The sequence below is a fragment of the Mesoplodon densirostris genome, chromosome 14 (genome assembly GCF_025265405.1).
Source record: "Mesoplodon densirostris isolate mMesDen1 chromosome 14, mMesDen1 primary haplotype, whole genome shotgun sequence".
Taxonomy (NCBI): Eukaryota; Metazoa; Chordata; class Mammalia; order Artiodactyla; family Ziphiidae; genus Mesoplodon; species Mesoplodon densirostris.
The window spans coordinates 7,939,668-8,073,317 of NC_082674.1; the positions used below are offsets into that span (position 1 = coordinate 7,939,668).

The following is a 133,650-nucleotide window of genomic DNA, read 5'->3' on the forward strand; positions in this document are numbered from 1 at the left end:
ATTTCCTTCCAAGGCAGTTCTCATTTCTTGGACTTAGACGGTCCCTCTGTAGCTTGATCTTAAACCAGCTCACGATTTCTACCCAGGAGTAATTAGATTAAATTAAAACGCGAATGAGGTGTGGGTTCCTTGCCAGGCCAGGAGACGCGAAAGCCACTGAGAGGGGAACCCCCGATGTGCACACAGACCTCAGGGCACTCAGGGCACGAGTGTGTGCCCTGTGGGTGGGCAGGAAGGGACCTCCTACCCAGAAGTGAGAGCAGGCAAGGAGCGGGCTGCCCCAGATGAGGGGCCAGACACAGGCTCAGGGCTGGGCTTGAACCCGGGGCCGCTGGTCTGCGAGCACCTTTAGCAATAGCATCCTTTCCCCAGCCCCTGCGTAAACCTGTGTGCAAACCCCAAGGGCAGCTCCACTGAGGGAGGCTAGACGGGCAGGGCACCCCCTGCTGGGCTTCCCAGGCCCCCATATTGCTGCAGGCAGTGGGGAGCCCCCAAGCACCCCTGAAATGAGGCTGCCCTTGTCCTGTCAGGCCCAACAGCCCTACAGGTCATCCTGACAAAAAGGCCCGGAGGCGTGAGACACCCCCAATATCATGGCCACGTTCCCAGGGGCCGGCCACACCTCAAGGGTCAGGCGGGTGGCCTGCCCAGGCTGCTGGCTTTTTCCATATTTACCCCTGAGAATTCCTCCAAACAATCGAGAGGAAATACTGTCAACCCCAGCTGTCCAGGATACACGTGTCTGCAGCCTTTTTCCAGGGAGGGAGCTGCTGCTCACAGGAAGGAAGCCCAGCCCGCAGGAAGCAATACTGTGGCATCGCTGATTTCTCGGCCACTGCCTTCTCCAGGCCGTGAAAGAGGCATTGCACGCATCCCTCCCCAAATGTCGGGTTTGCAGTGGTCCCTGGGGCTGCCACCGTGCTCCACCAGAAAACAAGATGCCACGGAGGTCTGCACGCCGGGCCACGCAAGACTCCCCTCCTACACACACGCAGCCTGGCTTGAGCCCCACTTTGAGAGGTTTGGGGTCCCTCTAGCCCGGGGACCCTACCTTCTGGCATGAAATACAAGGCAAGCCTCTATCAGCCACTCATGATCTTTCTGTCCGCTATCCCTGAGGACCACGGGAAAGATCGAAAATACAACCTGAACATGCAGTCCATCCCTGTCGAGGACCCGGGCCCAGGTGGGAGAGGGAGATGGGTTCAGCACCCCCCTCTCGGCCCCCAAGCCCTACTTTTTCAAACCCAGTGACTCTGTGTCAGCTGTTTGGTTCACTAGGGCTGCCATAACAAAGCACCACAAACTGAACGCCTTCAACAACAGAAATTCATCAGCTCATGGTTCTAGGGCTGGGAGTCCAAGATCAAAGTGTTAGCAGGGTTGGTTCCTTCTGAGGCCGTGAGGGAGAATCTGTGCCAGGCCTTTCCCCCAGCTGCTGGTGGTTTGCTGGCAATTTCTGGCATTCCTTGGCTGGTAGAAGCATCACGGGGATTCTGCCTTCATCTTCACATGGCCTTCTCCTTGTTTGCGTATGGGTCCAAATTTCCCTCTTTATAAGAACACAGTCACTTTGGATGAGGGCCCCCCCTAATGAGCTCATTTTAACTTGATCATCTGAACGACCCTATCTCCAAATAAGGCCACACTCATGGGTACTGGAGTTTAGGACTCCCAACATGTAGATTTGCGGGGGACACAATTCAATCCACAGTAGCAGATAAACTACAGGACCCCTGGTCATATGTGAATATCAGTGTGTCCAATGCAGGAGATGGGATGTACTTATACTAAAAAATTATTGGTTGTTTATCTGAAATTCAGATTTAACTAGGCATCCTGGACTTTTTCTTTTTCCTTTCCACTGACAACGTTACTATGAGTAAACCCCACCTATGAAAACTGAGATATTCTCAACAGAAAAATGGGATGATTCATCGTTTTATGAAAAGATTAATCATAGGATGCCTTTAAACAGCAAATTCCTCTGGAGGCGTTAAGGCCATCGGAGTAAAGACCGACATCTGCGCAGGCTAAGGCAGAGCCCCCCTGTCTGTCCTGCCTCTAGGGCTGGGGTAGGGAGGGTCAGCTTGGGGAGATGGAGCCCTTCTGGATTTGGGCTCCCAGATGCGTGAGGGTGTCAGGGGTGAGCCAGGTGGGTGACCCTCCCCTGGGCCTGGGGCCCAGGACCATCTTGGCGCGGTCGTCCACCAGACTCTGAGCCTTGGTCTCCTCTCCCGCACACCGGTCTCTTCCTCCCCGTCTTCACAGCCCCTGTGGCAGCTCCCCGCACAGGGCCCCCAGGGCACAGGGCCGTGCCTTCAGTCCTGGGCTTTGGACAGTTCTCCAGGTAGAGCACGAGGGGGAACAAACATGCCAAACTCCAAGGCCAGGTGACAACGAGGACACCAAGGGACATGAGAGGCGGGTAAGTGAGGTAAGGGATGCTCAGGGCAGGTGCTGAAGCCCCCACGTCCAGGGGTCTGGGTCCCCTCGGGGACGTGAACTCCTCTGTCCTGAAGGCGAGCGGCTGAGAGCCTGAGCCCACCCATGCGAGGCTGGCAGGCTGGAGGCTCGCTTCAAGGGAAGTGCCCTTGGCCTGCACCCCCCGGGCCGCCAGGCCCTCCCCACACAGTCAGCTGCTCAGTCGAGAAGATGTGGCCGGTCTGGCCGTGGGCTGCTGGTGTTGGGAGCTTTTTCCACCAAGAGAAGGTCTGAGGGGAGCCGAAGCCCATCACTCTCTCCAGGGTTCCAGAAATCCAGATTTTCCACTGTGGTGAGCAGCTCCCCAGAGGTAATGGCAGGAAAATCACTCAGACAGATGGGATCAGATGTGGTTAGAATTCACCTGGAGCGCTCGTGTGCCGAGGAGCTGAGCTCCACCGTAGCTGAAGTGACAGTAAATCACAGGGTCCATCTACGGGGCGTTGGGCGCACGAGTCACCAGCAACTAGACAAGGGGCAATTAGCTGTGCCAGGCAGAACCTTCAGGAGAACAGGGTCCCGGAACCTCTGCCTAGTGGCTCAGGGATGCCTCAGCCCCATCTGGCTGGCACAGCAGAGCTGAGCCGAGGGACAGAGCTGGCGTTCGCTCCCGGCAGCCACGGAGGCCCCATCATCCCCTCGAGCCGCCCTGAGCGTGCCCCATTCCAGTCTAGGACCCGGATCCGTCACATTTGGCTTGCATCTTCCCTCAGACGGGCCGCTCACTACCTCTTCCCAGGTCCTATGGAGTCTCAGGTGTTCACTCCCGGAAAAGCTCAAATCCAAGTGGTGACAAGGAGGGCCTAAGCCTTGGAGCCTGACTGTGGGTGGCAAACACCCATGAGAGGAGGAATTGGTCTGTTTGCACAATTTGAGGAATCAGACAAATAGATGGGGTATGACTCAGATGGGTAAGTCTACCACCTCCTCCGAATGCATCATACCTTGTGTAATAATACTGGCATGGGTTTTGTTCTCTTTTTCCATAACTATTATTTAATATCCACACTCATCGTTTCCCTGAATGATGAAACTGCATCCACAGAGAGCCGTCAAACATTGCAGACACAATTCCTCCCCCAGAGTGGATGGGTGCTGATGGGCGCAGGGAGACGCACGAGGTACAGGAGGGGAGGCAGGCGCCGTGCATCTGCAGGTGGCGGCTGGGGGTCACGAGGGGCGACCCTGACTCGCCCAGTGGGCAGCGGGAGGTAAGGACAGACCGTCCTGGGCGGGAGGGGCCGTGGCTGTCCGCTCTCACGTCACCTTGGCAAGCACGTGACAGCTCCACGTTATCAGGGTTCAGGCACTTCAGTCAAGCCGCAGAGAAAAGACGGAGAGTCCCAGCCCCCAAATGGGATACCAAGAAGTGGGGTGTTGGGCTTCCCTGGTGGCGCAGTGGTTGAGAGTTCGCCTGCCAATGCAGGGGACACGGGTTCGTGTCCCGGTCCGGGAAGATCCCACATGCCGCGGTGCGGCTGGGCCCGTGAGCCATGGCTGCTGAGCCTGCGCGTCCGGAGCCTGTGCTCTGCAACGGGAGAGGCCACAACAGTGAGAGGCCCACGTACCGCAAAAAAAAAAAAAAAAAAAAAAAGAAGTGGGGTGTTGCTGTAACAAATGCCTAAAAAATGTGGAAGTGGCCTTGGAACTGGGTGATGGGTAGAGGCTTCAGGTGTTGTGAGGGGCGGGCTGGGAGTACGGAAGCGAAGGATGATTCCGGTGAGGACGCAGAAGGGACGAGAGCTGGGAGGAAGGCCCAGTCTTCTTGGGGAACATCCAAGCGGCCACGAACAGAACGTGAGCAGAAATGTGGACGGTGTCAGAAGGACCCACTGTGTGGCATAGGGAACTCTACTCAACACTCCGTAAGGACGTATACGGGAAAAGAATCTAAAAAAGAGCGGCTATATGTACAAGTACAACCGATACACTTTGCTGTGCACCTGAAACTAACACAACATCATAAATCAACTACACTCCAATAAAAATAAACAACAAACAAAACACACACACACAAAACAAGAAATGTGGATGGTAAAGGCCATTCTGATGAGGCCGCAGATGGAAGCAAGGAGCATGTTATCCGAACCTAGAGAAAAGGTGATCCTTGCTATGAAGTGGCAAAGAACTTGATGGAACTGTGTTCATGTTCTAGTGTTTTGTAGAGGGCAGAACTTGCGAGTGAGGGGATTGGACATTTAGGAGATCTCTAGGCAAAGTGTTGAAGGAGCTGCCTGGGTCCTCCCGACGGCTTCTGCTAAAATGCAAGAAGAGAGGAATGATTTGAACGCAGAACTGTTAAGCAAAAAGGAACCAGAACTTAAAGATTTGGAAAATTCTCAGCCTACCCATATTGTGAAAAATAAAACGGTGTGTTTGGAAGAGAACACTAAGGGTGTGGCCAGCGACCATTTGATAAGGAGTGAACTAAGACAGAAATGGAGACAGATGGGAGTCTTCTGGAATGTTCCTCGGGAATGGAAGGGACTCTTCAGAGTCTGGTTTTGTTATGTTTTGTTTTCAAGCTATTTATGTAGTGCTGCAAAGAAAGGCTCGTGTTATTCCAACAAAGTAAGGTCAACTTGTCAACTTCAAGTCAACTTTAGGACTGAAGACATTGGCCCCAAGTACTCAGAACTTCCAGATAATAGGAATTTGGCTTCTGCACTCAGGTCTTAGTAGAAAATGGCCCAAGACAACTAGGAGAGCTTGTGTTCAAAGGGCGACCTGCTGCAGTCAAAGCCGCATCTTTGCAAGAGGTGCCCTAGCCCCTAATTCTTCCTACCTGCCCTCAAGTCAGTGCCTCTTACTGCCAGGCCCTGGGCCTGGGGACCCACCAGGGCTTTACGGCTGAGTAAGATCCAGTCCTGGCCTTGAGGACTCAGTTCGCTCCTGTGGGGAAATATAACCCCCCAGGGCAGCCCTTAGTGAACACGGGAGGGCGGTTCTGGGCACTGAGGGGGCCGCTGTCCTCAGTATCCCCTTGGAGTCCTGTCCAGTGGTACCTGAGTTTCAGAACGAGAGACCAGCCACATCCAGTCCATTTCTATTCTAAGACAGGACTTACCACGGCAGCAAAGGAAATCACCACTTCTTAGAAGGTTTTGCTAGAATGGGTAACTTTCCCCTTAGCTGGCTAGAGAATGGACTTAACTGCCCAGCCATGAGACTCTGCTGCCCCAGACACTTGCTCTCACATCTCGAGATGGAGCCTGGAGCTGGCGTGACGTGGGCCTGGCTGGTCCTTACTGGCAATGCTGCAAGAATGTCACCTTAGCATTTACACCCATTAGTGAGGCTTTGGGCAAAACCACAATGGCCAGAAGACTGGAGATGACAGAGGCCTTAGGAAACAGCCTTGTATTTCTCTCATGTCATGGTCGGTAAGGAAGTCGTCTGAGCCGATGGGGCAGCCCAGCTGCAAGAAGTCACTGAGGGGCCCAGGTTCCCTCCCTCCTGTGGCTCTGCCATCTCCCCATGTACATGGTCAGAGCTGGCCAGCAGCTTATCTGACACATCCCCACCTCTCAGGAAGACAAAGAGGAGGTGCAGGAGAAGACATTTCCCTTCTATCTGGTGACGTGGAAGTAACACGTGTGACTTCTGCTCACATCCAATCCCGGGGGCTTGAGGATGCAGCCTTGGGCTAGACTGTGCGCCCAACTAAATCTGGGAGTGTCCCGTGACTAAAGGAGTGAGGGGGAGAGTTAGCAGTCACCTGCACAGCCGGCAGTGATGCGTGGGGCTGGACAGGGGTGGAACCCACCACAGCCTGGGTCACTGGCCCAGCTCTGGTCCTAACTGACACCCGGACAAGCAGCCTCTGGGCTTCCACTTCTGCAAAACGGGGTGGAATCTGCCCCTGGGGTTTCCACAAGTGGAAAAGCACTGGCACAGTGTCTGGAATATTCTAGGTGCCCCGCCAGTGGCAGGCCTTGTCATCAAGCCTGTTATTTATGCTCACAACCTCCCAACTGGTCTGGGCGGTTACACTGAATTAAGATTTATTATGTGCAGGGACTTCCCTGGTGGTCCAGTGGCTAAGGCTCCGTGCTCCCAATGCTGGGGTCCCGGATTCTATCCCTGGTCAGGGAACTAGATCCTGCATGCCGCAACTAAGAGTCCACATGCCACAAATAAAGATCCCGTGTGCCGCAACTAAGACCCGATGCAGCCAAATAAATAATAAGTAAATAAATATTTTTTAAAAGATTTATTACATGCATATTAATGCATGAAAACCTAGGTGCTCGAAATCTGAGGATCATCTGCAAGCCTGAACCAGAGCTAGAAAGACAACCCCGTGGCAGCAGTCAGATAGATCTGTGCTCACGTGGTTACAGTTCCTTTATACACATTACCATTCACCCCGCGTTATCCTCTTTTGGGAGGGAGGAAACAGGCTCCGAGCTTGTGTGACCTGCCCCGGGTCACAGAGCTGACCCTTGATTCCAAGTCCAGGGCTCTTTCTCCACCACGGCCGCCTCCTCCTTCCAAACCAGATCCAGACAACGCTTCCCACCCGAGGGGACCCTCTCCACCCTGAGAATTTTGGATCCTCTAGACCAGGGGTCCCTGTTGGGAATCTGGCTGCACAGCAGGTGGTGAGCGGCGGGCAAGCGAGCAAAGCTTCATCTGCTGCTCCCCACGGCTCCCCACAGCTCCCCAACGCTCCCCACGGCTCCCCACAGCTCCCCATCGCTCCCCACGGCTCCCCATCGCTCCCCACGGCTCCCCATCGCTCCCCATCGCTCCTCATCCTTCCCCATCGCTCCCCATCTCTCCCCATGGCTCCCCATCCTTCCCCATCTCTCCCCATCTCTCCCCATCTCTCCCCATCTCTCCCCATCGCTCCCCATCCCTCCCCATCGCTCCCCATCCTTCCCCATCGCTCCCCATCCTTCCCCATCGCTCCCCATCTCTCCCCATCGCTCCCCATCTCTCCCCATCACCCCCCATGGCTCCCCATGGCTCCCCATCGCTCCCCACTTCTCCCCATCCCTCCCCATGGCTCCCCATGGCTCCCCATTGCTCGCATTACTGCCTGAACCATCCCCCCCACCCCCTGGTCTGTGGAAAGATTGTCTTCCACGAAACCAGTCCCTGGTGTCACAAAGACTGGGGACCACTGCCCGACTTAGTAGCCTTGGTCCTGCGGTATGAAAAGCTGCCGTAGCCTCGGCCAATGCATGTGGCTGTGGAATAGAGGGCAGGTGATCTTCCTGGAACCAGCCAGAGGCCACAGTGGGAGAGGCGGGCTTCGTATTTACTGGGGGTGCCTCTCTTTTTTACCATCAATTCTTCTGAAATAACTGGGGTAACAAGAAAAGCCCTGTGAGCAGAGCTCCCTTGGCTGGAGTGAAGGAGGTGTAGACCAGACAGCCCAAGGGTGTACTGGTTTTACTGGACATGCAGTTACCTTAAGCAGGACTGGGGGGCTGGTTACTGTGCTGACTGGGGTCCGCTCCAGGTGAGGCCCTGTAGACTCATCTGTGTCTGAAGAGTCCTCCAGATACTGCTTTGCAGACATCAGCAGTTGGAGGCCAGAGCTGTAAGCCAGCCTGGATGGAGACCTCCCCACCTCTCGTCTCTGATTTTCTCTCCTTTCCGTCCATTCCCCGTCTGGCACCTTGAGACACCTGGTTAACCCAGACATGCTTTCCTGGAGCATGAAATGCCTAAGAATAGCCCTTCCTAGACCACCCAGGTGTGTGCGCACCTTGAATTTCTGCTCCCAGGTATGTGTGCACAGACAGATACAAATCAAATAGAATAAGGGGTGGATATCCAGTATATATAAAGAACTCCTACAACTTAACGACAGCAAAAAAACCCCAAACAACCCAATTTAAAAAGTGGGCAAAGGACTTAAATAGATATTTCTCCAAAGAAGATCTACAAATGGCCAACAGGCACACGAAGAGATAGATGGTCAACGTTAGCAGTCAGCTGGGAAATGCAAATCAAAGCCACAGTGAGACACCAGTTCCCATCCACTAGGATGGCTCTTGTAACCAATAAATACATTTTTAAAGCAAGGAACAAAAACAGAAAATAACAAATATTGGCAAGGATACGGAGAAACTGGAACCCTGGTGCATTGCTGGTAAGAATGTAAAATGGCACAGCCACTGTGGAAAATAGTTTGGCAGTTCCTCAAAAAGTTAAACATAGACTTACCATATGACTCAGTAATTACACTCCAAGGCCAATACCCAAAAGAACTGAAAGCAGGGACTCAAAATAGATACTTGGGCACCAAGGTTCACAGCAGCATAATTCACAGCAGCCAAAAGGTGGAAGCAACCCAGTGTCCATCCACAGATAAATGGATAAGCCAAACGTGGTATATACATATAACGGAATATTATGCAGCCACAGAAAAGAATAAAATTTGGATACATGTTACTGCCACAAAGACGAATCTTGAAAACACATGGTTAGTGAAATAAGCCAGATGCGAAAGGACAGGTATTGTATGATTTCAGTTATATGAGGTACCTAGAATTGTAAATTCATAGAGATGGAAGGTCGAGTAGAGGTTACCAGGTCAGTGGGTATAGCGTTTCTCTTTGGGATGATGAAAAACTCTGGAGATGGATGGTGGTGATGGTTACACAACAGTGTGGATGTGCCTAATGCCGCTGAAGTGTTCTCTTACAAAGGGTTAAAATAGCAGAACGATTCTCCCCCATGAATGGCACAGGCCACTGTTACTTGTATGAAGAATGGCATTTTCAGTGAGCAGATGCCCCAGTTCGCCGAGTGAGGCTCGCTGGGCACTGGGGCCTGAGCCTGGCCCGGGGCTCCCGCTGTGCCGCTTGCTCCACGGTGCAGGCCCAGCAAGCATGGGGGACGGAGGGGGCAAGTCGAGTTGAGCCACCTGCAGGATGTGTAGACCCGGGGAGGGTCTCCAAACTTGGCGGCCGTGGAGGAAATGATTTTCATTTTCTCTGGACTCTCATATAACCTAGACATTCAGCTGGGACTCTGTTTCCTATTTCAAGACTTTTCCATACAGTTGTGTTTGCAGAGACCTTCATAAACAGACATCCAGGGGAAAGAACCAGAAGGAACCGGGCTCCTCTGGGGCTGCTGGTCAATCCCTCGGCCCCAGCGTGCCTTGAGGGTTTGAACAGGAACACGGTGGTGGAGCCAACCGAGGGGCAGGAAGACTCAGAGAAGCTTTCTGGATTTGACCTCCAGCCATGAAACAACTGTAAACAGGAACGGGAGTCAGAAGACTTACTGAGCATCTATTTACTGGCTCCAACAGAGCCCTCCGCCTGGCTGGCAGAGGAGGCCTGAGCTGGTGCAGTAACGCCGGCCTCTGCCCTCCCGATATGGGTTAATAGTCCCCTTTCTCTTGTGGCTTTTCCAGGGCTCTCAGAGGGAGCTTGAGGACCGGTTTCCGGATGGGGCCTCGGATTGCTCTCCCCTGGAACATCCGTCTTGCTTCCTTCGCCCCCCATGTGGCTGGGAGGTGGTCCCCAGGTGAGAGCCCCTCGCGCTTCCACCCCCGGAGCCGAAAGCCTTGAGCTTCTTCTACCTCCACACACTGCTTACCATTTTGCCTGATCTATGTTTCGGGTTTGTCTTTTATTATTTTTTTTAAATACACTTAATGTTTTTGAACAGCTTTAGGTTTACAGAAAAATTGAGAATATGGTACAGGGTGTTCCCAGGTACCCACACCAGTTTCCACTCTTGTGAGCATCTCAGATTCGTGTGGCACATTTGTTACAGCTCATGAATCAATGCGGATACGTTATCATTAACCTAAGTCCAGAGTTTACTCACATTTCCTTGGTTTTAACCTAACGTCCTTTCTCTGTCTCAGGACCCCAGCCAGGACACCATGTTACATTTAGTATTATGTCTCTTTAGGTTCCTCTTGGCCTATGTTTCTCATGGATTTTTGTCTCCCTCCTTAGACTGGAAGCTCCTTAAGGACAGAAAGCACTCCCAGCCCCTCACTGTGCCCTGAACGTGCTTTGCCCATCGAGTGCCCCATAAATGAGGAAGCATCGGCTGGTAGCTGTTTTCTCCCAGCAAATATCCAAACACCAGTAAGATCAAGCAAGAAAAACTAGTGGTTGTCCCTGTAGAGACGGGGTTCTGGGGGAAATTCGCTTTCCTTGTTACATTTCTATAATGTTTAAATCATTTTAAATAATCAGCATGTATTTCTCTTCAATTAGAAAGAATAAGGGAAAATCGAGTTGCGAGTTGGGGCCTGACAGTTTAAGAACACAGCCTGGGTGGGTTCGCGCAGCACTGGAGGTGTCCGGACATCACCCCCTCAACACACGAAGAGGCTGGTGCCCTGAGATACGGGGTGGCCGCCTGGGGTGGCCATCGGGTACAAGATGTGCCCAGAGCACGGTGTAATGGCTCCTTCCAGCCCTCACCCACCCACCCAGGGTGCCAGAAAAGACAAGGGCTTCAAAGCCACTTGGTATAAATGACATCCGACACATGCCCATGACCCCCAGTCTCCTCCTAAGGCATTTTGGACACCCAGGTCCCACTTCTGAAAAGAACCATTGTTGGAATGAGCAAGGCGATGTGGGGATGGAGGAAACAGGGGCTCAAGGTGGCCAAGTCACCTTTGGGCGCAAGAAGCTGCCGGGGTACCCTTGCTCCGGAATCGAGGCCCCGCCCCTCTGGCTCCCGCGCCCCGCCCCCCCGAGCCCTTTCACCTCCTGGCACATCTGCGGATTGTCACTCATTCCCTGGCTCAGCCCTGTGCCTGGAGGTTCAGACTCCACTCCCCCAGCTCCCACGTTCCCCCTGCACTCCCCATCCACTACTCCCACCCTGCATTGCCTTGCCCTGTCACGCTTTTCTTGGCTGAATTGTGTCCCCATGCAAGGAGGGACCCGGTCTCATCTGTCTCTTATATGTCCCCACCTACCATCCACACTGTCTGGGACAATGCCAGGCACACACTGGGGGCTCAGAACACATCTTGCTAAAGGGTTTGAAGAGCAAACTGATCGACCAAGTATTTTCAAGTATAATTGACATAAACCCTGAAGCCTCAAGCCCTGTTTTGAGACCATATCCTAATAAGGGAAGCTGGGAATTCAGGCAGACGAGCCAAGTCAGGTCTCCAGGGCCTGACTGCCCCCAGCTCTGGGGCCTCCACCCCGTCACAGCCATGCCCGCTTGGCTGCCTTCCCGCATTTGCCCTGACCTGGTGACCATCTGCCCAGCAAGGGCCCTGGGGGAGAAATGGGCAAACAATGAGGTTTTTCCACCAGACATTCTGCAGCCTAGAAATGATGGAAATATTTTCTAAAACTGCTGAGCTATAAGTCAGATTTATATGTTGTGTGTTGTTACTTAAACTGCAGATTTGCTTTGGGAAGAAGTCAAATATTTGGTACCCAAGAAATTAGGATTCTGAAATCAAAGGCAGAAAGGACAGGGGTGAATGGGTGCAGGGAATGTTCAAAGTTCACCCAAAGCTCAGGGCTTGTTCTCATCCAGAAGACTGCAGGGTAAGGAGCAGCAGGGATGTTTCCATTAGGGGTCTTGGCAACGTCCCAGGCAAGGGAGGAGAGGCCATGGCGACCACCAGGCAGCGGGACAAAGGAGCGGGGAGAAGCAGGAGGTGAGTCCTCTGGTCTTTGTCCCCAGCATCCTCTGAGATGGCCCTTCAAAGACAGAAGCTGTCTGGCAGGTTGTATCGGGAAGGGGGAGTGACCATCTGGTGGAGATTTGGCTTCTATTGATGAAACTTGTGGCGCAAATGGGGTCAGGCAGTGGGGAGCGGAGAGTAGGACTGCATCAACTGTTTCCATGGTAACGGAGCCTGTGACCCAAGTGTGGAGCCCACTTCGCTGATGGGGGCTGGGACCTCATTTGGGGCTGAGTCTCCACCGTGGTGCCACCTTGTCACACAGTCAGATGACTGTCCTGTGGGCAGAACCCACCGGAAGGGTGTTCCTGCAGCACCACACCTATGTGCCAAGCTGGGTCCACACTGGACCAAACGTGCTGACAAGACTGGGCAGGGAAGGGGGGTCAGATGTTGAACAAGGAACAAGGAACCTACCATTTTCTAAATTTTCTAAGCACTGTCTGGTTCTTTACACACTTTATCTCATTAAGTGGCCCTGCAGCCTTGTGAGGTAGAAGGAATTATGCCCACTTGACAGAGAAAGAAATCCAGGGGCTTTTTTTTTTTTTTTTTTTTTTGCGGTACGCAGGCCTCTCACTGATGTGGCCTCTCCCATTGCGGAGCACAGGCTCCGGACACGCAGGCTCAGCGGCCATGGCTCACGGGCCCAGCTGCTCCGCAGCATGTGGGATCTTCCCGGACCGGGGCACGAACCCGTGTCCCCTGCATCGGCAGGTGGACTCTCAACCACTGCGCCACCAGGGAAGCCCACAGCCACGCCTTTTTTATGTGTGTTTTTCAAACAAATCTGTTGTCATGGTAACCCTCTTTAAACAAGATGTGACCTGGTTTAAAGAACCAGAGATAATTACAACGTACAATATTTAGTTACACCTTTCTTCTGAGAAGTTTAATGGACCTCATTCATTAAGCTCCATCCTCTGAAGTCTTTAGGGGACAGACACTATTAAACCCATTTTATAGACGCAGACACCAAGGCACGGACGGGTTAAGTGACTTGGCCGCTGACTGGCAGCTTAACCACGAGCCAGTCTGGGCCAGACCCAGGTCTTCTCTTGTTTCTGTCTGTCTTCTCTACTCATCAGGCTCCATTCTGGGTTTTGAAGCCCTTCATCATGAAAGGCTCAGAGTTTCCCACAGTGTGGCTGGGGGACCCCAGATTCTGCTGCCATCCTTGTGCAGAAAAGGCTGCCCAGCCAGGGGACTTAGGGGCACGGGGAGGGAAGAGAGGAGGCCGGCACTTCAGGGGTCTGGAGGCCAGAGGTGCTGTTCCTCCAGCATCGCACTGCGTGGGCTCACAGCCTGCAGAGCCCGCATCATCCCGCACACTTGGCCAGATGTTCCCAGGGCTGGTGGGGTGGCAGGGGCACACAGCTGACACCAGGCTGCTCCTGCCTCCATGCCAAGTGTCTGACACCACACTGGCCAACAGGCCAGCCACACTGGCCAACAGGCTCTTCCTTCAACCTCCAGGCAAAAGCCTGCCCTGGGGCCTCTGCTCGGTGGCTCTCAAAGGGAACCCTGCTATGTTAGAAACCCGAAGTTTCTGGCCCCATCTCAGACCCGCTGAATCAGAAACTCTGTTTCTCAAGATTTCTGGGGACTTTTCAGTATCTCTGCCTAAAATGTTCCTCCCCCAGCATCCTGGCCACCCTTCCTCCTCTCCTTCAAGCCTTTTCTCACATCTCACCTTCTCAGCAAGGCCTATCCTGACCCAGCCTAGTTGGCTCAGAGATGGGCTTTGTCCCCTGTCCCACCTCCCGCTGACCCAGCCCCCATGGCCCTCTTCAGCCTCATGACGTTTGTGAGATAGTGTCCTTCCCCACCGTGAAAATGGAAGCCCCATGAGAACACGGCCCTTTGCTTGGTCACTTGCACAGTGTAATCCATTGATACTGATACGAACCATGATTTTTGACTGAGGGGACTGGATGAGCAACGAGGAAGAGGAACAAGTACTTAGGCTGAGGGTTGGTGGGGGCAAGGGGTCGATGCAGTGTGTTTTGGGCGAGGTGACCAGAGGCACCAGAGAGCACACAGATGAAAGGTGCAAGAGGCGGTCTTGTGAGAGGAGGAGGAAATCCCGGGGCACGTCCGCACCTGTGCAGGTACACGAGGATCAGCCAAGGACCAGACAGCGCCCCAAGCGCAAAGGAGCCAAGCAGGGCGGGAGAAGCGGGTCTCAGATCCGGCAGACTCAGGAGGTGAGCCTCCCCATCTACAGGCCTTCAGTACAGGAATGGGGGGAGGGCAGGAGGGCGGGGCGGGGCCACCCGGAGACATTCAACTTGCCCTGCAGAGACCCAGGAGGCAGACCCAGCAGGGATGGGAGGAAGGGTGGGGGGAGGGAGGTTTCAACTCCCCCAGTTTTCACTCACAATTGGAGCATCTGAACCAGGAGGAAGGCCATTTGTCAGCTGGGTATGTCAGCAGAAACTGGATGGTGAGTTCAAAGGGACAGGACACGGGAAATCCAATCAGGCAGGTGTGTGGCCAGCTGAACTGGAAGGTCGTCCCGTCAAATCCCGAGAGTCTAGGATTCATGATGCTGTCCTGAGTCTGAAAGAACCCAAGGCTACTAGAAAAATACACTTGGCCTCCCTCCCACCCAACAGGAAAGCTTGTGGCCCTATAACTTTGAAGTTCCATCTGGGTTTACAAAATAGTCTCAGAGTCTGGAACCCAGCACCACCGTCAGAGAATAACAACTTCCTTCTCAATTAAGATGTGTGTGTGTGTGTGTGTGTGTGTGTGTGTGTGTATGTGTGCACGTGCGTAGACAGGAAGACTGGAAGTGTATGGGTGATTTCCAGCCCCTGCAGGGCAGCTGGGCAGCAGGACACCCCACAAACACCCTGAGCTGTGTCCTTCCTGAAACCTGGCTCCAGGCCCATCATATCTTTACGGGCAAGAACAGAACATCTTCTAATACATTTCCATTCCCCCAGGATGTGCTCATGATAAAGGTTACATGTCCTGAGTAGGAGGCGGCACCCTAATTCCCAGGAGAATTCATTCAAATGTCACAGACTTTTTATTGCATAATTTTGGAAAATTTACATGCGGATAAAACATGAATTTCAGGAATAAAAATCATTAGGACTGGAATTTCCCCTACGTGTTCAAAAAGGTGTGCGGTATCCTAAATCAAGCCACTTAGATAGGCCTAACTATAAGGACACTCCAAATATAAGGCAACTCCCTATTTTCCCAAAAAGAAGAAAAAAATTTATGCCAACTTGGACAGGGATGTCGAGGAAATAATCAAGTATCTACTTATAGTATTTATTTATACATATACTTTTTCTAATATTTTGCTGTCCTCTTTCACAGTTTTGAGTAGAATTCAGTCACGTCAAGACCCAACAGGTTAATTTACTTTGGACTTTCCTTGGATTAAAATACATTACTTTTAGTATTCTCAGTGCAAGTGAGAGATGAGTTTTCTATCAGATAAGAAATATGGAGGCAGGTCTTTTACAAAGAGTAGAGTGGTTGTGTAACTACCATCATCTACATTTGCTTAAAAACAATGACAGCATAAACTCCAGGATTTTGTTTCAACTTCATGGCTATATAGGTAATGTGAGGTTTAAAAATCATTCCAAAACCCCAATCAATCAAAAAACAATCAGATTTTTAATGCACCGAAAGTTTACCTAAGAACCATAATATCTTTTAAATTTTCTTATAAAACCACCCAAACTGTTCTTCTATAAAATCTATTTTGCATTTAATTTATGCTGAAGATAGAGCTTTGAAAAAAAGAAAAGTCACTGGGGCTTCCCTGGTGGCGCAGTGGTTGAGAGTCTGCCTGCCAATGCAGGGGACACGGGTTCGTGCCCCGGTCCGGGAGGATCCCACATGCCGCGGAGCGGCTGGGCCCGTGAGTCATGGCTGCTGGGCCTGCACGTCCGGAGCCTGTGCTCCGCAACGGGAGAGGCCACAACAGTGAGAGGCCCACGTACTGCAAAAAAAAAAAAAAAAAAAAAAGTCACTGAAATACTCATCTTGTGCATTCTGTCAAAAAAAGATTCTCATGGAAGCTCCAGCAAAATGTCTCACTACACAATTTATCACTATTAGAAGTTATAGCAACAATTACAGGTTTGGGGGACAAATTTTAGGGGGTTTTGCCAACATGCTCCTGGAGCAAGAAAACAATCCCACCTGTTAGGGGAGGTGGCAATTTCCAACTCAGCGCTGGAGCCATCATTACTGGGTCATGTAATCAATTTAATAGGTGTGAGCTTATTTGGGGGAGGGTGGTGGGGTAAAGGAAACGTAATAGGACAGAACAGAAAAATGCCAGCCTGCTTTATATACTGGGAGGTACAGTTTGTAACACTTTTGATACACATGTTCTGGGTCAAATGTATTTCTTACTGTGGGACACGGTAAAAAAAAAACATTTGAAAAACACTGAGGTAGGATTCTGGAAACTGAGAGAGGCAATAAAATCCGAGGAAAAGCAAAAGCAGAATCCAGACTTCTCAAGTCTTATGTCCTGTGTTTTATTACTCTGAGGAAGCAATTGGTGTTCTACAAAGATGCTCACGGTGGGTGGAGGGGCAGGAAGGAGAGAAAGGAACGGGATGGACAGTCCCTGGGGATTAAGAGATTCAGCCAGAACAAAGGGTTCTGAATCAAGGGTGAGCTTGGTGTGTAAGCACAGACGTTCAAGACACGGTGAGCAGGGGAAGAAGCTCACCTTGGCCCAGCGAGAAAACAGAAGCTATTAGAAGAGAACATCCACCTGCCTCCCTGTCGCCTGTCTGAACCCCAGTGGCCTCTGCCTGTGTGTCTGTGTGAGGTCGGTGTCTCTGTGCACTCTATCCCATTCCCTCTCAGGCTAGTGTGTGGGTGCTAAAATTTGTCTACAGATTCTTTCTAGGGTTGCCAAATCTAGCAAAAAAAATATATATATATAGATAGATCATCCATCACATTTGATTTTCAGATGAATGATTTTTTTTAATGTAAGTATGCCCCATGTAATATCTGGGACATATCTATATGTTTATCTGAAATTGGGTGCCCTGTATTTTATCTGGCAACCCTACAGGATACTCCCTCCACTCAAAAGATGGTACCCAATTCCTCTCCCACTGTGAGTGGGCTGTACTTAGTGACTCACTTGTAACAAATCAAAGGAAGGGTAAGTGATGACGTACCACCCCTGACACCAGGTCATAAAAAGCACAGTGGCTTCTCTTGGTCTCTCTTGCTGTCTGGGATCCCTTGCTCTGGGGGAGGGAGGACACTCGAGCAGCCCTATGGAGAGGCCCATGGGGCACGGAACTGAGGCCTCCTGCCCACAGCCATGCGTGTGAGCTTGGAAGAGGGATCCTCTGGGCCCAGTCAAGACTTTAGATGACTGTGGCCTTGGCGGACATCTTGATTGTATCTTCACGAGAGACCAGGAGTCAGAACCACCCAGCAAAGCTGCTCCTGAATTCCTGATCCCCTGAGGCTGCTGGATAACTGTTATTTTAAGCCACTATGTTTTGGGGCAATTACACGGCAATAGCACCTGTTACACCTACTAATGGATATCACTCCAATAACTGTCCCGTCTCTCTGACATCACTGTTTCCTTTTCCTGGCTCATTCCCAGTGGTGTGCAGTCATGCTGGATTTCTCCCACTTTAAAGAAACCTCTCTCTTGATCTCACATTTTCTGTTCTCCTGTATTCCCAAACGCCTGCCAACTGCTGTCTACAGTCACTTCTTCTGACTCCTTTTTTCCTCTTCTTTCCTGAACTATTCAATTGGGCCTTTCAGCTCTGTAAAAGCTCTTGTCAAGTGAGAATCACCCCTCTGCTATTCAGCCCAAATCTGATGGTCTTCCTTCCACATCTAACTTGACTCAACTATTCATTTGATAAATACTTATTAAGTAGCTACTATGTAACCAGGCATTGTACTAGGTGTTGGACATACAGCAGTAAACAAAACAGACCAGAAAAGAAAAGAAAAAACAATCTCCCTATCCTTATGGAAGTCACATTCTGGTGTGGGGTGGAGGATGGCATAAACAATAAACAAGTAAAGCGCTATGAATATTTCTTATAAAATGATACGATGTCTGGGATCAAAACACTTCAAAACAAAGGGCCAATGGACAGGAGTAAAGAGGAAACAGGATGAGCTTCTGTGGTTAATTACTGAAGCGGGATGATGACTGCGAACAGGGAAGCTCATTAAACTGTTCTCCACTTTGTGTTTGAAATTTTCCATAGTAATACATTTGTTTGTTTTTCTTCTCTTAAAGCACATTGTGGTGGGTATCGGTGCTGGGAGCAGGGGTGGGACAATTCTACACAGGGTGGTCGTGACCTGAAAGGTGAGACAGACATGTCGTGGGCCGAGGAGGGAGCGCTCCAGGCAGAGGAAAGGGCAGCTGCGGGGGCCCTGGCTTAAGAGAACGCTCTGCGTGTTCCAGAAACAGCATCCCATGGTGATGGGGAGTAACTGAAGGGTGCACAGGAGGGCCTGACCACGTCACGCCGTGGAGGCTCTGAGGATCTGGGTGTTTGCTCTGAGCATAGCCCTGCAGGGTTCTGAGAGGAGAAGGGACCTGACCGGGTCTGGTCCGAGTGGAACCCATCCTCACCCACTCAGTCCCACACTGGCTCCGTCCTCTGGGTGAGTCAGCGACAGCTCCATCCCCGCCGGGGCTGGGGCCGCAGCCTCCTCTCCCCCTCATGCCCCGCCGCCGCCAGCCCAGCCCACATCCTGCCGACGCACCTTCAAAACAAACCAGGTCCCCCCACCGCCTCCGCCCGTCCAGGCCCGCCCGACTCACCCGAGGGCCTCGGCGCTTCTCCCCATTCTTCTCACGGCAGCTGGAGGATAAGTGAGGCAAGTCTTCCATGAGGTGGAAACCCGTACAACTGTCTTAGGAACTTCAATCATTTCAGTTGCAGGCATAATAAGACGTCCATGAATGGCGCTTGAACAGCACGTTATAGTATGAGGACATCGCAAATAGCACGATTCGTTGGTATCATGGTAGGTATGGTGAGAGTATACAGTTGTTCACAGAACAGAAAAATATTTGAAAAGATACACCTTCTACTGTTAGTAGTTACGGATTAGTTGGGAATTTGTTATCATGGGTACATGTGACTTTGATGAAATAATTCTGTTTCTTATGACTTTAAGTGAAGTATAACATGACACAGAAAAGTGTGCAAGTCATGAGAGCAGCTCAGCACCCAGGTGAAGGACTGGAATCAACCAGGTGCTATAGACGCCCCATCATGTCCCTCTTCGACCACTTTCCCCTCTCTCCAAAAGGAACCACTGCCCCAGCTGCTGGAAGCAACTTTCTTTTAATAGTTGGACCAAAAAAATATATATATTAGGTATCAGATCGAGGGTGTCAGAGAACAAAGGGGATCTGGTACAGGCAGGCTTAGAGAAGTCGTGACTCAGTAACCGCAGGGTGGTCCGGAGGTAAAACCCACGCCCCCAGCTTTAGGCTGGGCCTCTCCTACTGGCTCAGGAACCCCCTGCCCTGGAGAAGCACGGCCACATCATCGGGCTGCTGAGGAAGCTATCAGAAACACAGGGAAATTATGGAGCACGAAACCCGTGTTTAACATTTTTAAAACAGAAGACTTCAAAGAAATGGGGGGATTGTAGCAGGTGCTTCAGGAATCGCCACTCTGAAGAGGTGGGGCTGTTTAAGGGGTCGCTAGGGGAACAGCGGGGCCTGGAGGATGCGCTCTGCAGCTTTCTATCTATCCAGCAAGTTTTACTCAAATGTCCCTCACAGATTCAGCTCAGGCCCTCCATCTGCCCTTTCAGGAATCCCCCAGAACAAAAGCTGAGGGGCACCTCGCTCTAGGAACATCTTGATATTAAAGAATATATTGAGGGACTTCCCTGGCGGTCCAGTGGTTAAGAATCCACCTTCCAATGCAGGGGACGCGGGTTCAATCCCTGGCCAGGGAACTAAGATCCCACGTGCTGCGGAGCAACTAAGCCCGCGAGCCACAACTACGGAGACCACGCGCTCTGGAGCCCGCACGCCACAACTAGAGAGAAGCCCACATGCCACAACTAAGACCCGACGCAGCCATACATACATACATACATAAAATAGTAAAAAAAAAAAAAAAAAAAGAATATGTTGCATTCAGAGGGGCGCGTGTGCAGAGGGGAGGGGGCGTGGCTGCTGGGCGAGCCCTTCCTGAACCCGTGCGAGGCGCTCGTGCACGTACGGGCCGCGTTCACTCCTCACCGAGATACAGCATCAGGCCCACTTACAGGAGCAAACGAGACTCAGAGACGTTACGGTCAGTGGGTACGGAACTGGTAGCAACAGGCCTGGGACTCCACCCTGGGTCAGGCCGGCCCCGCTGCCAGCATCCCAAGCGTCCAGAATGGGTCCACACCATCCTCCTGGCCCTGGCGATGCTCCGGACTCAGACGAGCCCTAGCTTCACAGGGCGAACGAGGCCCCTCTGCCAGCTGCAGCCCTGCTTCTGGAGTCTGGCGCGTGGTGTACTGGCTCCACGGCACACGGAGGACCCGAAGGAAGAAGGGGAAGGGGGCCCGGGAAGGCCAGGTGTATGTACGGAAGAGCCTGACCCCAGGAAACAGGTCTGGAGCACAACCCTCAACCCCTGGGGAAAAACTCCAGCTGGCAGTGTCCTTCTTTAAGTTCTTCTCAAACTCCCAGCTCCTGAAGACAGCAGCGTGGGAGACAGAAACGCGAGCCACAGAAAGCTGAAGCCCTGTGAAGAGCTCAGGGGACGAGGTGAGAAAGGAACGTACCGAACAGGTGGGGGACCCTCTGGTATCACAACACAAGTTGGGTTGGCTGCCCATGTACCCAGAGTCTCTTTCTGGTGACCGTGTCTGTGTACACACACACACACACACACGCACACACACACACATACGCCTTTTTTCTGGAAATGTACTCTCTCAGACCACAGAGGTAACAGTGGGAGCCACGCCGTTCCCTGCCTGGGGGAGCAGGCCAGTCTGCACAGAAGCGGAGATACAATGGGGAGGGGGTGTAGAAGAGAAGAGGGGAGACCTGAGGAAACAGGAGTAATGTTGAAACAGGAGGGAGAAAAGGAGGGAGGGCAGACCGGCCTGGGTTTGGAAGGCCTGGAGCCAGGTGTCCCGAGGCAGTTAAGGCTGGACAGCCTGGCTGTGTTAACTGACGCCTTTGCCTTTTTGCTCACAGCACTTCAAGTTCGATTCTCGCATTTACAATCCAAAGAGTCACTATCCCAGCTGTACATAAAGAAACGCATCTCCAAAATCACATTCATACACAAAAAACTGAGGAAACCAAAGTTATTTCTCAACTTAACTCAAGGAATGGGTCTCTCTCCAAGAAGCTGTTAAATGAAAGCATTTATTTTTATAAACATTTTCTCCAGCCAGTATGTCTCTAATTACACTTAAGAAACAGAATAATAAAAAAAAAAAATCTGTATTTCATCTTGTGCCAAGTTAAAAGAATATCCAGTAGCTTCCACTTCTTGTTTTAGGCTGTTATTACCATTACTTTATATTCTCTTAGTATAAAAATATGTTTTAAAAAATCCCAAACTAACACATAAACAAGCAACACAGCTACCAGCATATCCTTATAAACATAAACACAACCAACGCTCACAAGTCAGGCAAGACAGGAATGGCACCTCGGGGTGGTAGATTCATGGAGGGCGGCAGGCAGTGCCAGGAAGTTTCTGGAAGACCGTCAGTCCTGGTTTTCAGCACAAGAGAACCTCTCGTGTCACGGTGCACGTTTCACAATATTCAAAGACAACCACCTCGTTTACGTGATTAAAACCGGGTAAAGGGACAATGTTCTTGGGGAGCCACAAGGCACAGAAGTGCCCTGGGGGCACCACACAGCCAGTGGGCGCAGCCCCGCAGTCTGACCAGAGGCCTGGGACCGGCTGCCAGATGTCACCCCCTGCAGACGCAGCGAGGGTTTCCGCGGGGCTCCGGGAGCGCGCGTCCCCGGCGCAGACAACACCCTCTCACGATGGTCAAGTAGGGGAGACGAGCTCCTCCGAACCACACGTGGGATCGGTTCCAGACTCAGTGGAACGGCCGTCCTCTCCTGGGCCTGGACTTCAGGTGACCGGCTGAACGGCGGAGGGTCTTCCTCTCTTGTCGGTGCAGTTTCGCAGCCTCCTGCTGCTTCTTCTGCTGTTCCGACTAAAAGAGGAAATTAAGTGAGGAGAGGGAAAGAGAAAGGAGAGGCCAACACCCCTTTTTTGTGACCATCAGAACGCCAACAGCACAACCACCAATTACTGCCCTGCTCCGGCAGGAACAGCAGGACGAGAGCCAACCTTTACGGTCACTGTGAAACCTGAAGTCCTAAACCCCTGGGGAAGAGAACGGCCTTGACACACGGGTCTAAACCACACGGTCTGAGGCTGGCTTTCCAACTCCCCACACAACACGGCCCCTCCCAGGAGAGCCAATTTTAAGAGGACGCTATTGCTTTCAAGATGTCCACGACTTCTCGTGTAGAACTGTCTTTCGTTTACAAGCCAGAGCCATTCGTTAGTTTACTCACACTGTCTTAAAGACAGAAAAATACTTCTGTGCCCTGAAAGCGTATAATAACCCACCCATGATTAAGCGTTCAGTCTCCAGAGTTGGTTCCAAAGAGTTTTTGGCTATTTCCAAAAAGTCAGACTCCCCTTGAAAGGCAGAGATCTACCATTAAATGCTGATAAAGGCTCGGCAGACACATCAGTCACAAGTTCATGGCTGGAATGGGTGCATGGGCTCCAGGCGGGCTGCTTGAAAGGCACCGTTCTCAACACTCGGGTGAGAGCCAGACCTTCTCCAAACAGTTTCACTATGTTTAGCAGAAATTCTTAAAAGAGAGGAGTTTCAACGCAGAATCCGCGATGAAGGTACAAGTGATATAGTTTTAAAAACACTTTTGGTGGTTTGGATAATACAAACTCCTAACCATGAAGCTCAAAAAAATATTCTTAGCCGGTGGAACTGACAGGAGGTAACTGTGAAAGCAGTGGCAGGGACAAATTTTTAAAGGTTGAAAAACACTGCCTTATAGACACTTACGTACGCAGCCTGCCTGCCGGTGACCTGTATTTTCCATGCACCTGAAAATACTCCTTTGTATTTTAGTCTTGAAGAGAAAGTCCCTGTGTCCACTTCCAGCTGGTATGATTCAATATTTTCAAGAGTTGGAAGGTGAGGGAATCGTGAGAAAGGAAAGCAATTTATAAGACCAAAAAGAGATGAATCGCCCCTATTCTAGGAGACTCTTACAGATTCCGAATAATCATTTAAGTTCTTTTTCTGATTATTACCATTTTTGCAAAGAATAAAGCCTGCCCTGTGTACTCCTCCCCTTGCCTCTGCCTCAGCCCCGTCCCAGCCCGGGGTGCTATCCGCACCCCATGGGCCCCTCACTGCAGGGGAGGAGCCTCCAGCCACAGGACTTTTAAAAAATAACAACAGTATGTAGTCTTCTGCTAACTAGAACATTTCAATCACTTTCCACGGCTCTTAGGACTGAGGTTAAAATTGAACACGACCTACTCACCAGGCCCCACAGGACAGCTCTACACGTCTTTCTAGTTACACCCGAAGCCACAGCTCCCCTCCCCAAGATGGCTGTTCCACATGCACAGGCGCCTTCAGATCCCCGAGCGCGCCTGGAACCCCGCCTGCCCCACCCAGGCTCTGACTTGACTCTAAGATCCAGCCTGTCCCTCACTCAACTGCCCCGCACTCCAAGGTCCAGGCCAGGCCCCTGACACTCACAGCCCCGGGCCTCCCTGGGGGCACGTCCCACATTACAGTGATGTGACTGTAGGTGTATCCCCCTCTATAGCCTGAGGACTGCGGTGGCAAAGACCAAGTCTGTCTTGTTCTGTGTATCCCCAGCATGTGGCACAGAGCAGGTATTTGATACATATTTATTAACGGAAAAGTCAGAAACCCCGAGGGAAACTGCATACTCCCTAGCAGACCAAATAACGGTGTCACCAAGACCCCTGTAAAGTTAGTGAATTTGTTTTTTCATGTTAAAAAGTATCCCTAGGGCTTCCCTGATGGCGCAGTGGCTAAGAATCCACCTGACAGTGCAGGGGACACAGGTGCGAGCCCTGGTCCAGGAAGATCCCACATGCCGTGGAGCAACTAAGCCTGTGCGCCACGACTACTGAGCCTGAGCTCTAGAGCCCGCGAGTCACAAATAGTGAGCCTGCGTGCCGCAACTACTGAAGCCCGTGCACCTAGAGCCCGGCTCCGCACAACAAGAGAAGCCACCGCGACGAGAAGCCCGCGCACAGCAACAAAGAGTAGCCCCCGCTCGCTGCAACTAGAGAAAGCCCGCGCGCAGCAACAAAGACCCAACGCAGCCAAAAATAAATAAATAAATTTATTAATTTTTTAAAAAAAAGTATCCCTAAAAAAAGTGCTTCTTGTCCAAATAACTTTGGGAAAATAAAATAAAGATGAACAGGGTGTTCTGGCTGGGGCTTTTAAGTCAGGTGCTGTTATGCGTCTCTAATACAGACATCAGTAGTAGATTTCCCTTATGTGTCCGGTGGCAAAGCCCCTTTCCACGAGGCCCTGCCCACTGGTCCCCACAAGGCAGGAGCCTACGCAGGAGCTCGTATGCAAGGGCGATCGTCCTGCAGACAAACTCCTGTCCAGAAAAACCTCTCATCAGCCCCCTTCTGAAAAGAGGCTGTATTTGGAAGACGTCGCCATCATGTGACCCATTTGCTGTAACTGAAGAGCCGCGAGCTCACTCCCCTCCCTGTTCCCGTCCCGACTCCTTCCCCTACAGCCACAGCAGCCCTGTCACAGAGACAGGGGACGATGAACACAAAGCCACACCCTCGCACTAGCAGCGACCCAGGGCCCCTGAGGGACTGAACTACAGGACATTTGAAACAGGATTTGGGACCTAATCCCAGTTTTGCCACCTCACAATTTTAAATAATATTAAAGCGTAAGTTTTCCCCCTCAATTTGATTCACATATGAAAATACTGGGAAAACTCGAGATCTTACCTGGCTATATCGTACCCCTAGTATAAAAAGATCTGTATAAACAAATACACAAACAATTCCCTAAATACTCTTAAGTAAAACTAAGACTTAATAGTTAAAATTTTGTTAGTCAAATGATAAAACAGGCATAAGCCAAACACCAACTGATGCATTCCCCAAAATAGTTTCCAAGCCTCTGCTAGACTCAACCACGAGGCTGTTTTAAGTATTTTTTACTGAGTGCTTCTTTTGTTTTCAGGGGGAAAAAACCCCAAGAAAATCAGAACCATCTTATTTTCACTTTACCACGAATACAAACTGATATTCAACTCAGTACCTTCCAATTAAGGGGAAAAAGTGGGAAAGGAGTGTGCATGCATCCTCCTTAAGCTCACTCCGTGCCACAGAGGGAGCACAGGGCCAGGGCAGCCGCGGGCCTGAGGTCCTCCCACAGCTGCCGCGCGCCTGACGCCCCCTCGGCCTCTTGGACTTCAGAGGGAATCGGGAAACGTTTGACGGTACACAGAGAATTTCTAAGAAACTAGGTACAGGCACAATTAGTTCATCTGAACACACAGCCAGCTTTGGCTTATTTAAATGAGAAGTGTAAGAGTGCAAATTTGTTCTAAATGGAGGCAGATTTAACTGAAAAGCTTCTTACACTTAGAATAAAGACGTTCTGGGGGGGTGGGTGGGAGGAGGGGGGACTTGGAGAAAGGTGGTCAAAAGATATAAACTTCCAGTTACAAGATAACTAAGTCCTAGGGATGTAACGTACAGCGTGATGACTACCGCTAACACTGCTGTATTATATTATACACATGAAAGCTGTTAAGACAGTAAATCCTAAGAGTTCTCATCACAAGGAAAAAACAATTTTTCTTCTTTTTTTTTTTTGCTTTTTCTTTTTATTGTATCTATATGAGATAATGGATGGTAACTAAGAAAAAAAATGTCCTTATCATTTGCCAAGGCTCCTGATGACACCAAGAGAACTGTCAAAGAATCAGAGATGAATGGGAGAGGATGTGAACAGACATTTCTCCAAAGAAAATATACAAATGGCCAATAAGCACATGAAAAGATGCTCTACCCTCATTAGTCACCAGGAAAATGTAAGTCAAAACCACAATGAGATACCACTTCACAACCACTAGGATGACAACAATAAAAAAGAGAATAATAAGTGCTGGCGAGGATGGGGATAAAATGGAACCCTCATACACCACTGGTGGGAATGTAGAATGGTGCCATCGCTTTGGAAAACAGTCTAGCCGTTCCTCAAAAAGTTAAACACTTATCATATGGCTCAGCAACTCCATTCCTAGGTATATACCCAGGAGCAACAAAAACATGAGTCCGTGCAAAAACATATGCCTGAATTTTCACAACAGCATTATTCATAATAACAACAACAAAAAACCCACCCCAAATGTCCATCAACAGATTAAAGGATAAGCAAAATGTGGTATATCCACACAATGAAATATCAGTCATAAAAAGGAATAAAGTTCTTACACATGCTACAACATGGATTAATCTTTAAAACATGCTAAGGTGAAAGAAGCTGGTCGCAAAAGAAAACATGTTGAATGATTCTATTTATATACAGTGTTTTAGAACAGGCAAATCCATAGGCAGGGGAGATGTGAGTAGGGGGTGACTGCACAAGGGGTCTCCTTTTGGGGCGATGAGTATGTTCCAGATTTAGACAGTGGTAATGAACACCCAACTTGGTGAATATACTAAAAGCTCTGAACTGTACACTTTAAAAGGATGAGTTTTATGATACGTGAGTTAGAACTCAATCTTAAAGAAGAACCAGAGGCGGAGTCTTTGTCACTCTTTCCCTCTTGGAGACAATGTATATTAAGGAAGATTGACTAAATGAGAAAAAAAATCTGAAAAATAAAACCATGTAGCAAAAACAGAAGTGAAGTTTTCCCTCTCCTAAGAACAAAGAAAAATAAAGGGAACAGTGAACAGGCTAGAGAAGAAACATAACCTGGCCTGAAAGAGTTCATCAATCCTAGTTTTATTTTAACTGTTACTAATCTGTAGTGTCTGTAGTTAGATCTGTCCTTCACAAAGCTAACCTGTCACCCCTAATCCTGTGTAATTTACATTCTGCACCTGGTATTTGCTCCCCCTGTAACCTCTTGTAGCAAATCACCCCTTGTAGCCGTTTGCACTTCAGAAAGGAGGTCACAGACTGATAACCCAGAGACTAAGGGACCCAATTAATTACCTGGTTGCCTGACTCCAGTGGGGACTGTTTTGAAATAATGCAAGAAGAAGAAGAATGTGAGACCTTCACCATTTTGATCCTTATCACTCCCTTCGGACTGCGAACTCCCCTATAAGAATCCCTGTTAACTCCCCAGGAAGGGGGGGCACGGTTCTTGAGGCGCTAGCCTATTGTGTCTTCCCTTTGCCTGGCAAAGAAAATAAAAAGCCTCTCTACTTCTTATCTTCCAAATCTGTCTCTGTATTTGTATTCGGCACCGGTGCACAGGGAACCAAGATTTGGCAAGAGCTTCACCCGTGAGTTACTGGCAAATATTTACAGCAGTTTATTCATCCTTCAATGGGTGCCAGGCATCATCAAAGCCGGCTAAAGAAATGACTGTTATAAGTCAGTTTAGAATAACCTACTACCGGCAGAAACTATGTACCCTGGACAAGCTGATCTTACTGCCATGAACATATCAGAACTCACCAGTTCTTGATCTCCTTTAAGTCCACGTGAGCCTGAACTATTCCATTACACCGCAGGCGGTCACGACTTGTGTTTCTATTAGAAGGGCCCATTCAGGTGGTCCAGCCACCCAGAAACCACATGGCAGCTCCTACCAACAGTACCAAGCCTGGGGTCCCTGAGGCCCTGTCTTCCTCAGGACACCAGAAACACGCGAGCTCTGCCGAGGCCAAGCAGTGTGCTTGCGGCCCAGGACGCGTCCTGGCTGCGGGAAAAATGCCTGAAGAGAACACAGCTCCTCAACAAGGGAAAAGCCTGGGAAGGCAGCTCTGAGGTCACACACACACAACACTACTGGAGGCCTATTTTTCTTCTGTAAATTAAAAAAGAACATTAAAAAGCAACTTACCTTCTTTAATGTAAATGTCAATTGTTTGCTGCCAACCGTGGTGTCCGATACACTCAGTGTCCCATTTTTCGCTTCGAGTTTCAACCGGTCTTCAAGGGTTTTACTGCAGGAAATTTAAGAGAATGACATATTAATTAGCATTTCGTTTTGATTTACCATTTGAAACAAGTTTTAATTAGAATTGATCACATGAGGAATGATCTTTCACAAATTTGGTAAAGACAGAAAATGGCACTCGTTTAATACAATCCATGGAGAGAATTGCGGGCACTCAAACCGTCATTATTCAGACTCAGCAGATCCCTAGCAGAAACAATGGCTGCCCCAAACACCCGCTAATTTAATATTTTAAGTGGTGGTTCCACATACTTCAATGGTTGCTACTTATCTTACTAAATCACATTTCTGAAGCCAAAATGCAAAGGAGCAATATTTCTGAAGCCTGTAATTTACTGTAATGGTCAGTGGCACTTACGCTGCTAAAGCATTTTATATGTGATCCAGGCATGAGTTAGGTATGTGAGCATCTCAGCAACCCATTCACCTTCTACAAAGGACTGAACACAAAGGAAGCTCTCCAGGTCAAGCCACAGAGAAGTGCTGTGAGAATTCTGATTTGTCCTTCACTTGGTCTTAGCTCATGGACCACACTCATCAACCACAGTATGACCAACTTGAAACATGAATACTCGGCTGATTACACAGAGAAAACGAAAGCAGTTACACTGAGGGTAAATTCTATCTGATCCAGCCCTATTCACTGCTACTTCTCCAAGTGTTTTCCTTTCAATTTCTTACCTGAATTACCCTTTCTGACACAATTTGCCCAAATTTCAATTTCATTTCATTTCTTGATCATGTTTCTAAGGTCTCTTTTTATAATCTTTGTCCCTGTTATGGTTTGCTGTGCCCGGCAACTGACTGCCATCTACAACAATCAAGACGTTAAATTTGAATTTTGTACCAGTTATATAACACTTCACTGAATGTTCTTATAATAATGTATTATTATAAAATCAGATAATTGTTAAGCTGGTTTAGAGGGAAAAAAAACAGAATTAAGCCTAAAGACAGACATTTTGAGTAAGTTTTAAAGTTAGCTCTAGCCCTCCTAGAAAAGGCTAAAAGCAACACCCTCATATCCCTGGGATGAAACTAGGAGGGGAAAAGAGAGGGAACAAAAAACAAGAATATGGTTTTCTCTTCTATTTGGTTCCTTCCTCAAAAAAAAGTAAATATAGGCTTTCCTGGTGGCGCATTGGTTGAGAGTCCGCCTGCTGATGCAGGGGACACGGGTTCGTGCCCTGGTCCGGGAAGATCCCACATGCTGCGGAGCGACTGGGCCCGTGAGCCATGGCCGCTGAGCCTGCGCGTCCGGAGCCTGTGCTCCACAACGGGAGAGGCCACAGCAGTGAGAGGCCCGCGTAACGCAAAAAAAAAAAAAGTAAATATACTTCCCTTTCCAATCCTCCTTGCACCAACTTAAAACTGCACCCTTTTTAAAAGTTAATATGAAAAAACGTGGTTGAATTTAAAAGGGTGTGTGCGCACTGTGTGAAAGGGTCTTCTTTTTCCTGAAATATGATCTTTGTAACTAATTACTGAGTAGAACACAGCTCCTAAATGATCCATTAGACAAAGTGATGCTCCTTTGAAATTCTGAAGCCAATGTTTGATGTTTACACCTTTGAAAGCCCTACCTCTAGTTTATGACTACTAGTTAGTACTAAACATACATGATTTGAGACATAAACGTGGTTAGCATAAAAGTGGCACTGTTTTCTAAGCAATAATGTTATTAAGAAGCACTTTTAAAGTACTTTTCATCTTCAAAGTTCTTAACAGACTAACTAATTAATCCTTTCAACATCCCTGAGACAGAAGCGTTTATCCTCTTATAGATGGCACAAAGGGAGGCAAGATGTTCTAGGACTTGCCCCAGGCCACAGAAGGATTCAAGCCTAAAACCAGGATACCACCTGAAGAATTTCTGGTTTCCAGGCGTGTGTCAGACCATGCCTGATTTATAAAGGTTTGTTCAGGAAATGTGTCCACTAAGTATTCTAAATGACAAGCTTCCACATGACAAACTGAAAGAGAAATTAAGGTTTGGTTTCGCCTTTTTTTCACTTGAGCAGAACTCAAAGGTGACGTGTAAACTGACTCCAGCGCGCCTGTGACTCATGTCAGCTCTGCAAATTCCTCCAACCCTTCACTGCACTTTTGTTCTTTCCTTTCAGAGCTGTAAATGCTGAGATTTTAAAGGTAACAAGAACTCTGAGTAAGTATGGGGCCACTGAGACAAGGTGGTACACAGAGAACACTAATTTGGGAAGAAAAAGACTTTTCAAGTAAATTGTGGGAAATGACTACTCTTTTCAGGGTGACCTATTTCCTGCAGATAGGGCAGAGAAGCTCCGGTCTCCTCTCCGTGTACCTGGCTGGGCACCTGCTGAAACTTGTTCTGCCTCGGCTGCTTGGAGAGACTTGGAGAGCCCTGAGCTTTAGGAGGAGCCCTGGCAGAGGATCAGACGCAGGGGCCAAGGGCAGAGGCTCCTGCAGTAAAGCAGGTCCCACTTCCCTCCCTTTAAGTCGGCTCGCGGAAAGCGGCTGTGAATCACCAGTCCCGAAGCCTGAATTCCTGAAGTGTGAATTCGCTCAGAGGTGTTTGAAGATGCAGTCAGGCCCCTGAAAACTGTCTCCTGTAACCGAAGAAGAAAACGCAGAACCCCCCTTGCCCGTCCTCCTCACGTTCGCCCAGCACTGGCCGGCCCTCCCTGTCCTGCTCCTCTTCCTGTCTAGGCTTCAGGTCGCGGGCCTCTGGCTGCTTTGTAACTGACGGTAAAGTTAAGAGGTTTAGGGAGAAAGTACCCCCCTGCCAGTCACAAGACGATCAAAACTCCCCCACATCTGCGGGGACTGCTAAGAAGACAGACATGGGCTGCAGAAGGTGGAAAGTGACAGGAATGGCTCAGTATGGGATGGAGAGGGTATGGGGGGAAGAACCTAAACTATCAGTACGGCTGCATTAAAAGAATGAAGAAAAACAGGCATAAACTACGAGGGGAAAAAAATCAAATTAGATATTTATTAGATGCCCCAGGACAGCCGAATGATTTACTTCTCTGAGGCTTTAAAACACACACACACTGGGCTTCCCTGGTGGCGCAGTGGTTGAGAGTCCGCTTGCCGATGCAGGGGACACGGGTTCGTGCCCCGGTCCGGGAAGATCCCACATGCCGCGGAGCGGCTGGGCCCGTGAGCCATGGCCACTGAGCCTGCGCGTCTGGAGCCTGTGCTCCGCGACGGGAGAGGCCACAACAGTGAGAGGCCTGCGTACCGCAAAAAAAAAAAAAAAAAAAAAAAAAAAAAAAAAAAAAAAAAAAAAAAAAAAAAAGAAAAAACAAAACAAAACACACACACACTAGTATCTATTTCCTTAATTAAAACTAATTAAAAATAATGCTCCTTCACAGAGTTTTTAAATCACTCTGTGAGGAAAGGGAGGTAGGGGAGTGGAAGACATACCTAAAGGCGCCTGCTTTAGTACAGCATTGAGAAGAGCGAAATGAGCTTAACAGAAAGGAATCACCCCACACAGTCTACATCAAAGGGAGTAAGAAGAGAATGGAGAAACAGAAGTATTTAAAATTTAAGTACTTCGTTTTAAATACATAACTTTGACAAATATTTACATACACTGTCAAGGTTATTGGAAACTATTTCAGTGCCTTCAGTTTGCATTCGTGGCTTCAAAGCCTCTATCTCAGCAGATATAAGTTCAAGCAACCATGGAATCGGTGATCTCCACTTGCAGCTCAGTTAAAATTTTAGAAGATCCCTAACATCCACTGTTGTTGCAAGTGTGGGGAAACAGGCACCCTGGCAAGAGGGCAAAGGGCCCAAAGCCCTTCTGGAGGCCGATCTGGCCAAATTGATCGCACACCTCTTTTGGTCCAGCAAATTCCATCACTAGGTAAGACAGTCTAAAGAAATTCTTGCACATGTGTATATATTTATAACTGTGAAAAAGGAAGAGAAAAACAAGAAACAACCTAAACATCCAAAATTAGATAGCATGGCCCATCCATCTTATGAAATATATATATATATATATATATATATATATATATATATATATAATTTTTTTTTCCTTTTTTTGTGGTACACAGGCCTCTACTGTTGCGGCCTCTCCCGCTGCGGAGCACAGGCTCCGGACACGCAGGCTCAGCGGCCATGGCTCACGGGCCCAGCCACTCAGCGGCATGTGGGATCTTCCCGGACCGGGGCACGAACCCGCGTCCCCTGCATCGGCAGGCAGACTCTCAACCACTGCGCCACCAGGGAAGCCTTTTATGAAATATTTATGCAGCCATAAGGCAGACCTCCATGTATTTACCATGAAAAAATTTCGAAACCTATTGTTCAGTGAAAAGAGCACGTGAAACAGTAACAAGGTTAGTGTGATCCTTTCATGTCAAAGGCAGAAAAGCTACAACTGTACACGTGAGTGTGTGCGTATATGGGAGTGACTGAAATCTAAGAAGGTGCCCAGAGCAGGACCTCAGGAAGGGAGTGTGGGTAGGAAGAGACTTTAACCTTTCATCCTATGTTCCTAAGTACTACAATGATAATATGCTCGTGTATTACTGGAGCACATATTACTGGAGTAATAAAAAGATTCTCTTTTTTTTAAAGTGAAAGTTTGGAATTAAACGGCTTTCAAAATTAGATTTTAAAAATGTTTATATTAAAAACGAGACTGCATTCTTTTAGTTCTTATCCACAATCAGTGAAGAAAATTAGCTGAAGAGTAAAAACTGGCCATAGTTATTTAATTTAAAGTGGATACGGTTGCAGACATGATAAGCAGCTCACCAAGAGCTACTAAAGTAGCTGGTGAAGATGAGGTCATCAAAGGTAAAAAATGTCTTAAAAATCTTTGAATTTCCAGGACCTACCAAAGGGTAGGTGCTTCAAAGAATGCTTTCATGAATTGGGCTGAAAGGGCCACCTAGCATGTAGTATTTATTACCCAAGAAGAGGAGCTATCCTCAACTACTGAAATTTAGCAAGTTATCCCAAGGACTCTTTCTCTGGGGTTTACCAACAGACACCTCCAATATTTACATCATGCGCCGTAGACCAAGGCTGCCCCAGGTAACTGAAGAGGCTGATGTGCCCAGATTCCTGACGGAGGCCAGCCGGCGTGAACTCCGTCTTTCTACCTAGAAACACAATCATCTCCACCCACCCTGACTTCTCTCCCTTGTCTCTGAAGATATACCGGTGCTCCTGGCCCCATTCACTCCTGACTGCTCACCTATTTCAGCTCTGCCAATTCAGTCCAGTCTCTCATTTCTTCACTCTCCCCTTCCTCTCTGCGTACTGATAAGTCACATCTCTCAAGCCTAAAAACCTTTTCCTATCAAGTTACTGGCTCTGAATTCCTTCCTTTCACTGCGAATGTCTTGAGAGAACCATCTATGCTAATTGTTCACAATATTCTTTTATCTCCCATTCATTCATCAATCCTGAGGAATTCATCACAATAAGACACTCTTCCTGCGGCCTTTTCCCAACCTCCATCCCGGGGACTCCCGTGCTCTGCCCGACATTTGTGCCGGCCCCTCTCGGTGAAATTCTCTCCATGCTTGGCTCCTTCGTTTTCCTCCCGCCTCCTGAGCAGCTCCTTAGAGTAATGTTTACTGCCCGTATTCTCCTTTACCAGCCCTCTAAATCAGAATTCTCAGCCCCAGCCTAGCGATATATTCCCGACACCTCTAAAATCATATGTGTTACTTTGCGTGCACTTGTATGTCGTCAGAGAGGTGTACGGTTTTCATCATAGACGCAAGAAAAATACTTGTTGTTTCCAAGGGCTCCACTCTTAGGCCTCATCTTGCTCTACATAATTGTGGGAAGTTTTTTTTATACCACAGTTTCGGTCCCACAATGAAGCTGGGATCTCTTACAGCAATGTCTCTAGCCCCCCTCCTACATTTCCATCTGTCAGCTGGACGTTACCAAGAAGACATCTGGGTCTTGCAGACTTGATGTGCTGAACACCCAGCTCAATACTTCAGCCTTAACTTTGTTTTTCATTCTGTAGCCCTTATCTCGGTGGCAACACTGCTAGACATTTCAGCACCACCCCTGACTCCTCTGACATTCAATTAGTAACCAAACAACGCTGCAGTGTGTGTCTTATTCTTAGACATGCTTATGAATACTCAGGCTCCTCTCTACCCCATACTGCAGGCTTTGGTCACTTCCCGCTGGGACTGCTGTGCAGTGTGTGAGCTCACCTCACAGGCCCAGTTTCTCCCTGCATTTTCTCTCTTAAACTGTGGTATTTCATAACAGTTTCTGGGAAATAGAGACTTTTCCGCTTATGTTTTTATTTTTATTTTCTACAACAAACATGCTGCTTTTACTGTGTAAGTATTTCCATCGTTGGGAGGAGGGGCGGAGCAGATCTGATCACGTCCACCTCGGCCCAAACCCTTCCCTGGCCCGCCAGGCCCTGGGTCGGGCCTAACAGCCTCTCCGGCTCACCAGCTGCGCCCCTGCCACTCACTCTGCGCCCTTGCTGCACTTGCACACAGCAGTCCTCTCTCCACACCGCTCCCTCCCCTCGGCCTAGAACGCCAGCTTTCCCACCCTGCTTTCTGTGCTCATCTTTTTCTTTCAAGAGACCAGTTTTAATATGACCTCTAATAAAGATGGCCTCAAATCTCTAAAAACTGACCCTCTTTCTTCCTTGTACACGCTCCCCAGGCCTCTGAACAGCTCACAGTGTCAGCGAGAATGGGAACGCTACGGGTATGTGAGCTGTGCTTTTCCTTTCCATCCCCCGGGCCTAAAACAGCACTTTGCTCATATGAGGCACCTGATGAATGTCTGACTGATGAATGGGTGGGTGGAGAGGCTGACAGGTGGATGAACAGACACACAAACAAAGCGCAGCAGACTGGAAGGCATATGAAAAGGTGCTGACAGACATATGCATTTATCTAAAGCCTTGTTACTACGTCAAGCAAAGGACTCACTCAAGCACCCAGTCAGGATTCACTCTTCACTTTTCCCTTTATAGAAATGGTTTTAAGGTTGGGCAAGTCCAAGTGAACTTTTAAACATAATACATTCGCTTCTGATGTTGTGTTTTGTTGACTGCCTTGTGGTAAGTCACAGAATAAACATAAGGAATCACTACAGCTGTCTGAAGGATAAATGGTTCAATGCTTCATTAAGTAACATTAAAATATGACAAGTTCAGGATTTGCCAGAATAATCCAGTCAAGACCAGAGTTCAATAAGCAGTATGTGCCAAAATGCCAGCAAACTGCAGGCTATTCATACCAAAGGGTTATTACTTTAAGCAACTGGATTTGGCTTTTAAGCTTGTGTTAAGTATTATCACTCACATAGCTCCTCTTCTCAAAACAATTGTTTAACTTATTGATGTTTAACTTAGTAAGAACGTTTAACTGCAGTGCATTAACTTAGCTATTATTTATCATTAAATACTAAATTTTCATCCCTTTTGTTTTCTACATTAATATCCTACTACAACCCACAGGCAAAACAAGAATGTCAGTGAGTTTAGTCATGTCTCCCACCCCCAAATTGTGGCTTCCTGTTACCATGGTTACCCTGAAAACAACTGCTCCCAGATTTTCCTGGGTTTCAGGTAAATGAGTTCTTTTTCAGCAGATCTTGAAAGGGTAACTTCCAGAGTTGCCTGACATGTAGGCAAGGCATAGAAGATTCACACTCTCACAAGGATTTATCAAGTGCCTACTCGGGTCTAGGTACTGATCCAGGAGCTAGGGGTAAATAATGCAAGACAAAAACAGCAGTTAATCTAAAAAGAAATTCACTCCACGGAATCAGAATACTGAAAACAAGCAGTCTTCCCTCTGCTTCTGAGTAGGACTCCAAATAAAAATCTAAGAATGACAGCTACATAAAAAGCGAGGTTGCACATAGTGCTGATGGAACGTAAAATGAAGAAGCCTCCTTGGCGGTTTCTCAGAAGGTTAGACATGACGTTACCATGGGACCAACGATCCCACTCCTAGGTATGCAGCCAGGAGAAATGAAAACATATGTCCATGCAAACACATACACAAATGTTCATAGTACCATTATTTGTGACAGGCAAAAACTGGAAACAACACAAATATCCTTCAACTGATAAATGGATAAATAAAATGTGGTATATCCATACCCTGGAATATTAGTCGGCAATAAAAACTAATGAAGTACTGACACATACTACAACACGGATGAACATGTAAAACATTATGCCAAGTAAAAGTAGCTGGACAAAACGCCATGTACTATATGATTCCATTTGTATGAAATGTCAGGGACTTCCCTGGCGGTCCAGTGGTTAAGAATCTGCCTTCCGGGCCTCCCTGGTGGCGCAAGTGGTTGAGAGTCCGCCTGCCGATGCAGGGGATACGGGTTCGTGCCCCGGTCTGGGAGGATCCCATATGCCGCGGAGCGGCTGGGCCCGTGAGCCATGGCCGCGGAGCCTGCGCGTCCGGAGCCTGTGCTCCGCGACGGGGGAGGCCACAGCAGTGAGAGGCCCGCATACCGCAAAAAAAAAAAAAAAAAAAAAAAAAAAAAAAAAAAAAAAAAAAAAAAAAAAAAAGAATCTGCCTTCCAATGCAGGGGACGTGGGTTCAATCCCTGGTCGGGGAACTAAGATCCCACATGCCGCAGGGCAACTAAGCCTGTGCGCCGCAACTACTGAGCCCCCGTGCTCTGGAGCCCGTGCACCTTGACTGGAGAGAAGCCCGCGTGCCCCAACTAAGACCAGACGCAGCCAAATAATAAATAAATAAACATTAAGGAAAAAAAGAAATGTCAGAATAGGCAAATCTATAGAGGTAGAGAATAGATTAGTGGATGCCCGGGGATGGGGTGGGGTAAATGGGGGTGAATACCAACGGGGTAAGGAATTTTGTTTGGGGGCGATGAAAATGTTTTAAAACTGACTGCGGTGGTGGTCGCAGAACCCTGTGGATAGGCTAAAAACCAACGACTTTCACACTTTAAGTACGTGACCTGTATGTTATACAAACTATATTTCAAGAAAGTTGTTATGAAAAAAAAAAGTGAGGTTGGTAGGTAAAGAAATTTCTTCAAAAGATATTAAGCCTATTACTAGATTCTGTCTACCAACATCTCTTTTGTCAGAACCAGAATTTCTAGGTGCTCCTGGATCTAAGTTGAAGGGTTTGCTCAACATTTGGTTTCCCAGATATTTGCCAGAAACTGCTGAAATAAAGATGAATAGGCATATCTCCATTCCAGAAACAAGTCAGCCTGTCTCTCAATATCCTCCCCACCTTTTCCCCCTTCTTCCATCTGAAAAACCACCTTTTTCAAAACAGGAAGGTGGGGGCTAGAGAAGTACAGGGTACAGAGCTGGTATAGCCCCTGACCTAATGCCTCACCTGTCTGGCTTGGGTTGCTACCTCTTAATTACCACCATAATTTAAGAGTGTGGCTTCTGCAGTATAAAAGTGCTCCAACGTATATATTTACCAATACTCATGGGGCCACACCTTGCACCTTATTGTATGTAAACTATACCTCAAAAAATTGTTAAAAATAATCACAGTAAAGACCAGTGTATTTCCCCTCAGGCCTTGTGGTGCTTCCCTCACATTAACTCCAAAGATCCAAATGCCACCTTTAGGGCAAGGAGAAAAGCAAGGCTGGGACAACTCGATGAACCATCACTGAAGGCTGTGCTACTCACTTCATCAGCTTCTGCTTTGTGGCAGAATCTCTGAAGCTTCTGAATTCTTCGCCTGCTTTGATCTCATAAAACTGGGGCTTGAGGACCGTCTGCCGGTCCTCCCTGAGCCGTTCCTGCCGCTTCACTTTTTCCTCCTGCTGGAGAAGTCGGCGCTGTTTCCTGACCTCTGCAACCCAGTCTTTTTCATCATCCGAGCTCTCGGAACTTTCTGCATCACTTGGTTTTCCTTCCGGTTCTTCCTCCTCTTCCTGAAAATAAAAATAGTAAGAAGCAGCTCCTCTCCCCCAACCAAAAACACAGACCCACTATTTTCTTTTAAATAGCATTAGCCCATCGGAGTACGTGCCATTGCATGCATCAGAAAAAACATCTTTAATTAAGTAAGATATATTCCTAAGCTGAAGGTCAAACAAATTACAGCTCAAGTTTGTTCAAAGACTCTTTCAACTTACACAGAAAACTTTATTTTAAACAAACAGGAGCAAATTCTAAATGATAAAGAGTACATTACTTTTTCATGAAGTTCCTGTTGCTCTAGGAGTCTTAGTTTCTTCTTCCTTTTTTCACTAATTTTGGAAACAAGTGGATTCAAAAGCCTAAATTCTTCACTCTCTTCGTCTACTTGGAAGTCAGGGTTCTCAAACATAACTTTAAATCGATCATCGGTGAGAATATTAGGAAGGCTCTATAAGAAAGAGAACGTCAAAATTTACAGTTAATATTGGAATAAAATCTGACCAGAAAGGTGGCTTAAAAACATTTTACTCAATAATAAATTAATAAGCTACATAAAGCACAACTTATTAAATTATTATGAAATTGTTAAAAGAATCAGTTTCCAGAACTTTCTAATTGCTTATCTCTTACCCACAATCAAATTCTATTCACCTATTTCACAGAAAATATGTATTAGTTGGCCGTTGCACACAATGAGCTAAGACTGAGTCTTTTGGCCTAACTTTATGCTTAATACATTAGAAAGAATTTTCTTCAATTAACATTTTTTGATACAAAAACATTTTTCAAGAAAATACATGTTTTTGAAACATGGCTTTTTAAGCATAGCTACTATACTGAATGAAAATTAGTGAGACTTTCAACTTCATATTCTAAAACTGGGAGAGGAAGTTGCATCAATCGTAAGTCAAGAATTAACAAGATGGGGAGCTGGTGGTGTAAGTTTACTGACTCTGAGTTATTCGGAAACCTGAGGGATATTTCCATCCCTCACAGGACAGCCTCATCGATCCTAGGCCATTTAATTGTTCTCAAAGGATATAATGTGAGACTCTACGATTTTGACATAATAAAACTTTACTATTGAGACCCATTTTGGATAGCTCAGGACTGACGCTGCATTCCCTTTTATTTATACCACTCTGAACAGAAACATTTTCTAGACTGTACTGTAAACTTATCTGTTCACTTAAACAGATGATAATCTTATACACCCAGGGCTCTCCTATTGTTCCTTATCTGCAATAGGCTTGGAAACCAGATAAATTAACCTACTTAACATGGTCTGTAAAGTAAACAGCCTAAGCACAGGCTGGAAAAAAATGAACCTGTTTGTGGTAAACTATGGCTCTACTTAACAGACTTTGTTTTACTGGCTGCTTCTCCACTATGGGGAGTAAATAAGGTAGTAAGTAGCTGAGCTCAGAATGTTGTATAACCGAGCTACACAAAAAATTGGTAAACCATGAGGCATTAAGGAACTTGGGCTGTTTATTACCTGTATGTACCTAAAATCTGACAAACCCTTACTAAAATTCTATGATATACTGAATATATATTTGAGATATATCGAAGTCTTCCCTAAGTATCATTTCCAAGACAGATTTAGGTTCAAGGAAGAAACAAAGATAGGTAAGTTCTAGTTCCTGATCCCAAGGCATTCACAACCTAATGAGCAACAAACAAACAAACCTCTATGCTACAAGGCACCTTAAAAAGGATGCTAAACAGAGTTGAAAGTGCTCTAGGAGCAGAGAGGTAAAAAGTAATTCCAACAAGGTACACCTCAGAAGGGTTCACAGGGGATTTGCATCGGGGAGGAAGCTTAAAAGATGGGTAGTTTTCAACAGATAGAAATTTGGGAAGAACACTTCCAGAACACTGAGGAGTGGTGAACAGTCTGATAATGCAAGGATAATGGCAAAATTTGAAAAAGCAATTCTTGATCAGGCCAGACCGTAAAGGATTTTAAATACCGTGACATTATTCTGCAGGTAAGGGGAAACTACTAGGGAAGAAGAGGGTAAGGAGGCAAAAGATACAGACAGAAGAGTGCGTCAAGAATCTCAGATGACAGGGCTTCCCTGGTGGCACAGTGGTTAAGAATCCGCCTGCCAATGCAGGGGACAGGGGTTGGAGCCCTGATCTGGGAAGGTCCCAAATGCCGCAGAGCAACTAAGCCCATGCGCCACACCTACTGAGCCTGTGCTCTAGAGCCCACGAGCCACAACTACTGAGCCCGCGTGCCACAACTACTGAAGCCCATGCGCCTAGAGCCCGTGCTCCACAAGAGAAGCCACCGCAATGAGAAGCCCACGCACCGCAACAAAGAGTAGCCCCCACTCGCCACAATTAGAGAAAGCCCACACGCAGCAACGAAGACCAAACGCAGCCAAAAATAATAAATTAATAAAATAAATAAATTTAAAAAAAAGACAGAAAGAAACCTGCTTTGCGATTCCACAGCGGCGTGCTACATGATGGGCTGTTGAGGGAGAAACCAGAGTCATGAGGAAGATGAAGAGGCCTCTTGAGGAAACTGGGAAAAGAGACAGGGCCTGAATTAGGGCAACTGGAATCTAAGGGTGTTTTAGGAAAGGATGATAGTGAGATACACATCTAAGTTCAAACTGATAGATACAGCTACAGATGACATGGGAGGAGGAAGACTGAAAAAGAGGGTTAAAAATTTTTCTCAAGTGTCTAGCTTAAGTGACTAGAAAGCTGGTGATACAGTAAGTCAGGATCCATCACTGGAGATGATCAGAAAAAGAGGCATAGGATGGAATAAAGGACAAGAAATTATGTACCAAGAAACCAAGACATCCCCCAGTAGCTAAATAGTAAGTACACTGTGGTACATTCAGACAACTGAGTATTATTTAGTGCTAAAAAGAAATACAGTTTTCAGCTACAAAAAGACATGGAGGGACCCTAAATGCATATTACTAAGCAGAAAGAAGCCAATATGAAAAGGCTACGATCCCAACTATATGACACTGTAGAAAAGGTAAAACAATGGAGACAGTATAAAGATCAGTGGTTGCCAGGGCTCAGTAGGAAGGGATGAATAGGTGGAGCACAGAAGATGTGAGGGGACGTGAAAATATTCTGATGTTCTAATAGTGGATACGTGTCATTATACATTTGTCCAAAACCGTGGAATGAACAACACCAAGAGTAAAGCCTAATGTAAACTGTGGGCTTCAGGTGATCATGATGTATCAGTGTAGGTCCATCGATTGTAACAAACGTTCCCTCTGGTGGGAGATATTAATGGTGGGAGGGGGGATTATGCATGTGTCGGGGCAGGGCTATATGGGAAATCTCTGTACCCTCCTCCTGGTTTTGCTGTGAACGTAAAACTGTTCTAAAGTAAAAATTGTCTTAAAAAAACATCCAGTGCATGAGAAAAGTTAAACAGAGAAATTACGTTCCATATGTATATGTATAACTGATTCACTTTGTTATAAAGCAGAAACTAACACACCATTGTAAAGCAATTATACTCCAATAAAGATGTTAAAAAATAAATAAATAAAAAATAAAGTCCAATTGTTTAAAGATCAAAAAAAAAAAAAAAGAAATTATGTTCCATTTAAGACTGGTTAACTCAGTCTATGGCTCAAGGAGAACAACATCTGGATTCTGATGGACACCATTAGGTGCCTGAAGTCAAGGCACCAGGACTCAGGAGAGAAGAGGGGGATAAACTGGATAAATTTTGGAGTTACCTGTAAACACAGGATATGTAATACTGCCAAAGACCACATGAATAGCTACTGGCCTGTTATACATTTTCAGGTTTCATGTATGTATATATAAATCCCAAGGGAAATCTTTTCTTTTTCATCTTACTGTATTATTAAATAATCACATTTAACAAATAACTGAGAAACGTGTTAAAAAAGGATACGTTGGCTAGTATTCTTTTTTTCCCTTAATTTAAAACAAATAAGTTGCATTGCCTAAAGACAAGTATGCCTCAGAAGAATATAAAATAAAAACTCTTCTAACCCAGCTGTAAAAATATTTCCATCAGAGAGTTTCCTAGTCTAATTGTTTGTTTTCACAGCTGTCTTACAAGAAAAAAAAAAGTAGGATGAGATGTAGTAGTGATGTTCTATAGTAGTTCACGAGCGTCTGGCTAGCGATCTGCCCTATAAATACACACGTACACATGCCAAACACTTGCCACTGGAATTTAGGAAACATCTTAACGTACTGTTCATACCACAGCCCTGTCTCAAAGAAGTATATTATGTGTAGATCTGAGTAGGACGCTTATTATCAATATTTTGTCCCAACACAGTGACATATATGAGAAATACTTAACATTTAAAACAGATTAATTCTTTCAATGCTATGATATCTATGAAATTAAGGTGATGCACACTTCTGAGTAAAGATGGTGGTTTGAACATGAGCATCTTCTAATCTCTGCTAAAACCCCACTAACACAATAGAAAAGGGGCTTTAAAAAGACACAAATCCTTAAGGATGAGAAGGATAGGAAAGGAAACAGGAGCGATGAGGTTGCAGAAGCAAGAAAGGAAGGAGTAGCACCTGCGGTCTCCAACTGGAGGGAGGCTTCGCTGGAGGGGAGGACGTGGCCAGCTGGGGCCACAGCACGGGGAGGCAAGGGGAGCACCTGGCACCAAGGGGGTGCAGGTGAGGGGCCGAGGTGCCACCCACCCCGACACCCCAAGCCCTCCTGATGGTAGTTCTCAGTCCTCAGAACGTTGGTAGCCAGGCCACCACCCTCCAATCAGGAGACTCGGAGCGGTGGAGAGAAAGGCTGAAAGGTCCTGACATTTGGCGCTTCCCCAAATAAACCGTTTGGCCAGGTCAGCACACAGGACTGATGAGCCCTGTCTCCACCTCAGAGCCTCCCGTCAGCTTTTCAAATCTTCCACTCTTAAATTTGAACAAATGACCATGAATCACAGCAGGGAAAGACTAATTAAAAAATTTTTTTAAGAAAAATTTCCCAGTACTGTAGAACCTAAGTTCCTGGATTGAAAGAATAAAGCTGAAAGAATAAATGAATTAATTCTTAATTAGAATTAATACCACCAAATTAATTAATACCAAATTTCTAATACCAAATACCACCAATTAATACTACCAAATTTCTAAGTTTGGATAAGGTCCAGATAATGTTTCTCAACATTATGCGGTGGGTCACTCGCCATTGCAGATCCAACATCAACTGAAAGGTAAACATCTTATTAGACTTTAATTACGTTCTCAGTGGGAGCGGTATCTGGGAACATATTTCACCGTTGGCCTCCATGAAATTTCAGCTGGAGCCAAAGCAGAACATAACTGCACGATACTGACTTTCAAACCAGAAGTTATCAGAGCTGTTAAAGTTCCTGAGGGTTTAAAGAGCTGAATTCAAAGACAAGACTAATGAACTGCTGATGGATTCAACAATTCTTTCAAGTATTCTTTACAATTACAATGAAGAAGTCTTTCCTTAATTCAGGAATGGTTTTTAAGGTCTTTTTTTTGCGGGGGGGGGCAGGGGTACCACACCACGCAACCTGTGGGATCTTAGTTCCCCGACCAGGGGTCGAACCCAGGCCCTGGCAGTGAAAGCGCGAAATCCTAACCACTGGACCGCCAGGGAATTCCCCAGGTCATTTTAATTAGATAAAACTGTTAAACAAATCATACAAACTGTCTAATAACAGTCTAAGATTTTTAGATGACTATATTTAAGTATTTCTGGAAAGAAACTGAGCTCTGGTAATGGAGCCTGACTTGGGTCAACAAGCCACTAAGAGCAGATGAGGAGCACACTGTACAAATGCTGCTCTCTGGCAGGGTTCTATAGTTCACACAGCTACAAACACCGTGCTTCCAGCTTCCAACAGCTGAAGGGAAACTGCTTGGTGGAAGAAGATAAGAACTTCCAAGGTTCTTCCTCTTTGCACTTGCAGTAGAAATAGCACATAGTCTGATGATTCTTTATAAGATAACCCTATAAATGTTTTGACTAAAACTGTTTTAAAGGCACAGACAACCATGATGTTCCCATTGACTCTACAGATCACTTTGCATGTTTTCAGCTCCCAGGGTCGTTGTTACCATCCTGCACTAACGTGCACAGCAAGGGCCACCTGTGTTCTCCATCTCTTCCAGCCGTCCCTAACCTCAGTGAAAGTCTGTGAGGCAGAGGGGGGATGGTGAGAAAAGGGCACTTCCCCCACATCTCCACAATCATAAGGCCTTTAAAAAGGATCCTGAACTGTGTATACCGTGCTGCACAAAGTATCAAAATTAAATTTTAAATGTCCTACTCTCTATAACATTAAATGTAATAAAGACTCATAAGCATAAAACATAGAAAAGAATATATCTGCAGCCTAAATTAGCTTCACTCCCTCCCTACTGAAACTTTAGGGCATGTAAATCCAAAGATCACTTCCATTAAGCTTGCAGAAGGACATATAAAGCTGAAAGGTTACCTCCCTAACCATCCTCAGGCTGGGCTAACAAGACAATCAATGTGGGGACTTCCCTGGTGGCGCAGTGGTTAAGAATCCACCTGCCAATACAGGGGACACGGGGTTGGATCCCTGGTCCGGGAAGATCCCACATGCCGCAGGGCAACTAAGCCCATGCGCCACAACTACTAAGCCTGTGCTCTAGAGCCCGTGAGCCACAACTACTGAGCTTGTGTGCCACAACTACTGAAGCCCGCATGCCTAGAGCCCATGCTCCATAACAAGAGAAGCCACTGCAATGAGAAGCCTACACACTGCAATGAAGAGTAGCCCCTGCTTGCTACAACTAGGAAAAGCCCGTGTGCAGCAACGAAGATCCAACACATATATAAATAAAAATAAATAAATTTATTAAAGAAAGAAAAAGAGAGAAAGAAAGGAAGGAAAGAAGAAAGAAAATAAATGTGAATACTCTAAGGAGAAAGTCAAGGTAGCAGGAAGCACTTACATTTTGAACATTTTAAGATATACATACATGCTTAATACATTGATGTAAATTAGGAAGGTGCACAGCCATAGCATATAGATGTATAAATTCATATAATAACAAGTTTAAGTCATTGTTTCAACATTGGTATACTATTCATGTAATGAAAATAGAAACGTAAAAGCCATCTATGTACTTACTTGTGTGTGGGGGGGTGGGATGAACTGGGAGATTGGGATTGATTCATAGACACTAATATGTATAAAATAGATAACTAATGAGAACCTGCTGTATAGCACAGGGAACTCCACTTCGATGTACAGTAGAAACTAACACAGCGCTGTAAAACAACTATACCCCAATAAAAAATAAATTAAAAAGAATTGGAAAAAGAAGGGAAAAAACCAGCATATTAAAAGAAGCTAACAGGGCCTCCCTGGTGGCGCAAGTGGTTGAGAGTCTGCCTGCCGATGCAGGGGATACGGGTTCGTGCCCCGGTCTGGGAGGATCCCATATGCCGCGGAGCGGCTGGGCCCGTGAGCCATGGCCGCTGAGCCTGCGCGTCCGGAGCCTGCGCGTCCGGAGCCTGTGCTCCGCAACGGGGGAGGCCACAACAGTGAGAGGCCCGCATACCGCAAAAAAAAAAAAAAAAAAAAGAAGCTAACAGACCAGGATAAGAGGATGCAGAAAGGATGAGGAGGCCAAGGATGACAGAGGGAACAGTGAGAGTGAACCCATTCACAGCACCAAGAACGCCCCTCGCTGGTCCTATTCTTGCATCTTATAGAAGAACAAGCTATGACCCAGTGAAGCTGAGGGTCACCCATGATGACACAACTAGTTAGCAAGGGGGCCACACACAAGACCCTTTAGTTGCAGTCCCTTGACGTCACTGAAGAGAGTGGTACAAAAATAAACACATGAAGAGCTCACTTATCTCCCGTTCACTTAACCTGGCTCAAAACTAGAGAGAGAACCGAGAAAGAATAAACAAGCAAACAATCCCCTCCCGAGAGCTCAACACAGCTGGCCCAGATACGAGGTTCGGCCACCTATCTACTCAGGCAGGTCCTGCAGGCTTGCAGCAGAGATCGGATCTTTACACCTCATTCCAGAGAACAGCCCAGCTTGGCCATCTGCCTGCCTGCCTGATCTAAGCAGGTGAGAAAACAGCACGGAGGAGGAACGAGGAAGCCTTCGCATATCCGGGAAAATTAGAGAAACCTCCTCCTGTCTTGACAACATCAGCTAAATGAAGCACTGACCCTTATTTAGTTTACAACCGATCTTTCTCTATTTTACATTAGGAATGAAATGTAGAGAGCAGTATTCATAGGAGTGCACAGTCCCAGTGATGCCAAGTCTACATGAAAACTGGTTACTTGTGAAGTTAGAAACAAACCTAGTTAGTACAGAGAAAAACAATAAACAAACTCAATATTTAACAATAAAAGGATTATAAAATACATGCACAAGATAAAATATGCAGCTCTCAAAAATATTTACGAAAGAATTTTTAATTAAAATGGGAAGCTATGTGTGTTATTTTATAGAACCAGGATAAATATTTTATATATACAATAGTATCCTGCTATTATAGCTTATAATTTTAAGAGAAATAAGACAGGAAGGAAATTCACTAAAATATTAATGATGCCTTTGGATAGAATTATATGGGTGACTTTCTTCTTTATATTCTTTTCTATTTTACAAACTTCCCATATTGAGCACATACTATCTTAAAAGCAGGGAAAATAGAAAACTAAATGCATTTTTAAGGTAAAAAGAAAAAAGATACAAGTTACTGTCAAGAAAATGGAGAAACAACTTATCAGTATTTTCTCTGCCTTATAAAATCTTACCTTAACCTTCTTTTTCCATGTAGAATTTTGCTTTTCCTCCTCTTCCTCAATTAATTTAAGTGCCAGCTCTTTGTTAACTTTTGGCAATTTCTAGTAGAGGTGGAAAAAAAAAAACTGTAGTGAAATACCTACAATTTAGCTTTAAAGGTTAAAGCGAAGAGCAGGGACAGGACTCCGTGTCCGAGTCCGACCCGGCCAACATACACACACACGCACTGCTTTTCAAAACTTCACAAAGAACCTGGAAAAAGGAAAAACCTGTCACTAGTCTTTTGCACTGAAAGTGTGTGCATGTGTTTTAAACAATGTCCAGTTAGAAACCATTGTATCACTTGGTGGCTGATCTCAGTCGGGAAGGCAGAAGGAGATGGGGTTTGCGCTTCCCCTCTGCTTGCCGTTGGCGTGATGTCACCCATCAACGCCTCTTTGTCCTGGCAGCGACAGGGGGCTCCAGCAGAGCAGGGAGTCCACTTTGTGGCTCTCCCACGCTCCCGGGAACAGCCTCATCCCGCCTAGAGAACCCCACCGCCAGCTGTCAGCCCTCCACGGAGGTCTGAGTCCCGGCTCTCAGGCCTGCCTCTCTCCTGCCGCCCAGCCCTGGAGCGTCAGCTGCTCCCTGAAGCCACGGCCTCTCTTATCAGTACCTCAGTATTTTTGCCTTTTCAGTTCTCTAATACCTGGGTAACAATTCTTTACATTAGATTCCCTCTGTGAATAGAACTAGTGTGGCCTGATTCCTGTCTGGGCCCTGGCACAGTCTAATGACCATTTCCCATGATCCAAGCAGCTGGCCTAAGACACTCCCAAATGTCAAGAAGAAATGGGGATGAGCAAAGCGCCAACACTCCAAAATCTAAATCCCTATTTGAAAACAGCATCATGTTTTCCTGGTAGGACTGACACTCTCAGCTCACCTGGCATTACTTTCCACAATACCATTACCATAGTCTATAATGATAAAACTGTAAAGAGTATCCACCCTCACAACAAATAAAATATACCAAAAATATTAGTAAAAGATGTAAACTAAGGATGGAAAAACTAAGAAATGGATGGCAGGTTTCTCTGAATAATAAATAAAATAAAAATGAAAAAATAAAAAATGAAGTAACTTTCTCTAGTAGATTCAATGATGACTACAATACTTACCTTTAATTGGACTCTCTGTGCTCGTGTTTCTTCTATCTTCTGTCGGATCTTATCTTTCCTATATTCTTCAAAAGCAAATGGATTTACCATCAATTTCACCTTTTCAAAGTGGAAAAAATTAAAAATAAGAGAATTGTATTTAGCAGCATGTCTCATATACAGCATGACTATCATGCCAAAGAACAGACAGATCGCTTACAAATCTTAAGTATGTTTTATAAAAATGAAAGTAAGTAGAGAAGAAATGGCTACAGAGTGCTTTTATTTATCACCTAAAATAACTGTAGTTTTGTACTTACCTTGTGGTAGAGTCTTATATCCATGAAAAATCCATGCATATATGCCCGGAGAAAAGGTGACCCAATGAGATGGGTGAGCCCTGGGGAAAGTTAATCAGAAGAGGGCAGATCTTTATGAAATCTTGATTAAAATTCAATGATCTTTCATGACAACAATTTGATTATAAGTTCACTTCTGAGTGAAAATTTAAGGATCAGGATTACTGATCTTCTTCAATAATTGCAAAGAAAATTTTACTCTGCTTCAGCAATATCATCCTTACTTATTTTTAATGCAATACTAAGCATAAAAATGATGGCAAGGTCTTTATGAACTATGACAGATAAGTAAAGAAGGGTTCCCTATACAAGTGGTTCTCAGAATTTTGGATTTCATGAGCTAGTTTAACTTTAAAAATAATACTGCGGGCACTTCCCTGGCAGTCCACTGGTTAAGACTCCACGCTTCCACTGAAGGGGCACAGGTTCGATCCCTGATCGGGGAACTAAGATCCTGCATGCCGTGCAGCGTGACCCCCCCCAAAAAAGCCCAAACAAACAGAAAATGCTGAGATCAACACTAGGTTGATCAACTAGGTTGTCAACTTTCCAACTGCCAAGTAGGAACAGTGCTGGGGCTGGGGGGAGACCATTGTTATGGCACATAATTTCCAAAAACAAAGGACATTGTCACAACAATAATGTAGAAAGGGCATGTTTTTCCCCAAAAAGAACAGCTTTTGGCAAATTTGTACCAACATATATATTATATACAGACATACTTCATCATGGATGAATTAAAAGTTCAATGCCAATCAGTGTTTGGAAGCTTTAAACAGTATCTTTCACAGGGTTTCCTAGATTTAGATTTCATTTACAATTAGTGGTGCTGGTGGTCACATAAGGATGCTCTGCCTATGTCACAGAAATTATTTATTAATTGCAAATATTTACACAGAGAAAGGTTATGAGAATATTTATCTTCAGAATAAGACCAGCTATGATATACTCACATAAACGGCAGCTTTAGTTGGTATAATACTAAGTGACTATGTTTCCAAGGAGAACATTACCCTGATTTCCAAATTTTAGAAATAAACATCCCTCCAGACCTAAAAATCACTTACTAGGAAAATCACATAGATGTACAAAACAGTACACATTACAGAACAACATCAAAAGACAAAATTAAATTTAGGATAATCTCATAAAGTAATAAGACTTGGTCAGAAAAATACTTTCCTAGAATTCATTAGGTTAATAAAACCACAGGGTTTGGATTTGCACAGGAGAAACTCAAAAGGTGGTAGGGGAGTGGGGGGGAGGGAGGGCTGAACCTTAATGAAATGTCCAATGCATAACAATCTGCATTTAGGTAACTGCACATGTGTGTTCCTAATTTTTTGTTTCCTCTATTAGGTATACAAATTTTATATTTATGGCCCAGCATTACTCCCATTCCAGGAGAAAGCTTTTCATATTAAAACAATTCTACAGAGAATCTGGCAGGAGCAGCAGCTTTTCTCATCATTAGCTCCACAGAGCACTAGTCCCAAGAGATCTTTGAGGAAGAAGAGGTTCTATGATCAAGTTAAGTTTGGGAACTGTTTCATATTTTCCTCCCACTCCTGGATATTTATAGTGTATGATGGCATTAAAGGCTCAAAGAAGTCCATAAGTAGAGGAACTGATTTATCTTGGCTTAACCTAACATTTCTCAAACTTATTTGCCACAAATCTCTTAAAATGATAGGTAACATTTATGTATTATGTTTCAAAACTGTGCTGAGTACTTTTCAAGCATAATCCGATTCATTCTCCAAGCAACCCTATGGGTAGGTAGCATTACTATTGCCATTTTATAGATGAGGAAACCAAGGCACAATGAGGTTACATAAATTAGCCAAGTCATAGAGCTATAACGTGGTAGAGGTGGGATGTGAGCCCATGTCAGCCCATCTCTAATGCCCATGATATCAGCCACAATGCTACCCATCCAGCACTGCATACACAGTGGCCCATGATACACGTTTTGGGAAACACTATGGTATAGGACCTCCTAACGGCCATAATTGGGAAATGTCAGAACTTGCAAGTATTCAATGCTATAATCTTAAGAAGTTAGGGAAATTAGTTACATGGCCTTACTTTTACTTTAACATAAATTATTTTAAAAGGTTTTATATATGATCGTTAAATCTGTTGAAAAATTATAACCAGTGGCTCATTTAATATTAAAAGATATTACTAATTTACGTGAAGATGATTTCTAGTATAACTTATTTTGTTGAATATTATATCTATTTCCATAGTTTTAAAAATAGGCAGTATGAATGCATTTTAACAAAACGTATCTAAACCTTTATCACTGCCTTCCTCACCCAAAATAAACACAGTGAAGAGACTGAAAAAACACCCAAAATATACTAAACACAGTAGTTTTTAAAAATCCACAAAATAGCAATGACTTTTTAGTCTCCAATTTAAGAAGGTAGGTGGGTATGACACAAGCATACTGTAAAAATTACGCTGGAGATATTTAAGGAGGCACTTCAGTAGGAAGACTTAGTTCACCCTATTTCATCCATAAGTCATATTTTTAAAAGGCTAAATACAACTCTTTTCTTTTTAAAACATTAAAATTTAAAGAATTATTTTGGTGGTAGCTGGCAGAAAATAATTCTGCCTGGATTAACTGTGCTAAAAGATATAGTTTAAAAATAGAGTTTAAGAATCTCTCTTCTAATCTATTTGTTGTATGATTGTATTTTCTTTTAGCATTTAACTGCTATAGTACCTCTATTTGTTTTAAAGACAACTAAGCTGCCTAGGCTTGTGGAGAATGGATCTTCTAAGTTTTCCCATTCTCAGTAATTTGCTATGTAGCCTTTTCCCAACAATAGAACAAGATTAGCAAAACCTACTCTTGTTATCCTACAAACCAGTACTAGTCAACTAAGATAAATATGTTCTTCAGAGGGGTCAGTATGGCTGAGGTTAAGAGCACGGACTCTAAGTTTAAACTCTAACCCTCACATTTAGCAAGCACTGAAGCCTTTGGGAAGTTGCTTTAATCTTTCTGGGGAAAAAAAAAATCTTTCTATGCCTCAGTTTCTTTACCTATAAAATGAAATCATAATAGTATCCACTCCATAGCTGTGAGGATTAAATGAGTTGTATATAAAACATTCAGGGGCTTCCCTGGTGGTGCAGTGGTTGAGAATCCGCCTGCCGATGCAGGGGACACGGGTTCGTGCCGCGGTCCGGGACGATCCCACGTGCCGCGAAGCGGCTGGGCCCGTGAGCCATGGCCGCTGAGCCTGTGCGTCCGGAGCCTGTGCTCCGCAACGGGAGAGGCCGCAACAGTGAGATGCCCACGTACCACACACACAAAAAACATTCAGAATACCACCTGGCACATGTAAGCCCTATTTTAAATGTTGGCCATTATTAAGAAGCATTTCTTGGTTTGTATTCTTTAAACCTAAGTAACTGTTAAGGTTCTACATATTTGAGGATTCAATCTATGGGTTCTCAGTTTTGGATTAGGTCTTTTAATAAGCAAACCTACAGGGGGACAAAAATCCTTTCCGTGCAGTCTCTGAGATTTCTCAAAATTTTATTATATTCAAATACTACTTGAAAGTCACTGCTCCCTTGACTGATATTTTTCCTATACATAGGTGGTAGGTTAAAAATATTATTCCTCATTTAAGATACAAAAAAGTCTCAGTAGGTTGAGTTTATCTGAATCTTTTTCTAAGCAGAGATTATATATACTAAGTTTAATGTCTGATTTGTCAGAAAGAGATTTGGAAAATCAGATAAATGTGACTCCATCACTTCTAATGTTCAAAACTCAAAACAAAGACAAGTAGAAATAATCTTATAAACATTTCATCATAATTTTTTTTACCTAAATTTTCAAGGTCTTTCTTGGTGACAAATTTGTAATCATCATAAACTGTGCTTTCTGGATTCTCTTCCAATTCTTCTGTCAAGTTGTCTAAGAAGGAGCACCACCTGGGAGCAGGACCCAAAACCTGCCGGCATTGATTAGAAGGTTAGCAAATGTACATTCTAATCATGTCAACTAAGAGTTATTTTACAACCAGATTTCATATTATATTTATATAATTTAAAAATCCTTGATTCTATCAGAAGTACTGAGAAACAACTGCAATCTGCATGATCAAGTCTATAATGGAAGAGAAAAAAACAGAGTAGGGAGAACTTAGGCCTATAAGGGAAAAATCTCAGTCTGGGACACAACATATTAATGAATATTCTTACATGAGAACTATGAAAATATAAATAATAATTCAGGTAGTAATAGTAACATCCATCTATAATTCTATTATCTCTTTCATTCAAAACAGTACTAGAATCTACAAAAGCATCCTTGGCATACCAGACTTTTTGTTTGCCACTCATGACAGAAGTCCAAAATGAGAATTACCCTTTTTAAGGGTTTTCAACTAATTACTTGATAATTACATTCTATCTTGTATGGTCCACTTCATTTAATTGATTAAAAATTAAAATTCTGTATACAGAATTCTTTAGATTTAACCTAAAATGGGCTGCCAGGATCCACAATCAGTCCCAATAAAAGGCTGAGGAACAAAGGATTGAACAGAATTTATAACCAAGTAATAAAATAGGAATATTTCAATTTGTAACCCAATCACTTCCATAAAACACCGTGATTGCTTCTTACTCTTTTGCCCTTGGTACAAATCTTTCCCAGCAGACGCCTCACGCATTGAGGTCAACGCTTATCCCAAAGGAAATAACACTCAGCGGGAGAGCCAAGCTACTGAAACCCTCTCTCGTGGTGGAGGCTTTCAGAAGAGAGAACTCTGGGCTCTTACAAAATGGAACTTCCAATGACTCCTTGCCTGTGTATTTTGACAGTAATCAATCATACAGAGGAAAAAAAAACAAAACTCATAATGGAAATTATTAAATCTAGCTTAAACTTTTTGGAGAAGGGAAGGTAGGAGGAAGAGAGTTATAACAAAGGAAGACAGCCCCCAATACCCTCTTCAACCATTAAAAAAAAAAAGTTAATGTAAGATACAGCCATACTAATTAATTCTATTATTTTGGCTGATTAGAGAGGGTGATCCCACTACTCCTGCCAAAGGCTATGGGGCTCATGAACATGAAAAACAACTCTTAATGAGCATTAAAAAGTCCCATGGAAGGCTTCCCTGGTGGCACAGTGGTTGAGAGTCCACCTGCCAATGCAGGGGACATGGGTTCGTGCCCCGGTCCGGGAAGATCCCACATGCCGTGGAGCGGCTGGGCCCGTGAGCTATGGCCGCTGAGCCTGCGTATCCGGAGCCTGTGCTCCGCAATGCGAGAAGCCACAACGGTGAGAGGCCCGCATACGGCGAAAAAAAAAAAAGTCCCATGGAGAATTTTCTTACTTGCATAATCTGTACAATTTTAAAAACAGAGGTAAACGTCTTGATACGCTAAGTGGTTTGACTAACCATAAAAGACAAACCTTCAAGAAATGAAAGGTATTTTTAAAAAAATTCAATGTAGACTACTTTAAAGAAACTGCTGTGATTTTAAGCAATTTTAGGACAGTAGCTTGAAGTCGACAAATATTGATAGTAATTGCTACTATATATAAAGCACTGTGCTAAACCGAAGTCCCCGACTATGCTTATTACCCAAGGAGTTAGAAACCTAACTGCAGCAGATGGTTTGTGCATGCACACACACGTGCACATGAGCACACACTCAGCCGTTTAAAGCAATGAACTGAGATTGTGCTGAATCCACATGGAAGACGGGTGAGGGCTAGATGAAACAGGCCGGGTTGGGATACTCAGTAAGTATATTTGAAAGGACTTCCGGTTAGAATGAACACGTGAGCAAGCTAGGAAAACCCCGGGGGGCACCTTCTGAGAGTGAGAGTTCAGGCACCTGCAACTACAGGGTATCTGCTTCCCATCAGTCACAAATATGCAAAAGCAAAGCTCGACCACGTACTGGTGTACGACCCAGGACAGCAATCGTCTGCTCTTTTAGAGAGGAAGAAAGTACACTAACTCTTAGCACTTTTCTAGAATATAAGATCCTCAAGAAATTGTTCTCATGGGAGGGTTTAAACTTCATCTGTTTTAAGTGCTTAATTTCCAGTACCTAGAACATTGCCTGCCAAGTAGTAGGTGTTCAATAAGTGTTTCATAAATAAATCTAGTCACACATAAAATATGTATGAAGGCATTCATGAATCCCACTGCACAAGGCATGAAGACTTAAAGGGTCTAGTTTGGCAAAACTACTTTTTAAATCGTCTAGTTGTCCTTACTCAGATAAAAACATTCAAATACCTCACCATAAAATTACTGGATATAAGAACACTTTTTAGTGAAAGTCAGATTTATTTTGCCTCCTATGCAAGGGGGCACTGGTACCAAAGGACTTCATAATAAAGTAGTTTCACCGTTAAACCTTAAATCAGTCATAAACATGGGCTTCAAAGACAATGAAAAGATTACACTGTGTTTACTGACTTTTCTTGGGGGATGAGGGGTAGGGATATTAAAATATCAGACCAGATCTGAACTTACTTTCACATGGTCCTTTCTTATAACGTTCCACAACACTCTTTTTGATAGTTATCTGGATTCTAATGAAACTGTTTCAAATTGCCTCTCCAGGGACAGCTCTGGTTATGAAAAATAATCTCTGCAATCAAATTCATGGCCATTGAATTTTACAGGAGGAAATAGTTCCATCAAAAACAAAACTAAGTCTAATGGGCTGATTATTAATCACGTTTCCCTACTTCCTACTCAGAGGAAAAAAATATCAGAATAACCATAACAAAGTTCAAATTACTGATTTAACTGGTATTCACTGAAGGTTTTATCCACATTAGAGCTTTCCTCAAAGGTCTACCACTAATTTGCAAAAACAGTGGTTGGCTTAACTAATAAGGGTTTAACCACGTGCACAGCTCTGATGTACCTAAAATGACCATGATATTAATTCATGTGTAAAAATTCCTCACTGTCTTTATTCATAAAATATGTTAATCCTTCAACTAATATGTAAAAATATATTAATTTATTCTTAAATTTCAGGCTTTACAACTTGAAGAAAACATCTTTTTTAACAATTGGTGTACTATTACTACTACGCCAAAAGTTTCTAGGTTTTCCATAGTGTCATCATATTGCTATATTCTATACTGCAGTCAAAACTGATTATTGCTTGATTATCTACATTTTTATGCACCAGAAGAGTTTTGTTTCAGAAACTTGGTGAAGACTGTTCTATTTTAAACTTCAGTTATCTGTTAATGACTTTCCACTTTTTATTTATAAGAATTTCCTAAAGTCACAGGTCAGTAAAAGTAGAGAATTGGAAACGGACTCATCAAACTGCTATAAAGGGATACCGTGGGTCCCTGAGCAACTTTAATGACAATCGTATCAATCAATTTAAACAGAAATACTTGGTCCTCCAAAATAGGAAAGAATCTTTATCAGTGTGCTTTGGGAAGGCCTTGACTGAAATGCAGCCGAGTATCTACTTGCTCTAAACCGTTTGGGCAAAAGAACCAATCTTAAGATACATGAAAATACATGCCACGTGCCCAGACTCATCTGCCTGTACGATTACAGTCTACCTTTAAGATATTAATTACATATGTTTAATTTAAAACCTCAAAATTCTCATATATTCTGGTAATGGACAACAATGACTAAGAGTGGGGAGGGCAGACAATGAATATTAAGATCCTTACGGAGTTGAAGAAGAGGGTATCCCCTCCCCCATTCTTTGGAAAAACCACTGTGCCACATCCTAAAGCTGGGTTAAGGCAGAAATAAGGATTGAGGATTACTGGATGGATGGTTTTAACAGATCAAGGGTGACTAAAATAACAACAAAGCATTATTAATATCATTAGACACAAAGAACCAAACTGCACTAATTCAATACAGATGCCATAATTTTTCCCATTTACTTATAATGCTACTTAGTATTTCCTATTTATATGAAAATCACTGATAATATCGCACAGCAATTAAATATGAAATTGTTACCCTGACTTTTAAAAATAAATTTATTTATTTTTTGCCTGCGTTGGGTCTTCGTTGCTGCTCACAGGCTTTCTCTATTTGTGATGAGCGGGGGCTGCTCTTTGTTGCGGTGTGCGGGCTTCTCCTTGTGGTGGCTTCTCTTGTTGCGGAGCACGGGCTCTAGGTGCACAGGCTTCAGCAGTTGTGGCATATGGGCTCAGCAGTTGTGGCTCGTGGGCACTACAGTGCAGGCTCAGTAGTTGCGGCACACGGGCTTAGTTGCCCCGCGGCACATGGGATCTTCCCGGACCAGGGATTGAACCCATGTCCCCTGAACTGGCAGGCGGATTCTCAACCACCGCGCCACCAGGGAAGTCCCTTCACTTTTAAACTAATGATTTAAAAACAATTTTAAAAACCTTAGTAACTAAGAAAATTCTTAATTACTCCATTTGGTAGTACTGTATCAACACACAATAAATAACTTCTTTTTTCACAGTAACTTTGAGCAAAAATGGGAAACTTTAACTGTATGTAATATATCCAAGTGTTCTAACATGTATCAGTTAAAGTTTCCCCATTAGAATTTTAACCCACATCTAATCTGAAATATGTTACTCTCACTATAAGGCCATAACCCTTTATCAGAAATTACCGGGGCCAGGGACTTCCCTGGTTGTCCAGTGGTTAAGAATCCACCTTCCAGTGCAGGGGACGCAGGTTTGGTCCCTGATCGGGGAACTAAGATCCCGCATGCCATGGGGCAACTAAGCCTAAGCACTGCAACTACTGAGCCCACACGCGCTGGAACCCGGCACTCCACAACTAGAGAGAAGCCCGTGTGCTGCAACGAAAGATCCCGCATGCCGCAATGAAGATCCCGCGGTGCCGCAACTAAGACCCAACGCAGCCAAATAAATAAATAAATAAATAAATAAATAAATAAATAAATAAATATTTTTTAAAGAAGAAGAAGAAGAAACTACTGGGGCCAAAAAGCATTTGAAACCTTAGAATCTTCTGCATTTTCAAAAGGTAACACAGTATGTATACTGCTTTTATGTAAAATCTTCAGTGAGGTCTGGGTCAGTGATCCATAATCAAACACATTAATAGTTCTCTGCGGCAAAATCTACACATCTTCATACCGGTGATCCGGATAAATAGACTAGAAAGAGCCTCACCAGTACATGTCAGATTTGAGTCCTAATGAAGCAATTCAGGTTTTGCCACTGATCAGTTATAAAAAAAAAATTCAGGGCTTTTTGGATTTCAGAATTGCACATCAGAGATGATGGGACTATACTATAATGTAACTATTGTTAACCACTATTACAATTAATCATAATTTTTCTAAATGTATAGCCTGTATCTCCAGAAGGAGAACAGGATTTTGCCAACTAAGATGACCAACTCTGCAATACATAAACTCAAAGGCAATCCTTGTCAAACTTTCCCTCTATTATTGGTTGAACAGCACCACTAGTACCAGCATGTATTTTCAAATTCTGACAGCTGGGGCTGATTAGTAACCGCTCATAAAGAAGCCTAAGAGAGGAGAGACAGCTGGGTGAGTCAAGGGAGTGGCCACGAATTTAAGCATGTAACTGCATTTGCAACATAATGAGCTGCCTAATTGTGTATCCAAGTTTACATGTATTTGCGTGAGTAATTATGAGTCATTTAAAGGTATTCTACTTGTAGTGCTTTGTTCTCTCATTCCTAAAAATCAGATCAGCAAACGAGCCATTTAATTTCAACATTTTAAAAAATAAATTTTTTTAATTTATTTATCTATCTATCTATCTATCTATCTATCTATCTATCTATCTATCTATCCATCCATCCATCCATCTATCTATCTAGCTAGCTAGCTAGCTAGCTAGCTAGCTAGCAGTATGCGGGCCTCTCACTGTTGTGGCCTCCCCCGTTGCGGAGCACAGGCTCCGGACGCGCAGGCTCCGGACGCGCAGGCTCAGCGGCCATGGCTCACGGGCCCAGCCGCTCCGCGGCATATGGGATCCTCCCAGACCGGGGCACGAACCCGTATCCCCTGCATCGGCAGGCGGACTCTCAACCACTTGCGCCACCAGGGAGGCCCTAAAATATTTATTTTAAAAAGGAGAAAAATTATTATCTGCTATGATTTCAATTTTTTTCAATTCACTTTTTGAAAAGCAGTTTAGGCACTGAAATAAAATGATAACAAAATAAGGCCAGGTGATAAAGAAAAAGATCACCTATGCCATTCTATCCGTATCAGCTGACAAACCAATAGTTAATCTGTGCAATGCCCTGTGAGTACAAATAAGCATGAGATGGAGCACCTATACTCAAGGGTTAGGGGAGATAGGACACCCCAAGCAAACAATTAAATGGCGCACTAACTATATATTTTTATCTCCTTTCCCTCCCAAGCCTACTTAAAATGATAGTAAACTAGTATAAAAGGTATTACCTTCAAGGACAAAAAGAACAAAAGAAGAAAATATAGTGGTTAAAGGATTTAACACAGTATAAATGTTGGGTACGGGCTTCCGTGCTGGTGCAGTGGTTAAGAATCCGCCTGCTAATGCAGGGGACATGGGTTCGAGCCCTGGTCCGGGAAGATCCCACATGCTGCAGAGCGACTAAGCCCGTGCGCCACAACTACTGAGCCTGCACGCTAGAGCCTGCGAGCCACAGCTACTGAGCCCATGTGCCACAACTACTGAAGCCCGTGCTCCACAACAAGAGAAGCCACCGCAATGAGAAGCCCGCGCACCACAATGAAGAGTAGCCCCTGTCGCCGCAACTAGAGAAACCCCGGGCACAGCAATGAAGACCCAACGCAGCCAAAAAAAAAAAAAAAAAAAAAAAATGTTGGGTGCTTACAGAGGTAAGTATCAAAGACGAGACTAGATTCTTTCCTTAGAGTCCTTGAGACCCAGCACTTCCAGGCTCCATGTATATGGGAAGATGGGCCCAAACAGAGGGGAGATGATGGAGCTGATGAATATCTAAAGTCCCACCACCCCTTAGGAAACCAGAGGATGATTTTTTGGAGAAAGTGAAGGAAAGCTGCTCCACGTGAGTGGATACCTGGCAGAGGTGACTTGAGCTGCGGGGGCTGAAATTAGCAAACTAACTGGCACCCTCATATCAGTGTGTGGCCCTCAGCTCCTTTCGCAGCTCCCAGAATGCCAGAAGCCAAACACATGTTGCTGTGCTTCCATTCCTGCCAGCCTAAACCCCTAACACTCCTGGTGAGGAACTGGGGGATTCTCTATAGAAAACGAAAGATCCCCAAAGACAGACTTGCAGATGCTGATATCTGGGAATCCTCCAATACAGGCACAGACCTCATTTTATTGCACTTCGCAGATATTGTGTTCCTTACAAATTGAAGGTGTGTGGCAACCCTGTGTTGTCAGATGGATGACGGTTAGCATTTTTTAGCAATAAAGTAATCTTAAATTAAGATATGTACATAGTTTTTTAGACATAATGCGATTGCACACTTAATAGACTACAGTATAGTGTAAACATAACTTTTATATGCACTGGGAAACCAAAAAATATGTGACTAACTTTATTACGACATTTGCTTTATTGTAGTGGTCTGGAGCCAAACCTGTGATTTCTCCAAGGTATGCTTTTGGTCATTAGCTGAAGAATTACCAGAAGACAAGACCACGGCATACAAAGAGTTTCCAATCAGCATTTAGTATTTCATTCTTTTTTTTTTTTTCTTTTTTTGGCTGCGTGGGGTCTTTATTGCTGCGCACGGGCTTTCTCTAGTTGCAGCGAGAGGGGGGCTACTCTTCATTGTGGTGCGCGGGCTTCTCATTGCAGTGGCTTCTCTTGTTGCGGAGCACGGGCTCTAGGTGCACAGGCTTCAGTAGCTGTGGCACGTGGGCTCAGGAGTTGCGGCATGCGGGCACCCTAGAGCACGCAGGCTTCAGTAGTTGCTGCACATGGGCTCTAGGGCGCGTGGGCTTCAGTAGTTGTGGCTCACGGGCTCTAGAGCACAGGCTCAGTAGTTGTGGCACACAGACTTAGCTGCTCTGCAGAATGAGGGATCTTCCCAGACCAGGGATCAAACCCGAGTCCCCTGCATTGGCAGGCAGATTCATAACCACTGCACCACCAGGGAAGTCCCTAGTGTCTCATTCTTAAATAAGAATAGATTGCCAAAGATCACCATTCATTTATTCAACAAATAGTTATTGTCGAACATTTTTCTCTTCACTGTAGATACAGCAGTGAACAAAACAATCAAGAATCTCTACCTTTAAAGAGCTTTCATTCTGGAAAGGGAAACAATAAACAAACAAAGGAAAGAGTATAGAGTATGACAGACAGTGATAAGAGCTATGGGGAAAATAAAGCAGTGAAGGGTGATGGAGAACACAGGGGAGCGGGATCAGGGGTGGACAGGGAAGCCCATGTTGAAGTGACAACTGAATACAGACCTAGAGGAGAGGAGAGAATAAACCATAAGAATATCTGGCATATGCAAAGGTCCTGAGATCAGAACTGCTTGGCATGTTTGGGGATCAGCAAAGAGACCAACCCAGTATGGTTTCAACAGAGGGAGACAGGAAAGGGCTACATCAGGTAGGGTCTTGCAGGCCACTGCAGGACTTTACCTTTTCCTTGAGTGAGATGGAAGTCACTGGAGGGTGTGAGCAGAGGTGTGACATGATCTGACTTATGTTTACAAGGATCCCTTTAAAAAGGATGGGAGACTTACTAGTTCCAGGAAAGCTCTGTCATTAGCTGAATTAAGTCAACTAAGCAGACTTTGGTGACCACACAGAACAAAGCTATCAGATTTTACAGACTTAATCCAGCAGAGACACTAAACAACCAAAAACGGCAACAACAATGAATTCAGGGTGGGGGTCATCTGAGTTCCATAACTCCCAAATTATATTATCTAAAACATCTAGTTTTCAACAAAAAAATTACAAGACGTGCAAAGAAAGCACGGCCCATATACAGGGGATAAAAAGCAGTCAACAGAACCTATCTTTTGAGGAAGCTCACACTTTAGACTTCCCAGACAAAGACTTTAAATCAGCTATTATAGATATGCACAAAGAACTAAACAAACAGACCCATGCCTAAGAACTAATGAAATGTATGAGAACACATGTCTCATGAAATAGAGAGTATCAATAAGGAGAGGGAAATTATAGAAAAGAATGAAATAAAAGTTTTTGAGTTGAATAATACAATGATTGAAATAAAAAATTCACTAGAGGGGCTCAACAGTTATAAATCAGCAGAAGGAAGAATCAGCCAATTTGAAGACAGGTAAATTGAGATTATCCAGTTTGAGAAATAGAAAGAAAACTGAACAGAGCCTCAGATACCTGTGGGACATCAAACAGACCAACATACACATAATGGGAGTCCCAGAGGAAAAGAAACAAAGGGGCAGAAACAGTATCTGAAGAAATAATGGCCAAAAACTTCTCAAATTTGGTGAAAAGTATTACACTGCACATCCAAGAAGCTCAACTCCAAGTAGGACAAATTCAAAGAGATCCACACCTAGGCACATCATTGTCAAACTGTGAAAAGACAAATGTATCTGAAAACAGATATTCATACCACTCCTTTCCTTTTTTAAACTTTTAAATTTGAGGTATTGTAATGTCAAGAAAGCTTCTGGGAAACCAAAGTAACAATGTACTGAAAACTAAACACATACATCCACTGGAGATCTACTGACTGTGAGCTTGGCAACATTCAGGACATGCAAGCTTACACCAAATAGTCCTGCTAAATTGAGGAAAAGGGGAAAGAGAATTACTCTCAAACCAGTGCAACTTAAGAGAGCAAAAATCTTGTTCAAAACCATGAAATTCCCTCATAAACCAAATCTCTTAAAGTTCTCTTGTAAGTATTCAAAGCTCTATTATACTTAACCTAAGTAATTCTAATTTGAGTTAGAATGAAAAGCTTACATTTGTCTGCTTTTCCTGAAAATTACAAACAGTGCATTAAATAGCATGAAAAAGTCCTCCACTTCCATCTTCATTCAACTCTCAAGAAAAAAGAAAAAAAAAATCTTAATATGGTCCCTGTCTTTTTCAAAGTCCACTGTTAGTTAGACAGGACAAACATGGTTCTTCTAAGGTCTCCCCTTTATTCTCTCCTGAAGAGCCTGGCTCTGCACCTCTGCTGCACATCACCATTGGATGTTTATCATCATGTTACACTTGAAATCCCATGCAGTCTCCCCAAGTTCACATCCAGAGTTTCCAGTTCCAATGACTCCAAGCAGCGCTAAAGTCCTCTGCTTCCAGCCTTTTCCTGTCCCAGTTTCCTAGCTACACTAAAAATGCTCAACCTTGACAGCTATGTCTGCACATATGCGTACACACAACAGTCCCAGGGGTGCTAAAGGCACTAGGCCAATTTTATCATTTGAGAATGTATTTATCTTTTTGATCACACATCTGGTAATGTGCACTCTCCAAGATCTTGTTTGGTCATTTTATTCCTGCCAAGAGTTACACAGATGGTTTTAGTGTGTTATCCTGGTTACCACATCAGCAGTTTCCTGGTTCTATCCTACTTCCTCACAGGCAAAGGAATTTATTAATAATTTTTCGGCATATTCTTAAGTCTTTGTAAAAACTAAGGGTATCCTAATATTTAAAAATATCTAGGGATGGAAACTTGGCAGAAACAAAGGAAGAGTAAAATGTTTTTAAATGAAGGTTATACACTTCAACAGTGCTACTCTAGAAGGGTCGAAAAATATTTTGCCACCATTTAGCAGTTAATGTTTATCTACAGGGGGCCACACATGGAACTAGGAAATCCTGAAGAATACATTTTAAATTCAAGCAAAAGAAGATTTCCATATATTCCCAAAGAAAGCCAAAGTAGAGCATTATACTGGCAAAACAAGAGGGTAAAAGAACCCAATTTTGACTCATAACTGAATAAAATGTAACCAACCATAAAGCACGTAAGTAATTTTCTACAACCCAGGTAGAATGTCTATTTCAGATTTTAAATACATATATTTCCCACTGTGATGATAAATAGGATTCATACACATGACAATATTAATGGCCCTATTAAGATATATGATGTATGTGTGTGCAGGGTTGTGGGAGGGAAGTAGTGCATATATTGTATTTATCTTTTTTTTAGTGAAGTCTTAGGACAGATTCCAAAAACTTCATGTAAATCTAATCATTTTCAAAAAGAGAAGTGCTTTACAAGGAAAACCATACACATAATAAAATCTTTAAAGTCAGAATGAAAGGAAAGCTATATAGTTTGGTGGGAGGAGTGATGAAAGGGAAAAGATTACCTGCTGTAGCAGAACCAAAAACTGAACTTTGGACTCCATGGCAACCAAGGCAAAAGAGATGCATAATGAGGTAGAAAGAGATCATTTACTTGATAAAGGAAGCATACTGATATGTCTGGAAAGAGAAACTCTCTTTTGGAACTAAACTCGAGAAGCATTTCATAGATCTCCCTCTAAGGAACTCTAACCCTGAACAATACTTCTTTAAAAGAGGTTTACAAGAGAAACTTTATATGACTGTTAAACATCAAAGAAACACCATTAAACTGTAATTTATGAAGGTCCAAGTAACGTGATCCAAGCAAGCACCTTGATGACCTAACTTGACTCCGACATAGTTTAGAGCTGTGCTGTCCAATAGAGTAGCCACTAGCCACATGTGGCTACTTAAATTAACTAAGATGGAGTAAAATTTAAAATTCAGTTCCTTAGGCACACCAAGCACATTTCAAATGCTTAATAATCACACATGGCTAGTGGCTGCCATGTTGGACAGAGCAGATCTTAGAATATTTCCATCAGAGAAGTTCTACTAAACAGCACTGGTTTAGACAACTGAAAGAAATGAGTGGTGAATATCCATTAATAGGAAACTAGACAAATAAATTATGACATATCTATATAATGAAATATTGTGCAACTATTAAAAAGAATGGGTTTGCTTTATATTTATCTGATCTGAACAGAACAACATATCGTTAAGTGACAAAAACCCCTTTCGAAATTGTATGCATCATGAGACCCCAATTCTGCTAAAATGCACATGCTAGTGTTTGGGGGGTTTGGGGGGAGGCATGGAGGGAGAGAGAACTGACTTGACTATGCAAAGAGTATGCACCGTCCTGTTAAGTAAGAATGGTAGTGGGAGGAGGGGCGGTTATGAAGGACTTTTTCTTCCTTGGTTATATATCTTTACAATGTTTGATTTAAAAAAAATAGAGCATTTTTCCTAAAGTAATAAACAACATCTCCAAAAGGACAGAGGCACAGACACAGACAGAGTTACCAAATGATTGACAAGCCCCCTACAACACCAAACTGAAACATCAATTGTTTCAGAGCCTATAATTCAGGATTGAGACCCTTAGTGAACATCTGGATTGGTATTTGTGATACTGACTGAGAAGAGACCTTTAAGAAAGACAAAAGATCCTTTTTCTCTCTAGAAAATTCAAGAACTTAACTCACTCACAACTTTTGATCCTTTCCATAGAGATAAACCAAAAAACCAAAAGATCAAAACTCCCTCCCAGGAAGTAGCTTGCCATTCTCTGAAGCTTCGGAGTTTTAAATCATACACCTGGGAGAGAAAATTTCTTGTCACCTCAACACTTCCAAAACTCAGCTTAGCACCTACCCCACCCTCTGCAGCTTTTACCTCTGTGAACGGCACCATGGTTCATTCAGTTCCCATCTGCCTCCTAGCCTCCACTCCCAATGAGCACCAAGCCCTAAGCAGGCATTACCTCCGCACTGCCTCTTCTATCTGTCTCTTCCTTCACCAGCCGCGGCCACTACCTCAGAGGGCGCTCTCAGGACCTTTCCTGATCAGTTACGCTCTGTCCCAGCTCCTGCTTCCAAAGCCACCCACTCCCTATGGGCAGAATAATCTTACACCCATATCTGATCGCACTCCCCTGAATAAAACCCCTCAAAGGCATGCCGCTCCACTTCAAATCAAAAGCAAAAACGCTAACACAGTACAAAAGGTTTAGATTTAAGGCCCTTACATCTCTCCAGTTTTATTTATTTCTTGCCCCTGGAAAACCTAAGCTCCTCCCAGGCGCACAGAACAGATCTGAGGCTCTAGCATCTAGTTTCAACTCCCTGTGTGTAGAAAGATCTCCCTGATTCCACCACCTTTCTTTCTACCTCTTTGTTGGTTAATTCCTGCATGTTCTTCAAGATTCAATTCAAATGTCTGTACTCCCCCTGACTATCCCACCTATGGGAAGATGGCTTCCTAGTGTGCTCCTACAACTGTAATGTTTGTTCCTTTACAAAACTATAAGCTCCAAGGCAACAAATAAAATGTCTTTAATATCCCAGGCCTTAGTGCAGGTGCATGAAAGGTGCCTACTAAGGATTTGTCCAATGATCCTTACTCCCCCAAAAACTCAAACTAGAAACTAGTCAACAGAGACTATCTAGTCAAGCCCACAAAGGCAAAAAACAAAGGGTTGGATTTCCTTCAGTGACCAATATAAAAATTAATGTACTTACAAATTAAAACAATGAGATACCACTGCACACCATTAGAAGAGCTAAAATCCAAAACACTGATAGCACCAAAAGCTGACAAGGATATGGAGCAACAGCAATTCTCTTTCATTGCTGGTGGGAATGCAAAATGGTACAGACACTTTGGAATAGTCTGGCAGTTTCTTACAAAACTAAACATACTTTTATCAGACAATGCAGCAATCACACTCCTTGCTATTTACCCAAAAGAGTTGAAAACTTATGTCCACACAAAAACATGCACATGAAGGCTTAGAGCATCTTTATTTATAACTGCCAAAACCTGAAGCAACAAGTTCAACAGGTGAATGAATAAACAGACTGTGGTACATCCATACAATGGAAGAGTATTCAGCAATAAAAAGAAATGAGCTATCAAGCCACAGAAAGACATGGAGGGATCTTAAAGGCATATTACTAAGTGAAAGAAGCCAATCTAAAAAGGCTAAATACTGTATGATTCCAACTATGTGACATCTGGAAAAGGCAAAACCACACAAATAGTAAAAAGACGAGTGGTTGGCAGGGGCTTGGGGGAAGAGGGAGGGAGTAATAGGTGGAGCACAGAGGATTTTTCAGGCAGTGAAACCATTCTGTGTGATATATAATGGTGGATACATGTCATTATACATTTGTCAAAACCCATAGAATGGACAACTCTAAGGGTGAGCCCTAATGACTTTGGGTGATAATGATGTGTCAATGTCAGTTCATAGACTACAACAAATGTACCCTCTGGTGCAGGATGCTGACAGTGGAGAAGGCGGTGTACATTGTGTGGGGGGGCATGTGTGAGAGAGAGTGGGTATGTGGAAACTCTGTACTTTCCACGTGATTTTGCTGTGAACGTTTTGAAAACTGCTCTAAAAAAATAGTCATACAAATAAATGACTGAATGAATGATACAACCATGTGCAAATATGAAAGAAGCATAAACAGATCTAAACTTCAATACGTCTCACTATTATCATTTACCCATTATTTGTTTCCAACCAAGAATAATGTTCTGTTCCTCAAGAAGGTAAATACACAGCCTAACTAAAGATTTGTGCCAATGTGCAGGTCAATTATTCATTTCAATTTAACAATTTTCAACAACTTCTTTCTACAGCAATTTAAACTGCTAATAATACGAGTCAAACCCACCACCACCCCCCAAAAAAGCATGGGGGGAAAGCACATGATACTGAAGCAAGGAGATGGATAGATGGGGGCTCTTTATATTTCTCTTTACTTTTATGTATATTTGAAAATTTCCAGAATAAATTTTTTTGTGTTTTTTTTGCGGTACGTGGGCCCCTCACTGCTGTGGCCTCTCCCGTTGCGGAACACAGGCTCTGGACACGCAGGCTCCACGGCCACGGCTCACGGGCCCAGCCGCTCCGCGGCATGTGGGATCCTGCCGGACCGGGGCACGAACCTGTGTCCCCTGCATCGGCAGGCGGACTCTCAACCACTGCACCACCAGGGAAGCCCCTGCCTTCTACTTTTAAGGAAAAAAACCCAAAACACAACAACAACAAAAAACATAGTAGGTAATGGGCATATTAATCAAAGAAAGTGCCAGAGGATTCAAGCAGTCAGGTAAACTCAGAAACTAAAATCAGTCCCTGGTTGTGAGCACTACATTCTACCACCACCAACTAGGTGACCACACCAACAGGACAAAAGAATACTAGATGTACTTCCAACTCTATCTTGTCCAAAACAAGAATGGTAAAGAGATCAACCTGGTAAGCATGTAATCACCAGGGCTGGGAGATAAGATCTTTGGTCAATATTTGATTCAGAACTGAAAACCTAGCATCTGAATAGGAAGTTGTTATTTACTTTCAAGAAAATGGGCATGCCAGATGTGTAAACATTTATGCAGAAATAAATATCATCTAACATATTAACATAATAAAATAAATGTCATACGTGCGTCAAATGTTTCCATATGGAAATTACATTCATTTTTACCTGGCTGGAACTGAAATTAACTTTTGAAAATGTGACAGGATGCTCAGAAAATTACTTCCTGAGTGTCACACATTAACGCTTTCTGTATGTCTGCTATTCTTGTGACCCAATAAAATGTGATGGGAAATGGAGGATTTCCTTTGTTGAGAAAAATGCCACAGATACTATGTTACTGCCTGAAAGTGTTTAGATTAAAATAGGAAGTCCCCATTTCCCCTTTGTAAAGACACAAACAACTTGTTTGTATTAGATCAGAATACTTTATTAGCCACCTGACATTTATGCCCTACTTCCCATTTCACAATTATGAATATACAACTGAAAAATTACAAACAGAACGCAACACTTTATAAAGCGATTTCATGCATAAGATAAAATTCAGTTACAGTAGATCTGCTGTGAGCTTGGGTTAGAAAGGAAGCTCACTAAAAAGAAATGCATCTGCTTTTCATCCCTCTCCTTTTTTGTTAATTAGAAGAAGGTAATGAAAATACATGGAGTTTGGAATCTAACTTTTCCACTAACTTGCTGTTCTGACTTTAAGTGCCCCACATTTTTTTCTCCATAAAAGTAGGTCTATCACCTTCCAGATGTCTTATCCCTCCAGATCTTTCTTATGGGCTTGGCTGTATCTTTTAAATGTTTTTTTTAGAGAACAAAATAAAGCATATGTCCCATCTGCATTATTATGAATCAAGACATCTAAAAAATACGCATCTTTGAACTCAAATTAAGATGGATCATGTTTTTCATTCAAATTTGTCTTTTTCTTCATTTTAGAAGCTCTGAAAGGTCAGTCCTTCAGTCCCTCCTGTATTCTGATTGCTCTTCCCACACTCTCAATAATGAAAATTTTCTTCCTTAGTCTAATGCCCCATCATTTTTTTTTTTTTACCTCACAAAGGGTGACTTTCTTTTATGAACTTATTCTTTTCCTAAATCCTAAAAACATGCCTTCTCTAGATGCTGCCTGATAACACAATTCCTGAACCCTTTCTGAGCTTTCTCTAATCCTCAATCTGTGAAATATTTCTCAATGAACATTCACGTTAACAGCCCCACGATGGCCTTTTCATTGTACCCCCTCGTCCTTCCCCACCCCCACTCACCTGTGGAATCACTGCCAACATTCTGCTTAATTTATGCCTTTGATTTAGAGGTGAACAAAACCCCTGGATCCCTTTTTCACAAATGCTGCTGCTAAGCCCTATCTCACTCATTCTGAACTTGCTATTAACTATATTTTTTAAATCTTTCCCTTTCTCCTACTCTGTCCATTGCATTGAAAATTTCTGAATTTCATTGGTTTAACCTCTTACATAGAGACCAGGTTCTAAAGTCAAGCAGCTAAGACTAAATAAAGTGTAATCAAATTTGAAAAATCCCTTCGGGATGTCCTTCAATATGTCTAAAAGAGCATCTATGCCTCAGGTGTTGGACCAGGACCAGATACAGTGACCTATAGCCAGGAGCCTTGTCATACCAAAACCCCTTACCTTAAATTACCAGAATCACACTCAGTGTGGCAATGCTATGAGAGGTACTGGGAACAAAAATCTTTTGAAGAAAACATTCAAGCAGCCTTTTTTGAATGGCGTTCCTCATCTCAACCACATAACGCAGAAAACGACTGTTTTCTCAAGTCTCCCAAGAATGATACGTAACTAGTACCTTCCTAAATGCACAGATGAGAAGGTGACCGACTACATTCAGTGGATGCTTTCGAGAATTAGGGCTGATTTCTGTTAGCTGAGAAACGATCTTCCAGCTTAAATTCAGTCCTAGACACAGGCCTGCAGCGTGAGATGGATGGAGCCACATCGCCCCCCAGCACCCACACCTTGAAAGACTTCTATTTAAATTTACGTAAGCTAAGTGAGCATAATTATAGGATTTAAGTGAAAATGTAATCAATAGCCACCAAGATGTTCCCAAATGCAAAGAAAATGTAACAGAAATATTAGCAAGAATGCCTCTGACTTGGTGAGACTATAGTTGGTTTTTTCATCTATTTAAACTTTTTTTAAAACTATATATTATTTTTATATTCACACACAAAACCCACTTTTTAATGATCTCCAAGAGCTTATGATAATTTGGGGAAACATTAATTAAGTGGGAAAAAGGCAAGATGTTAAACCATATCAACGTTTCAGATTAAAACAATGGAAAAAATAGAGCCAAATGTTAAAATGTGTTTGCCTTTGGATGATGGAAGAGTGACGTTTCTACTCGTCTTTATTTGATGTTTTCTATAAAGAGTGTGCTCTGTTTATATAATGTGGAGAAATGGACTTCACTTTTAAAAATCAGATTTCTAATTTGAGCAACCAGATTTCATCACTGCTTTCTGTTTCAATAGCTAACGGCAAAACCAATGGCATTCAATAGTTCTTTCTCAACCTCTATTTTATATGATCTGTAACTGACCGAACAATCTCAAATCATATTTCTGAAGTCATTTTCCTCACTCACACCTATGATTCTGTCACAACCTTTTCAGTGTATCTTTATTTTGCTCAGTATCACATTCTTCCTAAAAGCTACATAAAAAAGCCCATGTCCATGTAATGCTAAATATAAATAGTCTTTGACACTGGACCCATCAAATTTTACTCATTGCAAAAAAAGTCTAACAGTAACAATCCGCTGAACATCTATCAGGCACCAAGCACCATGATAAATGACTAAATATCTACTGTACATAGCTGCCTTACAACATCATTCTTCCTTTGTAGCTCAAGAAACCAAGGCTGAGACAAGATAAGTAACTTATTCAAAGTCACCATATTTACAAGTAGCAAAGCTGGTATTCAAACTCAGGTCAGACTAATTTTGAAATTCCTTCCATAAGTAATATGGAATGAAGAAATGCCTTCTATGATTCACTTTGTTATAAAGCAGAAATTAACACACCATTGTAAAGCAATTATACTCCAATAAAGATGTTTAAAAAAAAAAAAAGAAATGCCTTCTAGATCCAGCTCTGTGACCAACTTGTCATTTGACCTTGAACAAATGACTTGATTCCGCCTATAAATTAAGGGGTTAGACTAGATGACCTCAAAGTTCCCTTCCTGCTCTAGTGTTCTGTACTTCAAACGCTTCCCCTGTTCCTTCGCAGCACGTTGGAAACCCTTTATTGTGGAAAGCCATCTCAGCAATTATTTGTCCAGTTTATGTTCTGTTTTGTACATCCCTTGTATGTTGGCAAACTCCCCCGAGGACAGTTTTCTTTGCATCTGGTACTACCTCCCTAAACCAAGAGAATATGTTGCAACTGGCACTAGAAAATAGGAATTTCTAAATCTAAAAAAACAAAACAACAACAAAAAAGGAATTTCTAACAAAATTACTTCTGTCACTACATCTAACAGCTCTCTGCTTAAATAAGCATCTTAGAGGAAAACGTGATCCATCACTTTTAGGACTCTACATGGACACTAATATATTCAGGGCCATTTCAATATACACTAGTGGTCTGAAGAGATCTCACATCTGGGGAATCTCTGGTATCAAATTAGTAAACATAAATGCCTTCAGCCTTGGCTTCAAATCGAAATAGATCAATGGTCCAGATTCAAAGCCAAATCTTAGGGAGCAGCAAGCACAGGACTTCCACCAGCTCCAGCTAAAGCACAGGAAGAAAAACAATGGCATTGCTTCCAATCTTTAAAACACGTTAAGTCCATCCTGAAGCCAACTTTTCCACAAATTTCAAAAAAGGTACAACAAAAGCTAAATGCCCTTACTTTCACATTCTCCTTTTGTATTTTTCTAGGAAAGAGTCCATCTTAACAGCACCATTAAATCTTTTGGACAAGGCATTTCTTTTAGAAATCTGTCAGCATTCCCAAACACAATGATTGCATCGTCCCAAGATTCTCTGATTCTGCGGCAGAACATACTGTCAGAGCAAAGGAACTGATCCTTACCCTACTGTATAAAAATTATGTCTAACACTTATGAGTCATGTTCTCCACTTTTTAATTTCACTAATGGTAGGAGAAAAGGGCAGATGTTAAATTTGAATTTGGTATATAACAGCTAAAAATCATTGCAAACCAGCCATTGTCAAAACATGCAAATGTTATCCAAGATTCTTCAAATTACGGTCATCATATTACTCTCATATGTATTTGTTTTATTAATCTTCAGCACATATTAATTCAATGTCTACAGTATAGTAGACACTGCTTTAGGTCCTGGGAATATAACAGGGAAAAGAGCAAAACAATATCCCTGTGTCCATGTTTTACATTATAATGAGGAAAGATATACATTTATTATTTATAAATGTATTCATATATTTATTATTTATAAATGTATTCATATAGTTATTATTTATATAAATTTATAAATAAGTAAATAAATATAGGAAGATTTTGTGTTCAACGGAAAGCTACGCATACTCTAGAGTGGGGGCCACAAACTTTTCCTTAAACGACCAGGTAGAGATTTTGGGGCTTGCAGACCACAGGGTCTTTCTGTCGTAACTACACAACTATGCCTTTTTAGTCAGAAAGCTGCCATAGACAACACGTAATAAATGAATGCGTGCACTGTGTTCCAGTAAAACTTTATTTACAAAAACAGGCAGCTGGTGCTTAGGTGTTTAGTTTGTCAAACTCCTGGTCTAAAGATTATCTGATTCTGATTCCATGGGATATATTTTACAACTCTGTAAATTGCAAGTAACTGACAGCAATGCAAGATCATTGTCTACAGTCGTGCAACTGCATTCTGTCCTGGACAGATAACCCTCCATAACTTCAGAAAGGCCTATCTATTTATTTGCACATTCCCAATTCAGTATCACTTTATTTCACGTAAATCTGTGCTATTTTAGACTTCACCTTTGATGACATGTGCCTGATTCCCTTATTTAATTAATAAGTTAAATGAAATTTTCAACACGTATTCATTTGATATCTATGTGAAAGTCATGACTTCACATTTTTCTGAAAATTATCCTTTGACAGTTCTAGAGGTCTCACCAAGATGCACAATGGATTCACCTGACGATGTCAGGGAAACTTCATCACCAGAGAGGCACAGCCAAGCACAGCTTTTCTTCTTGGCTCCATATGAATCCAAAGGGGCAACAGAACTTCGGTAACTCTGTTTTTCTAACTTTAATTTTCCTCTCTACTAATTTTGTGTTCGGGTTTTGGTTAATTTATGGTCTATAAGTTATTCCCCCTTGCTGGCAGCAATGACTGGGGATTTGGTCTTATGCTCTAACCATCTGGTGATCCCTGTAAATGGATAAATGGCTTACAGAGATCTAGTCTCTAATGGGTGAGAGAAAATGGAGACTCTGGTGTTTTAGTCTTTTCCTGTTTGTGGGACATTTTAAGTTACAATAGGAGTTAAGATGCTACGCTATGCAAAATGATAAGCCTTTGGAAGGTTTAGGAAGAATGATATACTCTGATTTTTATTTTTATATTTTAAATCAACCTGGCTGTTGTATGGAAAACAGAATGCAAGAGAGACAAAAGTAAAAGAAGAAAGATCAGTTAAGAGGCCACTAAGGTAATCCAGATGAGTGGTAGGAGCGGAAGCACTGAAAAATGGCTGGATTTGAACCAATGTTGGAAAAAGAGTTGATGTGACATTCGGATGGACTGGACGAGGAGGCGTGAAGAGAGGGGGAGGAAACACAGTGGTGCCTGCGCTCTGGGCCTAGAAACTGAGGAGACAACGGTGCCTCTGCTGGAACAGGAGACAGGCAGGGGAGGGGCGGGTGAAGAGCTGGGATCAAGACTTCTGCTGCAGGCACCTTAATACAGCGCACCAAGTAGACGTCCAGGTGGAGAAGCCCAGTAGCCCAGTGGATATGTAACTCTGCAGCTCCGAGAGGAAGAAAAGGCTGGAGACAGAAGTTTGGAAGTCAGCAGCACGCAGGTGCCTTACAGAGCCTAGAGACAGATGAGCTCCCTGGGGGAGAATAAACAAAGAGACAAGCACTAAGCCCCAGGGCTCACTAACATTTGGGTCAAGGGGAGAGAGCTGAGGCCCAAGCACTGGGCCATGCCAGCAGGAGAAGCCACCAAAGAAGACCAACTGGAAGGGCCAACTGGGCGATGGGAGGAGAACCAAGAGAATGTGGTGTTCTAGAAGCTAGGCACAGCCTGGTCAACTGTGTCCAACGTTAACTAGAGATAAAGTTAAGCGATCTGCATATGAGATGTACTTTAAAGGAGAAAGCGCGTCCAACTCTCCAGGAAAAGCAGAACCTTCTCTGTTGGCCAAAATTCTCTCTGCTGTTTGCGTTGTTTCTAGAGACTGTGGGACAAACTTGTCATTCATTTTGCCCCCCGGTGTGTGATGTGATCATCAGACAAAAAGAAGACCTAAGGGACTTCCCTGGTGGTCCAGTGGGTAAGGCTCCACACTCCCAGTGCAGGGGGTCGGGGTTGAATCCCTGGTCGGGGAATTAGATCCCGCATGCGTGCCGCAACCAAGAGTTCGCATGCTGCAACTAAGAAGGCAACATGCCACAACTAAAGATCTCGTGTGCCGCAACTAAGACCCCGTGCAACCAAAATAAATAAATTAAATTAATAAACATTAAAAAAAAAAAAAAGAAGAAGGGCTTCCCTGGTGGCACAGTGGTTGAGAGTCCGCCTGCTGATGCAGGGGACACAGGTTCGTGCCCCGGTCCGGGAAGATCCCACATGCCGTGGAGCGGCTGGGCCCGTGAGCCATGGCCGCTGAGCCTGTGCGTCCGGAGCCTGTGCTCCGCAACGGGAGAGGCCACAACAGTGAGAGGCCCGCGTACCGCAAAAAAAAAAAAAAAAAAAAAGAAGACCAAGTCTCTAACCCTAAACTTTAAAATTAAAATGGAGAAGATAATAGCTATATAAAAAGGAGACATAAAATATCTGTAAGACACTGTCAAATCTAATGTTAAGCTAAAATAACTTATTTACAATTTGAACAGCTGATAAAAATGTTATCTATGGTGAAGGTAAGGAATAATTGTTAGAAAGCACTATATAACTATGTTCTTAAGCCTTCTGGAAAATTATGCCAAAACATACCCAAGCAGTAATATTTGAAATACTGGCCTTGAAAAAAGAGGCCATCTCTGAGGGAGGCCACAGAAATACCTCGATAACGGATAATCTAATATAGTGGCTGAGTTTAGAAGTAGACTAACAAGTTCAATTCACCACAGACAGAACAGTCAAAATTGTTCATATCTAAATTTCTTTGTTTCAGTCACAAAAGCCCATAGAGAAAAAAACACCAGTGAAAAGGTTATGATACCCATTTTTAACTCTTTACTGAGCAACAACAACAAAATCTGCCCAAATGCAAATATCCATATATCTACTACAAAATTTTTCATCGCACTTCTCTAAAACTGACTTCCAAACATTACAAATGTATTTCAAAAGCACCCCTCTGACCACCCCCGAACCAGGCGGCACTCGCTCACCTCTTGTCTCCTGGAGGGCTGAAGCACAGGTGTTTGATCTAAATCAGACTAAATCCCTCTGAACAGGAGCAAGCGAACCCAGCTATGGTATCTGGAGGCCATGGCTCTTTTGAAGACCTTTTGGGTTGGTGAGTGATAACTCACTGAAATGAAGAGACTTAAAGACATTCACTAGACTGAATCTTTTATTACATTTCACAAAATTTGACTAAACTTCACTAATATTTTTTGCACTTCCTTTGGCTTTACATGCCTTTGGGAGGATATGTGCGTGTGTGTTACAACTAAGTGAAGCAAGCGTTCTTGAGATTTTATGCTTCTTAATACGTAGTCATCTCTCTCTGCAAAGATAGAGTTCCGGAGGTTTCATGCATTATGCTGGATAAGTTCAAGTGCTATTTTCTTAAAAGAAACAGAAGCACTGGTGCAAGTTAAATATAACCCTTTATGTTTTTAACTCTGCCCTATTTGCAGGTACTCTGGCTCCAAAAGTACTTTCCAAATTTAAAATATAATTTAAAATTAAATAGTAAATGTTAAAATATTTAATAGAGTTTTTTGATGCTTTATAAAGAATAAAAACATCTCAATAAAAACAAGTATTTCGGGCTTCCCTGGTGGCGCAGTGGTTGAGAATCTGCCTGCCAATGCAGGGGACATGGGTTTGAGCCCTAGTCTGGGAAGATCCCACATGCCGCGGAGCAACTGGGCCCGTGAGCCACAACTACTGAGCCTGCACGTCTGGAGCCTGTGCTCCGCAACAAGCGAGGCCGCGACAGTGAGAGGCCCGCGCACCGTGATGAAGAGTGGTCCCCGCTCGCCGCAACTAGAGAAAGCCCTCATGCAGAAACGAAGACCCAACACAGCCAAAAATAAATAAATAAATAAATAAAACAAGTATTTTTTTCCCCAAATGTTTTAAAATAAAACACCTAACTGCCAATACTGAAAGATGGGTTCAGTGACATTGCATATAATCATTATAGTGGCTTAAATTTACATGTTCAGGAAAAAAAAAAAACAACCCAAACCATACATCCTTAATCAACTGACTTTTATTCTTCTAATTCAAGTAACTTCCTAAACAAATAATAATTCTCTTTTTCCCAAGTTTACGCATCCATACACATTATCAAACACGCAAGCCATCAACTATTCCGTCATGATTGGTCTCTGGAGCTCACTGACCCACGGGGGCTTGGAGCCCAAGGAGCATTTCCAACAGAAACAGTACGCAGCACACTGGCAGGTTTGGGGCTGGGTGCCACAGGACCTGGATTCCCTCTGGAGTCTATACAGTTGCCAAAGGTGTTAATTATGAAGAACTAACCTACGATTACATGACATTTCAGAGGAAACCCAACTTGAAAGACTATTTCTGGCATTAGTCCTGAAAGCTGCAGCTGAATTAGGCCCTGGAATTTAAAAAACAAACAAACAAAATAACAGATCCTGGTCTCCGAGAGGGAAAAAAAAGAGAGTACTGAGAAAATGGGGAAAGGGCTGGAGAAAATCCATTTGGTCATAAAAGACTAGTTAGCTATTGGGATAGGTAAGTAGCAGAGAGTATATAAATCAGTATTTGCATTTAATCTAAAAAGACTTCAAGTATTCAAGAAAGATGGTATCAGGTAGAAAGGCAAAAATTAATAAGCTAAAAGAACATTAAGCTGTCTTCATTTTTAGCACAGCCCCAAAGCAGGGAAAAAGAGTTTTCATACCTGGTTTATAAGATGTTGATACAAATCCCAGTCCCAACCTCCCATATTTGGCGTGAATTATGTACTAAACCCACACTTCTCTGTTTCTTTAGGCCTCAAATAAACCTTTCTGCCAAATATCAGCTTGGCGAGTTTGATAAAATCTTATGAAAGATGGCAGGCTTTCAGACCCCTGGGCTCTCTCTGCTTTGAAGGAGTGTCACAAAGAACAGGTTCCAAGTAGAGACAAGCGGCTCTCGAAAACCTCACTCCGTGCGAGGCCAAAGGGCAGAAAGGCAGTCAGGAAGGAACACTTACCTACCAGCTGCAGCACAATGCTTAGCTGCGCAAGAACAACCCTGCTCTCACTGTCCGCACGTGCGGTCACCTGGGGGCAGCCTCTGGATGCTTTCTCACAGCGCTCAAGTTAAATCTGAGCTACAGAGTTGAAACTACAAAGACCTTACAAGATGAGCTAACGTTTGTCAAGAAAGCAGTTTCTCACCACCTGGCCAGCATCTAGCCCCTCTCACACGTGCAAATGAAAGTTCCCAGAACTTGGAACAAAAAAGCCCACTGTGAGAAACAGACCCAGAGAAGCAGAAGGGAATAAGGGTCTCCTCCAGTTCTAAGAGTCTATCACCCCCTTTCTCCTCCTGGATGCAGGGAGGGACCTCCTCGTCTGCATGTTCACCAAGCAGAAAGCAGCCGTCACCTTTGGTTCCTTCCTCTCCTTTCCTCCTCACATCCAACCAATGACCAAGCCTGTCTTACAACCTGGACAATCTTTCCAATTCTGTCCCCACTGCCACCATCTTAGCACAAGCCGGTAAGACAGCCTTCCCGCAGAAGTACTCAGAACTGCCCTCCCCGGCTCCACACCAAGGGCCTCTCAGCCCACGGCTGCTCACCAGTTGAGCAGACCCCCAATGCGGCCTCCACGCTCTATCTCAGATTCTGGTGGATTCTACACACTTCTGACGGGAGGAAGGGCTCTTCCATTCAAGACATCGATGCCTTATAAGCAGCTGCTGACGATCAAAACACAGTAAGCACTCCTGAGAGGAAGACGGAAAGAGACCTCCACCAGGAGAAGTAAAGGGAGGGGCAAGCTGATTTATTCTGCCTCTCCTGACGTTCCCACAGGGGCTGACGCTGTGAGAAGACTATTAACACTGGACCAAGGGAAGGCTCTTCTCGTGATCGACACCAGTCTTCATCAGTGGACACCTCCGGACACACCACCTGGCTATGCATGGGTAACAAACCCTGAAATCACTGCCCACCAGATCAGACTTCTTTCAAATTACCCCAGGACCCCCAAAGCTCCAACTACTAAAAAGGGAGGCCTGGCCAAGGTAACACAGGGACCATGATCTCTCCTGTGGACTGCTGCAGCCTGTTCGTGCTGCTTCCGGACTGGATCCTACCTAATCCATTCTCCTGATGGCAGCCAAAATAATCCTTCAACAATGCAAATCTGACCATAGCACTCTCCCGCTTACAACTTTTCCAGGAGTGCCTGCCCTGCACTGGCACACCTGGCCTACAAGACCATCAGAGCCTGGCTGCGGAGCACCTTTTCAGCCTGAGCTACTGCCAGTCCTCAAGCGCTAACGCTCGGCCACGTGTGTTATCTTCTCCCTGATCTTAGCACACAATGCTCCCTTTACTTCCAAGATCCTTCTCCCATTCTGCACCACACCCTCTTCATTCCGGAGACAGAATCAGCCTTCTGGTCTCTCCCTGGAAATCAACTCCTCTGGGAAGGTTTCTCCGAGTATCCTCCACATTTCCCACCAGTTTCCAGCCCCATGATGGGTTCCTTACTTCTGTTATAGCATTCTTCACACTGACTGGAAATTGTCTCCTCTCTTGTTTTATTCCCTGATAATGAACTCCTTGAAGAGAGGGGCAGTACCCTCTACACTGTTACACTGCCAACCTACAGCACTGTGCCTGCCACACAGCTGATACAATCACTTATTGATCAGGTGAAGATAAAGATATATAAACTAACAGGAATATGGAAGCAGTATCTGTGAGACTCCGGGGAGAAAAGGAACAAACGACAATTTAGGAAAACGGAAAAGCTGCTGTTTGAATAGTCTTCATTTCACTATCAATCAAAAGAAACAACTCAAAGTGCTTTCAACAACATATCAGGTTCCTGAAACCACAGGAAGGCAACATCAACAGAGTACTTTTTTTTTTTTTGAAATACACACATGGTTGAGCTATTTCAAAAAACCATCATCAATATAAAGAACTTTCATAACTGGAGGCTAACAGGGATTACAGAGAGTTCACCGCCCTAAAGATCTGATCTTCAACACCCCTCATGCTCCTCCCCAAATCTCAGAGAAGGAGATGTTTGCTAACCGTAATCTAATGCCAACTTTGTACTATATGCTTTTCTGTTTAGGTAAAGGTAGGGAAGCTTCTGGCAAACGTAACAGAAGAATTCTTTAAGGAAGAAAAAACGGCACAAGATTGCAAACTGCATGTCATCACTGATCATGGTAATCTAAGATAGTTTCTTTTATATAAACTCATTTTTAAAAGACACAAACTACAAAGAGATGACTGGAAGAGAACCAGACTTTTATTTTAGAGGATTAGATCTCCTCATCACTAACAGGTGAAAGTTTAAGATTCTGGAACGCTTTGAAACAAAAAACAAATGTAGATCTGAAGAATAAAGACGAATTTCTACTATTTTAATGGGATATTAAGTAGTTTCCCATAAACAATGGTTAAGCATTATTCTACCGGTTCCAGGAAGCACAGGGAATTGACAAGTGAGCCACTGTGTCTAATTTACACAGCCACATGCAGACCCAAAGTCCCTCGACACAGCCAGCTTAAAAATACAGTATCTTTTCTTGTCCTATTTTTATCATAACTCCTTTCTGTATCACTTACCGGAATGTAATAGATGCCCATCTTGGGGGTTTCATTGGCAGTAAGAAGCATTCCTAAAAATAAACACAATGAAAAAGGTAAACACATGGGGAAAAGAAAAGCTCCCTTTTCTACTTGTTTTACGTTTTGAAATGGGTGAGGTGCTCAGAACACGGCGAACACGGCGAAGAGCCAGACCGGCAGCCAGGCACCCTCGGAGTCAGCTTGTGGCCTGTGGTCCCTGACCCTCCCAGACGGGGCACCTTAAGTATCAGAAAGACCAGCTTCCCCATCTGCAAAACACTTAGGCTGTCTGTACTAGCTAAGTGACTGAGCAGTTCCCACCATGAAGTGCTCAGGTCTATACAAAGTTCGCCATCATTTTTAAGGGGGAAAGTTTTAAGCTTCAGACACATAGATAAAATGTAGTTCTGATGCACCATTTATTATAATAATAATAAGGAAGTCAAGAAGAAAGGTTTCTCTCTGTTAATCAGGAACCAAAGAACCAAGGTAAAGTATTTCCCACCAAATGGCACAGCAAAGTAGTTCCTAATGTTTGAATTAAACTTTACACCTTAATAGAAAACAAAATGGCTTACAGGGAATGCTATGTGTAGCTACACTAGAAAAGACCCCATACAGAATCTAATAGCCTGGGACTTCCCTGGTGGCGCAGTGGTTAAGAATCCACCTGCCGGGCCTCCCTGGTGGCGCAAGTGGTTGAGAGTCCGCCTGCCGATGCAGGGGATACGGGTTCGTGCCCCGGTCTGGGAGGATCCCATATGCCGCGGAGCGGCTGGGCCCGTGAGCCATGGCCGCTGAGCCTGCGCGTCTGGAGCCTGTGCTCCGCAACGGGGGAGGCCACAACAGTGAGAGGCCCGCATACCGCAAAAAAAAAAAAAAAAAAAAAAAAAAAAAGAATCCACCTGCCAATGCAGGGGACACGGGTTCGAGCCCTGGTCCAGGAAGATCCCACGTGCTGCGGAGCAACTAATCCCACGCACCCTAGAGCTTGCGCATTGCAACTACTGAACCCATGCGCCGCAACTCCTGAAGCCTGCGCGCTCTAGTGCCCCAGTGCCCCAACTACTGAGCCCACGTGCTGCAACTACTGAAGCCCCTGTGCCTAGAGCCCGTGCTCTGCAACAAGAGAAGCCACCGCAATGAGAAACCCGCACACCACAACGAAGAGTAGCCTCCGCTCTCTGCAACTAGAGAAAGCCCGTGCGCAGCAACGAAGACCCAACACAGCCAAAAATAAATAAATAAATTAATTAATTAATCAATTTAAAAAATAAAGAATTTAGCGTCTGCAGACCTGCTTTTCTCGAGACCACACTATTCACTGTGCACGGGACGTGGCTCCCAGGGTGAGGCTGTGGATCAGGGTGGGGCTTCACAGCAACTTGGGAAGCATGTGAAAAGTAACTCATTTCGGGGCTCTCCCCCAGACGCCAAGTCAGTACCCCTGATGTGTGTAGGGCCAAGCAAGCCGTACTTCTAAGACGCTCCCAGGCGATCCTAGGGGTGGCCAGGCTGGAGACCCTCTGCCAGACACTGCCACTGCCCCCTGCCTCCTCATATTCAAAGGCTCAAAGAAGAAAACATAATCTTTCTCTCCAAATTTGCTCTCTCTCCTGTGCTCCCAATCTCGGCTCCGAGCATCACTTCCTACTCATCTTAGTTCAAAACTGATCTACCTTTTACCTGGTGGACAGAACCACCTCTGGAAGCAGGGTCTGAGTAGGTCCTGACCACAAACAGCACCAGCCACTCAGCAGGTCACTCCTGGGTCCGCACCACCCGGGCACCACCTGCTTCCCACCCCATTCCTCCCAGAGCTCCTCCGTGCACCGTGCTGTGCCCCCGCCCATCCTTCCTGCCCCTCTTACACTGTCCCCTCGTGGGGATGACCTCACCTCCCAACTCCACCCAGCACCCCAGGCTCGATGCAGACAAAGATCTCCTCTACGTTCTCCTCTCATTGCTTCTGCTGATATCTCTCTCCCTCTCCTGCCATCTGTACATACATAACAGAACTCTTCCTGCTTTGCCTTGTATCCCTCCGTCAAAATTATCTGTGTACATCCGTCCTCAGAATACAACCCTGCTTGAGAGTGGGAAGTGTTCTCATTTTCCAGAGTTCTTCACAGATTTGCCTTGAAGGGATTGTTAAATCTTGAAATCTGCCAGGTAATTTACTGAACAGCCTGCAACACAGAATATACGAAACCCGTGGCTTTATGAGCCTGTGTATCATCATCAGGGAGCTCCAGCCTCCTCCGAATCCCTACACACGATTACCAACCACATAAAACAGCTAAAGCGCACACTAAATAGCACCTCACCTGCCACCGACCTACAGACTGCTACCAGTTTCTACTAATAGCTAGGCTGGCTGAGGACTAAGTCACTGAGAGGATCATTTTCGCAATCATCCATGCCACTTCCTGCTCTTAATTTTTCTAGTAAATACAATATCCAAGAATTGTCCCCACCAAGCCAAACCCTGTCTTAAGAAATAAAATGAGTTTAAAACCCTATAAAGCATAACCTAGATTCATCTCGCAGAATGGCCCATTGCTACATACTGCATACCTGAGTTGGGATAGAGGCAAACATCATTAATGTCATGTTCTGGCTCCAAGGAAGTAAATATTTTTCCCTAAAAGAGTAAGCAAAAAGGAATTATTAAAATAGTTAAAGGAAGACAACTTTTGGCAATGTGATATATAGAGAATAACCTGGAGACGTAACTCCACTACACTCTGCTGATGTGAAAAAATAAAATCACCTAACTGAAGTCACAGAATTTAAGTACAAAAAAATCTGACAATTTGTTTTATCAATTTATCAAACCCTCTCATTTTAGAGAGGAAGAAACTGAGGCTCAGGGGGAGAGGTGACTTTCTTGGGAAAATAAGTACAAACTTTTAAAGCTAATGTCTAAACAGGAAAGGGTAAAGTCTAAAATAAAGTTGTACATCAACTTTAAAAAATTCTCATAACCTGGGAAACACACCCTAGGTAAACTTGTCCTCAAAGAAACCAAAGATGAAGAGACGGTCAACAAGGCAGCATGAGGATGGTATCTGCCACACCTGCGTCACGAGGGCTTGAGGGGGATCGAGTAAGATGATGAATGTAAAGTAACTTACAAAACGAAATCCTATAAATACATAAAGTGTTAGCTATGACACAGCAAAGCGTAAAAATTTTTTTAATGTGGGGGGGAATATACTATAGTTTTAAAAATTAAAAGAAGTTAAAAGAAAAGAGACAGAAAGTAAGTAGGTGGGAGTGGAAAAAGGTGATGAGAAAGATAAACAAGGAAAGCAAGTCAAGCAGAACCAAGTAACTTGGGTGTTGGTCAAGAAGACGTATTTAGTCATTGCAACAACGCCAAAATAAAACTTACTGTAGCAACTACAAGGTGATTTCAAGAACTGCTGCTGAAAATGTCTGCCAGCTCTTGCATTTATTAACCCATTATTACAGGCTCCATGGCAAAGTGGGGGCAGTAGTTAAAAAACTAATTTTGCACTCAGTGAAAAACAGCAGCCAGGTTCTAATTCAAGACAGACAATGGAACTCACACAGCTACCTCCCTTTCGTCTCAAGTGCCCACTGGAACAACAAATGGAAAGAGGGAAGGAAAAAGGAAGGTGAAATGGGAATAATAATAGCATGGAACAAAAAAGAAAAGGGGCCACAGTTCACAGAAATCCATGTTGGGGAAAACTATGCAGCAGTTACAGGGCCTGGGAGGATGCGTCCAAATTGGTAAGTTTACCATTAGGTAGGATGGAAGCCAGGTCAAGGAAAACTTCTACTTTACCAGTATGCTACATGACCCTTCAAAAATAAAATGTCTGCATTTGGAGTATTAAAAAGAAATAACTGTTTCAAAGTAAACTATTTTGGATTATCAGAAAAGGGCAGAGAAAATTCCAGCCTAAGACACCACGTATCTTCCTAAGAAAGCCCTCAAAACCCTCCAACTCAAAGCGGCACAGTCGGTTCCCGGGCAATCGTCAGGGTAGTTCTTCCAGGAATTGAGAAAAGTCGGAAGCCCTTCCTCTTCTCCCTAACAGAGTCTCAGGAGCTGCAAAGGTAACAGGGCTTGAGAGACAGGACGCACCCCAAGGATAACTCTGAACCTCCACAGCAGAGCCAGAGAGAAAAAGAAAGGGAGCTAAGTAAGGTCAATACTTGGAGAGTTGACAAAATGAAAACGAAAAACAAAAGTAATGGTCCAAGCAGGCAGGGATTCTGATCAGCAGCTGAACCATGACAGGGCTGCTGGCAGCATCTCTGCCCTAACCTCGGGCAGCCCTCACAGGACAGACTGACGTTTGCCCTCTGGTAACTGACGCTGAGGCTGCTGGGCCCTCCACCCACTTCATCTCAAAAATGAAATTTTGTTTTGAAGTAACACTTTTTGACTAAAGATGCTAAGTTTGGAAGTAATAAACACAAAGACTCTTAAAAGCAACTGCTACACTGAATGAATTTTTTCCCAGTTGATGAACTAATCTTTTACTACTCTCTCAAAATACTTAGGTTTTAAAATGAAAAAACAAAAGCAGAAAGCAGAATAAAACCAGCAACACAGGGTTTTGTTACCTTTTAAATGACACTCAGAAGGGCAGAGAACATCAAATATTCTGAAGAAAATACTGTTTTTAAGAGAAACACTATAAGAAATTATTGTACAGGTATCATCTCTAAAATCCAATTGTTTGACATGGGGAAAGGGTATGAAATTGACATGTATAATACTGATATGGAAAGATTAGTAGTAGCTCATAAAAACCTTCCTAAGGTTGTAAGACAGCCTCAAAATCTAGGGGGTTTCTCATGGATCAATCTTTTTTTTAAACAGTGATTTACTCTCTACCTAACTGAACATGTAAAAATGCATGCCCGTTCTAGCAAATGAGGAAAACTTCTCAACAGAAGAAAACAATCTTGACTACTCTGAATATGAATATTATCTATCCCGAAGTAACTGACTTCCAATGAAGTGCCCAAACGGATGCTTAGTATTGATATTGCTTTCTCAAGAACGCACACTGCTCAAAAAAGGCAACAGAAAGAAAAGAAACATTACATGGAAAATAGGCAAATAAGTAAGTAATGTTAACAACAAAAAATACGTACGGAGTTCTTATTCCACATTTTGATAATTCGAGAGTCAGCAGACAAAATCAAATCTAATGAATCCTGGAAATGAACTGATTTAATGGGCAGCCCATACTGGTGATCCTTAACTAGCAGTGGCTTATCAGACCGAAGATCATACAACAAAACCTAAAAAACAAAAGTTATTTCTGTTTAAACGAACTAAATATTTTATCTTGAAACTTTTAAAACTTAGAATAATGGCTGCCATTTGCTTCATTACCTTTTTTATCACCACAATGAACACCCCTCACTCAGGGTACAAAGATTCTAAAGTCAGCCGGCAAAAATACTCCAGAAAAATCTCTTAAATTACCCTTCCAGTATATGGTTTTATGAATTCAACCCTGAGAGTAGTTTTTAGGCACACTAAGATTGAGAACTACTTAGCTATATTTAGGAAGGAACCAAAAGGAAAGTCCACAAGAATTTGTGTCATTTATGAATTCAACAAATATATATACACTGAGGGCCTACTGTGTACCAGGCACTGTCACAGTGGCTGACAGAAACAAGAACAAGAAGCATAATGAATTAAAAAAAAAAAAAAAAAAAAAGAAGCATAATGAAGACAGTCCTGGTGGATTCCAGACAGATGGCAGTGGCAGGGTTATGACTTTCGGGGGGAGGGGGGGGTCTCTCCTGAGCCCTGTCTTGATAGGCAAGGGGCCTGGTGAAGCTGGATCTTAGTCCTAGGTGACAGATGAGAGGCAGTAACTCTACTGGAAGCAGGGCTCACACCTGTGCTGAGGTCAGAACAGACTTACAAGTGTGTGGGCTCTGCCGTGAAGGAAAGAGAGAAAAGATGAAATTAAATCCCTGAAGCCATTTCATTTGTACTCCTCAGACTAGCGTTTGCTGAGGTATGTCCCACTGACCACTAACTGCACCGGATGTGGGTGATAGTGCTGGGTGAAAAAAAAGGTTCCTTGCGCAAATACATTTTGGAAATACTTACTCAACGCGTTTTTTGTCTACAGGAATTCTCCGAGTTTTCAGTATATATTTAAATGCACTATAAACCTCAAAGAGTAGAAATCTGGAGAATTCCAAACTTGTATGACCACGGAACTCTACTCCACACTCTCTAGAAAATGCTCTTCTAAACCACAGTCAGGACACCTGAGGCACACCCCACTGCAGCTTCAGCTCGAGAGCCTCTCACACCAACCAATCAGGCCAGAACCAGAATTTCTAAAGGTACCGAAGGGACACAGCATTCTGAGTACCCTCTCCACTCTGGCCAAAACAATAATGCTTCATTTTCTGTCCCCACAGTGAACAGACATGTGGATGTTTCCCATGAGACATACACGCCCCTGAAGTAGTAACTGAAGTGTGAGGTTTCCAACTTAAACATATTTACCTGCCCTGTGGATGTTCCAACTGCCATGGTCAAGGCACCATTAAATTTCAAAGCAGAGATCGTTGGTAAACTGTTTATCCTGAAAGGCAAAACATTTGTGTTTCGTGCATATATGGCCAAATCTCCTTCCAAGTAACAAATTCATTATTAATCTTCACTTCAATTCTAATGGGGACAATCACATTTCTTAGTCTTCTGTTTAAAAGGTAACTGTAGCCAAACTTTCTTAATCAAAATGAAAAATAACCTTTACTTATAAATGTAATCTACCTTTAAAAATCTGTAGATTATGCTCTTTAAAAATGTAAGAAATATTTTCAAACTAGCTACAAGCAAAAAAAGTTTCTGAAAATATAAAACCAATGGAAAAAGATCAGTATGACAATATCTCTCATTTTGTTTAAGCCAGGATAAGGTATTTACAGAAACATGCCCTTTTTTGCTTAAGAGAAAACAGTTTTATATTCGGGCATGGGTATACCCATTTTCATTTTTTTTTAATTTATTCATTTTTTGCAGTACGCGGGCCTCTCACTGTTGTGGCCTCTCCCGCTGTGGAGCACAGGCTCCGGACGTGCAGGCCCAGTGGCCATGGCTCACGGGCCCAGCCGCTCCGCGGCATGTGGGATCTTCCCGGACCAGGGCACGAACCCAAGTCCCCTGCATCAGCAGGCAGACTCTCAACCACTGCGCCACCAGGGAAGCCCCCCATTTTCATTTTTAAAGTTAGTGATGTCAAGCTAAAATAAAGACTAGTCCCCAAACGGGGACCCAGAACCTGTAAACGTTAACAAAATGATGGATGTTTATGGCTCTGAATCTGGAGTATGCGTCTCACTCAGTAACCAAGAATAACGCTCTGAGGGGGAAAGGGTCCTAGATGATGAGTCAGAAGCGGGTCACAGTCCTGATTTCAATACCTATTGTCTCCACGACCTTGGACCAGGACCTTCAGTCCAGGCTGCTGACTCTTGGAATCCTCAGGTCTCTTATGCCACCTAAAGCCTCAGCCTGCAACTACACTGAAGCATCCATGGGAACCTGGAGGTCTCTTGTCTGCATCACTTTCAGTCATTTACTCTTCAAAATGAATGCTGGAATCATTTCTCAGTGCGGTGACATTATTTTTCCTCATTTATTCAAACTTTTTTTTTGTATTTCTTTTTTTAAAAATTTATTTAATTAATTTATTTTTGGCCGTATTGGGTCTCCGTTGTTGCACGCGGGCTTTCTCTAGTTGCGGCTAGCGGGGGCTACTCTTCATTGCAGTGCGCAGGCTTCTCACTGCAGTGGCTTCTCTTGTGGAGCACGCGTTCTAGGCGCGTGGGCTTCAGTAGTTGTGGCTCACGGGCTCAGAAGTTGTGGCTCGCAGGCTCTAGAGCGCAGGCTCAGTAGTTGTGGTGCACGGGCTGAGTTGCTCTGCTGCATGTGGGATCTTCCTGGAACAGGGCTCGAACCCGTGTCCCCTGCATTGGTAGGCGGATTCTTAACCACTGTGCCACCAGGGAAGCCCTATTCAAACTTTTTTTTTACTTAATAAAATTTTGTCCCTTTCTTCAGATAGTCACTTATTAAGCTTATCCCTCAGTATTTTACAATTTTTTGTTATAAATTATTTTGTTATAAATGAGAACTGCTTTTCATTGTATCTTTCTAACTGGATATTGCTGATAAACATCAACGCCACTGATTTTGTACATTTATTTTGTAACCAATTTACTTAACTCTCATATTAGTGTTTATAGTTTTTCAGTTAGTTCTACTGGGTTTCCTAGGCAGACAATCACATCACCTGCAAAGAACAAAAGCCTGTCCTCCGCCAGCCAAAATTTAACATGTATTTCTTTCTCTGACTGTATTGGCTCCACCTCCCAGAACTCTACCTATGTCAAATAACAGAGGTGACGGCTTATAATGTTTGTGTAGGAAAAAAATAAAGCTAAGCATAAAAAAATTAATAAATAAAATCACCTGAAGCTGAATCAGCAGGCAGAGCTACTTTTAACACTTTGTAACATATCCAGATTTCGTCCCTATGACTGTACACATAAGTTCATTGTTTTTCTTATGAAAATGTGATAAAATTCTATAGGGAACTGTATGATTTGCTTTTCCACTTAACAGCATATTTGGAACATCTTTCCCTAGAAATAAATATGCTTCTGCCACATAATTCTTAAAGGCTTACGTAGGCTATTGGTCAACACTTCCTCATCTGTAAAATAAATACAAAACAGTACCTGCACCAAAGACTGTTGTTGTTTTATTAAATAAGTTAATATATGTAGAGAACTTAGAACACTACTTGGCAAATAGAAAGTACTGTTAGCTATTATTTCTACCAAGCTGTATTTTGATTTGATATCCTGGGCTCTTTCTGACATCTTAGTATTATCATAATGGGATTAACACCTTGGGCTATGGAGGTGGGAGAATGTGCACTCTGTACATGTAGGTAGACCTTTAAATTGATGTTACCTTTTCTGTCAGGCAATTTAGCAATGGGCACCAAAAGCCTTAAGAACGTGTATACTGTTCAAGCTCTTGATATTTTCCCTCAGGAAATAATCATAAAACTGTAAATAGACGTGTACTAGTGAAAAACTACAAGCATCCTTCACGAACCAAGAGTGGTCTGTTTCTTAAATTCAACCTGCCTGTATATATGCAGAAGTCATTTTTACTTTCTTCTGTGCATTTTTGAAACTGCTTAGAATCTTCTTACATCAAGTACAAATCATCTTTACAAAATAAAAAAAAATTTTAATAAATAAAATAACCTCCATCATGACAGCTGAAAAATGCCTCACCCCTAAGGACAAAAGAGGCCACCAAAAATGTTTGTGAATCAATATTCTATTAAAAAAAGAAAAAATATTCCCATGTTTCTAGAGACCACTGTTAAGATTATTTTTTAACATCCCTTCCTTAAATTTTGTATAATGGTACTTCTATTGTAGTCATTAAAGTAGAAATAACCTTAAGACATACTGCAAATAACTCCTGCTGGCCTGTTTTCTTAAATGACTTTTCAAGATGAAACAATTAATGACAGAGTTTGTACACAAGTCTCTTTATTCTAATTCAAACACAAGTTAATGCTTAAGGGTAAGAGAAAATTAACCTCTTTGTTTCCTATAGAGTGAGTAAATACCTTTCACTTAAACCTGATTTTCTACTTTCTAAAAATAAACAAGTTTCTGATTCATTTTCTTTCATACCTATTTGATGAATACTAATAAGCATTTCCATTGCTTTGTTCTATTAACAAATGTAGAGACTCATAATTCAGTAATCTGCACATTAATTTTAATGAGTTTTTCTGTATGTGTACATTTCACAATAAAAATGTCTAAGTAATTCCAAAACAAAACGAAAAATCAAATGTAGCATGAGTTTTCCATTTTTAGATTGTTTAATACACTATACTCCATACCATGACTAATGAAGTTATTCATTAGTATTACTTTTTTTTTTTTTTTTTTTTTTTTGCGGTATGCGGGCCTCTCACTGTTGTGGCCTCCCCCGTTGCGGAGCACAGGCTCCGGACGCGCAGGCTCCGGACGCGCAGGCTCAGCGGCCATGGCTCACGGGCCCAGCCGCTCCGCGGCATATGGGATCCTCCCAGACCGGGGCACGAACCCGTATCCCCTGCATCGGCAGGCGGACTCTCAACCACTTGCGCCACCAGGGAGGCCCCATTAGTATTACTTTTAATAAAACTCAGTAACAATACTCAGGAAAAAAATTTCCTATACTCACTTGCAATGTCATAATTAAAAGATGAAAAAAATTTTTTCTTTACTTATGACAGAGTGAAAAATATATACATTAGAAACAGACATCTTTCCATTCAGTGATTCTTAGCTTTTTTTTCTAGGTCAAAAATGCTTTTTTACAAAGCTGATTTTTTCAAAAGAAAGAACTATATTTCTTCTCTCCCCCAGAAAAATGCAAATCACACAAAATTCTACAATAAATTTAGAGTTAAGTCTCTCTTAGCCCACCCATCTAACACTCCACCTCCTATGTGACATGACTGTAGATAAATGTCTGATCAACTGAAAAGACAAAGTAAAATGACATTTCCATGAATAACAAGACCCCAGAGAAAGGGCATTCCCGAGCTGATTACAGCGACTAATCCCATGTCAAGGATCTGACAAAGAGAGTGATAATCTGCATGTGTTAATATGAGCACAGAAAAATGTCTGAAGGGAATTCCCTGGCGGTCCAGTGGTTAGGACTCGGAACTTTCACTGCCGGGGGCCTGGGTTCGATCCCTGGTTGGTGCAGTAAGATCCCGCAAGCCATGCGTCAAGGCCAAAAAAAAAAAAAAAAAAGTCTGAAAACATATGTACCAAGCAGTGTAACAGTAAGTACTCTTGTGAGTGGGAAAAGGACAGGGGGCTTATAGGTATTACTTAATTCAAGCTTTAGAGGTTTTCATCCCCCAACTATGATTTACTTTTCCAATTATTTTAAGCGTAGGAATGGCCAAATAGGAACAAGAAAATATCAAAAACATTGCTTCCCTCTACCTTAGAATTCAAAGCACATATTTTTGTTTGTTAAATGGAGTGGTGGACTCCTGGTTCCACTGCCATATCCTACAGAATGGGAAATACAAATTCCTGCAGTGTATTTATTTTAACAAAATTCCACGGCAACTATATAAACAAGGAATTCCATCTGGCTTCCCCACTTAGTGAGCTTTCACAGGAGAGGATTTCTACATAAAACAATCACAAAACCACAACCTCAGATAAACACGTTTTAAGAGTGTCATCCTTTAGCAACTGATTTTAATTTAGTGTTGATACGTTTGTTTAAATCAGAAGCTGATGAGTATTTAAACTGCGACTTCACTCCCACTTACTCTGAATCAGCTGTGACGCTACTTAAGGCGCAATCTAACAGGCCAACTCTGCCCCGCGTCCTCGGGTCCCAGCACTCCACTCGGCCCTAAACAAATAAAACACAGTCATTTTAAATACTAGAAAGTTTTTAGACAAATACCAAAAAAAAAAAAAAAAGAAGCCTCATTAACACTGATTATCTCATGGAGAATAAGAATTTAACTTTTTCAAACTTTTTACCTATACCCTTTTTAGTACTGTTAAATGTTTTATCATTAGCTGCATTTCTTTTATAATTTAAAAGAAGAAAAGAAGGATGGTTAAGAAAAACAAGTGCAAAATGTGATGCATGATCCTTGAATGGACCTTGATTTGGTTGGTGTGGTAGAGGGGAGAGGAGTTATGAAAGACATTTTGGTATAACTGGGAAAATATAAATTTGTAAATATTACTGTATCAATGATAAATGTTTAATATATGTGCTACAATAACTATCACAGAAGAAATCAAAACCCAACATATAATAAAAAAATTAGGACTTCCCTGGTGGCGCAGTGATTAAGAATCTGCCTGCCAATGCAGGAGACACGGGTTCGAGCCCTGGTCTGGGAAGATCCCACATGCCACGGAACAACCAAGCCCATACGCCACAACTACTGAGCCTGCGCTCTAGAGCCCATGAGCCACAACTACTGAAGCCCATGTGCCTAGAGCCCGTGCTTCACAACAAGAGAAGCCACTGAAATGAGAAGCCTGCGCACCGCGACAAAGAGTAGCCCCTGCTAGCCGCAACTAGAGAAAGCCTGCGCGCAGCAACAAAGACCCAATGCAGCCAAAAATAAATTGATTAATTAATTTTAAAAAATTACTTTAGCTTTATAAGTAATTACAAGTACCAATGTATAAAGACGTACATTATATACCATTACGTTAAAAAAAAAGCAAATGAAGAAACATGGTATAATTTCAATTTTGTGAAAAACTTTTAAAACCATATTACTAACACATACGCATGCCTGCACATACACAGAAAAACAAAAAAGAAAAGGAGAATACTGCAAGCCATTATAGAGTTACTTCGGGTGTATGAGGATTTGGTAACTGGAAGGCACAGGAGGGTACTTTTTTAATAGTATGTTTTTGACATTTTTACCTTTTTTTTATTATGAGTATTTAACAATATTGTAATTAAAAAACGCAAATCTAGAAAAACTTCTGGTAAGCATGAAGGACACTGATTCTAAGGTGCTGTAGTTTAAAATGAAAATGTTGTGCATTTATTGAATGCTACTACAGAGGATGTCCAAATCACAACCCTATATATCTTTCCAGTTTATAATGTTTTCAAATAGGTTCTTTCATGTGATTCTCACCAGCACAGCACCTCTATACAGTTGCCAAGGTAAGTATTATCATCTCCATTTCACTGATGACAAAAACAAGCCACAGGGAAAGTCAGTCATAAAACTGACAAGCAGCAGAGATCTGGGACTGCCTCCTGTTAAGAACAAGAGTGGCAATCATACTGGAGCTGGCAATCCAGCAGCAACTTCAAGTCTCACCCCCGACAATGACGGCCCTCGCAGACCAAATCAATGCACAAGGGGCACAGTGTGCAGCAATACAGAGATACAGCTGTATCTCTGTGGAACGTGACCCACAGTCCATACGAAAAGCAAATCAGTGGCCTGTGGCTTCATTAGCACCCTGCTCTTAGGAACCAAGCAATGCTGTCTTTAAATAAAACTCCATTCATTATCAAATATAGAGCAAATGTTCTAAAAACTAAAGTCAACGTATGCTTACCTCTATTGTTCCTGTGGCAAATAAGCCATGCACTGAATTTACGTCACAAACATTATTCTCCCTAAAATAGTAAAGTGATAAGGGAGAGAGTTTTAGCATCTACTTTTGCAGGGCGCGGGGACGACAGACACTCAATGAACTTTCTAAACAAACAGTAAACCCAATGCTGTGCATAAGGTGGCGGCAGATTCTCTCGCTCATCTGCATATGCGAAGCACCCATCAAAGGGGCCAGTGCACTGTACACAGTCCCCGGAGTTTCAGACCCCAGGGTGACACTCTATCTGCCAGGGGACGAGACAAGGAAGGGCTTTCTTCAAAAACACTATTCCACCATCGCGAGAACACATTTCCCAATATATTTTCTCCCAAAGCAAAAAGAACACAGGCTATCACTACACCAATCCTGAGACTTGACCAGCTTGTTGAGTACACTGATGTAGGCTCGTTTTCTTTTTCTGAAAAATGGTATTCACCAATCTCATATGGTTGTTGTGAGGATTAAATGAAAAAAACTACATGTTCAGCACAGCGACTAGAGTTTACAAGACAATAAATAAAAGTTGTTATTATAAACAGGAAATTCTGCAACTAAAGAGCATATAACTTTTTATTATTCAAGGATGCATCATGACATTACTATAATTTCTTTTTAAAGAAAATAAGAGTATTTCAAATCAATGTGGAAAAGAAACCCCGAGTTTACCTGGTTTTTATCACTACCTGTTCTTCCAACCTTTAAAAATCCCTTTCAAAGCAATAAGGAAAATCCAACAAGCTCATTATATACATAGGTGAGAAGTAATCCAGCTTCCACTCTATACTAGCTGTGTGAACTTAAACAAGCTACTTACCCTCTCTGAGTCTCAGCTGCCCTATCTGTAAAATGGAGATAACAAGAGTACCTACACTGTAAAAATTTGTTATAAGTTTCAAATGAGTGAGTATATATAAAATCCTGAATAATGCTTGGCACATAGTAAGTGCTTTCAGTACTGCTGTTGTTACTATTACTCAGTATTAATACTATTATGACAGATTCATTCCTAAAGGATTTCTCTATGAATAAAACAAAAGTACAGACCATAACATATGATGAAAAGAAAACGTGAAAAAATCTTAAATGTCTGCCAGCAAAAGCATAAAAAAAAAAATTAAAAAATAGTACTCCAAGTTTTTTCAAAATTTCTCTATAAAAGAAAATATCACAAAACTAAATCATGAATGAAAATTTAAAGAACACAGCAAAAAACAGTAACTGAATTTCTGGAGTGAGTTAAAAACTCTTCACATATATTAAAAAAAAATTTTTTTTAAATTTTACGACATCACCAGGTCTTCTAGTGAATTTTTTGTGTGAGAAAAAATTTAATGTTACTCTTTTACCTAAGTTGCCCAGAGCTCTGCTTAAATGCAACACATGTCATTTGACAACAAATTGGGCGTCTGGCTTCATCTCCTGGCCAAAATAAATACAGCAGGATTCTTATAACAAAACACTCACGCAGCATCAGTCTGTAGAGGATTCAGGAACCGTCCTTGTTCCAAGTTCAATCTATAAACTTCAGAGCTGCCAAACAATGAATAAAGTGAAAAATCCAGTAAACTAAAATGAACGTTTCTTCAAGTAAATATAATTTTTAGAAACATGTATCTGTCATAAAGCATCACTTCCCTTTGTAAAACTGATACAAAAATGCATTCTAAACCTGAAAGATAACCACCTTACTTGTAAGCCTGTTCATGCATAAAAGTGAGTTAAACGACCCATGTGCCAAGGAAATATTATGAGGTCATTAAGTAGGATATTATTTACAAATAACACAGAGAATACAAGATCCAAAATGTATCTATAAGTGTATGTATACAAGACTACAATGAAATAACAATAAAATACTAATAAGGGTTTCCTCTGAGTGGCATAATTATGGGTGATTTTTTTTTCTTCTTTATTCTTTTTTATATTTCCCCAATTTCCTAAAATGGATATGTATTATTTGTATAATCATAAAGAAGGTAGCATTTAAGAATAAAAGTTTTAAAATGCATGCAATGGGGCTAAGATACTGACTTCACACCACTGCTACACTACTGGGTCACCCACGTCTCTCTAGATTTAGAGCACCATGCTAACAGAAGTCAAGGATGTAATTCCTAAATGAGCCAGTCACACTCTCTGAGCAACCATAAGGCAGGGATAATGTCTTATCCTTCTTTTAATCCCTCTCCTCAATTTTAAGAACAGAAGTTGCTTGGGGAGGTGGAAAGGAGAAAACAAAGGGTGATTAGACCCCAATACCTCGCGCCAACAAAGTACAAGTCACAAGATGGATAATGGTAAGAAAAATCTCTCCCGAACTTTGGTATTCTGGTTTTGTAGTAGAAACCTGATTGTGAATGAAATTCGATGTATCTATCATTATGCAGGAAGACAATCTGAAAACGAAACAAGAAAATTAGTTTGCTTAGGTTAAAGTATTTATTTCATCATCAGCACTGAAACCGGCAAAGCAAGAAAATCTCTGATCTCTCTCATCCTCCTAAACGCATGTGTATAAACACAACTCGCCATGATGGTTAAGAAATGTGTTTAAGAATCAAACCTCTCCATTAGCTACTTAATGCCTTCCTGCATCTTAGATAGGTTTTTTGGCAAACTTTACCTTCTAACTGAAAGACTTAATACAAATGCCCTTCATTTATCTGGCGCCAGCACTTTGTCATGTAGGGCACTGCTCAGTAGCCTCAGTGAGTCAGTTCCTATTTTACTTAAGAACACATTTTAATAATCTCACTATTATCACACGGAGTTTGATAGGCTCCTTGTATAAATTTAACTTTAACGTATTACAAAGGTATCTTAAAAATCTGCAGATGGTATTTAAAAGCAAATTTATCAATATCTAGAGAAAATATACTACACAATTACAAGTCCCAAAACATATGATAAACGGCTACCACAGGCAAAAGGATAAACTGTACCCCACAGTTTCCAGAACTGAAGACAACATAGAAAGCATGTCAGCTCTGAAAATTCAATTTTCCTTCATGATGACACCTCTAAAAGTTTTTCATTTTAAATCGAATAAGGCACTTTTATTGACAATCTTGTAACTGTTGAAAATTAGTACAAGAGTTGAAAGATGCACTAATGGTACCAAAAAAGAAAGAAAAGGAAACATAAATATATTAGCTGTGTCTTGAACTGTTCCAGTATATGCACAACCACTAATGTGCAGGGTTAAGAAAATTAAACATACAACACTGCTACTGTACTTTTCACACATGAATAAGAAAACGGAAATAATAAATGCAATAATGAAAATCACACATCTAGAACATAGGATGGTCTAAAAAGATGACTGCCACCAATTCTTAAAAATATAGATAAGGTTTCATTCACACATGCTATGGAAAACTTATTTCAATATTAGATTGGCCAAAGGCTCTCTCTATCCCGGTTGTCACAGACACGTGACAAACAAAATATATATTAATAGAAAGCAATAGGTTTTATTTTACTATACAGCCATTTTAAATTTAACAATGGAAACATCATAAAAACACTTATCATAAAAACAAATCCCACTCATTCATTTCTTGAGGACAGGCAGTATAAACCAATGCTATAAAGCATACCTTTGAATAGTCATCAGACAAAGTTTCAAAGGTGACAACTGAAAAATAAGAAATAGGAAAAGTACAATTATCAGTCCACTTTTTTAATAAAAATACAAATGTGATGCAAAGATTCTAACTCAACACAAATACTATATACAAATGCTGGGTTTTTCTTCCTTTTTTGCACCTACATAACACAAGAACAAAGTTTCCATGCTATATTGCCCCCCAAAACACCAAATGAAAAATTAAAAGCTTTATAGTTTTATACAGATCAGCTAGATTTTCTACAGAACTGAAGCAAATTAAATAATAAATTTACAAAACATAATGGCTTCTAAATTTTGTCACAGTTTTTCTGAGATGGTCAAAGTAAAACAACAAACATGAAAAACTCGAAACTTTTTGCTCTAAAAGGGTAACAGTAACTTTTTACTCATTCATGGTATACCTGCTAAATGAAAATAAAGAATGAAAACAGTTATTATTAGCAGCACATGGAGTTTGTACTGTTTTTTTTTTTTGCCATTTCAAGGAACAATATACTTAAGTGTATACAATGAATAAAATGGATGAACTACACAAATTTATGAGTTGAAAACCATAGAATCATAGAATTTTCTCACTGTAAAGGCTCTTACTTTTCCAACTGCTTAACTTCAACCTCTGTTAAAGCACTTCAGTAACAGGGAGTTCTTGAGTTTAAAATGCAGTCGGTCCATTTTATAGTTGAAAGGTTCTACTTGTCAAAATATTCATCCTTTTATCAACCTAAACCTGTCTACTTGGTCTAAAATATTCAGTGTGGGACAGTCTAAGCTCTTTTTCATAGGACAACTCCTAAAATAGTTTAGAGCGACCACCTACTTCTCTCCTGGTCTTGCTTCATGTCATCTATTCCCAGTTCCTTCAATTACTTCTTATGTAACAATATTTTAGATTCCAGACACCTTACTGAATTCATCACTTTCTCCAGTATAATAACTCATTTGCTGAATGTGATATTTTGATCCTAAAGGGATTTGTTTACTGTTTTCTGAAAAGAATTAAAACATAAAATGTCCAATCAACCAATAATTCTTCACCTAACATGATTCATATACTCCAATTGATAAGGAAAAGTTAAAAATTCAAATTACTTCATTCTTAAAGAGTGATCATAGTATGTCCTTATTTATAATGTGCAGGAAATATGAATTTTCTTTCTGTGCATCTGTAACAGTGCCCTCTTTCAGGGTACAGAGGATACTCCATTGATGCTGCCTAATGATGTGTATGTGATATCCTGATATTTACTAAGAAGTTAGACATTCAAGAGGATTTTTTGTTCCCAACAGACATACATATATGAATTTTTATTCTCTATGTTTTGTGTGTTTCTAACTTTTCATTATTCATCATGGCACTTAAGTGCATTCACCAAACTGCATCATAAACATCACAGCAGATTACTTCACTTTACCTTTTATGAGATTATTATACTTATCAACCAATATCTGAGCCCTTAATATGGGCAGATCATCCTAGCCTGTTAAGCACAGAGGTACAGAGCATGGAGTTGAAAGGGCACACACCAAGATTTGAACAAATTACTTAATCTCTCTAAGTCTTCATTTTTGTATGTGAAAAGTGAGAATAATTACAATGATTGAACTCATAAGGTGGATCGTAGAAAACATCTAGGTGCTACATGTAAAGAGCTTGTTTGACTACCTGACAAAAATATCCATTCTTTATTAACATGATGGTGATGATGATGATGATGAAGCTACCAGCGGGTGTCCTTATTAGGTCGGTAAGAATGGTGAATAAGCCACAAGATCATGTCTGTGAACATTTGCATTCTAAGGCTACACTGCCTTTGCCTTCCCAACTCCGGCTCCACTCCTCATCTGTTTAAACATCTCCCAAGATAGCTCAGGTCTTCTCCTCTATGAAGCTATTCTGAACGACTCCTCTAGAATGAACTTAAAATACATTGCTTGCACTTCTATTAATTTATATCAAGTACAAACTTCTGCAGTGGAATTGATTACACTTTATTGCAATTTTTGGCTCTATATCAACTTGCAACTCTTTTGAGGAAAGAAACTGGGTCTTATTCCTAGAAACGAAAACAGTGACAAGCAAATAAGTCATAAATGTCTAAATCAGCACATTGAAGTTATTTTTTCTAGAATGTTAGGGAAAACACTTAAGGGAAAGTCAGATTCATTGTTGTTCACACAGTCCTAAGAATGGACTTTCTCCTAACTTGTATAATTCTATATGTAGCAAGTGAAGATTAATCAATGGCAGGTTTTCCTTCATTTATATTTATATAATCTTAAACTAATTTAAGAAAAGCCATCTCATCCTTCTGAGTTAAGTTACAAACATTAAGCATTTTAATATTTAAATAAGAGTGAGACTAGCTTTCTTCTGTACTGTTTTTTTAAAAAGAAGACAGTGAAACAAGTTAAGAGAATTCATATCCCATTAACTTCTTTTCCCTCAATCTCAAACATGGGGCCACCTGACAAAAATACCTGAACTCTCCCATTTCAACCTGCACCTTGTGCCAGGCAGAATTCTAAGAATGACCCCACTGACCTTCCCCCCAGGGCAGTCCCCTCCTCTGGAGAGTGTGGGTGGACGCTGTCAATGTGAGGAGACACCGCTCTTGTGATTACATCACCTTCTACGGCAAAGGAGAGATTTATAATCACACGAGCCCTTTCAAAGCAGAGCTTTCTCCAGCTGGCGGCAGAAGGGGGTAGTCAGAGAGAATCAGAGCACAAGAAGGATCCAATGAGCTTCTGCTGGCTTGAAGGAGGAGGGGACCAGGTGAGGAGGAATGCAGGGGTCTCTAGGAGCTGAGCATGGCCCCAGGCTGACAGCCAGCAGCAAAGGCGTCCCTAGCCCTACAACCAAAACAAACTGCATTCTGCCAACATCCTGTAAGTTTGAAAAGGGGTCTTGCCTAGGGCCTCTGGAAGAGTCCCACCTGGCTGACACCTTGAGGTCAGCCCTGAGCACAGAACACAGAAAAGCCTGGACGGACTTTACGTACAGAGCTATGAGCTAATAAATGAATCTTTTTTAAGCTGCCACGTTTATTGCAATTTGTTACACAGCACAGAAAACTGATATACAACCCATGCCCATTTTAAAAAGCAGAAAAGCAGCCAAATATAAAAACTATTTTTGTGATTTCAAATATAACCTCTTACTTACCTTCTGAATCTAAACACCTTTCAAACTTCAAGGATAATTGATAGGTGTCATAACATCGAACTCGAGGTTTATATGTTCCTATAAAAAAAATTTAATGTGATGTAAAACCTAAAGGCCATACTTTTCATTATCAATATCCTGCAGATATGTTGAGTATACTTTTTGTTTAGAGGTAAGTAAGATTCATTATAAGCATATCAAACAAAAAGAATTTAAAAGCAGCCCTCTCCTAAAATGGATGGCTAGTGGGAAGCTGTTGCATAGCACAGGGAGATCAGCTTGATGCTTTGTGACAATCTAGAAGCGTGGGATAGAGAGGGTGGGAGGGAGGCTCAAGAGGGAGGGGATATGGGGATATATGTATGCATATGGCTGATTCACTTTGTTGTACAGCAGAAACTAACACAACACTGTAAAGCAATTGTACACCAATAAAGATATTAAAAAAAAAGCAGCCCTCTCCAACATCCCAAGGGAAAAATGAACAAAGGATATAAACAAGCAAGACACAGAAAATGTATACACCTGTGTATGAAATACAAATAGGTAATCAACTTCACAAATAATCTAACAAAGCAGATTTTTCAAAAATTAGTTTTTGTCAATATTTATAAAATAGATAAATAATAAGAACCTGCTGTATAAAAAATAAAATAAAATTCAAAAAAAAAATTCAAAAAAATTAGTTTTTGTCTATCAGATGGCAAAGATGAAAAAATGGTTAGTATCTGCATTGAGGTTGATGTTCAAAAAAAGTTCTCTCATACTTTGGTGATAAGTTTAAATTGTTACAAATTCTTTGGAGGACAATCTGGCAATATCTGTAAAATATGTGATGCTCATACACCTTATATCTGTATTTCAACTTATACAAATTTATTCTACAGAAACACACCCGTAAGTGTACCGAAGACATGAAGAATGTTCACCACAGCATTATTTACTGATGGCCAAAAACTGAAAGCAAATTAAATGTCCACTGATAGGGAAACGGTTCAATAAATGATGGTAAATCATTATAGAGGTTATAAAGAGGGTGACGCAGACCTGTAACTCCTGACATGGAAAGCTGCCAAAACATATTACAAAGTGAAAGGGAGAGTGAGTGCAGCGGGTGCAGTGAGGGCTGCAGAGGGGCACTTAAACTGCGATCCGGCTTTTGTAAAACTCAACAATGACAGTGTCAGTACTCTGTACAGAAAGAAGATGAAGGAATAAACACAGTGATATTTTGTGTATTTTAGTGCAATCTTAGGGCCTTTCACATTTTATCTTATGTATTTCTATAATGTTTGCATTTTTTATAAGTTTATCATGAAAAGAAAAAGACTGACTTTTAAAACCACGAAGGATATTTTTAAAAGAAAGGAATGAAGTAGTCCTATGTTTTCTGGCATGGATCAAAGCCCAAGATCTCATTTAAAACCAGTATATAGTACAGTATATATACACACACATACTCTATATACAATATACATGTTATATATAATCTATAATTATAATCTAGATTCTGAACATAAAACTGGACACTAAAAAATGTGGATAGAGTTAGTAATTAGACAACCACTGACACAGAACCAAAGAGACTAGCACGTGGATGTATAAAAGCTGTCAAATAAGAAAGTGGTTGGAAAAGAGATATAGATGCATAATGTTAAGCCAACAAAAAAATGTAAGTGGACAATACCCAGGATATATGTACCAAATCACAACCAAAAAAAAGGTTGGGTAATGCTGTTCTAACTTATAATACATTGAAAGTTCCCTATATTTGTTGACTTTTTGATACTGATGAATACTGCTAACATAAAATCTTAGTGACATAAAAAATACTAGCATATGATAGAGAAAATCATTATGATAAAAATGACCTTTCCTGGAACTATCATTCATTGTTGGTGGGAGTACAAAATGATCTGACTACTGTGGAGAACCATCTGGCAGTTTCTTATCAAACTAAATATATACCTACCCTATGACCCAGCAATGTCCTCAAAACAGACTTGTACAAGACGGTTCATAACGCTTTACCAATAACAGTCGAAGAATGAAAATAGCCCAGGTGTCCACCAAATGAAGAATAAATTAACAAAGTGTGACATATTCCTATAAGGAAATACCATTTGCTAATAAAAAAAGAACACATTACTGACACATATAATGACATGAATGAATCTGAAATATGAAGTCCCAGATGAAGTAAGTCTTACACAAAAAACATACATAGTGTATGACTGCACTTACGTGAAGTCCATTTAAAACAGGCTACACTTGTCTGTGGTGAAAAAATAAATCACAGCAGTGGCTGGCTACACATGAGTGGGAGCAGGGATTGACTGTGGGGGGCATAACGGAATGCTCTGGATGAAAGAATGTTTTGTATCTTGGTAGGGGTTTGGGCTACACAGGCATGTGCATTTGTCCAAACTCAGCAATGTACTTATACAAATTTATCTTTCAAAAAAAGCCATAAACGAATACTGAACTCTAGTTAATGATGTACACACTGAGGTATTTAGGGGTGAAGTATACTAATACCTGCAACTTACTCTGAAATGCATCAAAAAACAGGGTGGATTGATGGATGGCAGAAAGATGGATAGACAGATATGTGATAAAGCAAATACAGTAAACTACTTAAGAATCTAGGTGACAGGCTGTTCACTATACAGTTTTTTCAATAATTCTATGTTTGCAATTTTTAAATAATAAAATGTCAGGGCAATTTTTAAAAAGTGACCTTTCCCACCACATCATTTCCTGCTACGAAGTATATGTAAATCATAACCAAAAAGATGCTTACCGGTTGCTAAAATATACTGTCCATCTTTTGATACCTTAATAGTGGTACAAACAGTAGGCATTTCAAAATCCTGAATAAGTTCAATTCTCCTACGGACATCTACAAAGAAAGAAGATAAATAACTGGTTTAACCGCCACGTGCTTACTCTGTGTCCAGGAAGACAGGATTCAGAGCGGTCACCACCAACGGCAACGTCCCAGTGCATCCCAGCCTCGGGAAGGCGCACGGACACAGCCCCGCCCATGACACAGCAAGCTTTTCTCTTAGCTCATACCTTATGTTTCTAAACTAAGTATTTTATTTTTATTTTTCAAAAAGGAAACAGTGTCATTGTTAACTGGAAAAAAAAATGTCCATGATAGTGCATCAAACATCCAGTTTCAAGCCTGGGATAAAGGGGGAACAGAATAAACATTAAACCACTATTGTTATTCAATCATGGATCATGATTAAGACAAAGACCTTTACCATTTTTTCTCCTAAATAATGACAAGTCTAAACCTTTAAAGCCTTAAGTTTATATAAGAAGCTGCTACCAAGCTGACTTTTGCCTCTTTGTGGTAGCACTGATCTGTGGCCAAGAAGATCTAAGGAAGCCTTAGAGCAAATCTCTGGGTCAAAACATTTAGACGTACTCTCACAAACACTGGTTCCCTGCAACAAGAAAGTGTGGATTCTTGCTGGCTGCTATTGTAACAATGTGCCCACTGTAAGGACGGTGTATGACTCTCTGGCACATTACTGCCTTGTTCACTAAACCAACCGAGCAGGAGGAGCCCACTAAATCTGGAAGACACATGATAGTTTTGAGATGGGCTGGAAAGGAGTCAATGAACAATTTTTTCCTCTAAGTAATCTGAATCTGTTTTCTTTTTTTTTTTTTTTTCTTTTTGCGGTATGTGGGCCTCTCACTGTTGTGGCCTCTCCCGTTGCGGAGCACAGGCTCCGGATGCGCAGGCCCAGCGGCCATGGCTCACGGGCCCAGCCGCTCCGCGGCATATGGGATCCTCCCAGACCGGGGCACGAACCCGTATCCCCTGCATCGGCAGGCGGACTCTTAACCACTTGCGCCACCAGGGAGGCCCCTGAATCTGTTTTCTTACACACTAGAACACTGGAGTGGACTGAAAGAATCAGACGCAGTGGTGAAGAATCCACCTGCCAATGCAGGGGACACGGGTTCAAGCCCTGGTCCAAGAAGATCCCACCTGCCACAGAGCAACTAAGCCCGTGCGCCACAACTACTGAGCCTGCGTGCCACAACTACTGAAGTCCGCACGCATAGAGCCCGTGCTCCGCAACAAGAGAAGTCACTGCAATGAGAAGCCCGCGCACCGCAAGGAAGAGTAGCCCCCGCTCGCTGCAACTAGAGAAAGCCCACGCACAGCAAAAAAAAAAACCCAACAGAGCCATAAATAAATAAATGAGGGGCTTCCTGGGTGGTGCAGTGGTTGAGAGTCTGCCTGCCAGTGCAGGGGACACGGGTTCGAGCCCTGGTCTGGGGGGATCCCACATGCCGCAGAGCAGCTGGCCCCGTGAGCCACGATTGCTGAGCCTGCGTGTCTGGAGCCTGTGCTCCGCAGCAGGAGAGGCCGCGATAGTGAGAGGCCCACGCACCGCGATGAGGAGTGGCCCCCACTTGCCGCAACTGGAGAAAGCCCTCGCGCAGAAACGAAGACCCAACACAGCCATAAATAAATAAATAAAAGTTTAAAATAAATGAATGAATGAATGAATGAATAAAATTTTTTTCTAAAAAAAAGGAAAAGGGCAGGAAGTTTATTTTCCACTACATGAATTCCACTGTGTCTTTGTAAACCTTCAGTTAAATATGATAACAATAAATGAGAAAAGCATTATAACCTGGATCACAAATGTAGCTGAGATGAAAAAAATAATACTCACCGACATCTTTCTTCTGAAGTGCTCTCTTTTTTCTGTCAGAAAGCCACTTAAAGAAAACAAAGAGACTTTATTTTAAAACATATTTACTTGAATTGTTTCTCTGCTTACAAAAATACATGCCCATATTAAAAAATTGAAACTTTATAGGAATATATAACATAGAAAATGAAAATACTCTGTAATCCTAACCCTACTGTTAACATCCTGTTACATGGATTTTTTTTTCTGGTATATATTTACATATACTAGACAATAAATTTTTAGAACTACCATATTTTACACAAGAAAAAACTAGTTCATCTAATCAACCTAAGGGAAAGGAGTAAGCCTCAAATATTATGGGTTATAACTAATATATGGAACTTTAAGTGAAATTTTAAAAAGCAAACATTAAATGGAGAAAGTTTCTTAAACAAATGTATTTTTTACAAAACATAAACCTAGATAAATAACTGACCAAATAGCTGACACTTGATAATAAAGAAATGATACTTTTAAAAGTCACATTCGCTGACACCAGATTTTGTTCTGTAATTCCTATACCTTATTTTAGCTTGCAGCATAAGTCCATTGCACGAACAAGCACCAATGATGAAGCACTAATCAATTACGATTACCTTAAAGCAGTGGTTCACAACCAGGGGCAATTTTGCCTCCAAAGGGCATCTGGCAATTCTTAAAGCGTACTTGGTTGCCACAGTGGGAAGGGGTGGGCACTCCTGGCAACTAGTGGGTAGAGGTCAGGGATGCTGCCAAACCTCCTACAATGCACAGGACAGACTGTACAACAAGCACTGTCCAGCCCAAAATGTCAATAATGACGAGGTTAAGAAACCATACCCTCAGGAAATCAAAGAAAAGCAAGAGAAAAATTAACAGATGTCATGTCTAAAAGCACAAACCCAACGTACAGCCCATGTTAGAGACAGGACATTATAATCTTTAGGACTGTGGTCATGTGGTCCCACTCCTGGATACCCTAAGTGTGACGCCTGAGGCAGTGTGGACGCTGGAACAGGTGTCACTCTTTCAAGGGCCTGAGTCTGAGCCAGAGCTCTCCTCCTGCCTTTGTCTTTAGGGCATTGATTTACAGGTCTGTGCTAGTCTTTGTGATTACACTGCTCTGATTTCATTTTAGGCAGAAATGTTTCAATTAAAGGTGATGTTAAACTATATTTCTGGGCACTCGATACATTCTTCTACATCAACCTAATAGAAGCAAAACAAAGGGCTTCTCCTTTAATAGGGGATTCGATTTCCTCTTCTCAGGGAGTTATGCTAAAGAAGGGGGCAGTTCATTCAATAGCTGGTCTCACACATCATGAGCTTGGGGCAAAGAGGAGGGGACTGAGATTGCCTTCTAAATGGGAGCCTGGGACCTAAAAGAGCCAGAAATTCCTTACAACAGTGATGATGGAAAAGAGTTGAAAAATGATGAAAAACAGTTCACTCTGGAGTTTCTGTACAAACTGACAGCACTACAGGAGAGCACACAAGACAGAGTCAGCACGGGGCAGGAATGAATCAGTCTAAGTTTTAAAAGTTCACCAAAGAACTGAAAGTTGTCACTGATACCAGGCATCCTCTTTGTGTTCTAGAAAATCACAGCTGATAGACAATGTCACTTTACCAATGCCAAATAATTTAACCAGAAACCCAGCAAAAGAGCTCTGGGAATGCTGATGACCTAATTCTCTCACTGGACAGGCACCCCACCATCGCTGAAAAAAAAACAAAAGAAAAGAAAAACCCTGCTTGATCTTACATTTGAAGTAGGTAAAGCAAAATAGGCAATTTGTTGATAAGTCAGAATTACTTTAAAAGAAGATTTAGAGAGATTCCCTAACAGGATACACATACCTGTTTACTCAACATTTCCACCTGATGTTTATTAGAACATCAAACCTTCCGTATCAAAAATAAAACTTTTCATGCCTTTTGCTCACTACCTTCCCCCGACCCCCAATGCGCTCAGCTCTCCATTTCAGTTACCAGCAACACCGTGTGCCCAGTTACTCAGATCCAAACCCTAAGAGTTCCCCCCTGATTCTTTCCTTCACCTCAACTCCCTACGACTACCCAACCCATTAGCAAGTCCCATTAGCTTACCTCCAAAACACCTCCTTTACCCCACCCAGTCTTAGCATCTCCTCTGTTACCATCCTAGACCGAACCACCCGTCCCTCAGCTGGACCACCTAACTCATCCCCACTCACACCCTCCCCAGCTGCAGTAATTTACCAGAGAGCAGCCAGTCTGTCACCTTTTGAATATTTTTCTCATTCTCCCATGCTTTCACTGTACTGAATAAATACCTTTATTTTTTTGCAGATTTTTATTATTAAAAATCTAGATTTTTAATTTTAAATATAATTTTATTACTAAAAATCTACTGTGCATTTTATTATTAAAATGCACAGTAATTTAACACATCCTACAGGCAATAATAATGAACATGGATGCCATGCTATACTAGATGCCTGTTCTTGGCAGTTTCCTTCAGGCACTCTGGTTTCTGCTCCCAGCAACAGCTTCCAACAGCACTAAGAATAAAACCCTAACTTCCAGCCTTGGCCTACAAGGCCCACCTCCCCAGCCTCAGCTGTCCCCACCCTCCTGCCCCACTGAGCACTCCACAGACACAACTGTGCTTCTCCTGTTTCTCCGACGTGCCAAGTGCCTTCCATTGTGGGTCACTGGCGCTTTCTGTTCCCTCAGTACGGAAAACTCTTCCTTTCCCCCATCTTCACAAGACTCGATCCTTTTCATCAACCAAGTTTCTGTTCAAATGTTACCCCCTTGTAGAGGGGTCTTCCCTGAGGGCTTGAGTCCAAACCACTTTCTCTAAACAATTCATCCACAAGTGCTCTCTTATAGACACTCAGCACTCAAAGCACTTTTCAGTATCTGAAGTTGTCGTGTTTGCTTACTTATTATCCTTTTCCCCAACAGGGAACCTTATCTGACCGGTTCATCACGTATCCCAACATTTAGAACAAGGCTGCCTGCAGGTACTCACGTCTCAGCAAATGTGCAGAACCAAAGGACAAAATGACAAGGATCATGCTGTGTGACAAACAGCTGGAGAACGAGGAGTTATTTAACCTGAATTCTGAGAAGAATCTAATCATTGGCTCCAAATCTTTTAGGGTCGGACACAAGGAAGAGTTACACTTATTCTGATTTCCAAGGGCAGGACTCAGAGCAACAGCGGCATGTAGAAAGGGGGCGTGTTTTAAAACAACTGTCTAACAAGCAGTCTCAAAATGGAAGAGCTTCTGCCAAAAGTTTCTTCTCACTGGCAGTGCTTCGACAGCAGCCTGACCAGCACTTATGAGAAATAACATCCAAGCTACAGAGCCTAGGCGGATGACTCTGGACAGGTCACCCTTCCCCTCGCTAGATCTTCTGCATATTTTCAACATGGAAAGATTGCAAGAGAATGGCTGACTTTCCAAACGCCTTCCAATTCTGATGTCCTAAGACTCAACGAAATCAAGTTAAGTTCAGCAAGGTTCAAAAACACTGCCGTCCACATCATAAATGCTGCTGACGCAAAGCCTGCATTTCTCTTCACTGCTGTATTTCTAGAACTTGGCATATAACAGGAATTCAACGAAGAGCTGATGAGCGGGCATTAAAATGGGGGAGAAATACCTGTCAACCAATCTGTCCACGTTTTCCTCCTCGGTGTGGCAGCGGCTGTGAACATTATACAAGCCCAAAAGGACAGCTCCTCTGTTCTAGAGGACTTTACCCCCCAAAAGTTCAAGCCAACTCATCAATCCCGATCACCCCTCGGCCCAGGCTCTGGCGCCGTAACAGCACTGTCCTCGTCTCCCAGCACCGACCAGCTCCCCCAGGCACCGTCCCTGGACTCTGGGCCTCCCCTAGTCTGGAGCCGGCCCGGGCCCAGCTGAAACTACCAGGGACAGGGAGGAGGAGAGGAGCGGCTGCCCCGCGAAGAGGAGGACCCGACGTGACTCACCTCGGGAAGGGACTTGCCGCAGCTGAGACTGTAAATCTTCACTTCGTTGAGGCTGGAGACCTGCATCGCGGCGCCGAGCAGCAGCGACCCCCGTTCCCGTCCAGGACGCTATAGTGCACGAAAGCACCCGAATCTCAGGGCCTCCGGGGCGCCTGGGCGGCGTGGGGCCCGGGCGCTGGCGCTGGGTGATGACGCACTTCCGGGCGCCGGAAAAAGCGCCGGTTCCGGAAGTGAGAAAATGGCGGAGTTAGGGAAGGCTGACTAGTGAGGTCCCGGAGGCGGCGGGGCTGGGAGCGATCTTAATATGGGGAGGGCGAAGAACTGCTTTCCCCTTTCTCAGCAGGGAGGAGCAGGAAGCTTTTAGGGTCGCTGCTCAGGCCGAAGGGTCGAGGTACCCGGGAGGGCGAGGCTGTCTGGGCTGACTGAGGCTTTGGGGGGCCCGGTCAGGGAATCCAGGGAGAGAATGCGACCTGGGAGCGAATTCAGAGTGGAAGTGAGTTCTTTTCTCACCAGTGTTCCTGCAATATTCCATTAGAAATAAAAGCTTTTTTAAAATGATACAAAAAATATTTTCATCCGGAATTGACATTCATCCTGCAAGGGAGCAAAATTTGCCATCCCAAAATGTCTCTTTGGCGTGCGGATTATTTCTAGCTGAAACCAACCAAGGCCCAAAAGACACAGGAAGAAACTTTGACCTTCCCCTTCACTGTCTAGAAGAATGTAGATAGAGGACCTGTTCTAGGAAGGGCGCTGTCGCCATGGATAACTAGAGTGTGAACTGGGTGTGGTAGACAGGGAGGAACCTAGCAAAGTCTGTTAAAATTCCTCTCTGTGTCCCATTGTCTCTGTGATACCCAGCAAGCATTTGTTTACCAAATATCTGCTTTTTAATCTCCATGTCAGTTGCCTTCCTCGCCTTTGAAGTCTCAAACCAGTGCCCCAAATAATCTTTTTTGTCTTTAGCTGAAGATGGTATTTAAGATGAGGGTTTCCAGTATTTTGGTGCATCACTCAGTTTTCCTGGGTCTCTCCCATGTATACATGTTATTACACTTTTGTTTGATTTTCACATATTAATCTGATGTCAATTTAATTCTTAGACCAGCCAAAAGAACCTAGAAAGGTAGAGAAAATTTTCTTCCTTCCTGGCAACCTCACTAAATAAGGAAAGAAAAGAAAAAGCGTAGTAAGAAGAGGGGGAAAAAGGTAAAAGAAGAGGTGATCAGGGAAGAAATGGGTTTGAACCTGATTTTTTTTTTTTTTTTTTTGCTATACGCGGGCCTCTCAGTGTTGTGGCCCCTCCCGTTGCAGAGCACAGGCTCCGTATGCGCAGGCTCAGCGGCCATGGCTCACGGGCCCAGCCACTCCGCGGCATGTGGGATCTTCCCGGACCGGGGCACGAACCCGTGTCCCCTGCATCGGCAGGCGGACTCTCAACCACTGCACCACCAGGGAAGCCCGAACCTGATGTTTTTTGAGATGGGCGTGTGACAGTATTGACGGACAGACCCTCCCTTAAGTATGGTTTTCAGAAAGTTCACAAACTTTCTCTGTTGATCATCCAGTTACTTAAAGACTGTTGCCTAGATCTGAGGACTTGAGAACTCTTGGAGTGGTTAGATGAAACTTCAGCAGAAAGTGTCGGTTAACTGTGCCAAAGGGTCCTTTTGAAACTGGAGAGTAGTACTCACTTCACTTTCATATAACTGAGGTGGGTCACTTTGAGCACAAGCTATATTGCTCACGGCAGAGTAAGGACTTCTGAGCTTAACAATTTTGTTCCTATTGTAACTGTCCTTATTCTACCTTAAAGTTCCAGTCCAAATTCTACTTTCCACCTGAGGCTTTTTTTTTGAGAAAATATGCAGGACTGCCATCCTTCTTGGGGAGGCGGTGTCCCAAGGGAGAGAAAGATCATGGGCTTCAGAGTGGTAATAAAATAGGCCTTTTAAGCAAATTGTAAAAATAGAAAATGTTAACAGAAACAGACTGACAGGTCTAGAGAACAAACTAGTGGTTACCGGTGGGGAGAGGGAAGGGGGAAGGGACACGATAGGGGTAGGGGATTCAGAGGTACAAACTACTGTGTATAAAATAAACAAGCTACAAGGATATATTGTACAGCACAGTGAATATAGCCAATATTTTATGATAACTTTAAATGGAGTATAATTATAAAAATACTGAATCACTATGTTGTACACCTGAAACTAATATTGTACTCAGCTATACCTCAATTTTTTAAAAAATGGAAAATGCTTATTTTCCAAAATATGCAGGATGATTTCCAAGACACTTCGAATATTTTCACACGCAAAAAAATACTACCTTTGTTATTTTTTAAAATAAATTTTTATTTATTTTTATGTTTGGCTGCCTTGGGTCTTTGTTGCTGCGCGCAGGCTTTTCTCTAGTTGCGGTGAGCGGGGGCTACTCTTTGTTGCGGTTCCCGGGCTTCTCATTGGCTGGCTTCTCTTGTTGCAGAGCACGGGCTCTAGGCGCGCGGACTTCAGTAGTTGTGGCACTCCGGCTTAGTAGTTGTGGCTCGCAGGCTCTAGAGCACAGGCTCATTATTTGTGGCGCACGGGCTTAGTTGCTCTGCAACATGTGGGATCTTCCCGGACCAGGGCTCAAACCCGTGTCCCCTGCACTGGCAGGTGGATTCTTAACCACTGCGCCACCAGGGAAGTCCCTACCTTTATTATTTTCAAGAATGTATTGTAAAGACCCATTGAGTGTAAACCACAAGCATGTCTGTCACTTATTAAGTGACATGTGTTAGGTATAATATATATAGATATAGCCTCCTCCTAACTTTGATAATAAAGAGTCCTAGACCATTTCACTTTACCTTATTCAATCCGATTTCCCACTGACCCCCAGATTTGCCATCTACCTCATGAATATCAATTTCATTACTCTGCTTTTGAATCTTGTCTGATGCTCACTTGAAGCCCTCCCCTTGTCCTTATATCCAGAGGCCACCATCTCCTCAAAGCTCACCTTTTGAATATTTTTCTCATTCTCCCATGCTTTCACTGTACTGAATAAATACCTTTATTATTTTTGCAGATTTTTATTATTAAAATGCACAGTAATTTAACACATGCTACAGATAATAATAATGAACATGGATGCCATGCTATACTAGATGCCTGTTCTTGGCAGTTTCCTTCAGGCACTCTGGTTTCCTTAAGTCACAACCTCTCAAGGGTAATTAAAATATCATTTTTTAAAATAGAGCCCATAAAGCTTCCTTTTTTGTTAAATTTGGGATGGGCTCCTTTTTTAACATTAAAAAAATTTTTGATTTCTATGCAATTTTTAAAGGTTACTTTCCATTTACAGTTATTACAAAATATTGGCTGTATTCCCTGGGTTGTACAGTACATCCTTGTGCCTGTCTTACACCCAACAGTTTGTACCTCCCACTCCCGCACCCCTGTATTGCCCCCACAACTGATAACCACTAGTTTGTTCTCTGTATCAGTGAACCTGCTTCTTTTGTTATATTCACAAGTTTGTTGTCTTTTTTAGAACACAAATAATACATATAAGTGATATCATACAGTATCTTTCTCTGTCTGACTTATTTCACTTAGCATTATGCCCTCCAAATCCATCTATGTTGCTTCAAATGGCAAAATTTCATTCTTTTTTATGGCTGAGTAGTAGTCCATCATATACATATAGCACAGTTTCTTTATCCATTCATCTGTTAATGGACACTTAGGTTGCTTCCATGGGGGATGGACTCCTTTTGAACCTGTTCTTCACCCTGTTATTTTCTTTCTCCCTCATTTTCATTACTCTAGGAAATTTTTTTAACATATTTAGAAGTATAATAGTGTATTGAACTCATGTACATAAAACCCAGCTTCAACAATTCACACATGAACCATTATGTTTCAGCTATACCCTCACCACTTCCTCATCCTTGGATTATTCTGAAGGATTTGAAGTAAATCCATGGCAATTACCTTTGTGGTTTATAATGTACTTGTCTGACCACCCTTTCCACCTAGACTTGATGAAAGTCTGGGCCTTACTTCATCTCTGGGTTCCCTGGGCCTAACCCACTGCCTGGTAAGTAGCACATTCTCAGTAAATATTTCTTGATAAAAAAATGAGTCAGTTGTGCTTCCCTGGTGGCACAGTGGTTGAGAGTCCACCTGCCGATGCAGGGGGCACGGGTTCGTGCCCCGGTCCGGGAGGATCCCGCATGCCGCGGAGCGGCTGGACCCGTGAGCCATGGCCGCTGAGCCTGCGCGTCCGGAGCCTGTGCTCCGCAACGGGAGAGGCCACAGCAGTGAGAGGTCCACATACTGGAAAAAAAAAAGTCAATTAATCACTCTGCATCCTGACCCAAAGTCCTAATTCTTTGTCCCATACATTTTGGCCTTTGGAATATTGAAAACGACACAGCTCTCTGCCAAATGATTGTTTCAAACATGCCCATTTATACATCTTCCTTCTCCAACAAGAAATGTCAGTGAGTCAGGAACCACACTGCAAGGAATGTGGTGTTTTCTGCCAGGTAGAACAAGGTGTTCTTGGCCCTCGGTGCCAGGATGGTGCCCTTCCCGCAGTCACTGGCCTGAGGGTTCAATCCTCTGTATTCTAGGGTTGTTTTCCACTGAGGGTGGAACTACAAAGCAGGTGCTGCTTCTCGGGTGTTTCTAGTTTCATCTCTAACACAAATATTCAGTGCCTAGACTGTGAGGAACTTGAATGTGGTGCTTTATCCAATGCCTGTGCTTGGAGCTAAGAGTACAGTCTTCAAAGCCAGACTGCATGGGTCCAAATCCTGGCCCTACCACTAGCTACCTGGATAGAGGCTGGATAGAACAAGTTCATGTAATCTCTCTGCTTCTGTTTCCTCATTTGAACGTGAGGATAATAATAGAACCTACCTCAGAAGGCTGTTATAAAGATAAAATGAGTGTGTGTTATAAGTCACTGAGTCCAGGATACCTATTTTTATCATCCCTGAAATCAGGTGTGTCTTGTGTGTCATGCATATTTAATTGACAGTATTTTTCTTCTAATGGTACATGGGATAATGGTGCATCTTATAGTTAACGGGCTTTTAGATTCAATAAAATACAGTACATATGAAATGCTTAGAACTGTTCCTAACATAGTAAGCACTATTTATTAGCTATTATCATTTACTCCTGGGAACAAAAACATTAAAAACTGTTAAAAAAATAAAGCTGTAGACTCCAAATAACCTTAACTGCTGTGTTATTAGTTGCCATTCCAGAGACCTTCAAGTAAACATTCAAGATTCCTCTCCCAATTCTTTACGTCCACAGCCAATCCAACTCCAAATCCTTTTGATTCTCCCTTTCGGATGTCAGACTCATTCTTCTCTGTTCCCACTGCCAGAAGAACTCAAATTTCATCCTCTCCCACCTGGCCATCACAATCCTTTTATTCTGGTCTTCCTGCCTCGAATCTGTCTCTCACAGGAGACAAAGTCATGTCTCTAATGGGCAAACCTGATCACATCAACAGTCTAACTCGAAATTCTTTAGTTCTCCCCAAGCCTAGAAGAACACCTTTGCTGGCCCCTTCCGACTTTCCCAGCCACCGTACCTGGTGCTGCCCCCTCCCCAGCTCCTCTCTCACCCCCGCTCACTCCCTAGACTCTCCAAGCTGAATTACTCACAGCGTGAAAAATATGAAACCCTCTCTCACACCTCCTTCGAGCCTTTGCACCTGCTCTTTCTGCACCCTCTGTACCTCAGTATCTCCTGTTCATCCTTCTTTATCTCCAGAGGGCCTGAAATACCTAGATTCTCATCATACATTGTATATAATCCCACTGCAGCATTTCTTAAACTGGGGCTTACTTACAGTTGTATTTGCAAAATAACATTTCGGGTTTTTTTTTCTATTTCAACAATAATTTTTTAACCAACTGATATAAGCATATCTGATTATCTGGTTGGCATCTTCTGAAAAGTCCTACTGCTCATATCAGCGCCAAGTTTGTATTTAAGTTTACAGTTCACTGGCTCGACGTGCCACTACTTTTATCGTCTCGGTTCAGTGATTAGAGGAGAGAGGATGGCATGAAATAATACAATAGGGACACGTCTCAGCCAAGTGGAAGCCCAGTGATGTCATGGCTTATTATGTGAAAGAAGGTTTTGCAATTGATCACGTAGAAGATGGTGGTGGGAAGAATTAAATCAGGTGGGGATAGAGAATGCAACAGATCTCATGTCCTAGCAGTGCTTTATATTCATCTAGCAAAGCAGCAACTGGTTTTCATCAAAAATATCTATATATCAATTATCATAGTAAATTAATTTGAATTCTATTGGTTTGAAGTTTTAAAGTTTTACATGAAAATAATGTATCAATTTGTTTTGGTGTATAGTAATACAAGAGCTAAAAGCATAATAAACTTATACGAGGTTTACATTTGTGCATCTTTAAATAAAACACTAAAAAGAATTAAGTCCTAAATGCAACATGGTGGTGTCCTGGATTGGATCCTGGAACAGAAAGATGCTATTAGTGAAAACATTGGTAAAATCTGAATAAAATCTGTAGTTTAGTTAATAGTGTTGCACCAATATTAATTTCTTAGTATTGATAAATACGCCATAGTTATGTAAGATGGGTAGACTAGGGGGAGCTGAGTGAAGTGTATATGGGAACTCTCTGTAGTATATTTACAACTTTTCTGTACAGCTAAAATTATTTCAAAATAAAAGTTTTTTTGTTTTTTGTTTTTGTTTGTTTTGTTAAGATTACGCCAGTGTTGAGAGTCCTCCTGCTAAGCCCATGGAGCGTCTCTGTTTCTTCTGGAAACTGCTTCCTTGTTTTCTCTCCATGAGGCATTACAATAGGCTGTGGATAGATTTCCTAACTATCCACCAGAACCAGAACTCTTGACGCCCCTCACCCCTGGCCTTCCCCCTCCCAATAAACAGGATTATATTCACCAAGTGGTTCACTCTCCAAGTCAAATCCACCGGGAAGTCTATCTGCTTTATCTCCAAAGAAGATTTTCTGGATTTCTGCACTGCCGCTGCCACCCACTGCCTGGCTCCCCAAGCTGCCATCTGGTCTCCCTGCTTTCCCTCGTCCCCTGACCCTCAGCCCTCAGAGCAACCTTTTTAAAATAGTGCATCAGATGGTTTCGCTCCCCTGCTTAGAATCCAGTGCACTCACATTTAAATCCAAACTCCTTCCTGTTGCCTAACAAGATCCTCCACCACCTGTGTTCAGCCTACCTCTCTCTCCTCAGTGACTTGGCCACACTGTTTTCTTGCTTTTCTGGCCTCAGGGTCTTTGCACTTGCTGTTCTCTCTGTCCAGAATGCTCTGTCCTCAGCATTTCCATGGCTGCTACTTTGCAGCATCCGGATCTCATTTCAAATGTCACCCCCCACCCCCACATGCCTTCTCTGACCCATAGCAGCCCTGCCCCCGCCCAGCTGCGTCCATCACATCCATGTGCTTTATTGTCTTTCTTGCATTTATTACCTGAAATGACTTTACTCTTTAACACTCGAAGTGTTTTATACTCTGGTTCCTCCGTGCTCACTAGCATGTAAGCCCCGTGAGAACAGGGACCTTATCCATCTGACTGCTATACATGTATGTAATTATATGCAACACTGAGAAGAGAACAAATACAAATATTTGTTGAATGAATGAAAGAGGAAGATGTTACTCTAAGTGATCCCCAAAGATAACGTTTCTGTCTTCCAGACTCTTGCTGATCGCGTCGTCTTCTTCTCGCCTGTCAGACCCCACTTCAGAATATTGAAATGCCTAATAGTTAGCCACGCCCTTCCCAGCCCAGGATGCCTAGCTCACCCATTTCCCTGTTTCTCTGAATCACTGCTTCGTGTGCCGCATAACCTGCAGAGGAATTTTCCACACCTTAAAAATACCATTAACAACTGGATTTGTTTTCTATTGCTAATAGCAAATTACCACAAACTTGGTGGCTTAAAACAGCGTAAATATTGACCCACAGTTCTGTAGGTCAGAATTATGGCAATGGCATGGCTGGTTCTCTGGCAGAAACTAAGGTGCCAGCCAGGCTGGCTGGTCTGGAGGCTCTGGGGGGAAATCAGCTCCCCAGATCATCCTTGTCGTTGGCAGAATTCAGTTTTCTTCAGTTGTTGGGCTGAGATCCCTTGTTTCCTTGCTGGCTGTCAGCCGGGGGCCACTCCCAGCTCCCAGAAGCTGTTCTCAGGTCCTTCCTCTGTGACCCCCATGGGCAGCTCACAGTATGGATGCTTGTGGTCTTTCAAGCTGGCCACAGTGGGTCTCAGGGACTTCCCCTCTGCATCCAGCAGAGAAGACTCTTCTAAAGGGCTCAGGTAAGTAGGTGACCCTATCTTAAGATCAACTGATCAGTAACCTTAATTATATCTGCAAAATCTTTTTTGCCATGTGATGTAACATAATAGCTTATCATAGTTACAGAGGAGGGAACTATGCAAAGGTGAAGGACATTGGGTCATCTTAGAATTCTGCCTAACTACATATGACTTGCATGGTCGTCACCATCACCATCATCAGCATCAGCATCAGCATCATCATCACCATCATCAGCATCAGCATCATCATCATCGTCATCATGTACAGGTTGTCTTTCCTGCAGAGGGAAAAAGAGAATCACTCCTCCCTCCATGCGACAGACTCCTGGAGTACAGCATAGATGTGAGAAATTAAATTTAGTTAAGCACACATGTATTCAGCTACTACCATGTGTAAATGCCATGTTTGAATTGAATTGAAATGCCTTTAGGACTTACTATAAAGTTTTTGTGTTATTTTAATACTTAACTCTTAATCATGTGTTCTGTAACCATATTCATTCATACACTCATTCAGCAAATATCTACTGAGTTACTACTATGTGTTCAGACATTTGTCAATATGTCTGCCTTAGGCTGTAAATTTTTAGAAGGCAGATTTCAAGTGAAATTACACACATGAAAATGCTTTGTAGATGACATTATTATATAAAAGTAAGACAATACCATGTAAGTCTTTCTCTGTGGGCTGAATTGGCACACAGATTTCAGAATGTATATGAGATAATGTTAACATTTTCAGGTATGCAAATGCAGTTTGCATACCTGAAATACAGTGTTGCCCTGTATTTTTACACAGCCTTGTGTTACGCCTTTTGTCCATTTTATGTGACTTGAGCAAAAAAGAGAAAGGAATAGACAGTTAATAGTTTTACTGTTAAAAAGATTTACTTTTGGGCTTCCCTGGTGGTGCAGTGGTTGAGAGTCCGCTTGCCGATGCAGGGGACACGGGTTCATGCCCCGGTCCGGGAAGATCCCACATGCCACGAGGTGGCTGGGCCCATGAGCCATGGCCGCTGAGCCTGCGCATCCGGAGCCTGTGCTCTGCAACAGGAGAGGCCACAACAGTGAGAGGACCGCGTACCGCAAAAAAAAAAAAAAAAAAAATGGAGGGAGGATTGTTTTCGGGGAAGCGGTGAGGACAGGTGGTAGCGGCTCGAGGTGGGAATGGCTCCCACCTGCACACACTGTCCCCAGCAGAGCCGGGAGTCTCCTCCCACCAGGCATGGCTCTTCCTGTCCCCACCCCTCATGAATCTGGGCGATTCTAAAGTTTCAGGCCCTGTCGTTTCTCCAGGGAGAACCCTATTTGAAGTGGGTTTTCCCTGTTACTCTCAATCTCACTACCTCTTTTTATCTTCTTCATGGAACTTTTTTAAAAATGTAAATTTCTCATTCTTATTTACCTGTTTACTTGCATGTGACCTGCCTTCCACACCAGAATGTAAGCTGCCTGAGGCCAGGTCCTTGCCTGTCATGGCTCCCGTGGTTACCCCAGCAATGAGCATAGGTTCAAGCACACAGTAGGTCCTTCAACAACAGGGGAACTCTGGTGTGCCTGGTGGTCAGGATGCGAACACAGTGCTGGAAGTTTAGAAGGAAGGAGAGAGATTGGGGAGGGGGGTGTGTGGAGTGAGGCTCAGGGCCCAAGGAGGGCAGTTTAAAGACCAAAGACGGGGGCTTCCCTGGTGGCACAGTGGTTGAGAGTCCGTCTGCCGATGCAGGGGACACGGGTTCGTGCCCCGGTCTGGGAAGATTCCACATGCCGCGGAGCGGCTGGGCCTATGGGCCATGGCTGCTGAGCCTGCACGTCCGGAGCCTGTGCTCTGCAACAGGAGAGCCCACAGCAGTGAGAGGCCCGCGTACCGGGAAAAAAAAAAAAAAAAAGGACAGAAGACGGTTGAGGGAGTTCCTTGGCGGTCCAGTGGTTAGGACTCAGTGCTTTCACTGTGGTGGCCCAGTTTAATTCCTAGTCAGGGAACTAAGATCCTGCAAGCCGCATGGCGGGGACAAAATTTTTAAAAAATAAAAAACAAAGAAGACGATTCAGCTTGTTTGCATGCTGAGGGGAAGGATCGTGGAATGACGGTGTGACAATGAAGGATAGCCAGGAGATAACCCATAGGGGAAGTAGAGGGGGGCTTCAGTGATGAGCACAGGGGTGGGGGACTGGCCTCGAAGAGGAGGACATGTCATGTTCTCTAAACAAGAAGAACAAAGCAGCTGTGGGGTGAGAGGTACGTAGGGTGGTAAATTCATAGCTTGGCAGAATTAGAAATGTTATGACATCCAAGAGTATCACTTTTCTTGAAGTAGGGGGCAAGGTCATCTTCAGAATGAAGGCTGCAAAGCCCCAGGTAGTAACTGCAGCAGAACAGTGAGGCTGACCCCGCTGAATCACTGTGACGGTCATTTATCTATTTACCGTGTCCCCCCAGCAGCAGGGCAGGTCTCTGAGAGCAGGCACCTGACCTGGCTTTGACCACTCAGCCCCAGGAACCTTGAACAGCCCTGGCCCGTGGTTGGAGATCAAAGCGTATTCACTGAAAGCATGAACGGGTGAGTGACCAAAGGGAAGGGCCAGCTGGGAAAGGAGGACAAGAGCGGTGCTGGGCAGCACTGTGGGGCCTCTGTGGCACTGCTGAGCTGCCCAGATGTAGGTGGGGAAGACTCAGCATCAAGGGTTTTGCTGAAATGAGCTGAGGATGATTCACGGGAGGAGTAGGGCACGGGAGAATCAAAGGTGCTGATGAGAGGGAAGTTCAGACAGTCAGGCCTGGCAGGAAAAGAAGCCAGATTGGGAGGAGGTGACAGAGCAGGGGAAGGCAGAGGCATGCGTGTGTGCCTGTGTGTGTGTGTGTGTGTGTGTACGTGTGTGAGCGCTCTGAGGGCAGTGCAGTGGGAGTTGGGCATGAGAGTGGGATGTTGCTATCTAAGCTTTCAGAGGTGGAGCAGTTTCATGTGGTGACAAGATGCAGGGTGCGTCCACGTGAGTGGGCAGCTGAGAGGACCAAAGGGAAGGGCCTTGAAGTGGAAGAGCTTAGAGGCCGGGATGGACGTTGTCCATAGGGACACTCAAACCATTCCATTCGAGCTGGAGAGAAATACTGCACCAAAGTCAGGTGCCCGGCCTCACAGAGCAGGGGGGAGGGACCAGATGATGACATTTCCCTCATTCATCTTCATGCATCCATTCATTCATTCATTCAGGAAATACTCATTGTTGATTTCCCTCATAGGGAACCAGGCAGACAGGAGTCTTTCCCTGACAGACCTTGTCATCTCCAAGGACCTACCACCATGCACGCAGGTCCCTTCCTAGGAGGGGAGAATGCGGTGGTCTGCTGGACCCTTGGCAGGAGGGGCTTCTTCGCGGACACGGAGGCATCTAGTCTTGCAGCATCGGTTTCCCCATGGATGTCCTCATGGGAGGGCTCAGGAGGAAGGAGGCAGGTTGATGTACAGCAAGTGTGTTTGCCCTGGATGGTGTCTCCAGGGAGTCCTGAGGCTCTGAGATCGGGCGAGGACTCAGAGCACCCTGGGAAGAACAGGAGTGAGGAAAGCAGGGCACAGAAAAGCAGGAAGTGCTCAGGTGTGATGGATGAGCTGGTCAAAGAAATGAGGGTCCCCAAGGGGCTCCCAAACTCACAGACACATGGCTCAGGGTTACACCCAACCTGGACCCACAGCACTCTCCCGAGAGATTTCATCCCCGAGTTCACTAACACCTGGAAAGCCCTGCTTAGTATGTCAGCAGCTTCCAGAAAGCAGAGACTTGCTCAAAATTCATGCTGCTCCTCGTGGCCGTTATGTGTGTTGAGAACCATTGTTCCTTTAAACATCCTTAGTCAAAATTCCCTAGGATTGCAGCACTCATTTTTCAAATGGATACCATCATGGCGTCACTCTCGCCAAATATATCCACAGAGAGAGAAGGATGTAGTACAGATCAGTATACATTTTCACAGGGGCTACCAGCAGTTCTAAATGGGAATTTTAAAGGCTCTTTAAGAAAATGCTGGGCAGGAGCCTCATTTGCAGCCAGGGAACCACCTACGCTGTCCTCCTAGGGGCGTGGACTTTCCCCTCGGCTGGCCTCAGGCTCTCAGTGGAATGAAAGGACAAGGAGGACAGGATCGGCCACTTCCTCCACCACTGTCACCTGTGCTCTCCTGTCTCTGCCTGCAAACTTCTTCCTGCTGGCCTGCTGGCTAAGCGCAGATCTCTAGGACCCGTTCAGGTAGGATAGCCCACAGAGCAAGCCTTCCTGAGGACCCCGTCCGTGTGGGACACTATGTTTGCAACAGGGGCCCAGAGATGATTCAGAGGCAGGGTCTAGAGGGCCTGGCTGCAGGCTGAGGATGAGAGAGGGGATGGGCAGCTGGGCTGGTGGGTTCAGGGAAGTGCCCGGCCACTCCAGCCACCTACCCAGTGGCTTGCTCCCGAAAATGCTGGCTGCCCAGTGCTGAGGTCATAATAGAGGTCAAGTATTCGGAGAATCTGACATACTTGACCTCTGAAGTTATTAAGTACAGCACGGTTCTCAGAACCACAGATTCAACAATGTTTATCAGATGTTGATGAATCAAAGGTTCATGGCTATGAATATTTATCAAACAATTAAATATCTAATTGACATATTTATTAAATGTCACAATGTTTATCAAGACGATTATGAGAATTCACTCGTTAAACAAACATTTACCGGCAACCTTCCCTGTGCCGGGCACGTGGTGATGCAGAGAAGAGTGAAGTATGACCCTTGGCCTCTAGTAGCCCCAGCCCAGCAATGAGGACTGATGGACTGCAGGCTCCCACACTGAAAGCCGTAAGAGAGGGATGGGAGTTGTCAGGCCGTGTGGGAATCCAAACAAGGATCTGGAAAGGTTTCACCAGCAGGTCATGCTTGAGTAGCCTTGTTTGTTTTCGGTTACCTTTTTGGTAAATGGTATTTGTGGTTGATTTCTATTTTTTTTTTTTTTCGGTACGCAGGCCTCTCACTGTTGTGGCCTCTCCCGTTGTGGAGCACAGGCTCCAGACGCGCAGACTCAGCGGCCATGGCTCACGGGCCCAGCCGCTCCACGGCATGTGGGATCTTCCCGGACCGGGGCACAAACCCGTGTCCCCTGCATCGGCAGGCGGACTCTCAACCACTGTGCCACCAGGGAAGCCCTGATTTCTATTTTTTAACAACTTTATTGAGAAATCATTCACATACCATACAATTCACTCATTAAATTACAATTCCCTGTTTTGTAGTATATTCACAGGGTTGTACGATCATCACCACAGTCAATCTTACATTTTCATCATCCCTCAAGGCAACTCCATACCCACTAGTAACCACTTTCTATTTTCCTCCAATTCTTCCCCATTCCCTGCTCTCTCCCAAACCCTAGGAAACTACTAATCTGCTTTCTGCCTCCATGGATTGCCCTGTTTTGGATATTTCACATAAAGTGAATCATATAATATATGGTCTTCAGTGACTGGCTTCAATGTTTTCAAGGTTCATCCATATTGAAGCATGCATCACTGCTCCACTTCTTTTTGTTTGTTTGTTTAGTTTTTTTTTTTTTTTTGGCTGTGCTGGGTGGCTTGCGGGATCTCAGTTCCCTGACCTGCGATTGAACCCGGGCCATGGCAGTGAAAGCCCAGAATCCTAACCACTAGGCAACCAGGGAACTCCCCCACTCCTTTTCATGGCCAAATAATATTCCATTGTGTGGATGTGCCTCATTTTATTTATCTACTCATCAGCTGAAGGGCATTTGGGTTGTTTCCACATTTTGGCTGTTATGAATAATGCTGTTATTCACATTTGTGTCCAAGTTTTTGTGTGTATATAGTTTTAATTTCTTCAGTATATACCTGGGAGTGGAATTGCTGGGTCACCTGGGAACTCTGTTTAACATTTAAGAAGTTGCCAGGGCTTCCCTGGTGGCACAATGGTTAAGAATCCACCTGCCAATGCAGGGGACACAGGTTTGAACCCTGGTCCGGGAAGATCCCACATGCTGCGGAGCAACTAAGCCCGTGTGCCACAACTATTGAAACCCACGCACCACAACTACTGAAGCCCATGCACCCAGAGCCTGTGCTTCGTAACAAGAGAAGCCACTGCAATGAGAAGCCCATGCACCGCAATGAAGAGTAGCCCCCGCTCGCCACAACTAAAGAAAGCCCGTGTGCAGCAACAAAGACCCAAAGCAGCCATAAATGAATGAATGAATGAATAAATAAATGAAGAAAACAGAGAAAGAAATTGCCGAACTGTTTTCCAAAGTGGCTGCACCATTTTCTATTCCCACCAACAATGTATGAAGGTTCCAACTTGTCTACATCCTCATCAACCCTTGTCCTTTCTAAAATTATAGCTATGTTGGTGCGTGTGAAGTGGCAGCTCATTGTGGGTTTTTTTTGTTTGTTTTTTGTTTTTTTTTTGCGGTATGCGGGCCTCTCACTGCTGTGGCCTCTCCCGTTGCGGAGCACAGGCTCCAGACGCGCAGGCTCAGCAGCTGTGGCTCACGGGCCCAGCCGCTCCGCGGCACGTGGGATCTTCCCGGACCGGGGCATGAACCCATGTCCCCTGCATCGGCAGGCAGACTCTCAACCACTGCGCCACCAGGGAAGCCCTCATTGTGGTTTTTGTTTGTATTTCTCTAATGACTAATGATATTGAGCACCTTTTCATATACTTATTGGCCATCTGTATATCTTCTTTGGAGAATGTGTGTTCAGATCCACTGCTCATCTTTTCATTAGGTTATTTCTCTTTTTATCATTGAGTAGTAAGTGTTCTTTATAAATTCTGGATACAAGTCCCTTATCAGATATATGATTTGCAAATATTTTTCTCCCATTCTGTGAGTTGTCTTTTCACCTTCTTGATGATGTCCTTTGAAATGCAAAAGTTTTTGTTTTGATGAAGTTCAATTTATTTTTCTTTTGTTGCTTGCGATTTTGGTATCATATCTAAGAAATGGATTTTTTCCCAACTCAATCACAAAGCTTTACTCCTTTGTTTTCTTCTAAGAACGTTATAGTTTCAGCTTTTTCATTTAAGTCTATGACCCATTTCGAGTTATTTTTTGTATATGGTGATGGGGGCTTGTGGTGGTTTTCTTTGGATTGTTTAAGTTTTCTTAGAGAATTAGCAAAGTCCTCTGCTGAGGGTAGAGATGGAATAAGAGGAAATAGACATACAGGAGAGAAGAGAGTTTAAAAGACTTGTCTGGGAGAGTGGGAGAGAGAATGAATTGGGGAAGTAACATAAAGTACTGGACTCTACCAAGGACTCAACTTAGGTTCCTGGTCATAAATTTAAAGTAGAATTGCAGGAGAGGAAAAACTCTCCTTCACCCTATCTGGGTCTCTGGCCAGGCCTAGGAATTAAACTGACACAGAACAAATTAACAGAAGAGCGTATCATTTTTTTGACCAGAGCAGGAAGCTTTTATATCTTTCAGACAAAGACACAATGAATTTGTGACAAATTGACAAGACAAAGGGGTTTGGACGAGGGGTGGTAAGTGGTGAAGAAGTAACTAGGAGGATAAAGGTTCGTTTCATAAGGTTGTTGGTACAGATTTCTTGGCTTCCAATCTCCCGTCTCTGGTGATAAAAATGTCTTCCTTCCTCCCAGGACAGGGCAGACACCTGGGAGCTTTATCTCCTGCTTTTAGGAAGAAAAACATGGTCAATGTCCTTCTTGATGTTTCTTGAGTGTCTTTAACTCAAAATAATCAATATGCCAAAGTGGCCTATTTTGGGGTGAACTATTCTAGTTTCCTTCAAGACCAATCAGCATAGTCTTATGTTTTCCTCCAGCCGGTGGGTGCATGACCCAGGTGAGGCAGGTGGAGGGTTGGATTTTTGCCCATCAAGTAAAACCAAGCAAGTAAAGGACAAGAGGGCTGAAGGGAGGGGCAAGGAAGTAGACAAAATGACGGGCCATGAAGTTTAAGGAGGGAAGTGAGGGCGTGACGGTGTGACAGACAGACGGACACTGGCAGGGCCGATGGGTTTTGGTCCCAGTGGGTACTAGGGAAATGAGGAGGAAAAATGGGAGTGGTCGTGTTGGGGCAAAAATAATTCAGCTGGTAAATGGGGTAGGTACCTGTGTTAGTGACCTGCCTTTATCTGGAGGAAAAAGAAAACTTCTCAGATTTCTATGACAAGCAGTAACAGGAAGGCATCTCGTCCTTGATGTTTACATTTCAAAGAGGTGGCTCCTAGGCCTTTAAGAAGAACATCTCTGGGTTGTACTGTTGACCAGAACTTTTTAGAAGATTTATATACATATCAAAGGGGCAGAGGTAGGGTTTAAAAATATTCTTTTCTCCAGCAAATGCTCTAATAAAAGGAAGGAAAGGGAGGGAGGGAAAGGTGTCTTTCTCTTTGGGCAACAGGGAAAGTTCGATCTTTTTGTTATTTACCCTGACTGTGGTCAGAGGGTGGGATGCAGGGCATTGGGACCAGTGAGGGGTCGCAGTCGGTGGTAACGGTAGAGTCCAGGTAAGACCATGGAGTAAAGGGCAAATGGACACCATCACTGAAGAAAGAGAGTTTGGGGCTTCCCTGCTGATCCAGTGGGTAAGACTGCGCTACCAATGCAGGGGGCCCGGGTTCGATTCCTGGTCAGGGAACTAGATCACGCACATGGTAACAAAGATCTCGTGTTCCGCAACTAAGACCTGGTGCAGCCAAATAAATATTTTCAAAAAAGAAAAGAAAAGAAGAAGGGTTCAAGGAAATGAGAGACCACGGGGTGGCCAGAATCAATTTGGTATATGGTGCCGTCACCAAGCATTAAGACATGAATAGGACCGGGCTTCCCTAGTGGCGCAGTGGTTGAGAGTCCACCTGCTGATGCAGAGGACACGGGTTCGTGCCCCGATCCGGGAAGATTCCACATGCCGTGGAGCCGCTGGGCCCGTGAGCCATGGCCACTGAGCCTGCGCGTCCGGAGCCTGTTTTCTGCAGCGTGAGAGGCCACAGCAGTGAGAGGCCTGCGTACCACAAAAAAAAAAAAAAAAAAGACATGAATAGGACCGAGGACCTACTGTATAGCACATAGAACTATACTCAATATTTTGTAAAAACCTATAAAGGGAAAGAATCTGAAGAAGAATATATATATATATACATACATATATACATATAACTGAATTGCTGTGCTGTATACCTGAAACTAACACGATACTGTAAATCAACTATACTTCAATTATAACAAAAAGACATGAGTAGGGATGGAGTGACAGTGAGTGAGGAACTAAAATCTTTGAGGAATGAGAGGGAGTGGCTTGGGGTCCGTAGGTCACTATAAAAAGCAAGGTGGGGGTGGTATGTCTAAACCAACTGAAGTTAGGACCAATCTGTAGGCCACAATGGGGGCTTTGGGGTTTATTTAAGAGCAAAGGGAAATGACTGGAGGATTTTAAGCAGATGAGTGACCTGATCTGATATGTGTTACAAACTACCACTCTGGGTTGTAGGCAGATGTATTAGTTTCCTAGGGCTGCCTTAGCCAAGTACCACAAACTGGGAGGCTTCAACAAGGGATCTGTTCTTTTCACAGCTCTGGAGCCTAGAAGCTCGAAATCCAGGTATCAGCAGGGCCACGCGCCCTCTGAAGGCTCTAGCAAGGAATCCTTCCTTGCCCCTTCCTAGCTTCTGGGGGCTCCCAGCAGTCCTGGGCGTCCCCTGACTTGCAGCTGCATCAGTCCAATCTCTGCCTGTCTCCATGCGGTCTTCTTCCCCATGTGTCCCTGTGTCTTCTCCTCTTCTAATACATCCAGGAGGATGTCATCTTGATATCCTTAATATATCTGCAAAGACCCTTTTTCCAAATAAGGTCCTTTCTGAGACTGGGGGTGTGGGGAGGCGGGGAGAACACTATTCCACCCACTACAGGAGATGGGAGTAAATGTGATAATGACCTAGAAGATTCAAAAGAAAGAAGAGAGTGGGCAGATTCAAGATACAGTATTTATTTGTTTATTTTTGCACGTGGGCTTTTCTCTAGTTGCGGGAGGCAGTGGCCTCTCTTGTTGCAGAGCACGGGCTCTAGGCGTGCAGGCTTCAGTAGTTGTGGCTCACGGGCTCAGTAGTTGTGGCTCACAGGCTCTAGAGTGCAGGCTCAGGAGCTGTGGCACATGGGCTTAGTTGCTCCGTGGCATGTGGGATCTTCCCGAACCAGGGCTCGAACCCGTGTCCCCTGCGTTGGCAGGCGGATTCTTAACCACTGCGCCACCAGGGGAGTCCTTGTTTTTACTTTAAAAGTCACTTGTATTATGAAAAAGTTGAAACTGTAAAGGTCAAAGGAAAAGAGAACATCTGTAATCCCACTTTCCAGCAACATCTTGATGTATTTTTGTTCCCTTTTAAAATAGATATATACTATGTACTTATTCTATTTATACATGATTTCTTACAACACTGGTACCTTAATTTTGGATTTTCCACTTAAAATTTTATGATTATTTCATACGTCATTTAATATTCCTCTAAAACATTTTTAACAACAGCACGATTCTACCATTAGTAACGTGTCCAATCCCTTTTGTCCGGCGTAGATATTGTCTCCAATTTTCAGCCTTATAAACAGAATTGAATGACCACGGGTGTCACACACGTTTAACACACATAGCCAATCCTTACATACCGTCTTATATCTTCATGACCCTTTGAAACTGCTTAAAACTTCTAAAATAGAATAGATCTAGAAGAGCGAAAGAATTCTCACTCAGCTTCCCGGGATCTGCCAGGCAGTCTCCAGCTTTTAGGTTCCTTGCTTCAGGTGATGCAAAAAGTATTCAGCACTAAGAATTTGACAGTGAATGAAGCAGGTGTGGTCCCTGCCTCCCCGAAGGCTATAATCTAGGGTGAAAGATGAGCATATGAGCAGCATCAGGCACATTTGGACGTTTTGCATGCCTTATCTCATTCCACTTTTACTGTAATTCTCTAACAAGACCTTGACTTCACCATTTTATAGGTGAGGAAACTGGGCTATGGGGAGCTTGTATTTGGAAAGGGCGCAGCTGATACACGACAGAACTTGAGGCTGGAGGTCAGATCCGCCCACCTCCAAAGCAGAGCTCGAAGCGCCTGCGGGTTGTCTTGGCTGGAGACGCCTCCCCAGGCACTTGCTGCCCTCTCTTTCTTTCCAGCTTAACTCCATCAAAGACATGTTTGAAGAGCTGAATGCAAGAGTGACAGACGGGTCACGTGTTTATAACTGGACAGGATCAGTATCTTCCAAAAGAACCCTGGGAGGGGAAAAAGGAACTTAGAAATGAGAAGCAAAAGGAGAAAAAGAAGCAGAGAAGAGTGAAGCTTTTTAAGGTGGCTGATACTCAGAGCATACTTTGATGACTTAATAGTGACCGGTCGCTGTGCCATATCATTTAATCCCCAGAAAAACCTTACTTTATTTTTTTTATTTTTGGCTGCATTGGGTCTTCATGGCTGCGCGCAGACTTTCTCCAGTTGATGCAGGCGGGGGCTCCTCTTCGTTGCGGTGCGTGGGGTTCTCATCGCGGTGGCTTCTCGTTGCGGAGCACGGGCTCAAGGCACGCGGGCTCAGTAGTTGTGGCTCATGGGCTTAGGTGCTCCGCGGTATGTGGGATCGTCCCAGACCAGGGATCGAACCCGTGTCTCCTGCATTGGCAGGCGGATTCTTAACCACTGCGCCACCAAGGAAACCCAGGAAAACCTTATTAAACAGGAACTATTATTATCCCCATTTTACAGCCCTCTGAACCCAAGTAGCTGTGCAAGTTCACTTGGCTGATGGTGGGAAAGCCAGGAATTTAACTCCACGTAGCGGTCCAGTAGCTGGTTCTTTGGACCAGGTAGTAGAGCAGTAGTTTAGATATTGGTGTGCAATATTCAGAAAAATGAAGTTCAAATCTGAGGCTTACCATTAACCGTGCTCTCAATCAGCTCACTTAATGGGCTTGTTTCCTCATCTGTGAAATGAGGATCATGGCATTTCTTGAATATTTATATCTAATTTTTGTGTGTGTATCACATCCCACTCAGTGTTTTATATTCAAACCTTTGTGAGTTGGGACTGCTCATAATTCTATTTACCATATTTGCTTTGCTCTACCACGAGTCTGAAAACTCTGATTTATTTTTGCAAACTCCAGAGGCTGGAAGATACTGAAAAAAAAACAAAACAAAAGAAAACAAACAAGAAAACTTGTTAAATGAAATGAACAGAGAAGCCTTCTCCTTATCTCTATGCACTTGAGCAAATGTATCATGAGAATTCCTCCGTCTTGTTTTCTCCAAGAAAAAAATGAACACCATCAGGACACTGTCCTTAAATCAAAAGGGTATTGGCCAGATGACAAAATGTAGATCAAAGTACTCTGGGCCCTTGGAGAAAGATGCCGGGCAGTAACAAGGGATTATAATAATGTACCAAACGTAAAGTGTAAAACCATAAAGACCGTCTAAGAAAGGAGAGGGAGTGAGAGGGGAACGGAACATTTACTGAGCACAACTGGTTCCCAGGCTCTGACTTTGGTGCCTCAGATGCTATTCTCTCTTACCCTCAGAACAGGCCTGAAAGTTGAGCATAATTGCCCTCTTTTTTTCAGATAGGAACACTGCAGCTCAGCGAGGTTAAGCAGCTAATCCGATTATCTGATTCTAAAGCCTAATCTGTTTCTACAACACCAGGCGAACACTCAAGGGACAATTCGGCTTACATTTTTCTCTACTAGGGACCTGTCCCTCCAGAAAAACTTCCTTGGGTCCTTCTCAGCAAAGCCTAGAAAAATCCACCTGAGCTGATCGTAGGTGGAATTATGTGTCTGCGCTAATTTGGGGACAGCATCTTTGGAAAGGGCTGTCTCCATGAAGTAATGAAGAGGCCCGAAAGGGTACCATCTGGGAGAGGCCGGTGGACAACAGACCAACTAGGCCAGCCTCGTCCTTCTGGTTCCCAAACCTGATGGGACTGTACCATCTTGCACAGGCTTCAGCTGGCTCAGTGCCCAACCAGTGCCGGCTGCAGAAATATTTCTGGAATATCTAGCTGAAGCCAAATTCATAATAAGCTAGAGATGATTCAGGGCTGATGGCATTTCCTCCTCAGCCTTTATTTCCAGGAAGAAATAGCATTCTTTATGACCTGGGTTCTTTCAGGATTGTGTCCATGAACTTTTTTTCATAACCTGGGTGTATTTTATAAGTGGTGGTCAAGGCACTTAAACTTAGCTGCGGCTTTCAGAGACTCTGGGAGGGGTGTAGACACTGAATGTGGGTCTTAAATGCTGCTTCAGGCTGATACATGGAAGGAAACCGGTTTTGTTCTATATGGGGTGGGAATGCTGCTTTATATTCTCCTAATAGCCTAAAGGATTGAGCTCCACAACTTTTGGTTGATGTCTCCCTCTTTCTTTGTTATAAAGATTGGCCTCACTTTATAGGGAAATAAAGAGAATAACGCATCAGTTCGAAACTGGTAAGTACATATACTCTCTTTGAAAACCGCAACTCAAAAAGCCCTGGGGCAAGACAGTGTTGTTCTTGTCTCTCCCTCTCTCTTTTTTTTTTCTTCAAGGTGTAAGTTGTCCAACAAGATCTCTTTATTTGCCTTTGAAATCAAATGTATCTGACTCAAGTTCTGAGCTGTGGTATATTGCTGATGACATTGGGTTATCCTTGACTGATAAGATAGAATGATATTTTTTTGATATTTAAAAAGCCATCCAGGGTGGCTTCTCTGGTGGCGCAGTGGTTGAGAGTCCACCTGCCGATGCAGGGGACACGGGTTCATGCCCCGGTCCGGGAGGATCCCACATGCCGCGGAGCGGCTTGGCCCGTGAGCCATGGCCGCTGACCCTGCGCGTCCGGAGCCTGTGCTCCGCAACGGGAGAGGCCACAGCGGTGAGAGGTCCGCGTGCCGCAAAAAAAAAAAAAAAAAAAAAAAAGCAATCCAAGGGCTTCCCTTGTGGTGCAGTGGTTAAGAATCCACCTGCCAATGCAGAAGACACGGGTTCGAGCCCTGGTCCTGGAAGATCCCACATGCCATAGAGCAGCTAAGCCCGTGCACCACAACTACTGAGCCTGCGCTCTAGAGCCTGTGAGCCACAACTACCGAGCCCGCATGCCACAACCACTGAAGCCCATGTGCCTAGAGCCCGTGCTCCATAACAAGAGAAGCCACCTTAATGAGAAGCCTGTGCACTGCAATGAAGAGTAGCCCCCACTCGCCGCAACTAGAAAAAGCCCGCGCGCAGCAACAGACTCAATGCAGCCAAAAAACAAGAAAAAAGAACAAAAAACAATCCATAGCAGGATGCCAAACTTTATGTATAGCATGTATAGTCATGCCAGAAGTCCATATTTGTACATATGAATATACATTAAAAAATAACAAAGGCAATTTGAATGTTAACAGCGATTATTTTCAGATCATGGAAGTACAGGTGATTTTTACTTTCTTCTTTATACTTTTCTATGTTCTGCAAATTTTTATGAGATGCGTAGAATTACTTATAAGTGGGAAAAAACGAGGTTATTTGAAAAAAAGTCAAGCAGACTTAAGGGTAGAATAGCTGATATCTACCCCTAAAGCGGTAGATATCAACTACTGTAAATTCTAGTACTTAAGAAGAAACTTAAGATGTGAAAGACCAGAAAGATTGTAGATTTTTAAGTAAGACAAGGAACACTACAATTCTTATTCTTTTCTTAATCAGATGGCCAGGAGTTATTTTGTGTTGGACTCTTATTTCATGAAAAAAGCTTGTTGGAGGAAACCATATTTATGAAAGAAGAGGTTTCATAAGCAAAGTTGGGGACACTTCTAAATGTGTTGCCCAGTCTCTGGGAAGCCAGGTCTCTGCACAAAGAAGGCTAGAGAAACGTGGACTGAAATGGAAAGCACCGGTTCTTAGGGTTAGGACCCAGGCCTGCAGGCTTGCTGGGAGCAGTGGGAAGGACACAGGATTTGGGTCAGAGGCCGGAGTTCCACTCATAGCTCTGCCATGTATCAGTTGCGTGACACCTGACAATCCAAGCAACATCTGTGGGCATCGCTACACTTGTTCATAAACGAGGTCTGCTCCCAGCTCTAGGATTCTGTTTTCCCTGGCTGGAAAGAATGGTATTCCCAGATAAAGTCCAAAATCGGAGACCCCACGTCAATGTCTGACCGGGCCGCTCCTTCCCTGGAATGGCCACTTAACCTTCCTGTACACACTGGATTCCTCATCCCTCCGTTTCAGGTGTCCTCCCTCAGGAAGATACTGCAAGGACTGACTAATGCATGAGTGTCCCAAGCGTGACGAGGCAGAGTGCAGGTGCAGGGAGTTCCAATCTGCCAATCCCAAATGCACAGTAGGACTGCAGTGCGATCCTGCTGTGACCTTAAAAGTCACCTTTCTGGGCTTCCCTGGTGGCGCAGTGGTTGAGAGTCCGCCTGCCGGTGCAGGGGACACGGGTTCGTGCCCCGGTCCGGGAAGATCCCACATGCCGCAGAGCGGCTGGGCCCGTGAGCCATGGCCGCTGAGCCTGCGCTCCGCAACGGGAGAGGCCACAACAGTGAGAGGCCCGCATACCGCAAAAAATAAATAAATAAATAAATAAGTCACCTTTCTGTCCCGCACCTGGGGCCTCCCATCCCAGCACAGGGCACCTTACATCTCTTTCCAAAGATCTAAAAGCATTCCTGATAATAGGTTGCCCATCTGGCTAGTTTCATACAGTAAGGGGGACCCCATTCTCAGGGTAGCAACCCAAACTTCTTCAACACCCCCTGCCCCCTAAAGAATAATTCTGAGATTTTAATCTTTCCCAGAAATCACTGAAAATACCATCCACGGAGAAGGATGCACTAAAGTTTCCTCCTTGACTCCAGAGAAAATGAATTCTTAGAGGTTTGTTTTTGTTTTTGTTTTTGTTTTTAAAACGTCAAATGTTAATTTCTGGGGTTTCCCTCTCTTCCAAACAGCACGGATCATAAACTCACACCATGGTGCTAGATAGTAAGTCAAGGCGATTAGGCAGTGGGTAAGGTGAGATGGGCGTATCCTGCAGGGGAGAGTTTCCTTGGCAACCAAGGGCAAGCTCACGCCCACGTCAACAGGAGGATTATTCCTCTGCCCAGGTGTGTGTTCCAAAACCTATGCAAACTTGTTGCGTTATTTTCCACAGGTCAGTTCTGTCTCTCGGTGATTCCCCTTGAGACCCTGTTCCCTGTCACTGTCCGGGGATGGGGTGGAGGTAGACAGACTCGAGGCGGCGGTGTCCGGGTGCCGAGTGCTTCGCCTCCCCCGCTTCTCTCGGTCGTCCGCTCTGCTCCGTCGTGGGGTTGGGGACCCCGTCCGATGCTCCCCAGAATCCCGCCGGGACCCAACCCAGCCGCTCGGGTCTCGG

At 43.5% G+C, this 133,650-nt stretch overlaps 1 protein-coding gene across 1 annotated transcript; it reads right to left on the reverse strand.

The window, feature by feature from the left end:
* Nucleotides 1-21,521: 21,521 nt before the first annotated feature.
* Nucleotides 21,522-109,067, reverse strand: NOL10 (nucleolar protein 10). Its single transcript, XM_060117726.1, has 21 exons — nt 108,895-109,067; nt 104,907-104,952; nt 103,001-103,099; nt 100,198-100,275; nt 97,000-97,037; nt 95,660-95,796; nt 94,865-94,930; nt 93,362-93,422; nt 91,576-91,661; nt 86,697-86,775; nt 85,310-85,459; nt 82,745-82,811; nt 80,165-80,217; nt 52,431-52,557; nt 48,536-48,615; nt 48,237-48,335; nt 47,088-47,177; nt 38,558-38,731; nt 38,047-38,294; nt 28,269-28,371; nt 21,522-22,330 (listed from the first exon to the last, which is right to left on the reverse strand). The coding sequence occupies exons 1-21, from the start codon at nt 108,958-108,960 to the stop codon at nt 22,211-22,213; spliced, it is 2,067 nt and encodes a 688-aa protein (XP_059973709.1). The 5' UTR covers nt 108,961-109,067; the 3' UTR covers nt 21,522-22,210.
* Between the last annotated feature and the right edge of the window lie 24,583 nt (nt 109,068-133,650).

What these genes read in the sequence shown, in the direction of transcription:
- NOL10 (XM_060117726.1), bottom strand. Translation starts at nt 108,960, where the DNA reads ATGCAGGTCTCCAGCCTCAACGAAGTGAAGATTTACAGTCTCAGCTGC. An exon ending in ACAGTATATTTTAGCAACCG is followed by an intron (nt 100,276 to 103,000) that starts GTAAGCATCTTT and finishes TTTTTTTTATAG; the next exon opens with GAACATATAAACCTCGAGTT. An exon ending in TGACATTTACATTAAAGAAG is followed by an intron (nt 22,331 to 28,268) that starts GTAAGTTGCTTT and finishes TTCCTCTTTTAG; the next exon opens with TCGGAACAGCAGAAGAAGCA.